At 44.2% G+C, this 142225-nt stretch overlaps 6 protein-coding genes across 17 annotated transcripts; all 6 read right to left on the bottom strand.

The window, feature by feature from the left end:
• Positions 1-47487: 47487 nt before the first annotated feature.
• On the bottom strand, positions 47488-77204 carry MTX2 (metaxin 2). Of its 3 annotated transcripts, XM_085585128.1 has the most exons (11): positions 77112-77204; positions 64329-64376; positions 63287-63333; positions 59461-59662; positions 54143-54215; positions 52757-52833; positions 51948-52040; positions 51192-51230; positions 50662-50787; positions 49983-50059; positions 47488-47972 (listed from the first exon to the last, which is right to left on the bottom strand). In XM_085585128.1, the coding sequence occupies exons 4-11, from the start codon at positions 59482-59484 to the stop codon at positions 47765-47767; spliced, it is 717 nt and encodes a 238-aa protein (XP_085441254.1). In that variant the 5' UTR covers positions 59485-59662; positions 63287-63333; positions 64329-64376; positions 77112-77204; the 3' UTR covers positions 47488-47764. The 3 variants fall into 3 exon arrangements, with proteins under 3 accessions (XP_085441254.1, XP_077641190.1, XP_031361266.1); XM_077785064.2 differs by lacking the exon at positions 59461-59662; XM_031505406.3 differs by lacking the exons at positions 59461-59662; positions 77112-77204 and adding an exon at positions 66868-67057.
• Positions 77205-89750: 12546 nt separating this feature from the next.
• Positions 89751-90763, bottom strand: HOXD1 (homeobox D1). The gene is made up of 2 exons (XM_077785216.2): positions 90215-90763; positions 89751-90077 (listed from the first exon to the last, which is right to left on the bottom strand). The coding sequence occupies exons 1-2, from the start codon at positions 90639-90641 to the stop codon at positions 89806-89808; spliced, it is 699 nt and encodes a 232-aa protein (XP_077641342.1). The 5' UTR covers positions 90642-90763; the 3' UTR covers positions 89751-89805.
• Positions 90764-97051: 6288 nt separating this feature from the next.
• HOXD3 (homeobox D3) lies at positions 97052-128139 on the bottom strand. 6 transcript variants are annotated; one of them, XM_085585121.1, is made up of 4 exons: positions 128001-128139; positions 104224-104307; positions 100445-100990; positions 97052-100045 (listed from the first exon to the last, which is right to left on the bottom strand). In XM_085585121.1, exons 3-4 carry the CDS (start codon positions 100938-100940, stop codon positions 99294-99296), a joined length of 1248 nt encoding a protein of 415 aa, XP_085441247.1. In that variant the 5' UTR covers positions 100941-100990; positions 104224-104307; positions 128001-128139; the 3' UTR covers positions 97052-99293. The 6 variants fall into 6 exon arrangements, with proteins under 6 accessions (XP_085441247.1, XP_085441249.1, XP_021408069.1 ...); XM_085585123.1 differs by having other exon boundaries at positions 104233-104307; XM_021552394.3 differs by lacking the exon at positions 128001-128139 and adding an exon at positions 110035-110174.
• HOXD4 (homeobox D4) lies at positions 111459-121309 on the bottom strand. Of its 2 annotated transcripts, XM_085585127.1 has the most exons (3): positions 121084-121309; positions 119988-120014; positions 113775-115037 (listed from the first exon to the last, which is right to left on the bottom strand). In XM_085585127.1, the coding sequence occupies exons 1-3, from the start codon at positions 121235-121237 to the stop codon at positions 114733-114735; spliced, it is 486 nt and encodes a 161-aa protein (XP_085441253.1). In that variant the 5' UTR covers positions 121238-121309; the 3' UTR covers positions 113775-114732. The 2 variants fall into 2 exon arrangements, with proteins under 2 accessions (XP_021408104.1, XP_085441253.1); XM_021552429.3 differs by lacking the exons at positions 119988-120014; positions 121084-121309 and adding an exon at positions 115442-117791 and having other exon boundaries at positions 111459-115037.
• Positions 128140-131509: 3370 nt separating the features above from the next.
• HOXD8 (homeobox D8) lies at positions 131510-133541 on the bottom strand. 2 transcript variants are annotated; one of them, XM_021552407.3, is made up of 2 exons: positions 132926-133541; positions 131510-132341 (listed from the first exon to the last, which is right to left on the bottom strand). In XM_021552407.3, the coding sequence occupies exons 1-2, from the start codon at positions 133461-133463 to the stop codon at positions 132049-132051; spliced, it is 831 nt and encodes a 276-aa protein (XP_021408082.2). In that variant the 5' UTR covers positions 133464-133541; the 3' UTR covers positions 131510-132048. The 2 variants fall into 2 exon arrangements, with proteins under 2 accessions (XP_021408082.2, XP_021408081.2); XM_021552406.3 differs by having other exon boundaries at positions 131510-132344; positions 132926-133509.
• Positions 133542-138282: 4741 nt separating this feature from the next.
• HOXD9 (homeobox D9) lies at positions 138283-141360 on the bottom strand. 3 transcript variants are annotated; one of them, XM_085585119.1, is made up of 4 exons: positions 141221-141357; positions 140355-140487; positions 139171-140015; positions 138285-138627 (listed from the first exon to the last, which is right to left on the bottom strand). In XM_085585119.1, the coding sequence occupies exons 3-4, from the start codon at positions 139841-139843 to the stop codon at positions 138386-138388; spliced, it is 915 nt and encodes a 304-aa protein (XP_085441245.1). In that variant the 5' UTR covers positions 139844-140015; positions 140355-140487; positions 141221-141357; the 3' UTR covers positions 138285-138385. The 3 variants fall into 3 exon arrangements, with proteins under 3 accessions (XP_085441246.1, XP_085441245.1, XP_021408107.2); XM_085585120.1 differs by lacking the exon at positions 140355-140487 and having other exon boundaries at positions 138283-138627; positions 139171-139794; positions 141221-141360; XM_021552432.2 differs by lacking the exons at positions 140355-140487; positions 141221-141357 and having other exon boundaries at positions 139171-140017.
• Between the last annotated feature and the right edge of the window lie 865 nt (positions 141361-142225).

Genomic DNA, 142225 nt, shown 5'->3' with positions numbered 1-142225 from the left:
AAGAAGAGTGGGGCAGAGGGAGTTTGCAGTGTTTTAGTGTACGTTGGCTCTGCTTTTCAGGGTTGAGGGAACTTCCTTTTCTTCAGGTGACTCACATCCAGCCAGCTCACACTGCCTCCAGGCAGCCGGGAGCGGCTGCACTTTGTAACTCTTAGAAGTCATTTGCTCAAGAACAACCGAGTCCTCACTCCTGATGCTTTTCTCTGTAGCAGCTGTTAAGATACAGTAGGAACTTTGATCACAACTAGTGAATTTGTCACTGCAAGCTGCTGCTGGCTCCACTGGTGGTGTGAGGTCTGCATGGCACTGAACAACAGAGACATGCTGTGCTCTGGTGTGTACTTGAAGAAAGGCCATTAAGAGCTGAAATGTCAACAGTGACCCCATGTACCTGTAATAAATGTAAGCTTTGTAATTAGTAGCAAGCTGTCTCAGAGGGCTGCAGATAGTTACTAAGATTAATTTTCACTATGGTGTGCTCAAAGTTCTTCTATGATATAAGGCAACCAGTTAACATTGTCAGGAGAGACTATCAAGTTGCAGCACGTGTAGTTTGATGACAGAGCCAGGTTCCAAGTACCTTGTGGCACCAACTGTCTTTCCATATGTTTTTCTGGAGCTTACCACACCCTAGGAGAGCAAACATAATACCTGTAGAGTCACACCTTCATTGTGAGTATGTGTCCCTTTGTTCCTCTGCTTCATTGTGCATCAAACCTGTGTAGTAAATAATACCTACAGGGTAAAAATAATACCAATCTATGTGTACATGGATATCTATATAACATATATAGATATATATTAATTGTAAGTGATATAGGTGTCTGGGAGTCAGGGAAAACCAGTCTGAAAAAAAAAAAAAAAAAAAAAATACAGTGCATTCAGGAACTCCTGTACCTGTGTGCTTCAGGCTTTCCTCCTGCCTGTGGAACGCAGGTGGCTCTGGGCTCACGTAAAGAAGCCTCAGAAAAGAGACTGACACCAGAGCACACTTTAACCAAAAAGACATTTCAAAAGGCATCCTAAAGCATGTCTAGACTGGAATTTGCAGTTGAAAGGAAAAACTATTATCCTTTGGCTTGAAAAGTGACCCATGGCTTTAGGCATGAGTGATTTTTGATAAATGGCCTGGTTGTCCCTCTCCCCGGTGTGGGAGGCAATTGGTTTCTACTGTAAACCTGGACTACAGACAATTTCCTTGGGCATATTTGTAGCAAAGGTAGCACAGACTAATGCAACAGAAAAGAGGGAGCTTTTGAAAGTTTATTCCGTGTCTAAATCTGAATCTGAAATAACAATATACCCCTTCAAACTTGAACTTTCACTATATTTGCTAACATCACAGATCTTTTTTCTTCTATTTTATGAAGTAGCTGTGTTTTCATGGAATACATATTAGCATGATTTTTGGTATATTATAAATGTGACATTGATGTTCCGTATGAACTGTTTTGGTCAAGAGCCATGTTAACTGCCCCATCAATTACACTTCTAAGTACCTGTCACATTAAAAAACTGTGGCTCTGAGCCCCTTAGGGTATTTCATTCTTTTAGGCAAAGAGTTTTTTGTTTTCACTCACTACTTTGGATCTTCTTATTCTGGAAATATTTTTGCTTGCATTTCATTTTGGGGGGCTGGGGTTTTGATTTTTTGAATGAGAGAAGTATCTTTTGTATGGGAAGCATTGTGAGATCCAAAACTCCTCAGGATGCTTAAAAAGGACATTTAGAATTTCTTATGGATGGATTACTATTGCGAAGGCAGCATTTAATGTGTTAGGTAGAGTCACAAAGTTGCAAAGGTAATTGCTTTTATATCTTACTTTGTATGTTTAAAAATGCATACCATACTGTGCAGCGTTTCTGTTAGCAAATAATGCCATTTCATCCATGGCCAGGTATATATTTGCATATAATTCTCCCTTAGTATATTTTTGTGCAGAACTACTTTCGAGGGCCTATGACAAAGTATCTATGCCACTTCAGAACACACAGGTGCTTAATTCTGTATGTTCAGTAGAGCAAACATTATTGAAATGAATGTGGTGGAACACAGCTGGAGTTAAATGAACTATTGTTCTCACAGGGTAGGCTAGATTAAAAACCACGAAAAAGAAAAAGTTAAAAATCCTGTGTTTTTAATAGCTCCAGCTACAAGTCTGTATCAAGACAAGCAGCTGGCAAACATATGACATTTTTTCCCTGCTACAGATCTTCTAAAAATGAATTTCATGTTTACTCAGCCTTGCCTTTCTGAGGGTGCCTGCTGGCACGTCATTCCTGAAGGAAGTGGTTCATCTGGGAAGGTTGTTGGGGGCTGGGAAGGCACCAATCCTAGTGCATAGGCAGTGCCCAGGGACTGGGAGCAAAACACCCCCGGAGAGAGCTCAGCTTGTACCCAGCCTCTAATGGATGAGTGTGAGGACAGAAGCCTGGTGAGGGTTTTCTGCAGCACAGCTAAATGTTCTTTCCCTCTCAGATAAGCTACTAGCACGTGGGAAAAGCTCGGTGCTTCCTTTTCTGCTTGCACTGCTGCAGAGCTACGATACTGCAGGACCCTACAACTGTATGAAAACCTCATGTAGTCCTGAGAGCCTCTGTGTAACATTACTTGGCTTATACATCTTTTATTATGTTTGGCTGTTGGTGAGAGTCAGACGAAAATTATTTCCAGATTACAATAAAGCAACTTCAAACATAATAAGTGTTGTTAGATCATTGACCATATTAAAATAAAATTTTAAAGGGCTGTACATCAAGGCTCAGAGAACTGTTTAAAGAAGAAAAAATGTGTAGTATTATTGCCCTAAACATACTGCTGAACCTTGGGAAAAGATTTTTTCTGCGTTTCTTGTGACAGTAACATCACAGAGGATATAAACCAGTCATTGGCACTCTCTCAAGAAACACATCGGTGTAATTCATTATAACAATGCCACTGTGATATTTGTTCATAATATTTATGAAAGTTAGGCTACGAAAACAGCGTGCACTGACGGTTGGTGGTGATGTATCATTCTGCAAAAGAGAACGTACACGACAAAACACTTTGAACGAACTCTAAAAATATACTGGTGACTTAAAACAATTTGCCTGGTCTTACATACCGTGCCAGGAGGGGCTTCCCAGGATATGCTTCTGGATGACCTTTTTGGGACATATATCAAATAGTCATGTATTTATTATGGTCCCAGTCAGTCTTCAATAGCAATGATGAATGTTGTGTAGTGTATGCAGTTGTTACAGCTCCGTGTAATTCTCTGCTTGGTTTCCAGTTGCTGTCTCTTCTATGGAAAACAGAGTGGCCTGTGTCATGTCAACCCAATAAAGCCAGCTTCTACCCACAGAGTGTTCTCAGTGGCATAAGGCTTTATCTGACCTGGCAGTGGGGATGTCAGGGAGCCTGCAAGGAGACTTCTGTTGTGCTTCCCCGTGTGCCGGGCCCTGCAGGGTGCGGGGGAGCAGCCTGGCGCTCGGAGCCCTCGCAGCTGCCAGGACCTGCTGGGATTCACTGCAGCGCTGACGTCAGTGTCAGCCTGGATTTCTGGGCGCTGAATAAAGCAGCAGACTTATTCTGTGCCTGAGTGGTGCTGATGACATGCCATTTTTCCTCTTTCCCCATCAGTATTGTGGGGAACGTAAGAAACATGAATGTTCTGGTAATTATTGTAGCCAGGCATGGGCTCTGTTCAGCTCCTGGTGAGAGGAAATCACCAGCCCTGGATAAGCTCAAGAGCAAGATTAGGTTCCTTCTTAAAGGTACTGAGCTTGGGCTGAGGCTGAGCACCAGTAAGTTTCTACTTGGCAAATAGGTGAGATTCCACAGTGGGTTTGGAATGTAATTTCTTAGGAAGAGAAGTAGAACTACAACCTCTGTCTTCCCTGTCTCTCCAGGAAACCCTCTGACTCTGTCCACTCGAGTTCATTTCTCCCCAGTCACTTGATTGCTTCCTGTGATGCTGTGATGGGAGAGAAATGAAAAGCAAAAGGGAAGGCAGTTGCAACTTATCATCATGCTCAAAGCCTCCAAACAGAATTCCAACTTGTCTGGCAAAAAAAGTGGACAAAACTAAAATGACATTTTAAGCTCAGTTTCCTGGCTTCACTATTCATTGCAGGAATGCTTAGATTTGAAAACAATAAATACCATCACTGTAGGAAGCCTCAGAGTTGAATTGTGTGCATGCACAGCTGTTTACAAATCATCCATTTTGACTTAGCCACTTCCATCTAAGGTAGTTGGCTCAGTTTAATAATGAAATGGCCTCTCCAGAAGTCCTCTGCCACATCAACTTACTGTTCTTAAAAAAAAGAAAGGGCATCTCAATGCTAGTTTTCAGAGAGTCTTTTTTTAATAGAAAACATAAGATAGATGCCACACTAGACTTACTGTGCTGCAGTCAATGACCAAAGGTTAAAAACATATTAATGGAAAAAAGGGGGATAAATGGCAAATTTATATTGAATAAATAAATTATAGGAAAAATGACTAAGACTGGATAGCAAGAAAATAGATTAAAACTGGAATGGAGATGTTTATATAATACTTTAGGCAAAAGATTGTATTCTACCATGTACTTTTAGTTTCTTTATCATTCTGCTCTCCATCTTTCTTCATTTAAAGCTATAATTATATATTATTGATATATTATCCTTTTGATCTTATGGACTTTGCAGCTCTGAAAGTGTAATCATATTTTGCCACTTTTTTCCAGTTTGATTAAATTTCATGTCTATGCATTTCCTTAAGTTGACATACATCATTGGTATGAAAATTTCCTAGTCTCTGTCCCTACTGAATGTATTGTTTATTTGGAAATATTGCCATGAATTAAGAATTTATGTTCAGGTACATGCATTTTAATAATATTGAAGATGACTGATTCATGCTGGGATTTCACCTGTGCCAAAGGTTACATCAGTGATTCGACCAGATAATTTAGACATGTAATTTCAAGCACAACTAACTGTCCAGGTATATAATGAAGTTTCACCTGCAACACTAGAATCAAGGCCAAGATGAAGCTGGCCAGAAGCCGAGGCTGTACCTTTCCTTTTTATGGGTATGGAGGAATAACAGAGTATTGCTCCAGATCAGGGCAGTAAGAAATTCAAGACTCCTCCTATTAGCACTACAGAATCTTTCTCATTGAAATTTTCAGCATCCTTGGAAAAAAAAAAAAATTAAATGGAAACCAGTACTTATTTGGTGTCAATTTGGTTCCCATTTGAGCTTGTATCAAGAAGACTTAGTAATCAGTTTATCAACATTACTGATGACTTCAGCTGGAATAATTAATAGAAAATATGGTGTTTAGATTGAAGTGTAAGAAGTCAAAGAAAAATTTAAAAGTAGGATGTAGATTAAAAAGAATTAATATCTTCATCTGGCCTAAATAATGGTTGCTTAATATTTGCGTACAACTCAAAAATTCACATATTGGATGGCTTGTAGAGACAGAATCAATGAAGTAACAATCAAGATGTAAAAAATGTGAATATATATCAAACATGCTATAAACACTTTCCAGATGATCTTACAGGATCATCCATACTCTTGAATGAGCAGCCAGCTAGATTTTAATATTATCCAGTCTGAATTGTAATTCCAGTTTTTTAGTTCTAGACCACCTAATCTCCTTTTAGACATTTTCTCAGTCTGTTCCTGATACTGATCTCAGTGATAACAAGCTTTTTATTTTTTGCAAAGCAGGGAGATAAGGATATTTTTACACTGTATAAATAGCTGAGGCTGTAAAAATCTGTGTCAGTGGAGAAAAGTTATGGATGCTGCTGTTTACTCTGAGTATCATCAAATATTTGGAATAACAAAAACTTAAAAAGGGGGAAAGACTTAAGCAGGGTTTTAGTGTGAAACAGCATTCCCAGCTCTGACCCACTAGAACATCCAGTCATGCAGAAAAAACAAATTTCTTAGGGAGTGTGTTGTAAGCCGTATCCTTACAGAAATCTTTTGACCTGCAAGAATTGAAGTCTTTATTTTCCATTTCCAACTCAGAGGGAAGTTTGTTTTTTAAATGGGGAGAATCGTTGTTACTTCTGAGCTCCATGTTTTCAAATCACTTTTCTTCCAATGTCTTTGACCAGTCATGAACTGCATAGATGGCCATTAAAGCAAGTTGTGTCTGGTTCTTCATCTCCATCTATGCTCTTTTTGAAGGTTACTTTCTCTCCTTTCTATTTTCTACAATAATTTATAACATTTCTTCTTTAAACATTTTACTTTCTTAAATAGCAAATTATATTTCCATGACCTCTTCTGTATGAAGTGCAAAGGACAGAAAGTAGTTTCCAGCCAAATGAGTGTTCTACCTCAAGCTGAATTCTAATAAATCCCTACAGTTTATAATTGATACTTCCAAGATGTTCTCAAGGAATTTAAAACAATCCAGAATTTAATAGCAATCAGCAGAATCGAGACAAAGTGAAACTATTATGCTGAACTTATCGAAAAGCAGGGTTTAAATTGATGCTGCATATTATTCATTTTGACAGTTGCAAATTCACATTAAAGATAGCAGAGACCAAAAGACAGCAACTAGAGGAGGAAATGCTAATGTATTACTTGCAGAGAAACAACTCTGAAACTAAGCTGTTCAGTTAAAATTATGAAATACTTTCCATTTCCAATGTCCCTTTGATCCACAGAAGCCCCCAAGCATGTTGCAAATTATAAATACAATTTTGATTTCCTATCATGGCAGGTGATAGGCAAATGTCTCAGGAGTAGAAATGTAGCAGGCATCATTCAATAGAAACCCTATGCAAAGACAAAACAAACCATTACTTTTAAGCAAAATGGCATGAAAAGGTTACATTGCTAAAACATGTGTCCTTACCATACTGTTCCACTGGCATCAGAAGAATGGGGAATGAAGAATTCCAAACTCACTTCCTGTGTGTAAATACACTATTTGTTGCATGACTTGAGACAAATCACTTCATTTCTTATGCTTCACTACAGAAAGGGAATAATGTTGTCTGAATTCGGTGGTGGTGTGTTATGGCAAAAGTGCTGATGATAAAGTGTATTCCTTCTTAGAGGAATTGTATCTCAGCATTTGGAAAGGTTGAAGTATTACACCTCTATGAATGCTCTCATATATTATTTTAAATCATTCCAGTGGTAGAAAGCATGTAAACTGTGTAAATACAAATTACTACATAATTTAGAAATCTATAAGCAGAGGGATGTAAGGCTATTGTTTTGCCGGGCAATAATTTCAGTTTCCTGTACAAAAATAACATCACTTCCCATAACTGACACTTTGGGGAGATTTATTTGCATGGGGAGGCTCAACAGGGGATTTTTAAACCATTAAATCTCTAGTGATATCACTCTCTAATGAACAATTATTAGATGCAAATACAGAGCCTTGTAACAACTGAAGAGAAGGGTTATCAGCTTTCTAAAACCTTGAACCTGACTTGAAGTCATAACCTAAAGGCCTGATGAGGCAGGGCAAACCACTGTGGTGATATCTAATGTTTTGTTTTATGAGTATGTCATTTGATTCCTAAGGTACAGTGTGGATGAAAACTCCCTTTTCTCCCTGTAGTGTATTGAACAATCTATTAACTGCTACTGAATTTATTGACATTGTTGCTCCAGCTTCAATCTGATTCCTGTTCCACTTAGCAGGTGTGCAAGTGTTGCCTGCAGAGCAGTAAGGAAAGGGGTGAGTTCCTTGGAGACCTCTGGGGGTTCCTCCTTTCCCTTGGGAATATTTAGAGGTTCTACACTGAGGACTGTGGGGGTTGAGTTGGTAACTTTTACAATGCAAGAAGTGACAGAAGCAGTGAATGTAAGTGTTCAAATATTGCACTGCTGAGCAAGTGCTCAGGCACCCCTAAGACAGGCACAGTAAGGCATCAGAGCAGCTTGCAGGGATGGTCCTGCACGGCCACAGAGCTGAGACTGAATTCCTCAGCCTGGCATCTTCTCCTGGGATCAGGAGATGCAACTGCCAGAGTTGGCTCAAGTATATTGCTAAAAATAGGCCAAAGCACTTTAAAAATTAATGAGCTGTAAGAGTTTAGGAGTACTGAGATTTATAGGCTAATGGATAACTATCAGAAGGAAATTTAGAGCCCTTATGTCTCTCTTGGCTTACACTGATGTAAATCAGGATTAGTTGCACTGAATTCACTTGACTTACAATAATATAAGTAGGAAGAGATTGGGGAATTTATGCTCACTTTGCAGATAGAATTAAGTCATCTTTTTGGAAATGAGAAATGGGTCATTTCTGAATCATTTTGCAGAGATTTAAGAGTGACAACCAGATGCTTCCTTCAATGCAGTTTCAGCTAGAGGAAAAAACAATCCTTGAGAGACTTTCACAGTACTTTTCAAGAGTGTGTACTATGTATTTGCCAGCTTTAAGTTTGTGAAATTTATATACACTGCAAACTGTATTAATTTCCAAATGAAAATTATACACAACAAGAAATTTTGGTAGCTTCCTATAAACACTCTAGAGTAGAGTATTTTCTATAGTCAGCTAAAAATGCAATAAATCTGCAGCACAGGACAAGAACTGCTGCTCATCCCAGGCCATTCACTAACTTTTTTTCTGTTTGTAGAACTACTGCTGATTGAATCTGAAAAGGAGACCAGATACTTACTGGGTAAAGCCAATGAGTCTAGAGTCTTACTCTGTGAATTGATCCCTCCAGTCAAGACAAGCAAGATGTGCACAGCCACGTAATGCTTTTTACCCTCCAACACTAAATTAAGAAAACACAAAAACACCAAAACCACATTTCAAAAAGGGGAAATGGGTACTTGAGACTCTCTAATGCTGAGCATGCTTTATTCCTCTTCCTTAATAGAGCAGTGTGCTTTGAAAACATCAGGAACACACAGCAGTTCATGAACACACTGAAGGTGCTTGTCAGGAACTCTCCATTCACACCTCTCAGTTACCACAGAATTAGGGCACAGTTGCACAGTGAACTTCAGCTTTTACCAACACATAAAGCCTTGGCCGTGCTCTGAATCATATATTACCTTTTCTCCTGCTCCAGCACAGCTCTTTTGGGCAGCCCCATCCATGTAACTTCTTCAGCTTTTCAGGTGAGAGCATCCAAGTATCACTCAGCACGGCCGATCTTCTGTAATCCTTGCAGTTTGCTCTGAGAAGTTCCTCCTGCTCCAGTCTTACAGCTGCCAGCCCCAAGGGGTTTGAAGCTGTGCAAACACAGAGCCCGAGGTGCAGGGAGCTCACAGTGCAGGTGTGCAGGGAGGAGTGAAGGAGAGAGCAAGCCCCAGGCAAGGATACAGTGTGATCCTCACTTTACATCTGGCTTTGCTGTATCCACTCAGTGAGAGCAGAGAAGGCAAGAAGAGATTTCATTATGTGAAATGTGGCTCTGCACTGGTACCTCTCATTGCCTCTGGGGACTACCAGGAGGGTTTTTTTCCTTCCCTTCAGGGACCCTTCTCTTACCCTTTCCTCCCAGTACTGGAAAGCCTGACTTCACCAGCCATGGCTTCTATGGTGAAAGATTTCTCTGAGCTTCTCTGCCATGGAGGAATGAAAGGCAAAGCTGCAGGCAAAGCACAGCCTTGGCAGCCAGGTTTTTGTGGCTTCAAATTTGAGGCCAAGAGAGAATTTTCCTGGGTGGTGAGGCAGGAGATCAGCTCTGATAGAGATGCTGGTAGAATGGAAGTGGGGTGGTTTGAAGAGCATCTCTTTGCACCTGTCCATCCTGAGACTGCTCTGGGAGCTCCCACTGCCCCAAAGACACAGACCTTCATTGCTTCCTCACAGGGTGGAGAGGCCACGTGCCAGGAAAAGATAAATAGGAATTAGCTATATAGTTAAAAGATAAATAGGAACTCCTTTGCTTCTGCTTAGAAAAAGATGCTTTTTTTGGAGTACAAGTCTGTAGTTAAACTTCTTAGTTAAGTGAGAAGGTCAGAAATAAAGCAAGCCATTATTTAAAGTGCTCCAGAGCATAAAATATGCTTCAAACAATGTTAAGAAGATGACTTAGAAAATCCTAAGTACCAAACTTGTCATTCTCCTTTTATATATTTGGGGGTGTTTCAGATTTGGGATCAAAAGCAGCCTTAATCCAGATTTTCCTTGTTAGTTGGTCTGTGTGACTTAAATATGGATTTTTTAAAATTATTAAGTATGTGGCAAACTATTAATCCATTACTGAAGATATTGATATTCTCAATAAAGTTCCCTAATCTCCTTCAAATATTGATTTAATATTATTATAGCATGGCCAAATACTCTATTACTCTATCTAAATTAACATTTTTTCAAGATATATTTAGGAAGGAAATGTGTGTTTATTGATTGTATGAATGAAATTGCTTTAATTAAGGAAACAGGCCGACTGCCAAAAATGGCATGCATGATTATTAGTGCAGGATGCTTCCCACAACAGCTCAAAAAGGCATCATCAAAGCAGATGCCTGAATTAGTTACAATGTACATCCTGGCCAGACAGATGCTTCAGACTCTTGGCCACTTGTAGGACAGATTATCCTTCCTTTGAAAGCCAGCCAGGGCACAGTAACACTTGAAGTTTTTCTACCAATCATAATTTAAGACTTTTCAACCTTAAATTAAATATTACTTGAGTAAAGCTTGAGTCTCTTGAGAGGTAACATGGGAATATTCTGACAAATGCTCTCATTTAAATTAGTGCTTGGAGTAGAGAATATGAAATTCAAGAGAAGTGTTAGAAGTTTCATATTTTTGTCTGAAAATACAGGTTTAGAAAGTGATAACAGGAATAACTCCTGAAAAGGAAGCATCAGGCTGTTGTGCTTTAGTTTATTTCATAGCACCATTCTAGTATTGTGACTTGCTTCAGCTGCATTTAGCCTGAGAATTAGTTAGAAGTCCAGTATGGATTTGCAAGGCTATTACTATAGCATACAATTAAGAGGAAAACCTCAAAAATGGTTGGGAATTTACAGTATAATAACTTCACATAAGAGTGTGATTTTAGGATGTTGTGTAACTGAGAAGTTTCATGTGTATTCTGAACACAGTTTCTATGCTTTTTCTGAATCCCAACCTGGTAGTTAATGGGGTAATATATTTACTGAATCTTCCTCTGGTGCCTGACAATAAAAAAAATATTTCAAATACAGGCATTGTAGAATGTTTTTTCTCCATTCAAACTGGGAACGGTTAAAAATACAGCCTCCAAAGCCAAACCTCACCGCTGAGGACATTAAAAACCTGCAGGTGGGGCTTAAAAGGGAGAATCCCACCACAGCAAGGGGTGTTAAAAAAGGAGTCCTGTGGTTATTGATCAAGGGATGTCTGGGCAGCACAGGTTTCCTGCATCTGTTTTGCCTGGGCTTGGGCTGTACTCAGGATAGAAAGAGCCACTCACTGCTTAGCCAGAGCCAGGCTTAGCTGTGCTGCTGCTGATCTGGGCTGCAGCTCTGCTGCACTCTTCTTCGTTTAGTGGGAGCTGGTTGTTTTGGGAAAACCTTTGGTAGTTGACTTGTGCCTGCCTTGTGGCACATACGTAAATATGACTGTGTGGAGGAGATAGTAAAGGACTATATTCTAGGACTTTTTTTTTAATTATTTGGTTTTTTCAATCCGGTGATCATTTAGGAGACCACAAGTAGAGCTGTTTGTATCCCAGCCACAGGAGAACATGTGTCAGGGAAGAAGCTTTCTCTGCCAAGCCAGCTGTCTGACAGCCAGTGAGAGTTCCTCTGTCTTGTAGCTGGGGGTAAGAGTGGGGGCATGTGCAAGCAGTGCCTGTGAGAGGAAGCGTGTGCCGAGGCTGTGGCTGATGGGCAGCGTGCATCCTTCATCTCACGCTGCAGCATGCTCCTGTCTCTGTCAGAGGGAGCCTGACCCTGTGATGGTAGAAGCACCCAGCTGAGAGCCTGCTCAGCCTGGGCTCCTGTTTGCCAAGTCCCTGACCTGACTGCAGCAGCTGCATTTGTTCAGCCTTCCAGATCAGGGTTACCAATTTGCCTTCAGCGTGAAGGGAAGCACCTACAGACATTCCCACTTGTGCTCTCTGTGTGTTATAGGCGTACCTATACCGGCAGAAAAAAATTCAGTGAAAAGTGCTGAGTCGCAAGCCTTGGGAAATGGAGGAAGATTTCTTCCAATGTTCCAAATGGATAGCAAAAGTATGTTTCTTCTGGCCTTTTTAAAATGGAAACAGAAATAGGGTATTCCTTATTCTGGCAAGGTAGACTGGGACTAGCCATGGGAAACACAGAGCTTTCAGGACTTAAAAACTTATTCCACTCATTTTTGGTAGAGCTGTTTTAAGTAATGGAACCTCTCTTCAAGGATTAGCTGTACAGCCCCATTTGCTGAGTTCTGCCCCGCGGGGTTCTTTGTGTGGCAGTGTGAAATTGCCTTGCTGAAGTTGACCTCTGCTCTGGAAAGCACCCTCTCTCTGAAGCCATGAGGTTTTGGAATCCTCTGTGCAGACTGTCAGGGGATAATGGCTTCAGTAGCACTTATGGAATGACTCAAAAAATTGTCCCTCGGTCATTTTTGTAGCCGCTCTATCTAAACGCCAATAAAACTTTTCAGCCATCCTATATAACTTTAACGTGCCTGTATTGTAGCTGCAAATGCCGATTGGGATCTTAGCACAAAATGTTTGCTGACACACAGAACACAAATATGTCCCTCCTATGGAAAAGTATCAAATATCATAAAGACACTTGCAAATCCAGCAGCCAGTAGCCCGTATTCATTGATGATTTGGCATCTGTTTGTTAAACATACGCACAAGCGCTGAACAAAGACTGCCTGAGGGGTCCCCAGAGCGACCCAGCCAGCGCAGCTGCTTCTGCTTAAATGACTTCAGCGGTGAAAGGCAGAGCCGGGTGCTGTAGTACACTGAGACACCAGTAAGGGGAACCCTTTTTGCAGTAAACCTTCAAGCTTTTACTGCTTTGATGGAGCGTGTGGTCATAAAGATAACGTGACGTTTTGGTTCCAAAAAAAATATGTTTAATCAGAAGACGAACAGATATAAGCAGTTTAAAACGAAATCTGAATTAAAGTTTCAAATCTGCTTTTACTTTTCACTCCTCAATGAAATTGAGTAGGAAATGTGAATAGACCTGCACAAGGCAGGCATTAACCCTTACAGGAATGTTAAAGAAAAGAAGAGTTGATTTTGACAACCGGCTTTAAAACAATATTAATCAAATCACTCCCGTAAAGTGGCTGTCTTCAGGCATCGTTTTAGCAACAAAAACAAATGGTGGATTTGTTGCTTGAAATTACATCATCATAAGTAAAATTTCATCTATGGACAAGTCTTCTCACTTCAAAAATGTAATTTTGAAACTCAGGCATTAGCATTCTAATATTCTCAAAAGTTATAGCTTTCAGTAGGCACACAGATGAATTTTAGTGGTGTAAATACTGTAGGAAAACTCCTGAAACCATTGTAATTAATCTGCATTGCTGTACAATAGATGTTATGTCAGGGGAAAATAAGTATGCATGTGGGTCTGTTTGCTTAATATGCAAAATCTTTACCAGTCTTTAACTGTTGTAGTAGGTATATTTTTATATTGCCTAGACAGAGAAACATGCTTTAGAGGGTTGAATGGAAATGCAGTATTTACATGGCTAAATAACCTCACTATAGTTTTTCTTACCTCAAATGAGCAATTCTGGAAGTGATGTGATTAATTGGTCTGAAGGATCTCCTCTTCCAGTCCAGTGTAGGCATTTCCATCACAGCTGACCTGGGAAAACTTCTGTCTGCTCAGGTTTATTTTTTCTCTATGAAGTAGTAAGTAACTTTTTGTAACCACTGAACATACAGATTCCATGCACCCATAAGATCTCTAAATAAACACCACTGTAGATCTATGCCAGTCTCTGCTGTGCCTTCTCAAATGGCCTTCACTCCAGACTGCTAATTAGCCTCTCTAACTTTGAATACTCCATAAATGCACTCTACTGATTGATAGTGCATCAATATTAATTAATAATTTACCACGTTGTTGGAATTTTCCTCTACATGTAATCACAGCTGCAGCTCCTTCTAAACCTTTCTTTAGTAAAAAAGGAGGAAAATAATTTTACTGCTTTCACCCTATGTTAATTTCCCCTTTGGTATATCTGCAAATATTTGGAACAGCATGTCTTGGATACTCCTGAAAATTTGCTTCGTTGATATGGCAGTGTAGTTCCATCTCACAAAGTGTGCTGCTGCTCCTAATTGGAGCTGCTGTGGTGTGCTTCATGTTTTATTTATTCTCACACTGTGTATGTGAAGTGCTCCAAAGGATCTGTCCTCTGTTAGGATCTGCAAGTCTGGCTTTCACACAGAGGCCCTGTTGGCTCTCCCACTCACACCCAGGGGCAGAGGGATGTGCAGCAGGAGAGGAGCTCTGCCCAGGTGGCCAGGAGCTTGTCACAGTCATGGTTCTGCCAAAAAGGCAACTTGTTCAGAGTGTAGATAGTGAAAAATTCACATAGACGTTTTTGAAGCCATCTATGATTTTTATCACCATCAAAAGTAATGTAATTCATAACAGAAATAACTTATTTTAAGTGTACTCTATTCTAATAAAGCAACAGGTGCTCCCTAGGTGGCCCAGAGTAGCCCAAATGCATTAACTGCATTTTCACACTGATCATGAATCACTTCCTAAACACATCTTTGTTTCATGGAAGTCTATTTGTAGTGCCATATAATCAATTTTCTGTAAAAATTATTCCCTAAAATATTACATTCAGGCCAATATCTGCTTTTTAATTAAGAAGTCTCAACACAAAGGAAAGCCAGACCTGAGAGATGAGTGATTAAAAAGAAAAAAATATACATTGCATATGCATTTGGATGTAGTGTACTGTCCTGTCATTCAACTAATCTTATCTCTGTAGTCTCCCTTTTGTGCAGAAGACCTGATGATTTGCAATTCATTCTTGTTGCAATTCATTCCTATTGCAATTCATACTGTTCAAAGCTTATACAATAATTCTCTTTTCCAGGTGGCTGTCAGCACCTGCAATGTTGCAGAAACGTCCCCAAAAGAAACTGCCTTTGCCCAAGACAGTATGAATCTGCAGGTTTTGATGACAAGCTTGCATTGATTTTGTTTGTGCTGCTTCTCTGTTTTCTGAATGAGAAACTAGTAGACAGGACCAGGCACGCCAAAGAAAAGCCTTCCTTAGAGTAATTCTTCCAATACATAATTCTTTAAATATGATAAATTGAGTGTACGCTCCTAAGCAGTGTTCAAAATACATACACATATATGTAATTGACATCAATATTTTATCTTTGAGGACAACCTCTTTGAAAGACAAGAACAGCCATTCTGATCTGCAAAAGTCTGACTGATCTGGCAAGATAAATAACTGTGAATGTAGGGAGAGCTCTTCACTATGTTGATATGATCTGCTTTGGCTTTGGCCTGTGTCAACGTCTCCTGTAGTATCCTTGCAGGGAAATGTTAAGGCAAGAGGAAAGTTGGCTGGCCCAGCAGGTCAAAGGGCTGTGTTCCGAGGTGCAAATCCCCCTGGCAGGTGTCGGCGCTGTGGCCAGAGGACCCGGCACCTCCACGGGCACAGGGAGTGGCAGGGAGGGCGCGGTGGCGGGATTGGGCACGGCACAAAGCCGTGGGGAGCAGTGCACGTGCTGCAGCACAGGGATGCTCCCCTCGGGACCTGGGCTGAAGCTGGGGCCAGCAGGGACCTCAGGCTTTCAGTGCAGGCAGCAGCAACTCCTTGCAAGTAGGACAAAATAGTCCCAGGCCACCACAGGGACCGGACAGAGGAGCAGGGCTGCAAAAAGAAAGGTCTGAAGATCCCAGCTGACAAGAAGCTGAAAAGCAGACAGCAGTGTGTTTTTGTCTAAGGAAGGCCAACAGCATACTGCTGCCTTCGTAGTAAGATTTTAGCCACGTGCACGAGAGCAGTGATTGTTCCCACTGCATCAGGGTGGGTGCTCGTGCTCTGGGATGTTGGCATGCTGGAATGAGCCCAGCAGAGCCCACCAGGGTGGCCTCTGGAGCACCTGATGTACGAGCAGAGGATGAGGGATTCCTTCAGCCTTAAGGAAAGAACAGGGAGAGAGGCTGTTATTGCTGCCTGGAACAGTCAGAGGCTGTGGAGAAGACAGACTTCTCAGAGGCACGCGGTGATATGACCAAAAGGCAACAAATGCAACTTGTGATGCATGAGAATTCTACTAGATGTAAAAAAGAAAAAAATTCATTGTGAGGGTGGTTAAACACTGGAGTAGAGGCTCAGAGAGGCAAAGTGTCCTTCTTTGGAGGCAGACAAATCTTGACAAGACAAGGCACTGAGCAAACCCATCCAGTTGGACCTGTTTTGAGTATGAGGCTGGATCAGATGATGTCCCAGAGGTCCCTCCAACTTGAACTGTTCCATGATTCTGTGATATTGCAACAAATTCTTGACTAAGTATTGGCAGAATCAGTCGATATTACTCTGTTAGAGCCATTTACAAGGCATTTTGTCACAGATCTATCTGTCTCCATACTATAGATTAATGATGTTTTCATTATCAGGCTATGTCTTATAGGGGAAGCAGTTATCTCTAAAATGCACTCTATTTTTTAAAATGAGAATCAAAACAAATAGGCCAAGAATAGGCTCTAGCTTTAATGTTAATTTTACTAGAGACAGTGAGGATGAACTCAGCCTAAAATATTTTTCCAGTCACAGCAGAACAGGACTGCACAGTGAGAGCAAGCCCATCAACATTGCCAGCATAATCAGCATTCAGGACTTCATCTTAAAATATCCATTTGATAAAGTGTGGGTATTGTAGGTTGACATGATATTTTGAATGAGCTTTAAATGGTGTCAGAGATCTCTTCCTTTGTCCATTTGTGCCTTATCCCCATAGAGACCTCACAGTGTTGATACATCACAGCATTGGTACATTTGCTATTTACTAGTGACTATGTAATTTCCAGTTAGTGCAGTGCTGCATTTTTGTCTGCAGAAAGTAAGTTACCTTCCCAGGACTGTAGGTTTCAAGGAAGAAAGATAAAGAAATGTATTAAGAATGTAGGTTAGTGATCAGGTCTCCTCTGCATCTTGAGGTAACAACATGCTGCTTCTGGGCCAAAGCAGGAATATAATCACTATAGTGATGCTGGAGAAACTCTGTCATCTCTCACACTGGGCTGAAGACAGATGACCATATGTATCAGGCTGCTGAGTATGAAATTCTCCCTGGTATTAAGATATCCTAAGACTTGGACATAATAGGATTTGATAAAGAGAAAATCCTGTGACAGAAAACACACTGTCAGTTCCAGACTCCCCTGTATGCCCAAAGAAGGTAGGAGGTTTTGCCTCTTAACATTAACATAAACTTGGTAATCTGTACAGGAAATATATCAAAAGAAAAAAACCAAAAAAAGGTAACATTTTTGTAATGTGGCTGTACCAAGATACATGTCCTAAAAAGTTACCAGATTTTATACTAAAAATAAACAGTCTATTGGATCTTTGCAAAGGGGAAGTTTAAGCCCTCTTGTGTCATCTAGATCTTTGTAGAGTGTTAAAAAATGCCATTCAGAGCATAATATTTCTGCAAGGCTTGCCATGCAACTGAGGCACATTTTTTACCCAAACATAGGAAGGTCATATAAAAGACCTGAGCTGGGCAAAAAAAAAACCTGCTTATACTCACAATAGCTAGGATGGTGAGAATGCAATACCTCTGTTGAGTTTCCCTGCTTCTCACAGGCTTTCCAGGTAGGAGAGTTTCCTCTTCAGAAATGCATGGAATTATCTAAAGTGATCTTTAGCTTTTCCTTTTCACACTGATCCAGAAACACCATAACAGGTTACCTTGCTTGTTTCAGGGTTCAGTTCTGAAGGATTACTCACCTAGGGTTGATCTTGGCCATAATGGTTGTGTGCTGGTCTCCAGAAAATCTGGTCAAGCAACTCAAAGTTACTTAAAGAGGAGTTTAAGTCATTTGCTGGTATTGGCCTCTATGAGAATCAATTCTGATGCTTTTCCTGGTTGGATTCCCTGCAGATTACATGAGAACAGACAATTCCACTGAAAATTATAGGTAAAATGAATATCGATCATAACTCACTGAATGCCAGATTCCCAGCACCCTGTATCAAGGATTTTCTGTGACTTGTGTGACAGCAGAAGTTACAGATTAACATTTGGTATTGGCCAGAACACATTTCTCCTCTTCTTTATATGAGAGGAGACTTTATAGAAAGGCTGCTTAGTAGAGGCTTAATTAAGGCTGGTTCAGTTCTGTATACATCTAGTGGAACAAAGTTATAAAAGTAAAATTTGGTTACTTTCTCTGACTCATTTTCCCTTTTCCTGATGTGTCTTTGCTCTAGTGGGTTGGTAGGCAGGTTCCTTGATTGGGGTTATGGGAAGACTGTGTGTGATTGGGAATGACAGCTCAGGATTGTACTAAGTGGGCTTGAAACACCATCAAGATCAATACAGGTGAGTCAGCGCACAAACTGCCAGCAGCCTGTGGGGTGTGTGGCTTTTGGGATGGTAAGCTGCAGTGCAGGGTCTTCATTCCAGTGAAACATCCAGTCAGTATTCCCCACAGTGGGATACAAGACATTCTCAAGAATGTATTTTTGCTGCTGCACACCAAGGCTGTTCACCATAATGCAATCTCTTTACAAAAGAGAAGGCTGAAGTTTTGGAAATGCACCTGTGGCAGCGATTCCCAGGGGCAGAGTGAACAGGCTGAGTCCCCCAGAACACAGGAGTGCAACTGGGAGCTCCCACATCACAGCTCATGGGAAGTTAAAAGCACTTCTTTCTTTGTTTTCTTTGCATTATTGGGTCAGTTCTATTCAAAGGCTATGTTGGGCTTTTAGTATGTATTTGCCCACAGGAAAGTCGTGACTTTTTTAATGGTTTCTCTGGTGCCAGATGCTAATTGCAAGACTGTAAGTGCAGTGTGCATTTTTCCTTTCATCTTCGGGATATCCCAGTGTTTGTAAAGTAGCGAGTCAGCCGCTGTGTTCGTGGACAAAGGGATGGCCATGGTGCTGTCCCCAGAGGCGGCAGCAGCTCGTGTTGCTGGAGCTGGGATGTGGAACGTGCCCGGTGCCGCAGCGGTCGGTCCCTGCCCGCCCTGCCGCCTCCTCGCCGCGCCCGTGTGCTGCCGTGTCCCTCCCGTCCCGTCCCCCCGGTCCCTCCCGTCCCTCCCGTCCCGTCCCTGCCGTCCCTGCCCCTCCCGCAGCACCACTCAGCTGATGCGGCTCCGGAGCTCTGAAACCCCATCAGGGACAGGGGTGGTGGTTTGATTTCTGCTGCTGGAGTGACAGGGAAGCAAAATGCAGGGGAGGGAGAGCACAGAAGGTGTGGGAGGAGGGTTAACATCGAGAGCGAGGGACGGGGCAAGGTCGGACAGCAGAAGAAAGGGAAGGAGCTGTGAGAGGTGGGCAGGGAGCAGAAGCAGTGGGAAGAAACTGGAGCATGAATAAAAACCCCTTTGCTAATTGCACGGGAGGTGGAGGGTGAAATCCAACAGGAAATGATACCAGTGTGTTTGTGACAAGAGTGAGGGGAATAATTAGTGGGGATCTCTTCTGCAATAAGAGGAAAGCTGACCTGCTCCAGACCAAGCAGGGAAAGCTGAGATGTATGACAATTTCCAGTTCAACTTCTCCTTATTGGTCCGTCAGCATGGATTAGTTCATACGTGGCAACATCAGCAATACCAAAACTAAGAGTTCAAAAATCATAACTCTTGCCCTTCACTGATAATGAAATTTTCTTTAAAGTAATATATTTTGGGTTCTCTTGGTATTCTCATGGTTTTGATGCCTTATATCCTTGAATCCTGTTTTCATGGAGCTACAAAATAATGTCAAAATTTCACTGTGTTCTTCAAAAAGTCCCGAGAGTTCAAGAACAGGAGGTTTATGAATACACCACAACTGGTAAAAAAATCAAATTAGTTGGCATTTCACTGGGCTGTGTTTAACACAGATTAGATGAGAACTCCGGTGGTCCAGGAGCATTTTATCATCTGTATATTTGATGGCACGCTGAAGTGGGTCTGTTTCCTGTTTGATATGATGCTGTATCTTGCCACAAGGGTTACAGAGAGCCAGAGGACTTGGCAGCTCCTCTCCCTGAGCAAGAGAGGCAGCGAGCCAGGACTGAGGAGGAGTGCCCTAGAAGTTAAAACCATGAGTGAGATAAGGGGATACAATCACAGGATAATCATATCATGGATGGATAGTTATACAGCTTTCCTAATCCATCTTATAAGTGTGGTAAGGGAGTGCTACCTCTACAGGGTTTTTGAAGTTAACACAATTACACTGCCAAGATATTCATCTGCAATTATATTTTGTTTTCATGACATCTCTTAATAACAGTGTGACTGCAGCTCTCCAAGGCTGAGTACCCTCAAAGTGGACTGCTCCACTACCATCAGTATTATCATCCCTTTAGCTTGAGGATGTTCCTAGAATATCAAGCTAAATGAGTAAAACCACAAGTAAGCCAGAAAATTAAAGGTGGTCTTTAACAGCAGCTTTTACTCACTGGTGAAGCTTCAGCTGGGTGTATTTTTTACCATCAGCTATATTTCTAAGGAGTAATTCTTCTAGCTACAAGTGTTATGAATACTTTGGACACAATACAAAAATAATCTTACATTTGGAAAGCACTTTCTACTGTAGATACAGAAGATTCATCAGTATAAAATGCCCTGAATGAAGGGGCCCATTTTTAACACTTGTACTAGAACGTTTGTCATGATAAACTTCATTTCTGGATGAGATAGAGACTGACTGGAAACACAAGTGTAAATAATGGCAGGAGTGAAAGATCTTAAGAAACTTCTCTGCAGCCTCTGCTGTATGTGACAGGAGAAAATTTCCAAGGTGCATGGCTAGAGGCTACATTTAAAAATATAACAGTGCAAACCCCACCCAAACCATACACTGCCCTACATACATGCTTCTTCAAGAGAAGAGAGTGAGGCAGAGATGATGGATGTTAGTCTTGTCAGTTAATGTGCTACTCAATGGAGTTTAGATGCTATGAGGATGAAGGCAGCTTAAGAGCTTCTATAGACTATGAAAGAATAATTCTATCACTGCCAAAGCATGTAACACCTGCTCACACAGAGGTTCTGACTTCAGAAGGAGATTTTCAGCAAGGTCATAAAAAAGCTTCACATTAGGGAAGCTCAGATATTATGATTTAGAAAGGCATTATAAAAGCAGATTAAATAGAAAATGAAAATTAAAATTTATTATCATGATGAAATTTAGGTAGAAAATAAGCTAAATTTATCTTCATGAAATGAAGAAAGAAACAACCAAGCCAACACCAAACACTTTAGTAGAATAAGTCATCTTTAATTAGTTAATAGAAAAAAATTTATAATGTGTTTGTTGGTCTATCTCTTATTTACTAATATTTGTGTACTTGAGCCTGCAAGCTGATTTTTTATGAGATAGTTTTTATAGATTTGCCTAGTACTAGAACATACAGTGGGGAAAAAAAGAGCAGCCACTCCTATTTGCAGTAGTAGCCATTGACTATGCCACAGTATTCAGATCCAATCCTGCTCTGATGCTTCTTGGAGAGACTCTGTTGGGAAATGGAGCAGAGAGATTTTTAATCATTCAGATGAGTAAGAGCTAGAGGAAACTGAGTCTGAACTTTTCATACAGCAGAAAAATCTTCTGATGTGTGAACTGTGATATATCATTGGAGCGTGAAAACAAAAAGACACACAAAATAGAAAATTTATGGTGGTTTCTTTTTTAAAGACAACATAAGCCTGCTCTCCCTAGCACTTCCAAATGATTGGAGGTAAGTGGCCTCTGTTCAGCATGTTGATGCTGGGAGACCCATCCAGAGGTGGCTCCTCCAGACACTGAAGTCCCACATATGAATTTGAGATACCAGCTCAGAGCCTATGAAAGCCCCCTACCCTTCAGTATCATACACTCTGTTGGTTCTCACCCTAGTGCTCTGGGAGTTGAAACATCCTTTTTGTTTTGGCAAAACTCTTACATCTGTTTCAAATTACACAGGAAGATGATAATTTCATTAAATGCTTCAGTTAGATTTATAGAGAGTCCTAAATGCACTTTGTGACTGATACTGGACATTAATTCCTCTAGGTTTTGTTTGCAGAAAAGCTCACACTGTTATTACTCTCTGGTCAAAGGTTACACTTCCTGCTCTCTATCAATGCAGCCAGCATGTAAAGTGTCTTCAGATATTAGTCAGATCCCCATGTCACAAGAACCATACTAGTGAGGATCTGCCTGTGGCTGTTAGCAAAGTTACATCTGCAGTGAGATGTGGTTGAGCCTTCCTCCTACAGGAGGCTAATTCTATACTTTCATAGTTTGAGAAACTGTGGGAGACTTTTTAATGTACCTCTGTCTACTCATTCAGTCATCATCATCAATTGTTGTTCAAGGTAGCCCATATCATAAATTTTAGAAACTTGTGTAGCAATAATCACCTTAGTAAAAGCTACAAAATAAGGAAAAGTGTTTGTTCCAGGACAGTCTGGATGGCAGGGCCCTGAATGCATTCTGGTAAGGCAATTGACCCTAAGTCTGCAGGAGCAAATGATCCCTAGCCATGTGAGGTAACATTCCGTGCTGACTCCAAAAGAATTATTTTTAAAGTAGCCACACAGTCATTTGTCTTTTCTACTTGATCTAGTTCTTTTCTTATTCTTCAGAGGTCATTGGGACAGAAACCCTGTGTGTTTGAAGTACCAGAGAGAAGAAGATGCTCTGGAGCTGAGCTACAGTTCTTAGACATCTGCATAATCTCCATTCATGTGTCTGGGGTGGTTTGAAATATTTTCCAGTCTAAAGACTACTTGTGTCAGTAGGGCAATGCTCTCACTGTACCTTGAGAAAACCAGCATCTTTCTGTATTGCCTTCTCTTTTTTTCCTTGTCCAAGCTGGTGCAGAGCTCTTTGTAATGGGTTGTGAAGAATATTTCATCCTTCACACACATTCTTACTGAGGCTTAGTGCCTTTCAGTAAATAATCAGTCAGGACAAAACATAATCTTATGTGGAGGTGGTGGTAGTTCCCCCTTTCAAAGAAGTTTCCTTAAGGTAACTAGGCAATGCTCTCTGTGCCCATGCACTCCACTAGCCCCCTTACATTTTTCATACCCATTTTCCTAATGGTTTCTTGAGATAAACCCTCCAAACTTACACGATTCCCCTGCAGTAAACTTTGAAAGTCAACTAATTTAGCAGAGTGAAATTTAACTTGCTGAATGAAATTATTATTAATTTGTTCTGTTTCCTTTTGTTGGGTTTTCAGTTTTCTTATTTACTTTATTTTCTTATTTACTTTATTTACTTATTTTCTTTATTTATTCACAGGTAGGTCTACGTGGAAATATTACTTTCAAATATCTACAATGTATATGTTGAAATGTAAATGTTGAAATTTAACACTCATTTGGTCTTTGGGTTTGTTTTTTTTTTTTTGCTTGTGTTCTGTGAGGTTTTGTTAGAGTTTTGCTGATCCCAGACATCATTGCTGGCATGACCAGATCACAAACATCTGGCATTCAGACAGCAATTAAAAAATAAAAGAGAGGACTTTATATAAAATTAACTTCAGAAATCATTGTATTTTATGGAAAATATTTTTGGAGATTTAATGTTGTCCTGAAATCCTCAAGTCTGTTCCTAGTAATGATGGTGCCAGATTAATGTGCTTTTTGATGCCTATGCAGTAGCACACAGCTGAGTTCCTGGGGAATGAACCACAGGAGAGCTGGACATTCTGTATCACCAATGCTCTCTCTGGAATGATGAGGCCTTAGGATTTTAGCTTTTATGTTTTTCATATATTTGTCATCTTACAATTCTTTAGTGTATAACTCTAAACTCCATATAGAGCGTTAGCTACTAGACAGCAAGGACACCTCACTGTCCCAGGTCCCAAGAAATGTAAACAAAAGTGAAATGTGGGGGGAGCAAACTTGGGGTAAATTACTTCATTACCTGTATCTGTAATTGGAAGGTTCACCCCGAATATACCAAACTTATAAAAGTGTGAAAACCCATGACCCATTGTCCATTTTGGGTGTAGCCCTTGGGAGGGGTTTGTCTGCCTGAAATACACCTCAAGGCCCTTCAGTAAATGTAACTGCTTTTAATCCCTTTCATTTTGTCTGGCCCCTGTTTTTAGGTAGCCCTGAAAAGGCATCAATGACTATAGAATTTGGCCACAACCTGTGGCAAAGCATGTTATGTTGCTGAGACGTCAACTTCTAAAAGCATTAAACTTCTAAAAGTATTAAAGATTCAGTGTTAATGGTCTAGAAGTACACCTTACAGCCAAATAAAAATTTAATTTTAAAAAGTCATTACAAATTTTTTGTGATAAATTAATGAAGATACTATATTGGTTAAAGGGAAGATTAAAACTTTGTTTTGTTTCATCAACATGAGCATGGATGAAAAATCTGCAAATAGTAATAGCTAAAAGAAAAGTCAACAAGTCTGGTTTTGGGAAGAGGTAGGACCTCCAAATATTTAGGCACACATGTGAACTTGAGAGCATTTGATACTGAAGAATTCAAAAAAGAAAACCTTGTTTAAGGGAAGAAATAGAACATGATATAGCTGGACCTGATTCCTGCTCAGAAATTCCATAGGAAGTAGGCAACAAATGTTGTGCTGCAAGAGGAATATTTGGGGCTTACCACAAATACTAAATGACATCAGTGCTTTCAGTGCTGACAGAAGAGCCAGTTGCTCCGAGTTGTGTTTGCACGCCTTGTGCTTGTCATGGTATCACTACACAGATGTTTTGCACCAAAAACCAAAAAGGAATTTCTTTAAAGTCATCTTTTTGACTATGTTTTCAGAATAATGAATTTGCATTAATACAAACATGGTTTTGAAATGAGAAGTGAATACAGCTAAGAATTTTTTACCTAAGTATTCTGCCTGAGTACTTGAGTCACATTTAATTCTGCCTTAATCTGACACAGAAGAAGAGGTCAAGATATTTTAAGGACTGTGTTTTACAGTTTGCAAATTTAGAGGCAACACTAAAACACAACTAAGTGTATCTACTCACTGTTCGTTTTTTTTAAGACCCTTTTCTGCCAATAAGTTTTCAAGTAGAATAGTTTCACATCACTGTATTTTATGGTGATTAGTGTTATTTTGGTCTCTGATAGTTTCATAAAGTTGCCCATCAGCTTGAAAGCAAGCATTAAGATGTTCATTTGCTTGTTGAAGCTTTTTCTTTCTTGATTTCTCCGCTAGTCTATATAAGCTCTTTTACTGTCCTTGCCACATTGAGAGCCAATCAAAAGTGCAGCAAACCAACCAAAGTGCATCACTGATGACTAATTACTAACATTTCACATGTGGTGTGTCCTTTCTTCAGTCCTTTTCTTGGAGAGAAAATTACATGCATAATGGAATATTTTGCTTTGGCAGAGTTTTATTGTTTAAATGTAGGGTTTGGTGGGGATTGGTATGTGTATGACGTGTTTATTTGAAAATTGAATAATTGTGTCTTGTATTTAGAGCAGACATTGGTGATATTTCTGCTGATGTTTGCTACCACAGAAGTTCATTCTTGGATGGCTCTTGAAGTGCTGGGTTCTTCAAACACAAACAATTTTCATTTAAAGACATGGCCTGGTGTCTGAATCTTTATTGCCTGTCCTCCAGGAGTCAGGGTAGGCAGTAGAGGATTTGGTTTGATTGACCTTGGGTTATTACAAATCTTCCCATGCCATCCTTTCTGATAAACATGAAAATATTTTGGGATCTTCTTTTGGTTCTTGACATTGTGTCTGCTTGGTATGTCAGGCTTCTGTTCCATATTCTGCAACCATCTTGAGAGCTTCTTTTGAAGAAATGTATTGATTTTAAAATTGCTCTCTTGACTTCTTTATCATTGTCCATTTTTATTTAATTGATTTTCTTTCTACATAACCTTCTGGAGACTCTGTGAAGTAAGAGAGGAAAAAAAGACAACTACCAACAGCTGGTTTCTTACTTCTGGTTAAACATCCCATGACCTTTCTCAAGGACCAGCTGATAGTGCAAATTTTTCCAATCAAATTGTGTTTGGCTAATAATTTAGCTAATTTGCTTTTATCCCCTCTAGCTAAATTATGACTGGACCTGTGGCATCAGTATTCTCTTGTATTCTGCCTGTATGGCATATTATATGCTGCTGATAGGTGTGTCCTCTTAGGGAATTTTTAAGCCAGGCAGAACAGCTAATATGCACATGTACAACAGCCAGATACATTCTCATTCATACATAGGCACTAGTCAGTAATAAAAGCACTCTGCTGCTAAATAAATCGAAACTAGTACTAATACAATAAATGTCCAAACAGAATTGATTCTGTGTATTTTATAGCATCTGCTATTGCTCCCTGTTTTCATGCTATTAATGTGTTCAAGTCTGCATCATATTGTTATTTATAGATACAATACTGGAGTCAGTCTGAGAGTGCCAATACTGGCTTATCTAGTATTAAGTTTTGGCAAAGATTAACCATATGTGAACAATATCTTGTAGTCTACATTTCTAATGTATAGATTAGTTGTTTTCAGTCCCTTGTGTCCATTTTTTATCAACTGCAACAAAGGTCTATCTTCTTTTCCTTGAATTTAGTAAAAATTACTGAAGCTCAACATCAAAGGTCAAATGTCAGAGTTATGAAGATACTGGTGACTTTGAAGTTATGGAAATTTACTAAATTAACTCTGTAGTAGGAGAAATGCCTTCTTGCTCCACTCTGATTTCTATTACATTACAGGAGCATAACATGCCATTATTCTGTATTTACTCTTTCTATCTAGTTCATTTACAAACATAAGGCACAAGAAAGCAGTGATTAGTATATATAGGTATGGAAAGCCATGTTACCTGTTAATGTAATGAAGAGGCATAATTCATTTTTTGCTGTCTACATTATGTAGAGGGAAGTAAATGTGCATTAATCATGCAGAAAGCAGGAAATTGAGATGTATGGAAGGGAAGAGTGATATGATACAGGAATCCATCCCCCAGCCTCACAGAGCTGGCAACAGGTCCATTTTTGAATAATGTATATTTTGACAGACTTGTCATTTGACAGACAGGGCTGACCAGAAGGGATGTAAAGAAGCAGCTAGTTATTAGCAAGAAAAAGGAGTGAACAAAGCATTATTACATCTAATGCAACATAACGCTGACCCAGTTAGCATCTGCTAATGTGGAGGCGCTGGCTGACAGGTTTCAGGAGCAGCCATCCATGGGGACTCGTCACTGACCGCCGGCATTGGTGGTGAGCGGCGTGTCCTGCACAGGCTGCTCAGGGCTGGGGCTGCTCAGGGCTGGGGCTGCTCAGCCCAGCTTGGCCCCAGCTTCCCCACAGCCCTGCCTGCACAGCTCCTGCATGGGGAGACACAGAGCCGGGAAGGGGGAAGGCCTCCCCTGTCCTTGAGACAAGTGCGTGACCCAGGCTCGTGGGGACGCCGCCGGCAGCTCGTCGAAGTCCAGCTGCGAGGTGCCGCCTGTGCCAGGAGCAGGGCACAGCCTGCTGGGAGCCGGGCCATGCTTCACTTGTCTGCGTGCCTCACACAGGAGACAAACTCGTTCAAAATCCGCTGTGCCAAGCAGAGCAGCGCTTGCACATCATCTCACTCTGGCTCCCAGGGTGCAGGACCAGCTTGGCGCTAGCTGTGCCAAGGCAAGCAAGACAAAACCCCAGAGTCTGCTCAGCTGGTCCCCATCAGAGCCGTATCTTGGCATCCGTCTTCTGTCACCCTTTCCCCAGGGCACAGCATCACGGCAGCACCACACAGACAGTGCCTGGGTGCCGCTTTGCTGCTGTACTCCAGTTCCCTTGGAGAAGGGGTGTCACAGTGGTGCTGCTTTGACAGGCCTGAACTCTTCATTTCTGAGGTCTTTTGGAGGGCTGTAGTCCCTTCACCACGCGCTGTTTTGCAGAGGGAAAACCAGCTGAGTGGAAGCTGGTCTGCACCCTGGTACAGCTTCATTGTAACCCCTCTTCTGCTTTCAGCAGTGTGTGTTGGTGGAGGTGGGGTGTGAGAGTGAAAATTATTACTTTTTCAATCACTGATTTGTGGCTGTTATTCTGTACTGGCCAAGGCAGATGTTGCTAAAGGTGCCCACCATATGCTTCTGCTTGATTGAATTTTAATTTGCAAAAATGCTGCATGTGACATTCATATATACTTTTATATACACATGTACATTTATATACACTTTGAATTGAATAAGGTCATAAAAATTGTGAAGATTAAACATAAAAGGAAAATCACAGAAAAGCAATGCCTACTGATGTCCACCAGCCTAGCATATTCAGTGTTACTTTTTTAACTGCTACCTATTTTTCTACTAGTTGTCACTTAAGTAAAGTTAAAATAATTTTTCTTTATTATGACTCTCAGAAAAAAATGATCACGGTTCATTTAATTGCTGGTTTATTTCCTTTTCTCCTCTCAGCTCTGTTTTTTTTTATCTGTCTCAATTTTAGATTTAGTTTGTGGGAATTTATTTTGCTTTTCTTTTTCCCCAAATTCCAAAGTTCTTCATCCTTAAAAGAAACCAAATGCATCTTTCAAAGTGAAAGCTATTTTTCTTGCCTAGGTAGTCTCATACCCAGGCAAATAGCATATAATAAAAATAAATCCAAATGGAGAAAAGTGGTGCTTATGAAGTCATAGGCATGTGTTAGATACTCTTAAGACCTTGTACTGGTTATAGGCAACAGATTTTTACATTTATATTTTACGTTTTTATATTTTGTTATTGATTGGTTTGAGGCTGTTAACTGGGAACTATGGTTCAGTTACTGGCAGACAGGACTAAGCTCTGCTACTTTGCCTTGATTTTCATTGTTCTGCTCTTCTTTCTGTCTTCCCATTTTCCCCATAGGTTCTCTCACATCAGGACAAAATCTGCAGGTCTGTGCTGTTTTGCTATAGAAAAATTATTTTTCAAGAGCCCCTGGATGATATTTCCAGTCACTTTTTTGCCACATCATTTTGTCTCCAGCTGCCAGAAGAAATTTGAAATGCATCTTAGTCTCTTCTCAAACTGATAACATGTGAGAGGTCCAGAAGAAATTGTTTATACAGTTTCTGACCTAGTATGTCTTGTAATGCTGCTCTGTGTCATGTTCCATAGTTTTATGTCCTAATCTGACATTATGAGATTACATAATGCATTCAATCTTAAAACAAGTATTCCTTTCAAATGTTTGACAGAGTTATGACACTTCAGATATTATTTCTTATTATGGACAGATAGGTCAAATCTGCAAACAATTTAATGGCCATACATTGCTACCCTTGTCAAATCAATCCTCCTAGTGAGTGTGCTATCAGCAGAAGAAACACTTAGAAGCCTAATCCTTCAAGGTGCTAAACATACCCGTGCTCTAAACTCCAAGCAGAGCTGAGGGCTCTCAGCACCTCACTGGAGAAGGGCTCCAATTAACCTACTTTTATAGTAATCCTGAATGCAGGGACTTCCTGCACATATGTTAGGATTCAAACTGCCCTTCAGATTTACTCCACTGAAACCTGAGAAGCTATGCAACCATGGACTAAAATGGCTCCATATGCTTCTTGGCTCCAGTATGTGCTGAGAATTTGGTTTTTTCTTTCTCTCAGCTGAGAATGCTGCTCTCAGTTCTGCAGAGCTTCAGAGAAATGTGGTATTCTCATTAACACTTTAACCCTGATCCCAAATAAATTACCTCATACCACCATTTAGCTTAGCAGCAGCAGGCACATGGAGAGGATTTGAGGTGTCAGAAGGGGACCAAAATTGACCCCAGAATCTTAGGAAGTAAGTGTTTCCTTGTTTAAAGAATTGGAGACTAGAACAGTGCCTGAAATACACAGAGCCTCGTGGAGCAAACACTGATATGATTAGTCCTCAAATTAATCTAGGGTGTCCAAAGAAGGCCTGACAGATCCTCTTGCTTCCTTCTTTGGAGCAGTGCCCTTGTGCACGTGTACATTAGCTGAAGTGTTATCTGTACAGGGAGATCATTGGCCTCTCATTTTATCTGGTTTTCTGTGTAATTCAAGGGGAATTCCTCTCTGACTCATCCAGACAAAAATCCTAATGTAGGAAAGAAAGATCCAGATGCTGGGCCTGTAAGATTTCCAGGGCACTTCTTTTTTGAAGGTGTCATGGAAACACCAGCTTTCATTTCAGAAAACCATAATGCCTGCTATACTGCTGCTTCTCTCCCATGCTGCCAGTTCTATGCCTTCTTTCTGAAGATGCATGCCAGTTTCCATCTCCTGATGTGCTGTGAAAGCCATGGCACTTCCCGTGGCCGGGAGAGCGCGCGGAGGGGTCAGGCAACGCAAACGGCAGCAGAGGTCACCAGATCCAGCCCAGGAGCCCTGCTCCCACCTCCCCACTGCTCCACCAACACCCTTTGGACACGTTTCCCTGAGAAGCATTTCAGATATGCAATGCAGAGCTGAGAGAGAAGGATCAGGGTCATGACCAAGAAGTCTGGGAGGGAATGTTTGCGCCTGGGAGGCTCTGGGCGGTGCAGCGTGTTCCCTCAAGTCTCATGCAGGTGCACTGAATAAATCAGCCCTAGATTGCTTGAAAGTATGCAGGAATTTATTTGTAGCCAGGGGAGCATGTAATAAGGGTGTCTGGGAATGAAAAGCGGGTCAGCACCAGCCCTGTATCGCTATGGACATCAACAGTGTAAATCAGGGAATATGTGGTAGTTGTAGGGACTCTCAGATGGTCCTGGAGTACCAGCTGGAAGAGGAAGATGATCAAAACACAGCTCTGCACTTGGACCCTGCTCTTAAGTCAGACTTAATAGGAACAAGACCTCTGAATATACTGACTGCAAACGATGATTTGTTTCTGACTGCAGAGCCTTGCTGTGAAGAGCCCTGGAGCCATGACATATAAAAAGGGAGGGGAAAGGCCTAAATTGGAATAGAGAAAATAAATTCCATGTCCTAATGCTGGCTGTTTAGATATGTGGGGTTGTAAATAAAGAGTTTTAAATATTTCTTCACTGTAACATGATGTTCCCACTTGATTGGAAGGCATTTGTGTTCATGGAAAAGCAAAATCAATACTTATTCCAATAAGTTGTTTGAATATTCCAGTAAAAATTCATTTTATAAAACCAGATAAAGTAGCAGTGATGAAGTAGCATTTAGCTACCACACAGGTTTTGAGTAGTGATATCAAAGCTAATTTTACCATTTAATAAGAATGAATCAGCAGAGTGGGAAATACCTTCTGTAGCACATTACATATTTACAATTCCTTCCAATATATTTCCCTCTTTCTTCTGAAGAGATTTCACTGTCTTTCCTTCTTGCTATTCCAGTCTATTACACCTGTGTAATAGACTGCTCTGAGTCTGTATACAAATATGCATGTACACACAAACTCTCTTTGAGCTGATTTTAATAACTCTGGCCCATGAATAAGTAGGAGTGCTTGGTAAGTCTCAGTAAAGCCACACTATAAAAACAGAGAAAGTTTCTTATGAAACATTTCCAAATGTGTTAAGTAGTTCTGGATTCTTCTCGGAAGTTCTTAAGATGGGACATTTCAGAAATGACCATCATGAAACTAGAGCATTCCGATACTGTTTTTAATAAAAATATATATCATCTTATTTCTGCTTTTCTCTTATAGGTGTTGGAAGGGTTAAAATCACCTGTGATTTGTAATTATGAGAGCATTGTTTGAACTCTTTCTAGTCTTCTAAAATCTAATCAGAATGGCTGGGATTTGATTAAGAAAATAATTAAAATTATTTTCTTAATCTAATAAAAACGTTTAACCATTTCTGGTAACAAGTTGGGAGAAGAAGGGGTTGGTTTGTTCCTGTTCAAAAAAATTAAACAAATGCTGAAAAACCACAGGAACATTCAGTACAACTGGGCCATCTGATTAAACTATCTTTTCTTATTCTTTGTGTGATCTGCTACTAGATTAAATATTTAAATAACTGCTAACAATTTAATACAGGTTATCTTGATCACACAAATATAATGTGATTTGGTTGCTCAGTGTAGGTATTTGTATCAGCTCTCACAAATCCACTTCAAATGACTATTGACTGAACTCCTGGAATCAAGATCTCAATGAGTAGTTTATTGGCTAAGTGGCTGTTTCTTCATGGGGAAATGTGGAAATGCATTTATTCTCTAACAAGAATTTCCTAAGAGGTGTGTGACCAAGGAGTTTGTAATCTGAATTTCGAGATAGCTGAAGCAAAGAAGGACCAACAGAGTCACAGCTTCAGAGCTGCTCGTAGGAGATGACCACTGGGGTCAGAAATTGGAAACCAGGACTATGCTGGCTTGTAATTTTTTTCTTCTCTTTTTTTTTTTGTCCTTTCTGAGACCTTTTTCACTTACTGGTGGAAATGTCTCAAGAGCAGAGAAGTTTGCCACAAAGCAAACCTGGTGAGAGATAATGTGAGGCATGTAGGGCAGATTCTAGTGTGGAGCTAGTTCCATTTAGCTAGAAGTCTGTTGTAATCCTGAAATGCTTAGAAATGTAAGCATTACATGCAAATGGGATGTTGGAAGCAGGTTGTTGCTTGCAAGTTTGTTCCAGCCTGAAAGCCTGCTAGAGCTTGTGAATTTAATTTTAGCTCTGGAACTTGCTCCAGTTTTGTAAGGGTACTGAAAACCTGAAAGAGGCCAGATTTCTTACATGCACCAAGAATAGCATGACAGTGTTTTCCCAAGAATTAAGACACACCCCCACACACACTCCCCACCCCAAAAACAGTGCCCCCCAGCACCAAGGGCTGGAACCGGGTTTTCCCACGTGTCAAACACATGCTGGATCATTGCTATTTGATAGCAATCATTCCCCACCCCTTTCCTCCCAGGAGCTACAAGGATTTAATTAGTGAGTTTTTTCCAGCCTCAGAAACAAGGAGACACAAAGACAGGAGCCAAAGTTTCTTGGTGCTGCAATTCGTACTGTGCCCTGCTTAGCTTTGTCTCTGCTGCCTGCATTGCAAATAAAAAAATTTAAAAAAAAATTAAAAAAAAAAAAACTGTTTCAAAAGTTAGAGCAGTGTTGTTTTGACTAACAGCCTGTTCCTTGCAAAGTATTTGTACTTGAGCTGATTAAAAATTCATTATGTATCAGGTACTCAGCCTTGTAAAACTGATCCAGGAAAGGTTTGCTGCCCCAGCTGTGCTCCTGCCTGGCTGGCTGTGTGTTGAGGAGCGTGTTGCTTTTGTTCCACACTTGAGCAGATAGCACAGCTAAAGCTCCCTGAAGCAGCCTGAGAGTGAGGGCACCAGAACAGCTCTTTTCCTGGCCATTAATTCAAACATCATGCAATCAATCAGATGAATCTGCCCTCCTTTGCAGCTCTTGTGGAGTTTTGCTGTGCTCTCAGCTCCCTCGAGTCACCTGGACTCAGTCGCGCATCTTCCTTTACTTCCACAATAACCCCCAGGCAGGCTCACTTTCCCAAAAGGTTTGTATCACACAATGGTTTGGATCAAAAGGGACCTTAAAAATCAGTTCCAGCCCTTTGCCACAGGCAGGAGCACCTTCCACTAGACCAGGTTGCTCAAAGCCCCATCCACAAGTGGCCTTGAACACTTTTAGGAATGAGGCATCCATAGTTTCCCTGGGCAAACTGTTCCAATGCCTCATCACTGCCTGGCATCAAGAGATTGCTGCCTATAAACAGAGCTGACATGAAAGCAGCAGGCATGGCACCACCCCACAACTCCACAAACGTATTTCTTATAGCCCTCCTCTCTGAGATTGTCCCACAGCCTGGCTGGGTTTTCGTGGTTTTCTTAATTTTGATCACATGTCAGAGCTGAGAATGGCACATCAGCCTTGAAAGAGCCCTTTGAAAATGCCTGTGTAGGCAGTCTCATCTCAGCACCAAGCCCAACTGCTCTGGAGCACTGTGCATTTTAAGGAGAAACAGCTTTGCCAGTCCATCCACTTTCCTCTGTTGATGCTGCATATTTTATGTCACCACTGTATTGCAAAACGGATACTCCATATTACAAAATTAATATTGGAAATATTTCCTCTGCATTTTATGGACTTTATTTGTGCTTTGTGTTCATGAGATTATCTTATTTTTGCCTCTGGAGAATTAATAGTATTATTATCAAGGACAAACGAGCCTGGAATTAATCTGATTTAATCTTTAATTATTACTTATGATGGGTTTTAGATTACATACCAGTATTGTCAAATGCCATTTCACAAGCTAGAATAGAGAGATGCACAGTGAGCTGGGGCACTGGGATTTCTCTAAGAGCGCCTCAGTGAGGTTTTTCAGCAGTGGCAACAGCCATTGTGTGTTGTGAGGTTTGGTTTAAACTGCTATTGCTCTAATCAAGCAAGCAGAGACAGCACTTGGACAGGAAGCTGAAAAAATTATAAAAATTTCAAAGCTGTGCTGAGAGCACCCACCTGGATAATTTCATAGTGAGCACAGCTCAGGCGTCCCTGCCTTCCTCTTTGGCAGCAGCTGGTGTCTGGAAGGTTGCACAGAGCATCTGCTGCAAAAAGGAATAAAAGAGAAACGGAAAGATTCGTGCACATGTATCATCTATGTGAAGGCAATGGGGTATTTCTGTGGCTTTTTTCAAAGTGGTATGGCTGAGTTTCCTTCCCTCCAGAGTGTACCTGGCTGCCTGGCTTGCAGAAATCCTCAGCTATACAGATGAAATTTTGGGCTCTCTGGAGTTCACAGATAAACTGCAGTTGGCATCAGTGAGAGGAAGGGAGACTCAAGATATTTTCCAAGTCTACTCCTGCCTGCCTTGAGGGCAAGGGCATGGATCTGGCTGTGTCAAACATCCTGCTCTGAAAGTCTGCTTGGGATGCTGAGGGTGACTGCAGAAGCTGAATGCGGGCCTGTGACAATCCATTCCTGGGAGGACAGTGACAGTGCACAGGTGAAACAGCCATGTCTTCATGCAGGGAAGTGGACACATCTTTTAGGATCATTTCCAGGCTTCCTAGAAAGGAAATCCTGCAGTGAAGCCCTGATGTTTGGCACTGTGTAGGCATCAAAATCAATAGCAGGGCAGCATCATTCTGTTAAAGATGGGCTTGCAGACCCTGGGATTGTGCTGTCCTCAGCAGGGTTATGCTTTCTGCATTACTCCAGACTGGGGAGGGAGCTGGAGCTGTGTCCTCAGGTCTAGCAGGATTGAAAATACCTGATTTCAACTCACATTACCCCATAGGAAAAATTGCTTTTAAATTTCTCTTTTTCTCTCTTTTTCTTGTTTTTTAACTTGAAGAGTGCTTGCAATAATGGAGCTGAAGGGTGACCAAATATCGAACGCAAATTGTTTCATTTAAAATAGGGCTTTATAACTCCTGGCAAGTCCCAGACAAATCATTCCTAAAACCTTCTAATTCCTTATGGCTGTCCACATTTGAAATTTAGTTTACATGAAGATTTTGGAGTAGTGCTAAATAATTACACAGCAGGATAATCTGTTCTTTTTATATAAGATTGTAATAATTTTTAAATCTATCCATGGAGTAGTTCAGCAAAAACTGTTCTTCAGCAGCTATTTTGGGTTACTTCAATGCATTGTCTATTATAGGTATTACTTCTGCTGCAGAGTAATGAATCATATTTGCAGTCACTTATGTAATTGTCATTAAATATAACGAATACAGGGCTATTTAAAGAATTTCAAGACTGTCTGATGTTCTGGAAGACAGTGTTTCTCTGGAGAGAAAGGGTAGAAGTTCCAGCTGTTCTCAGTGGTTTAATATGGAAGCAAGGGCACTGTCAGGGTTTGTGCAATGGGATATTGTCATGCTTTTGCAATTTCTATATAAAGTGAAAAGAGGTCTTCTTAATTTGGAAAATTGACTTGTAAGCAGGGTATAAAAGTATAGCAGAAGTCCTCTGCATATTAAAGCCTTTATTATTGATTTTAAGACCATTCTCTTTGATTATTTATTCTGAGCCCTGTGTTAACACAGGACTTAAACCCCCTATTGCAAATCAAAGCAGAAACTCTGAAAATACTGATTGTTGCAGACAAATTCCCTGGTGCTTCATTTGACAAAAAGATGGATTAGAACAAACTCCTAAGTGTTATTATTACCCCATACATGAAAGATTGTTTCTTTTATTTGTATTAATTACTGATTAGTGCTTTCTGTATCTTCAGCTCTTTTAGATCTTTTGAATGAGATGTATTGCTTTCCATAGTTTCTTATCTAAAGGAAACCCTGTCAGAAAACTGGTGTCTAGCCACTGTGCATAAGGAAGTCATTGTTCTGAGACACTGTTCTTCAGGGAAAACCCTGGGTGAGATTCTTGGAGAGGTAAAAATAAGTTCACGGGTAATAATGCCAACAGATCGTTTTCTATCCAACAAAATTGTCCTGAGTAAATATATGTAAATTAGTAAATATAAATATAGATTGAAACGCAGAAGGAGAAGGAAGCTGAGTGTGTGGGGCTCTTTGGTTGTGTGGCACTTGGGGAGCAGCCTGGAGCTCACAGCAGTCCCAGCCGTAGCAGGAGCGTGGGGCAGTCCCTTGCTGATGGCTTTCGAACCCTGCAGGGCTGCCCAGACCATTCCTCTGGGCACCCTGGCACTGCTGGCATTGTCTGTCTGTGGAAATGTTTGGGGGCTTTCAGTTATTTGGAAAGAAGCCCAGTGGAGTGGCTCCCACTCCAGCTGGGCCAGAAAGCTGTGGGACATGCCCTAGCCAAGGGCCTAAGGGACAGGGTGGCTTCTGAGTGCCAAGTGCCACACTGGCAGGCAGCCCTGGGGCTGGCAGCTGCTCCCAGTCCTCACAGCTCGGTGTCCCAGCAGCCCAGCTGGGGGAAGAGTCTCCTCACACACCCCCGAGTCTCACTGCTCAGAGGGAGCAGGGCCTTTCTCTTTGCCTGGGGAAAGGCACTTCAACAAGCAGCAATTACATAGGTAGGTGGAGGAGGTTGTGCTTAGGAACTTTAAAGTATTATTGAGCCCTTGTTTCAATGTGGAGATTCAAAACAAAAAACTCCAAGGCAGGTTGCCAAGAGTTAGAGCTGCAGGTTCAGCACCCTTACCCGACTGTTAGGGAAAAAAAAAAAAAAAAAAAAAAAAAAGAGGTTTCCTGAGGTTCATCAGTCTGGTTTTCATATGTTCTGTGCATGTAACAAAGTGTTTTGGATGCTAGGAAGTGAGGCAAAGTATCAATTAAGGTAGCAATTAGCATGAGACCAATGTTTTGTCAGGTGACTGCATGAAATTCAGTGATGAACCTTTCATGGTCCAGGTTATGTTAAAAAGGGTAGTTTTAAAATAGCCTGTTGTACGTCATCAGTTGATATGTCATTTTCCATAATTCATGAGCACTGGTGCAAGATTAGACAATGGAGCCTTGAGTGAGAATTCATTAATTTCCTCCATGGTTTTAGAAATGTCAGAGGTGCAAAGCTGAAAATAATAAAAGTCAAACTCCTTAGATATATCTACTGTGCTAGGAAGAATATTACTCTGAGCATCTCTGATAGTATACAGTGTTTTAGTGTGCATGTGTCTTTAATTGGTATGCAAGGAGTTTATCTGCTTTACTGCCTGCACTTATCAGAAAAGATATAAAATGGGATGGTGATAATGGCTGCCTTCAAAGAAAAAGATATGTTCTTTCAAGGGTGTAAGTGCAATAAATCTTTCTGCTTTAAGGGCTCACTGGAAGCAGAAAGATTCTGTTCTGCTGACAACTGAATGTGGGGAATTTTCCCAGGAGAAAACAAATCACATTTCTCCATTCAAAATATAGTAAAAAAAAATCACAGAAATGTGATACTCCAGAATGTATATTACAGTATTTCCCACTGAGTCTTTTACCAGTTAAGCACACTTAGAGTTCTCAAATGGTTAATCAAAGGTGTCTGGCACTGAATATGTTTAGAATACACTTGTGAACTCCCACAGTAATCTGCAGTTCAAATTTAAAAAACAAAAGACTAAAAACAAGTGGTCAGCTTTAGGTCTTTTTTTAAACTATACTGCAGGAATTAATTTGCCAGGAATAAGAGAGACAATGCTGAGGTCATTGCTATTCCAGAATCATTCTGCACATCTGTGGAAAGCAGAGTTAATACTACCAGTACCTACCGCATCTCAAAGGGATCTTTTGTGAGTTAAAATAATTTTATTTACTTTAGAAAAGCCCACATTATTCATAAGAATCAAATGTTGTGCCCGACTGCTATAGCAAAACAAAACAGACAAGGGTGTTTTAAATTAATCTGTCAGTATGGTGCTTTCCAGTGCTCACTTTGTTCATGCAGCCAGCAACTGATGTTAGCATGAATTTAAATAATTCTTCTTGCTCTGAATAATGACCATGAAAGTTGAGTAATGGTATCTAGGAAATATCCAAACTTTTGAGGAGCTGCCTCTTATCTAGGACTGTTTGCTTACTCCTCATCTCCCCCCACCCCTAATTGCAGGGAGGTGCTGCACACAGCATATAACTGAACATAATACAATTTGATTTGTGTTGCAGCATTCTACAAAGAACAAATCTGTAAAATTACAACATGTGAAAGCTTAACACAATGATATAAAATGGCAGTGGCATGGTTCATATCTTAAACTGACAGACTGATGGTGATTATTGCAAGGACAATGCCCTGCATATGTCAAACGATTTGCAAATAATTTATGTCACCTTATCCTCCATTATTGTTTTTGCAGAGGACATAAACTGTGTCACTAATATTAAACTGTCGGGGAAAAAAAGCCTACCTCAGCTCTTTCCTAGCTGAGAATGCAAAGACATCTGCACAGAGACAAACATGCATATGGCCATCATTTGTCCAACATCTTACACATTGTGAAGGTTTTTTACTTGAAATGCCAACCTATGTGGCAGATGATGTATGTGTTTCTTCAGTCCTGTGATTACCAGCACAGAGCTGCTCTGCAGTGCTCTTCACCTCATCAGTTCCACAAGCTGCACTCCAAGGTGTGTGAAACATTTGCAGGGAGATGGCATCTGACATGCAGCAAGGCAAAAGCATTCTGGTGTGAATATTTGACTCCAGATTTTGTTCAAATCAGGGTCAGATTCTGACCTGGAGAAATTAGTGTGGGTAGAGATTTAGCACTACAAAATAGCAATTTGAAAACTGGAATGAATATATTTTAAAGATGGGGAAGCAAAAGAAAGTGGTGCTGTCTCCTGGGTGACTCCCAAGGGGCTGCGAATGAGAGGGGAAGGGGGAGGGCTTTATAAATGACCTGGGCTTTATTCTTTTGGAAATAAGCAGAGGACAAGGCAATCTCAGTCATTTCTGTTTGTTAAGTTGCATCATCTCAGCTGCTGGGTTCTTTGTTTAGGTTTTGATGGTTCATTTATTACTACCAAGAAATGCCTTTGAAGAGTGATTTTCAGAGGCTGTTGTGGTTAAAAAAGCAGCAAAGAATGCAGTGTGGTGGTTGGAGCATGGAGCTGGGAAAAGAGCCTTCAGCCTCCCGCTCTAGATTTTGCCCTGCTCACATTTGGGACAAATTACTTGCAACTGCTGTGGCTTGACTTACTCTTATGTCAGGCAGGTTTTGCTGTGTGACTCATCCAGTTGGTTAAATTCACCAAGTATTTCATAATCTTCCACTGGAAATCACTTGTTTGATTGCAGATCAGTGACATTTCAAATAAGATGCATCAAATAGTTTCTGTTGGCTTCAGTGCAAGAGATGGCTCCAATTCACTGTGGTGAGAAGGACAATGCACTGACAAAGTCACTGAGCTAAGGACTGGAAGGGAGCTCCATTCTCTTGCTGCTACTAGTTTTTCCTCTTTTGGATGCCTCATTTAATCATTTTGCAATTTTAACTCCCTCAGGAGTGAAGAATCTTCTCCTTGCCCTTCCAAGCTTTTCTCAGCCTACTTCTCATTAAATGAGAGTTCATGGCTACATTGATAATTTTTTAGTGTTATAAGACATAAATGCCAATTAAATTTGAAAGAGCTACATTATCTATATGGATTTTAATCTTACTTCCCCTTCTTTCAATGTTGAATTTTGTCAAGCTTAAAAAAAAATCCTAGTTAACACCAAGTACCTTGTTATTACAATTGTTTGTGATTACTGAGTTAGAAATCAAATTTTAGGCATTTTAATTTTTTGGAAACAAAATGTTTTTGCTCTGGCAGCAGCTTTTGGACTCCCTATAGATACACAGAGCAGAAGGATGTAAGCTTTTAGGATGACTCTCTTTGCCTAAACAAATCCTTGAAAGCATGTTTGTTTCTCTACTCACACTAAAGGGATTTTACTGGCACAAGAAATCTCATTCGAAGCAGAGGGAGGAATAGAGTCCACAGGTGTGAAAACCTTTCCCAGGAGTGGGACCCTTCCTTTTCTCAGTGCATGAAGACCTTGAAGCATGAGAAAGGGCAGGGGAATCACAAAGGATATCAGGGAGAAGGGGCAGCAGGATGGGCCCCAGGAAGATGCACTGAAGCAAATGAAAGTGCCTCCATAGAAACAGGTCTGCAGGAGCTGTCCTGTGCGTGTCAAAAGCATTTCCATCAGATGACGGGCAGCTTTTTCCACAGCAGTGGCTTTGGGCTTTGCCTCAAATGTGCTTTGGCACAACAGCAAGACCTTTGCACTCACATTTGCATGTAATACACAAGTCATGGTCAGGCCTGTGTTCTTTACACACATGCAGAAACCTACCTGTCTTTCGCAAAATGTTATAACCTACAACAAAACATGCTGGAAAGTTTATTTAAATAGTTAAAAACTTACCTTTCCCATAATGCCCCCAAACTACTGATCTTCATCAACTGGTTCCTTAAACATGCCACAACACAGACTTAAAGCTGCAAATGAAAGAGATCATGATGATAGCCACTAATCTCAGTTACACACTTCTTTGCTAGGAGGCATCGTAGATCAAGGTGCTACACACTTGTGAGGGAAGGAGCCAGTAGAAACTGCAGAGGATCTTAAGGGAGGAATTTACAGGAATTAAGTTAGAAACAGCAGTGGACCTAAAGAAAAGTTTTCAGTGTCTTGACAAGAAAAGAAAGTGTCTAGCTCTTATCTAACAGTCCGAGTGATAACAACTGAAAGATGAAGGATAATTTCCACAAGATAATCTCATGTAATAATCCTGTGCATTGATGAAAAAACTGTTGATCTCAGCAGTGAGAGAACATTATAACCAGAAACAGATGCCTTCAAAGTCAAGAAACCTGGACAAAACTGTAATTTGTAGCCAAAAGTTGAAAGAGATGTCACCAGCCGTGAGAGTATGGCAGGGGCAACCTGAGATGTATGACTAGGGAAGTGGACTTGCTGTTGACAAATTCTTGGCAGGAAGAAGTGACAGAAAAATGTAAATTCATTCTGAGAGAAGACAGCCTTGGAAGAGTTAAATGCTCTGGGGACTGGGTGATGCCATAGTTTGGCCAGACCAGCTGGGTGATGATTGGTCTTCTTTGCAGGCCTACAGAATTTGTCACGGCTAAGCTTCACTGATTTCGCCCCACAGTACCTACAACAAGGTTCATTCAGATACATTCTGGTGATTCCTGCTTAGCCTCAGAAGATGGTCTTTTGTTTGCAGCATGCCATTTGCTGCTGTTTATATTTTCTATTAATGATCATCCATTTCATTCTTGTTTCAAATCTTTCTATGTGAACTGAGAGCATAAACCCTGGAAGACTGATGATTTGAGCAGTGATTTTAGGGAAGGTGACCATTATGCCCAAAATTCCCAAGATCTTTAATTTTCTTCTTAAGTGCAGAATAAACTTCTAGGTATAAAAATCTGGAGGAGAAAACATATACATGACACAACACTTACTTAGAAAAAAATATCTTTATTGACAAACTGGGTTACTGTCAACCCAGTACTATCAACCCACAGCTACTGCCAGGAGAGGGGTGAGTTCATGTTGACCTCTTATGTCAGCTCATTGTTTCAAGTCAGCTTCTGAGCATGTAGGCTTGTAGACAGGAGTTACTTTGGCTGCCATAGATGTCATGTGTGGCATTGATGGCAGTCCATCTGTGTCAACAATGCGAGGTTCTTCTTCTCAACTAGCACCAAATTTGAGGTCTGCAGCAATAGATGGGAATGGTTGATACTCTCTATAGAAAAAGCCTGTCCTTTCTTTCTAGATAATTAATTACTTGGAGCCAAAAGGGGTCTTTAAAGTTTTCACTTTAAATTTTTTCATGTAAGTCTCAACAGGTGAAGAATCAACAATCAGTGTTTCCAGAGGTGAGGCATCTCTCCCAGGCTGAGTTCTTTGACCACAGTCAAGGCTAACAGTCAATTTTTACATCTCATTTATGAACTCAGGAATTATCACTTCTGTGGGCACTGCTACACAGCAGCCCCTCAGCTGCCCGCAATGGCCTGTCAGGGAGGGGATGCGCTGTCACCCTCATTTGGTGGCTTGGGGTTGTAGCAGCACACACAGACTTCTTTCCAATGCAACCACTTCTGTGTAGGCCAACCCTTTCTGTAGGTGAGCTACATGTGAAATACACCTGATCAGGCAGCTGTCATTTGTGGGCTCTTTTAATGCCATAGGTGCCTAACATTCCCAGTATGGATACAGGGTGTGAACTTCACTCTATTGATGTCACCGATTTTGTTTCCTGCACGCCTGTTATTGCCTTCACACAATGGTATTTTGCCAGGCTGGTAGCTGTTCCTGTGGCAAAACCTTCCAGCCTAGACAAGCCCTAGAAGCTTGAAGTGTTTCATTTCTTTCGAGGCAGTTACACAACAGGCCTCAAGCTCCCTGCCAAATGCTGGTTTTTGACAAAGTTGGCACTGGGGATGTAAGCCAAGTCTCACAAACCCGTGAAGCAGTATGTTAGTCAGTGAATGACAGGGTAGATCAGCCAGGAAGTTTCAAACTGCATCACCCTAGAGCCTGACTTTACTAATGCTTTCTACTTTCTACTCCTACTTTTATCCTAAGATCAGATAACGAGTAGCAGTTTTTCTTTGTAACAATTCATTAATCAGAGAAATGATCCTTGCTGGTGTTTAGATGTTTTACTTAATTTGGTACTTCTGGCCTGCTGCCCCAGCAGTGCCAAAATTATTATTTCTCACCCAGCAGGTGATAAATAACAACTTCAGTCATGATTAATACCATGAATTTCTCAACCTGACTAATGCAAAAACTTCAAACCTGCAGAACAAGTGGGTGCTAATTGTTGTGAGAGCCATTGGAGCTGCACTCTGCTTATAAAGAAAGAAAGCCACAGGAAATGAAGTGTTTTCTAGCAGCACAGCTGATCCTAAGAGGCATCATTAAGTGCAGCTCAGCAGCATTCTCCATGTGTAAGGCTATGCTAGCCTCTTTTTTTTTCACCACACTGAGCTTTAAGTACATTTGAGAGGCAGGAGATTGCCAGGTTGTCTTTCTTTCCATAGGGAGGAAAAGGGAAATAAAATAAAAGACAGAGAAAACAGCAGTTTAATATCTCATTAACACCACTCCGTACTAAAATTTTTATAACTGATATGTGAAAAGTGATAGATCCTAGCAAAAGCTGCTCCCACCAAAACCCCTTCACACGTCTCCCTTGAAATCCCATCACATAACAAATGGCAGCATCAAGAGGCTACTCAGTCAAGGAGAACTTGCTTCAGAGAGGAACAGGAAAACCAGAAGATCAGGGAGGACTTACAGCTGGAAACAATGATCCAATACTAAAAATGACCCTGTAGCTGAGACCTTGGCCACTTTCAAATCACCAGATGGTTTGTTACAGCCTGTGGTGGAGTAGGGTGGTTGCTTCTTTTCCTATGTTGTACTTAAGAATGGCACAGGGCACACAGGATCCACAGTCTAGCTATGTGTACAGTTCTGTGCTGGGCAGGCCAATGAGATCTTCACATCTGGAACTGGCACCTTGTATATTTCTGATAGGAGCAGACCCCAAAATCCAGCAAGGACATGAGCAGATAACTGTGCTGAGGAGGGTCTGTGCTGAGCAAGATTAGTCCACTCCACAGTCCCACAGAAGCATCTTAGGAATGGAAAAGCAGTCCTGTTTTCACCAGGACTTCCCCAATTGTTTTAGCTCCATCAGGTGAAGAAAGTGTCTGCTACTTTACAACTTGAGCACATGCCTATGAAGCTAATTACTTGTGGAAGGAAAAGACCAAGAGAAGCAAAGCACAATGGTCAGGTGACTGGTACTCAGACTCAATTACATCTTATTGACCTGTAGCTCTGAGAACTGTTGTGACTCTGTGTGCTGTTTTGGTTGGATAACTCCTGCACTTCCTTGTGGGGCATATTTAGAAGGTGAATGATAATCCATGGTACAGTTGCTTCTGACATTTTTTTCTGTTAGAAACCTAAATATTGTCTTAATCTGGGGAAACTTTGGAAGTTCCAGCTGTCTCTCTTCACTCAAAATAGGCTGTAAGAACTTTTGAGCCTGAAAAGCTAAGAAAGAAAACCATCAACCATCATCCCCACTGTCCTGCTATGTGAGACAAACCATAGGCCTTCCTGGCCTGATTCCTGGCTGGTGCAGCAGCTGTGCTTTAGTCATGGGAGATCTCCTAGAAACACCCACAACTCAAGAGTAAAATTCTCACAGACTGCACGTGCACAGCCTTGTCTACCAGAGGGCCACTCAGACCAGCAGAAAGCCCTTGCTACTTTGCCACGGAGAAGGCAGCTCAGTGTCCTTGCTCAATCCCCTTGAAAGAAAGGCTATGAGGTTTGGGTTGGTTTGGGGTTTTTTCCACCCTTGTTTTATTGCTGGTGTTATAACTTTTCATTCCCTTTCCTGAGCTGTGCCTAGCATTTCAGGAGCAATCCGTTTAAGTGTCTTTTGTAGGACTGCAGCTTCACTGAGTTAAAGCACAGCTTGCCAAGCAACTGTTGGTCCTTGGAGCTCAGCCCAGTCTGCTCCACAGCACCAATCATGCTACCAATGTCACTTGAAAAAGCATATTGGTTTCTTGTATTTATGAAGTACAAAGTCTGTCATTTGGCTAGGATTTTAATAGCTATTTTCAACACGGGTAGCAAAGCCAAGATTTTCCTTCTAAGTTTAGATATCAACTAGAAAGAGGTGCAACCTGAACTACAAACCAGCTCTGTAGCAAATATGCCATACAGAAAGAATTCTCTTCAGTCAAGGAAGTAAGGAATGCTCTTTTCCATTTAAATCAAATTATCAAAGTCACGCACAAGGAATGAGGGAGGTGGTTAAACTTTCAGAAACTTCAGTGTAACTTAAGAGCTCAGTCTCTGCTTGTCCTCTCACTTCAATATTGAAAACTTGATGTGATTTGCCTGTCTCTGTATCCTTAAGTGGAGTCTGGGTAGCTCAGGTGGATTTACACAAACTTTGTTTGCAAGAGATCAGTATCTTTTGCCCAACCACTTCCACAGCATTTATTTTCTAGATGAGACATTCAAAGCAGGTTAATGCGTATTGCTCTGTGGATTTTTTTTTTTTTTTTTTTACTTCTCCGAAGTTATAAAACTCACTGTATGCTACTGCACAAAATCTGCAATAACTTCCTGTTCAGCATTCAAGGTGTTTTATTACCAGAGCTTGCTCTGCCTCACCTTGCCAGAATACAAACAGTTTCATTCAATGTTGTTTCAAAGCAATTACAGAAAATTGGCTACAAGGTGGCTAATGGCCACTGAAGCCTTGAAAGAGGAGGAACACATGCCCACCTACACTTTTTCAGAGAAATAAAAATTAATAAGTAGGTTTAGAAATCCATTAAGTAAATTAGTCCTGTAGTTCAGTCTACTGGTAGTAGAATTGTGAAAACAACAGAAGCTAACTTAAAATCTTTCATTGTGAATAGCAAGAGGGTAAAAGACCAGTTTAATTACCCTGGATTAAAATACTTGAGCTTTCACAAAGGATTTCCCCATCACCATTGCATGCTAACTTTAGTCTGAGTGCTCAAAGTAGCATGTATCACAATATTTTCTCAAAAAAAATATTCTGTCTTTAAAAACCATATTCTCTCTTTAAACAATATTCTCTCTTAAAAATTAAAAAAAAAAAAGCAAGTTTGAAAGAAATATCTGGGTTCTCAGCTACCAACTGGTTTGATAGTGGAAATGGTCACTAAGCAGTCAAGAGCTGATGGGGTTTAGTTTAAAAAGGTATTCAACATAGAGACGTGTGAAATTTTAAGACTGAAATGCAGGACAAGGGCAATCTGCCTCTCCTGGCAAGAGTGGTTTGATGAAAGACCAAGACACCTTTATACACTGATACTTAGTGGATTTGACTGCAGTAGGACTTCGGACTTTTATATCCAAAAGCAGGCAGTAAGAATTCAGCTCTGTTTTCCAGTCCAACTGGCAAGAATGACTCCCCACAAAAACAGTGAGTAAGCAGGAGTGGTTCAGGAGCCTGTCGTGGGAGATGCAGCCAGTCCAAGGCATGCAGCTGCTTTCTTCTCAGCTTTTAAGAGAGAAGGAAATGACAGCCAAAACCTCATGACCACTGTATAACCATTTATAAGCAGTTCAAGCCATTAAATGTTCTGACACTGAAGCATATAGTCAAATGGACATACTTCAAAGTAAGAACACAATGGTTCCAACAAGCCAAACAGCCTGACCTGGTTCCCAGCTGTGCCTATGACTTTCTGAATGCACAAGGTTTGTTTCTTCCACCAGCATGTTCCTGGTGGTGCTTCTGGAAAAACATCAAGTTCAACTGACACAGCAGGACAGAGTAATACCATATAATGCACTCAAAATAATACTAGTCAGATCAGTCTTTACCTACACACAAGAATTCTCCCTTGAAAAGTTCCAAGTTGCCAGAGTTTTTGGAGCACCACAGTGATATTTCTGTGTTTACTTTTCTATCACTGTGGCTACATATACCAAGAAAAATGCAGAGGCAGAAGGACCAAGACATGCCAGCCACAGGCTCACAGTGACTCCTTTTTCTATGAGAACCATATCTGGTAGATAGATTAAAGTTCAGAAGCAAAGTCAACATACTGGAAGTGAAAACAGTGAGACAGACACTTACCTAGCAAATAAGTTTCTTAAATAAGTTGCAGAAAAAGCTGGGGATTAAAACTGGGAAACTACAGGAAGAACAAAAATTATAATCAAAAAACCAAAGATGAATGAGAGATAAAAGCAGAGGCAAGACACACGCAAGATGAAGAACTGACAGCCAGAATGTACTTTGACACAAAAATAGGAACTGACTGGATAAGATCACATTAATTGTGTGCTACAGAGCTCCAAGACATTTTTTCACCCAATTTCTGAATAAGTTTTAGCTGAGGCCGACAAACATTAAGATCTCTAATGCATACTTGCATTCCCAGCCTAGTAATTCTAACTATTTCATAACTTTCTTCCAAGTGTCCTGTCAAAAGATCCCATTTGTGAACTACACAGAAATAAAATTTAGCAAAAGAGGCATTTAGAAAGATCAGAGATCAACTTTCAATGTTTTATTTTTTGAAACAGATATTTTTCCAAGGTCACTTTACAGTAGGTGGCATACAGGCTGTTAAAATGGAAACGCTCATACGGACATTTCAGCTTAAATGTGCACAGTATATTCTACAACACAAAAACTGTATTTAACATCTTTTCTTGCTCCAGAATGATTTGGCAGCTTCAAAAAGCTAACACACATTTCCATTCTCAAAATCAATTTCTTGAGCAATGATAAGCCCAAAACTGCAACGTGATCCACCCGGAGCACCACACCTATCTCAGCAAGGGCCTCTTGGAGGATCGGGCTGCAATTGCAGAGCTGTCTTTGTCATGACCCTCAAAGTACTGCTGCTCTATTCGCCGACAAAACGCTGTCAGGTTACTGTAGTTCTTCACTTTTTCAGAGAGTTCATCAGTGATTAGTTGAGTAGTAAGGATGGTGAACAGATGTCCAAACACCAGAGCATCTAATTCAGTTGGACTAGGGGGGGAAAAAAAAAAAAAAAACCAACAACAACAAAAACCAAAAAAAAAAAAAAAAAAAAAAAGAATTTTGGAAGACAAGTATTTTGGAAGACAAGTCCTGATCAAGAAAAATCATGCTGTTCTGAGTAACCTTTAGCTAGCCATGCAGTCTAAAAATTGGGATGAAATCAAGCAAGGCTAAACCAACTGCATGAAATCTGTGTATAGGGTATATTAAGAACCCTGCTTGTTCCCAGGATGGCATTTTCCTTGCTTTAGGGAACTTGGAAATGTGTAAATAACATCTCTTAGATCAGACAGACTTACTGATTTAGTTTCAAACCATGCTCCATCTTTTAGTCTTGTAACAAGAGCAAATGCTTATCAGGTATTTTGTGACTCTTTTTTTTCTTCTGCAGATGTGTGTTAAAAAAAAATCCAACCATTATCTCAAAAGGGAAAATAAAAAGGAGACGAATGGAAGCTTACAACCCCCACTCCTTTTTTTGTGCTCTGCAATAGTTTGGGACTATTCAACCAACAAAAACGGGAGTTCCACAGTGGCAGCAGCTGGAACCATCCCTTTTCTGAAAGGGGATTACACAGAAGAAAACAGGTATTTTGGGAATGTTTTAGGTATGATGACCCTTCTGAATTGTCACCTTGGGCTTTTAAGTAGTCCATGTATGTAAGTAGTCCATGTAAAAATATATTTTTGTTTTCAAATCTATTAATAAATTAAGAGTCCCCCTTTACTAACATTCAATGTATGCAGCACGAAGCTTTCCTAACTGATAAAATTTTTGCCTTTTTATTTTTGGATCACTAAACACTCTCCAGTGGAGATACGGACCCCTGCATAACAAACTTAAATCTGTCAGAAACAGGCTGCTTTTCTTATTTACCTCCCAAAGACTCACAGAAGTCACAGACTGAAAACTACTGGACTAAAAACACATATTTTCTTAGTAATATTTCAGACTAAATATTTCACTTTAAAAATTTAAAGGTTGAAACTACCAAAAAAGCCTGGTGAACAACCAACCAACACAATTCCCCAAGTTACAATTCTTTAGAAATACAGAAATAAAAATTAAGAGATACTATGTTTAATAATCTAAGGAGAAGATACAACTTAAAGTCATCTTCTATAAGGCAGATTTCTTTATCCTCTGAATTAAGGCTACCTAACTAGTCTCAACTTGGAATAGATTAAGGGGCAAAGCCACAATGCAGGGAAGTAACCAGATGCTGCCATTTGATGACATCTCCCTGTTCAAATGCAGTAAACTGAAATCCAGACCTGAGCATTTCTAGACTGATCTATGCACAGGAGACAAGAGGGAGCTAATGTGATGTTATTTAAGTCTGTAACATTTCCAAAATTGTGACTTATTGGCGAGGAAAAAAAAATTAAAAGAGCATATTGCAATTGAAAGAAACCTGTGAGAGCAGAGGACATTCCATAGAAGTAATTTCTTTTTTCTCTCCTGGCAATGTGAATCTTGTTTTTCATTTTGCATTTAGTTCTTTGTGGATAAGCTAGCTTCTCCCCCAGTTCTTAGAACTCACAGGCATCCTCATACTAATTCAGTTCATTCAGAACTGCTTCTCATGTTAAGACAAGCTGATCAGGTTGGCACAACATACATTCACGCCTCTAGCAGCAAACGTTATCCAAGAAACAAAAGTAAAGCTTTAAATGTATCATTTTAATAAGAAACTAACTATATAAAAATGTACATTTGTAGCCTACATAAATTGTGGTAGAATCTGTAGAGAAGACAAGCAGGAGTCTTGCAAAAATCATAAATACAACAAACTTACAGAAGCTTTCCCTTTAAAACCTTTAAATACTTATTCCTGAAATTTCATGTTTAGATTCCAGTCACACATTTGTATTTTTGGAACTAATCACACAGCATTAAAATAGAATAAAAGTTTAATATAAATACATTTTTATGTATTGGGTATGTACCTATATCTCATATTGCTGGATGCAGTATTTCAATGAAGAGTAACTTACTGCTTATTGAAGAAATATGGTTGTGTTCCTAATCTCTGGGAGAGAGCATGACAGCACTGATCTACATCTTCAAGCACCTATCAAAATACACAAGAAAGAAAGATCCATATTGTCAGGAAGTAACACCATTGCAAGAAATAACCTCCTTATTCTAGTTGCACCGACAGTGGGAACAAGGAATGTAACATGTTAGAGTATCAAAAGCTGTTAAAGTCAGACAAACCTACACAGCAGGCAGGTAGCAAAGTGTTACTTAATCTAACTCGTGATGTAAGGTAACTCTGACTAAGTGCTTCCCATAAAATTTCAAACTAAGCTTAATGACTTAAACCCCACAACCTGCCACAATCCCACAAAGAGTGCCTATCAGTATCATACAGGAAGCAGGGCACAGAACTCACAACCTATTCTCAGGACTATGGCCTAAACTAACACTGACACAGTTGTACACTTGCAGTAAAACATCCTTCCTTGAACCCCATCAGGTTGCACATAATTTAAAATTTATTGCTGCTGAAGACAAGTATCTGACTCCTGATAATGTTTAAAGTACAGAATATATATTTCACTACATCTGTTTCAGGAATATGCTACTCTCCAATGCCTATTAAAAAAATAGAAAAAAGAAATCAGAAGGAAAACAGGGTAAAGAAAAATAAGATTCCCTTTTCATACTTACCTGTTCAAGTGTCTTTCCAGCCCATCCAATGGCTTTCATCTTTCGCCTGACCTCCCACTGTTTCTGATAGGACAAAATGCGGTTAAGAGGCCACGGATAAGGAGAGCCATACCTGGGGTGTGTAATCTGTGTTGAAAAACAGAAAGGTACTGTGTTATCATACAAGAAAATACAGATACCTCTTAACAAAACAGCTGATATTTAAACATTTCTCTCAGAAAAGGAGCTGCAGAAGAGAAAAGGAGCTGTGTGTATGCTGAAAGTATCTGCACAGAATCCACTGTTTGCAGCATAACTATTTAAAGCTATTATTTCAGAAACATAAACAAAACCTGTATCTATTCTGCAGTCAGCTCCCTCCAGTAACACAGCTTCCCTAAAATGTGTATGCAAGTGAAATTAAAGTGAAAAGACTTTATCATTAATGGTATAAAACCCCATGTTTCATTTATGAGTAGGGACTTGCAGTTGTGAGCAAAAGTGTTTTCTCATTAAATTTTAATTAAGATGAATGCTGCGGAACCACTCACCTCCTCTACTGTAACATCATCACACCACTGGAGATAGAGCTAGGAAAAGAAAGAACACTTACTAAAACTTCCTAATAAAGGAGAATACAGAGACAATCATTTTTCACTAGTAGAATTTCCTTTTCTAAATTAGATTAAAATTTCCATTTAATTTCTTCTCGTAGACCTTTGATGTACAAAAGAAATTAAAACTGGAAGAAAAAAGCCCAGCTGCTAGTCTTGACTTCACCAGCACCAAAACTAAGCTGAGACCAAAAGCCTCTCCTGTTGCCCACACCACACCCAGCTCCAGGCACCCCAGCCCTCAGCTCCTCAGTCACCTGCACCCAGTGCTTCCAACACTGCTCCTAGGCCAGGACTGAGGCACCTGAACTGGCCACAGACAGGCAGCACAGAGGATCCCAGGCTCCCAGCACGCACAGCATGCACATGGAGACAGTGACAGCAGGGTGCCTGGCCAGCCAGGGGGTGCCTGGCCAGCCAGGGGTGCAGTAGGACCCCAGGAACCACTGGCATTTTCTGGTCAGTTACTTCTACCGCTGTGTGTCACACTTGACATAGGTGAGGGGAAATCACACATGGCTACAGGGACAGGTCAGCAAGCAATCCACAGTAGTATGTGAGAATTTATTCCTTATTATTCATTTCACCTCAAAAGCTGACAACCTAAACTAGGAACAGCACTATTTCCACTACAGGGAAAAATCCTAAAGCTTTCTTGCCTACAGTGTGTAAAGTTACTAGGGTTTGCTGTACCTCTGCTGTCAAAAGCATATTATTGACCAATTCCATGTAGGCTTTCATCTCTGCTTTTTGGACTTCATCCAACCCATCACTGAGAGAATGGCCCTAATGGGGAAAAGAAAAAAGACACATATGTAAGAATGAATATTGGAATATTCAGCAACACATGACCCAAGGACCTTAAACATCAATGAGCTTTGGCTCACATCCTATTCTCTTACATAGTTCAATAAAAAATTACATATGAAATTTTTACAATTAAAACCAAATCATCATAATGTAACCAATCTATAAGAAATCTAAGCTAATCTACAAGAAATGTAGATTATTATCAGTTATAGATAAGCACACTTTGAGCATACAGCCTCCTGGTTAGTGTATCCCTATGGCAAGAAGTAAACACAAATTTACATCTGTGATACAGATTCAACTTCTCAGTGAAAACATGGCATTTTTTAAATGGGGGGGGGGGGGAATAAAGGCAAAGTTGAAAGGTATCTGACATTTCAGGATTTAAAACAGTCAAACCTAGGCTTAAGGCCTCTGGGACCCAGAGACAAAGCATATTGGAAAACAGTCCCAGAAACTGGCACTGGTATGCAGCTATTCTGCAAAGAATTTACTTGGAGAATTCAAGGAAATTACAAAGAAAAACATTTTTACCTCACCAACTCCTGTTCCACTATATCTTTCTCTTAAAATAGCACTAGATTCCTATATTGTTTCAACAAATTCAGTAACATTCCAGAAAAGCACAAAAAATCAGTGCAATGCTAAGCAGGATTCACATTCACTAATTAATAAAAACAATGTGCTATTACCTTGGCTTTTACAAACTGGACTATGGGCCCAAGTTCAGATACTACTTGATTTCCCACATGAATAAAGGGCACTTTGCCTGTAAAAGGAGAAATGTATTGTAGTAATGAGACAGAGGGTGGTGGGGCGAGAGAAGGGAACAAATGCAAACCTTCTCTGAATTATCATTAAACCAATACAAAGAAAGGAAACAAGGTAAGTGAGTACAAGTGATTAAAAACAGTAAAGGACACCAGGAGTAAGGGGAAAAAAATACATGCAATTCTGCCTACATTTAAAATTGAAGCAGTATCATCTTCCCTCTTGTGCTCCTTGTTTTTAGAAGAATAAGGAAGTGTTCAGACCTAAATTATAACATTAGATGCCAGCAAGTGTGGGCATGAGATTTGAGTGGCTGAGAAGCCGTAGCATGTAAGTGTCACCAGTCCTAGTCCTGCAGATGCAAGATGTTCCTGTGTGCCTGGATTCAGCATTTCAAATTCTCTATTTACTAATAAGTAATTCATATAACTGCATATTTTGCTTTTGCAGAGGTTTCACTCCTGCCAAGCAATTGTTGGTTTTGGGTATTTTTTAATTTGCCTCATTTCACTGTTTTAACCAAAAATATCAGTACCAGCAGTAGAACCCTTATAGCTGGCAGACATGTACTGACAGGCACTTCCACGTGGCAGTCGTCAGCCAGAGCCAGGTAATCAGTAAATATGGACCTCCTGACACAACAAAAATCTGGGACAGAGTGCAAGGATCTCAGCACCTTGCGTTCTGTAATTCTTTCTGAAATTTGGGCAGTAATCTGAAGCTGGTGTCTGGGTGTTTTTAGACAGTTACCTCCAACAAAAACAGGCTGTGTTCACTCCCAATACTTAACTTTTTGGTGGTGGGTTTGGATTTTTTTCCAGGCAGTCTCATGGATCTGAGGAAGATTTAAAATCACCTGCCACCTTTAATAGTGAAAATGTACCCTTTGGTCTCCTGTATCCTGGCAATCAACTCCCACACAGAGTAACAAAAGCAAACCTTTCTCCAGTGTTGTTTCACTCCAGCAATAGGAAAATATAACAGCATTTCCTGGAATATTCCCTGGATGCAGAATAAAGCCATTTTTGGACACATGTCTTTCTGCTTTAGGACATTTTGAGAGAAGGTTTCCATCAGCCACTGAGCTGTGTGAACACTTTACACAGGTACTGTTACACATTGTGCCAATGTTACTTTGCATTTCACTGTTTTGATTTCTTGCAGAGGAGAAACTGCTCTGGAGAGGAGGGGGAAAGGCAACCCACACACAGTAGCACTGCCCGGCTGTTATCAGCAAGACAAGGCCCAGTTGCCATGGTATCAAAATGGAGGTGTAACACAGTAATCTAAATGAAGGCCACACTTACCAGATGGGGACATGTACTCAGCGTTTGCCCTGCAAATCACCCGGACTGGCAGATTGCACATTTGCAAGAAGGCCTGGAAACAAAGAGTCGCATTTGAAAAGCATTCATACACCAGTGGCAAACAAATGTGCTGCTCTCAGTACATTTGCCTGTGTTAGCTGGTTCCCAGCACACACTTATGAAGTATAGTTCCTTGCATACTGTTTTTAGGAAGAAAGAAGAAGGATAAGTAAAACAAAGGCATTTTAATTTCATTAGACAACTGTTTATCATTCAAACACTGACAGGAATTCTTCTAATGCAGTTTCATCTGTTTTTTCGAGATGGGGAAAGAAGCAGTATCTGACAGACACAATTAATGCTGTGGCTGAAACTGAGTGACATTTTGCCCCTTTTAAAAACCACAATACTCATTTCTCCTGGCTAAAGCTGGCTAGTCAAGGTAACGTTATGTAACATGGCAAACACATATGGCACCTTCCCACATTATAATTACAATAGCTGCCAGAAATTTTGCTCTGTGATACTGTCAAAGCACAAGTCTGGTTTGGGACAAAGTATTTTTTTTAATTTATGGGATTCATGGAGGGCATAAGTGATCAATTTACCATTTCCTTCTATCTGTGTTCTTAGATTCAAAGCTTTCTCAGAAGGATAACAATTTCTGTCAGCACCTGCCACTACCACAAAATCCACAGGCTATTTCTGTTGAAATACCAAAATGTCAAGACAAATAAATATTTGCAGTTTGGACAGAACATTTCAAATACAGAATCTCTTACTCACTTAAGACTCTTACAACTCAGCTCAGTCCTATCATTAATTTTGTGTCTGCAATTAGACATGTTACAAGTCCAGATTCCAAAATTATTCTATTGCCTATTTATACAATGAGACTTGAGGTAAAAACAGCCTAGAGCAACAAAGCTCCCACCATGAAGAAAAATAGTGCTGTAACACAGCACTTTCTACACAAGCCTCCTCCTCCCTGCTCTTCAGATGGCAGGATCTGGCAGTAAATCACAATCTCACAGCTTTAGCTGCTCAGACTCTAATCACACACATGAAAGCAACCTTAACCTTAACATTTGCTACTCTTCATAATAGAGCACAGATTCTAGTAATGTTAGAAATCATTTCGTCTACCCTTAGTTAAAAAAATCAAAATGAAAAAGAAATTTAAGAAGACCCTATAGATTTGATTCGGTAAACACCAAATCAAAAACCTCAGAAAACTTTCTTGGAACAGTCACCTTCACTTCTGATGAATGCTTCATTAAATGAGAGACCAGGACTGACACTAAGAAGAATTATTCAGGCTTAAAACTGGATAAACCCATCCAATACTGTATTTACCACATCAGGCTTCCTGTGAGGTTCTGAAACAGTGACCACTGCCTACTGGAGCTGCCCCTTCAGCAGCTTTACAAGGCTTCTTCCAGCAACCCCCTTCAGCATCCCCATGCCAAGACCTGTTCCATTTCAGCCTTTGTCTACATATAGGATTGGTTTTAAGATAAGTGATGAAATAAACCTAAATATGTAATATACTATGTAAAATTTTAATAGTATAAACTAAATATAAAACACAATAAACCTAGGAAAGAATTTTTAACAAAACCCTGCCATTACTTCTTTTAAAAGTTAGAAGCCCAGGGAATAAAAAGACCGATATGTCTGTCTGTTATGAGCTGTAACTGGTATCCAAACCATGACCTGCTCAACTTTAAGTGCTCCTTACGTAATGTTCTGCAGCAAAATGAAGGAAAGGTCCACAGTATAAAACAATTTTAATCCTTATTGAATCTACACTGCTTAACTAATCATTAACTAGAGAAGTAGGCCAGTATCTACTTCTTGCTTCAACTTAAACTAATGGTCCACTGGACACCCTTCAAGTCAACTAAAATATTCATGTGAATCAGTAAAAGGCAATAGTGTTATCCCAAATTAGGAGGGCTCAGCCTAAGAAATAAGCCTTGCAATTTGCATGACTATGACTACTTACATTCTTTCACTGGCTTTGGAAATTATTAGCATTAACAAGTCAGGTGGTTTTGACTTTTTAAGTACAGTGAATGCATTCCATATTTATGGAAATTATAGTTTCTTTTAGGAAAAAAAAACATGGACAAGGATCATGACCAATGCATTCCTATAAATATTCATTGACAGAATTTTTTTTCTGATGTGTTCAACTAGGTATGCTAGATATTAGACAATAACTGATATTAGACAGTAAGTGGCATGAACTATTACCAAAATAGTTGAAACTGGAACAGATCAAAGAAATCCTAGAGAGAGAATATAGGACAAAGCAGTAATTTCTCTGAGTCTTTATCTCATCACAAGCTTTAGCCTAGTGATCAAGGGAGGATTTGTTCCCTTTTTGACCACTCACACAGAATGTCAAGAACCAGCACATTTGGTGTGCAGATGGTATGAGACCACCATGGCTTCCAACTCTGATAAAAGATGCCACGGAACACTGATTACTTCAGCTCAGAACATCTTGTTTCCCTTTGGGTACCTCACATACGCAGTTTGAGAAAGTTACCCTTGCTTTTCTTGTGAGAGAAATCTTTTTCTGTGAGCAGATGGGAGTGTGCTCAGCTCCTCTAAGTGCTTTTGGGCAAGAGATTGAAGGCTGAAACCACCCCAGTGCAGTTTTGCTGAGATTTATGAAGATATCAACACCCCTTCAAAGACACAGCATCAAAAGTTGAGCAATCTGAAAGACCAAGGGCCCAGGCTTATTCTAGCACATTAGAGATTATTGTTAACATCCTAAATTTGGCTGATCAATTTAAAAAAGGACTGAAAGGGGTCAACCGAATTTCAAGTAACATACCATCTAGTTAATGATACCTTTGTGAAAATTCACCAGAAAATGGCAAGCAAGTAACAGCAAAACTAGAAACAAGACATTTAAATGAGCACAGCCCACCCCACCTCACAAATATGCCTGTAGCTCCTAATAACAGCTCCAAGTAACAGCATTAAATTTCCAGCTCCCTTCTCCTCTGGAAAAAAATGTGTACTACCAAAGAACAAAGAGGGCGATACTACAGGCTTCAACCTGGATCTCCTCCAGCACCAGATACAGACTGTATCCTTTATTTGGATGAGGTTAATGTAAGAAACAGATAAAGGCATTACAAAATAAAGATTTAGCTTAATAGGGTCTGTCAGTTTCTCTCCCACACATGCTTTCTTGCCTCTTTCCTGCAGTCTAACAGTCTCCCCTCTCACACTCTTCCAGCCTCTCCAGCTGTAGCATTACCTAACGCCTAGAAAGTGAAGGAAGAAATATGAAAAAAACATTTTTGGCAATGACACCTCTTTTTTCCATACTGAAAACATTGACTCTACAGTGCTGCTACTGCCCCTGTGCACGTTGTTTTTAATGGGAGACTTTGCTGCAGAGAGAGATGGAAGATTTCTGCACATCCTTGAGGAGAAAGGGATGAGAAGGAGGCAAACAGATGCAACCAGTAATGTCTGTCCTCCCCAAGCCTCCCAGTATTTACTGTTACAGAGTAGGGAAGAAAGAGTTGTGGGCAATGAATTGAAGAAAGTATGGGGAAGCCTCTCGGTGCCTTTCCTGCCCCACTGCACACTGACCCACACAGGACTATGGTTTGTATTGAACTGCCTTATACTTACAGAGAAGTGCATGAGCCACTGTTTTCAAAATCAGGTGGAACAACCAAGTTCATGTTTTTGTTGTGAGAGAATGAGGTATTGGTAACTATGTGAACAGGGCTGATAGGAAGCTTTGAGGTGACACTTGTTACAAAATTAATCAAATATCTTATGTCTATCATTCATTTCAATCATGGCAGGTGACACTTCCTGCCAGAATTATGGAGTATATTTACAACAGCATTACTTAAAGGACACAATCCATGTAAGGCTTGCTTCTTCTTATAGCCCACCCAATTTAAAATTCAAAATATAAGTAGAATGCTGGATTTCAATTATCTAAAAAAACAATCAGAGCAATCACCTTTGAGCTGATTTGGCATAGTTCAAAAGCCCAGAGCCCAGAAACCACAGCTAGACATGGGACAACTCACCCCACCCTTCCCTTCCTCCTTCCTCCCCACCCTCCTCTTCTCGCTGAAATTCTCATCTCCACTGCTGCCACCCCCAGAACAATGCAAGAAAGGGGTGCCATTGTGTCTTCCTCTGATGACAAATATGGGAAGTGACTGTGCATGAAATACAATAGGAAGGCATAGGAGAAGGGAGAGAGGTTTTTTGTTTATTCCTAGAGTTAATTGGTTTAGGTGTGATTTTCACTCTTGCTCTCCTTTTCTCTTTGCCCTGCCAGCTAAGGGCACCGTCAGTTGGACACATGACACGCATTGGGCAGCAAATCACCCTGTCAGAGCTCCATCACAACGCTCTCCTCTTCCCCTACAGCTTCCTCCCAGAAAAACACATACGAGCAAACACATACACTCATTAAAAATGAGTTACAACTTGAAGTAAATCATATCCAGATTGCAGTTTCTGAGATCAGAGGCAAGAATGAAATTACTTATGCCAAGACTCAAATAGCTCACAATTTACGTCGCCACATGAGGAACACTATTTTCAGATGGCACAGTCCAAGCTTCATTTGAAGAAGATATATTCATGATTAGTTTTTAATAAAGAACAAGCCATTCCAAGCCATCTCTTATTCAGCAGCACTTCTAAAGGCACTCACACAACATACTGTTAGGAAGAAGGCGTGAAATGCATTTTCTGTTTTCATTTTTATGTTATTTCATGAGCATACAACAGACAGTATGTGATGACAACTAAAGAGTTATTCTCTACTTTACTGCAGGAACACATTTTAAAATTAAAACCCATGAAGAAATCTACAGAATAATTCAGTTTTCATATCAAACAGCTGCAGTCCCTGTAACTGAAATAGTGTGTCTAAGGTTATAAATGAAAACTGTTCAGTATCATTGCTTGAGTGACAGATTAAATTCCTAATCCAGTTATGGTAATGGCCACATGTGTAGTTTAACATAAATTAAGATCTTAATTATATTTGTGACTATTTTAAACAAAATAACAAATTCCTCTGTACCTGTGAATGTAATTTATAGCAAAGCCACGTTCATTCTCCAAAACAATCTATTTTATACTGCATCATGGCACTGGCTCTAATGGTGTAATGTAATTCTTGCTGTAGAATGCAGAAAGAGTGGATTCACTGGTAGCACAGAGGTTTTGAAGATAAATGAGGATTCTATTCATTCAGAGGTAATTTCATCTTAGAACTATATGAAAGATGTTTCACTCACAAACCGTACCTGTATAGCTTGGGATTTAAGCATGTTTTCAGAAACAACACAATGTTGCAAGATGGATTATGTTGATACTGCATTTCTCATCATGAAGAATTCCAGCTTTTATTCTCTTTTTAAAAAGAGGGATTGGCAGATTTTCATTTCAGTACCAAGCTTTTGTTTTGAAAACTGCAGCAACAAGTTCAAATTTCTGCCAATGTTTTGTCTAGAGAAAAACCAAACCACAATTCATACACACACAGAGAGAAAAAAAAAAAATCACAAATCTGTCAAGGGCAATTAATCACGTATGATTTACACATTTATTTGATTACTTGTTGAAATAAATAAGCAATTGGTCTGTATAACATAATTTTAAATTGCCCAAACTTCCTTCTGTCATTCAGGTCCAAGAACAGGCAATTTTAAAAGCACTTCCCTGGAATATGTTAAGACCACTTACAAGGACATTGACTGCACAAGCAATTAATATATATCTTAACTAAATGACCTGCAGGCTCTCTAACCTCAGGACAGCTGTCAGAATTTCCAGAATTCTGAACATTTTAGACAGCCTTTTGAGCAAGACTATGAGACTAACTGCATAAAGATTCCAGAAGAACCTGTAATAAGAGAGGCAGTCTCAACACCCACATTCCTCTTCCTGACAAGTTGGAACAGTGCAAAAGATGCTTTGAGCTGCCATTTAAGGCAAGAGGCCTGGCAGAGTGCAGCTGTATTAACCCATTCCCTCCTACTTGGCCAGGCACTAAACAAAATGGCTTTACCTGCACCAGGCATCAATGAGACAGCCTGGACAGACCCTCTGCTTCAGACTGAAATATACTCTCCTATGGTAATTCTATTTTAATCTACTTCAAACTCCATTTTTCCCTCCTTAAACTTGTAGCATTGTTTTGTTATTGAGATATATTTGGGTTTTGGTTTTGGTGGCTTTTTTTCACTATGATAAGCCAGATAAACAGGAATGCTGTATAATGGTAGTTGCACAGTAAATACATGGAGAATGGTTTTAACCATGTGTCATGTTACCCAGAAGGTATGTTTTCATTAACATTGATGGGAAGAGGGCTGAGGGTCTCACAAGAACAGAGCCTTCATTCTGTTACAATCTCCTTTCAATAGCTGGATAATCATTAATGATTAGTATTTTCCCTTGATTTTAATTAATTGCAGTGAAAATAACATTTCATTCAGTATCAAGGCTTTGCAGCCCAAGATCAAGTGGACTTTGCTGTATAATACACTACTTCAAGTTAACAAACAAGAAGTGCAAACACCAAGACATACCAGAGATAATGCATTGCTAGTTGAAGTTATGTTGTATTTTCAGAAAATACTAAGAATCTGAACCCAGTAAAAGACAAAGAAATTGCTAAATTAGTCTGTTTCCAAAATAAACAATGAGCAGAAGATTCATTTAAAACAAACAAATAAACAACCCTACCAGAATCAACAGAGAAGTTCCTCAAGATGAGCGAGTTTTGGTTGGTTTTGAACTACTACAGGCATCAGAACAGTTACTCAGCAATTCCCAGAAGACTCTGTCATTCCTTCTCTCATCTGACATGTGGCTGGACAAGAGTCCAGATTTTATTGCACAATGAGAAGTCGTAAGTCAAATCCTTATTAAAACAGCCAGACTCAACCAACTTCCTATATTCAGCCTGCAGCCCTCTCTACTCATCAATTACATCTGCAGTGAGAGTAGCTTGCTCTGCTGTCTGCTTGATCTGCTCTGTTAACAAGCAGTAGCTGAAATGCCATCTGTGTTACAGGACTGGCAACTTTGAAACAGTCAAGTTTTAGTCTGACTATATGTGTTATTTTATGTGTAGATATCAGCATGTATGTCCCTCTGAGACCTGAGAGCAGCTTTACAAAGAGGTGCTACAAGGAGATGTTATAAAATACCTGAAAGTCTGGCTGTGGCACATTAAATGTCTTGCTGTTAAACCATGTTTCTTAAATATTTGATGCTGGCTGATTCCACATGCTCTTTCTACTCAAATTTCTGATGTTTTCACCACATGAAAGTTCAACAACCACAAACAAGGTATGTAGCTGCTCTGGTGATATTGATGCGCCCCAAATCAGTAAGAGGGGGAAAAACAGTGACAGTAGTAGGAAAGAAGTCCCAGGTACCAGCTCCTGTTTCTCCTAATATCCCTCATTCCCAAATATTCCTTTGAGAAAGACACACATCCCCCAGTGCCCACCATCTCCTTAAAAAAACCCAAAACCAATAAACAGACAAACAAGCTCTCATTAAAATAAAAAGCAAATTCCTTATGCAAAATACACCGATGTATTTAAACCTCTCTGATCAATATATATTCTAGTATTGTTTCAGAATGGATCAAAGACACCAAGAATAGTTATCCTTTCCCTGTCACAACCATGTTACACAGATTCTTCAAAATTGATACGATTCCTCAATACACAATTATTCTATAAAGTTTAAGATCAGATATCTACCAGAGCCATATTTATAGTCATGGCTACTATCAGCTGTCCAGCTAGAGAATATTGAAGAAAAACAAGGACTTTTAATATATTATAGTTAATTTATCATCTAAGTGACATGTGTAGGATAACAATGTACTAGAAACAGTAAAGAAAAATGATGCATTAGAAAAGGAAATTTTAGGGTTATTTTGTTGGTGAGATGGGGGGGGTGGGTTGTGTTTTAAATACAAGCCACATATACATGTATTGTTAGATGGGAAAAAATGAGATGAGAACCCCCAAAAATACAACTGTTGGGGTAATAAGGAACATTGAGATCAATATAAAACATACTACTCAAACAAATAAATACTGCCCCATTTATTAGGTGTATCAGAGGTGATTCCTTTTTCCAGCAATGGATAAACTATCTTCTTCCTGTGATCAAATTCACTCTTAGAGCTATCTCCTAGAGTACCAGACTGGAAGGAAAAAAGTTAAGAGATCCTGGAAGTAGCTACCATGATCAAGTGATCCTAACCTTTTTACAAGTAACATCAGTTACAATCTCCAGGTGACTCATTTTTGGTAAATGATATGTGACCTCTTTGGGCAGCCCTCAAAGACTGCTTGCTGAAACTTCTCTGGGCTAGATCACACCAGGACAACAGTGCAACTCTCTGCTAAGCAAAGCAGCCACAAAATTGCTTTGAAGGATAAGAACCTTACAGACATCCTACTCCCCACCACTCTGACATCCAGGCCTTTGCTACTAACAGGGAAAACGTCCCCTTGAGATTTAGGGTTACTGAACCTTACAGGTTAATGAAGATTACATGAACTTCACAGCCACAGAGGTGTTACTAAGTCAATTAGAGGTGCAAGTTTGTCAATTATATGGACTATTTCTAAAAACCACATTAGAGCTCCAGTCTGTACACATGATGAAATTGAGAAAACCTACCAAAGACATGGAAAGATGTGATGCTCACAGCATGAAGCAAATATGCCCTGGGTTTGAGCATATTTGGGCATAGTATTAGCTATGAGAATTTAATGACAAACATCATGCAAGATGCTACAAGACAAACATGCATAGCAAGTAACAAAAAGTATGAACCATGCACAGTTCCCAGAGTAAGTAGGCAAGCAGATTTCTACACAGACCAATACAAACAGGAATACAAGAAGCAGCATTCTACATAGGACTCTCAAAATCTTCAAATCATTTAGGCTCTGGCACTTCAATGATAACATAAAGCAAATCAGAGGCAGGAAGTAATTCGTTTTGGCAGAAATAATTCTTAAATTAATCTTTTCAATAAATACAGTTATATTACATAAAATGGCATTAACATCTTTAGAAAATATGATATTTTACCTGAACAGCAAGGGAAGATGCATTATCAGAAAGCAAAATTTGTTCCTCTGTTGAAAGAAAAAAAAGAAGAAAAAAATAAACCATACAATTACAAAAAAAACAGTGCCCATTTAGCTACTGATCTGTAACTGTAAGCCATACTTGGCTGCATTTCTTATGCATAAGGAGCATAAGAAGGAGCACATATATAATTATTATGCAGCTGGACTAGAAAATCTATAATATGAATATTAAAAAACAGGAAAAAAATACCAGGAATTTTTCTCCCACAAATGCAATTGCACTTATCATATATTACCACTAATGTTCAATAAAAAACACTACAAACAAGAAAAAAAACCCAAATGCCTGACTTTTATGCCAATTACTCTCCTTCTAATCAAAGTTAAATAAAATCGCATCTTCATACCTCCTCTGGCTAAAAAGTAGAAGTATTCAGAAACCTATAAAAGCAGCTTGCAGCTAATATTGCACACTGTGTCTAGGTCTGTCACGCAAAAGAAAGATGACAAGTTCACTGCAATAAAAATTCCATGCTTAGAAGACTAGAGCTGCTACCTATTAGTCTTCATTACTTTGCAGTCTTCTGACAACTGTAGCAGGCTGCTGAGCCCCAAATGGGGGCCATAATGTGATCTGATGATATATGAAGAGCTGCTAAAGGGAGAGTGAACCATCCTAGCCTATACATTTTAACAGTTCCTTTTTACTGAGAGCCCACTTTACCACAGGACTTCAAAAATCTGCTGCCTCAGCTATTGGTGCAGTAAATCTGCCAACTGTGCCTGCAACCACATCATTTTACACTGGCTACAGCAGCCAATATAATGAGTCAATAATAAACCAAGGACCTTATAGGCCATGAATAGCTAGTTTATATTGGCAGATGCAAGCATAACTAAAACCTCTGACCAAACAAAAAAAAACACAAAGGACTATTTTAACAGTTTCTGTGTTTCCTTGCAATTAATTATCTTAGTGCATATTTAATGTGTTTTCTAAAAATAAAGTAATTATTAATTGCCAAAAACAGCGTACCTACCCTTCAGTTGCTGATACAGTGCAGCATTTTCAGGCCAAGGCTCTGCGGCTGTGGAAAGAGAAGAAATTAATTAAGCAAGCTGAATACCAATGTCCTTATAAATGCTAATGGAGCACAAATGTTACCCAGAGCAAGAACTTAGACTGCAAAGATAATGATGCAATATTTAGCCTGCTCTAAAAATGTCCCACTGACATGCTCTCCTCCTGTACTTCTCTGCTGCTCACAGAGGGACATCATGGAGAAGAAAGTCCCAGAATGTAATGTTGCAAGAAGAGCAAAAATTCAAGCTATGTTACAGAATAGCCTTGTAATTCTGAAGCAACTGATGCAGCTATTTTCCCTCCACCATAAAGATATCCTTATGCACATTCCCATCCTGGCCACTCCCAAGAGCAACTATTGATTAAGATACTAAACTAATAAATCTGGAGAGAAGAGATCAAGACACAGAGGAAAGAAGCACAAACCTCCAACATGTGAAGAATGCTTTAGGAAAATAGAAAAGCTTTCTGCCTTTTCAAGTTGTGTCCTTATAATCCTATGTAATACCCACAGAGCCAGGAGCCCAGGCATGTCAGAACTCTGCCCACCAGGATGACCAGAGCTGCCTGTAGCTTTAAGTTATGTACTGCTCAACCCTAAAAAGGGAATGTCAATATGCATTCAAGAAACTGAATCATCAGTTCAAAACAGTTGAGCAGTTGTTAAAAAAATGAGGCAAGGAAATAAAAGACAATCACATCCTCCAGTTGAGAACCATTGCATGTAATCACTCATACACCATATGAATGTAAGAGAAGGCAAAAATAATAATCAGTACCAATTTACTGTTAATGGTAGCATAAAGGCAACAGTTCATCACATTTTTTGTATTCACTACATTCCTTGTTAATGTCTGATTAAAAATCTGTTTTTAAATATAATTTCAAACCTTGCATTCTACCCAAAATAGCCTTTTGTAAACAAAGTTTATGTTCTAATCGTGTAAATTATTTAAAGCAATAATGTATATAAATAGCTATGTGTGGATCAAGCATAAATATGTCACTGGCTTAAATAAGGCTTTGCATCTTTGCCTTTAGAACTCAAACAGAAAAAGTGAAGAATTTTCTATCATTCCTTTTGGATGCTCATGAAGTATTAATTCTTATGGAAGTCACACAGAATGTAAAGCTTAAAACACTGTACACAGTTTTGTGAGGGTCACTGCCTCTAACATTAAGGCATAGAGCCTATCAGAGTGATACTAGTATGGGCATGAGAAAGCAACTAATCACATTTAAGTGTCATGGAAAAATGTTTTATGTTTTATTGTAGCAGATATTGGTTTTACACCCCGCCATTAAAGTTTTGCCCTGAAGTAAAAATTCTTAGGTGGAAGTACATTTACATCTTTAAATAAAAAGAATCTAAGATAGTGTCTGCAGTACTACCTTAAGCATTTAAAATAATTTATCAAATATACATTTCTTCAAGTACACTGAAGTCTTGCAGGAGCAAATGGAAGGAGGAAATTAAGAATGTTATTACTATATTTTAGCAAACTTATCAGTTCTGGACTCTGAGATACTTACAGAAGTAACTAAGTAACAAAGTTACAATGATCTTGTAAATGCTCCAGCCAAACAGTGAAAACATCCCTTCTACATGCCCAAAAGGGTACAAAGAACTTCAATTGCATGGGCCCATTCCTACTGAAACTTTTTGCCTGATCCTCTTCTGACTGAAGCTGAAATGTCAGCTTTATAACTAATTCTTAGATTTCAGCCTAAACTGGAAGTCACCTATTTTTTACACAAGCACATAATTGAAATATTTCTGGACTACAAAAATCAAGCAAACTTCTTCTCAAACAAAAGAGCTAGGTACATTCCAAAAAATTCAGATCGTAATTCCAGTCTGATTTTGGCACTAAACTATATGCAGCCATGGAGAAACAGAAATAATACACACACACACCCCCACCAGCTTCTTGGCACACAGAATCCAAAACCACACTGCTGCTAAGGCATGATATATCCATGCTATAAACTAAAATACAAGTAGATTATACATACACAGTTTAGTTGTGTACTAATATATGTTTCTAACATGTAAATTAAACAAGGAAAAATAGCCAAATTAAAATCTCAGCCTTCACTATGAGTACACCTGGAACTCCAAATTTCAGCTGTTGTAAGAAAATGAATAATATACCCTGTACTTGGCACCTGTCAGTCTCCAGAGTGAGGTCACAACTCTGACCATGTCTGGATGCGGTAGACACATGCTCACAAGCCTTGAACCAAAGTCTTTAGTTCTTTGTATGGAAAGCATACAAACTGATTTCACTGCTTCTATAAAGAAAGGATTTGAAAATTAACAGTTTCACATTAAGATTCACATGTTATTACCTATATCCTAGAAAATAAACAAATTCTGCAGTATGCATTCAGAATTTCATGCAGATCATGTTCCGCAACATCAGTGGTACAAACACTTGTGCAATACTCTGGAAATCAAATCATTAAATACCCATTCCCTATCTGTCCCATACCTTACAACTTCTACTCATTCTCCCTCTTCCGAGATGTCTAGAATATGACACATTTATTTCTGAAGAAGAGAGAAGTTTAAGTAAGAGGTCCAGGCTCATCAGGTACAAGCTAAATTCAAGTAGGAGCTCCCCTGCTGCCTTCAGCTAGTTCCAAGGTGCAAGCTTGCAGTTAAGGGAGACCAGAGCCCTGCTGGGGAAGAGAGAAGGAGGCATCACTGAGGGCTTGTCACTTATCTCCACAAGAGGAGAAAGTGTGTAACATCTTTAATGTGCAGCAATGACTCTTGCCTTATGAATGTAGGTGAAGACATAATTTGTAGAATAATAGGCACTAATATTACACGCTGCTTCAGTTCTGTCATATTTCCAATCCATCAAGTTGATTAATGCTATAATAACTCCTCACAAACTTATCATTTGTGCACTAATGAAGTCAAATCCAGTTTATCCTTCGGCAACTATAATCTTCTGGTCTGTAGATGTTCATTTCCCTGCTAACCACGGCTACTGTGGCACTCAGTATATAAAGAGAAAATTAACAAATGTGATGTCAATTCAGCTTCAGAAGCTTTCAACACAGAATCACATTTATGTGTTAGATCCTACGCAACAGACATTTTTATCATTACTTGCTCACAGGATGAAATAACTGCCTGGAAGCATGCCTTACAGGAATAGCTTCTCTACAGTTCTTAGAAATAAGGAACTATTTCATTCTTCCTTCTGCCTCCATAATCAGAGGAATTACTATTGTGTGGTTTTCAATGGGTCTGTCTCGCAGGCTTGCAGTCTTTAGTAAAAATTGTTTTCCCACCCTACCAAAACTTTTCCCATGATTAACAAATTCAAATATTTAGTCTTTCATGTGGATTTTCTGTTGTTCAGGACAATCAAATCTCATACTATTTTCTTTCCCTACTTCTCTACCACACTGCTTGTTGATTAAAACAATAATGCCAGTTATAGTAAACAGCCTATGGGAAACAATCTGTGGAACTACTCCCCCCTTCTACCCCCCCTCCATTAACAATGTCTGAAAAGGGCTCGAGTTCAAAAGTAACAGGGAAATCAGAATTAAAAGGATGTGGATACAGAAAACATCACTACATAAGCCTTGTTATCCTGGGTGCTGAGAATTCAGCAGACACAGCACCCCAACAAATGGGGAAGTCAAAGAGCAAGCAAACCTACACCAAAACTTCTTTGGTTTTGTGGATGACTAAAAATGCATAAAAATTTCATTAAGCTCAATGTATTTGTTAGTCTAAGTGTTTTACTTATTAACAGTTTAGCATAGAAAATGCTAAAGATTTCAAAGTGATAACAGGGTTCTTAGTTGTCAAATTAGAAGAAAATTCTGTGAACTGGTGCGTTGCACATTCCCAGTAGAGTTTTAATACTCAGGTTTATAAATATTGAAACAGATTCCTAACTCCTCACCTGTCATATCAGAGAATGACTTAGAAAAAACGTAATTTTTACTCTTAAAATAGAACTTCCAAAGCAAAGAATGAGTCATGACAGTCACATCACATTCTCTGCCACTGAAGGTGTATTGCATTAGGCGCGCTTTTCAGATTTTCACATTGTGTGAAATGTTTTACTTGAGCAACATTAACACTAGAGAGAGACATTCAAATAACAATTTGATTTCAATGTTTTCAGACGTTTCAGACTGACATTTCAATAATACGACTTTATCTACCCAAATACTTTTGGGACAGTAAGAGAAAAGAATGCATATATGCTGTAAGAGGACATACTCAAGAGCACTGAATCCCACTACCAATAGGGGATCAGCAACTCACCTGAAGCCTACATAGCTCCAACTAAAGCTCTCAAAACAGGACATACTTCACTTGCACATTGGTGAACCTTAATTCCAAGAATGACAGGCTGCATTAACACTCCCACAGTGAACTCTGTTCAAGAGGAAGCACCATATCCCTAAGATGCTCTACAGTCCCTCAGCCCCACCAATTCCTTGTGCAGGCTGTTCAGAATTATTTATGAGTTCACTAAATTTGGTTTCAACTTCTACACTCCGAATTACTGGGAAACTCTTCATCCTGTGTCAGCGCTGCCAGGATGTATGGGGGAAACAAACATTTTTATCCATCTTCCCCAAGCAGCTTCAGGATGATGAAAGAGAGGTAATGAAATAAATGGTTTACAGTTATTACTTTAGTCCTCTTACTTAAAAAATAAGGCTCTGACTGTGAAAATGAGAAGACAAAATACTTTGCATGTTAAATTGTGGAAAATGCTAAACAACAATTTAGCCACTTCAGTGGTCTAGTATGAATAGCCAGTTTCAGCAGTAGGGTAGGCAGGGTGATTTACCCTGTAGTCTGCCATTAGTTTAGCTTGCTGGCAAGCTGTGGTGTTCTTGAATACCAGCCACAGACAAAAACCAGAGAACTCTAGATCCAGGCATCAAGATGTTCCCTCCTGAATGAGAAATAAAGTCATCAACAAGTTAAAAGTCTTTTAGGAAAACACTCAACTTGCAAGTAGGCTGTTCCCAGCTCTCGGCAATATCATAGAATTCTGTTGGGACAAGTATATTTTTGGAAGGCAATGCAGATAGAAATATCCTTCTGTTACAAAGGTAGCCTATGCCTAATAGGAAACAAGGCTAATAAACAGTGAATCAAGAAAATTTCTGCTCCAAATATCCTCTGAACCAAAATCTACTATATTCTCAGTTTGTCATCAATTTATTCTATGATACCTTCTGTTTCTGTAAATGCAGTATTCAGTTGACTAACAATCTCTTCCATACAGTTCACTGTGTGCTGTTGTGTAGGCAGGGCTAGGACCTGGCCTGGGAATATTTGCCCTTCTTTAATACAGCAATTTCATGAAATGTTATGAAGTTGTTATGGATCATATAAAAATAAAGACTACTTCTTCTCTAAAATCACCACATTTGCATGGATCACTTTCCTTTTTGTTACATTTTTCTTAAACATTTTGATACTAAACTTACATAAAAAAGGAGGAAAGCTCTATCATCTGTATTTACCTGTTTGGTTCACATAGCATTAAAGGCATGCTATAAGAGCCAAGAGGCAAGATATCCTCTATTAAAAACAAGCAAACAAAAATACTTGGCATTAATCTGAATCACTGTATTGCTGTATTACAGCTGGAGAGATTAACTTACACATTATTTTCATACAGTTTCCTTTAGCCTCTCCCTAGGTAGAGATTTGATTAAAATATAATGAGAATTCTCAAAACTGCTTTTTCACAAGAGTAAAAACACTAAAAAGAAATTCAGTCTTACATCTGGGCAACATCTATATCCAACAGTATTACTTACAAGTCTCTAAACATCATGGAGCAAATCACAACAATCAGCAGGAAAAGTTATTCTTTTTGGTTTCCAAAGACTGGTGATATGATGGGGACCTGCTGCTCAATACCTAAGAATGACAGAATATTCTGAGTTGGAAGGCACCTCAATTTTCTAAATGTAGTAATCAGAAGAAAAACACATGGAAAGCTATTCTCCAGACTGCAGAAAGAAGGAGGACTTGATGTTAAAATGCATCAAAACAGAAGCAGTTCATACTCTTTTAACACAAATCTGTATTTTCAAGTAGCAATACATTGTTTAAAAAGAAAATTCCAGGATTCTAGTATTCAAGAAATTAGTGGAGGGGTAAATTTGATTAATACAGTGAAGCTGCAGCCACTTTGGAACCAAATCAGTTAAATGTCTACATCCCATACATTAAGAGTGATCAATAAAGGAAGTACAAGAAAGTTGTGAATAAGCTTCCTTAAGACCTACCAGTGCAACCCACCCACACTGAGTACACATCAATTTCATGTAACTGCCTGATCCTGTAAACTAACAAGGGCCAAGAAAAAAAACAGCATCTCCCTGGCCTGCTGACAAAGGACCAAAATTTCCTAGTGTTTCATAGTGCCTTTCCAAATGGAAGCCAACTTTCACACTAGTTAAACACTACACATTAAATCATGTATCAAATAATTACATAATTTGCTTAAATCTGTCCCTGTCCTCCTTTGTAGAGATATTACAATTTAGATAAAACATGACTGTCCAGTAATAACTGATTGAGCAGATAGTCAACATAAAGACTCAATCTCAGCAGCAATTCTCAAACTTGAGTTTCCTGTAGCTGTACCACTATGATAGTCAGCATGAGACATTACTGCAGCAGCCATTTAACATGACATAACCTGCTTCTTCACCCTCCAAGAAAGCTATTAATTGCAGGTATTTAAGCATTAGTCCAATTCTGTTACTGTCTTTGAGCTGACTTTCAAGAGTATACACATATGTGGTTCAATCCTCTAGGGTGCTCGACACTCTTGCTGCTTGGGCAGGCCACAGGAGGGAGATCCTGTCAGGAGACGAGGCCAAAAAATCTCAACAAAATCAAGACCATAAATAAAAGTTGTTCCTAAATCAACATCTGGACTTCTTCAGAAAATCAGAGAGCGTGCCAGCTAATGATCTCAAAAGATTTATTTATAAAGTCTTGACAAGCTGGAGTTATTTTACTTATTTCTGATATTCAGCATAAATGCTCCATCTCAAAGAAGCTCAGTAATTCTTAAAATTAGCTTTTCATAGATTTCCAAATCAAACCCTTCCCTTTGTGCTACTTAACTCTCTTGCTCCTATTTGGTCCTGACCCAAGAAGTCAAACTTCAAGCACAGGAGCTGTGAAGAGCAGGACAGTGGAGGTATGATACTTACTAATGCCTTATTGGACCGGAACATTTCTTAGCCATGATACCTACATTAGCAGATATGTACATTTTTAAATCAGTCCTTTGAAAGCTCTCCTAGATTGTGACCCCTCTTTTCTGTGGTAGTCTGAACTCTTCCTCCCCTAACGGGCAGGCAGTCTGACCACCACTTCTGCAGAGTGCCCCAAGGAGTTCCCTGCTTTCTCATTCACAGCACCCCTGCTCTGGCCCACAACAGAGATCCTACACATCTGTCCCACCAGACAGGACCTCAGTATCCCATACCTGCTCCCAAACTGCTTCCCACACACAATTCCACCTCACCCAGCCCTGGTCCCTCTGGCCTTTCATTAAGGCTCCTCTTCACTGTCTCATTCCCTATCCTGCCCATAGCCTTAAGCACAGCAGCACCAGTCTTGCAAAGGTGCAAGATGAGCTGAGATCCCTAGGGCAGGAGAGCTCTGCAGGGTAGAAAGGCAGACAGCACTGATGCAGCCAGCCAAGTGTTGCTGCTAGCAAGGGGGAAGATGCTGCTTTAGGGCTCCAAGCCTTTAAGTCAGCCCACAGCAGATAATGGTATTTGCCACAGCACCTCTCATGCTGTCCCTCACCTCTGGGAAACACTGCAGACTCCCTGCTTCAAAACCTGTAAACATTTACCCTGTTCTCTTAATCATACCCTCACAATCTCCTTCATTTCTTTTCCAAGGCTTTCAATGAGAACAGACCAATGCATCCAGAGTTTCTCCAATACTGCATTTAAATGCAAAAAAAAACCACACACGCAGTTGAGCTTTGGAAGTTCTTGCTAGGAATGCAAACATTACATTGGCTTCACTGTCATTATACCACAGCTAGAAGGCAGAACTGTTAAAAATTCCCATCTCTCAGCATTTTTACTTTCTAATTTGGTATGAGTATGTACAAACCAATTTTTTAGTTGAGCTCCCATCCTCCCCAATGAGACTTGTCCTGCCTTCTTTGCAGCATCATTGGAATTTTTTCCTTTGATGTTTCCAATACTTCCTGAGCATTCCATGGATTTTATTACTACATAAAACTCCTTATAGTTTGTGTTAAAACATCCATGTTCATGTGATATCTATGTCATCGTCTTAAGAACTGAAGACCAGAATGTAAAGGTAATAATCATAAAAATTTGAAGAGTATGGTGTGTACTTTTTCTCTGTCCTCACCATGGCTTGCATGCAGCTGCAGTTTCTCACTCACTTTCAAAAGAGACAGCTGAAAATGCCCAGCAGCGTACAACATATGATGCCTCTTCAACTAGAGCAAAAAACAGCAACCAAGCTCTTGCATTTATTCTTGTTTTGAAAATAAAGGTGATTCACCTGATCCTGTTCTCTATAGGAACAGACCAGGTTAATGCCTGAGGGCAGTCCAAGAATAGAGCATCCAAAGACCAGAGAGAAAAAAAGGAGTGAGAAAGAGAAGGAAAATCTGATTGCTCTCCAAAGTTGTTCTGACTATTTGCTATTTTTTTTCTATGACCTCTTGAGCTGAGGCTCCAAAACATCACTCTCATCCAAACCACTCGTCATGGTTTCATCAGCCAATGAAAGTCTACTTGAAATTCAAACTGAACAATATCAAAATAGGTGCTACATTTGGTTTACTAATTTTGATACCATTATTTCTAGAGCAATCTCATTTATGGAATGAGAAAAGAAGACACTTTAGCAGAAAACATGTAACAATAAAATGCTGATTAGAGAAAGGCTGCTTAGTCTTAATGGAGACAGAAACAATTATAGAAGCATGCTTTATTATAAACTGTAATTATGCTGCTGCTTAAAAACAAGGAATAACAATATTTCAAAATGAAATATGTACTATACTACAATAATTGTGAAAGTAATGTTTTCCCTGACCCAAAAATATAGACTGGATAAGCAATCCACTCAAAGGATTGGTCTAAACCAAGTCATGAAACATGTCTGAGCATAAATTGGCAGGAGTGACATAAAAAACTTGCTTATTGAAACTGAACAGGACTTAAAAGAGATTCCTTTCAGCTTGATTACCAAATGAAAAGCACACATGTAAAAAACACTGTTTGTCATGTAGTCTGACAAATTTGGTATTTTCAAATAAACTTTAATTTTTCATTACAAGAACTTCTGCAGCAGGTTTAAACAATCTCTGCTGCCAACAACCTATTTTAAGCAAGAATAGCTTAATTTTTTTTTCACCTCACACATGGAGGAAGTACTAACATTTACCTATGCGCATTTTGATGCAAAAAATGCATACTCAGTTTAAATATCATGTCTTTATGTATGGGAACAATTTAGGTGGTCAGGTTTTGTTCCAAATGAATTTTTTCTCACTCAGATTGAAGCCTGTCTCAATACATAAAACATGCATGTCAAAGATTTATTTGTACTCCAGCATGCCACACTGGAGGCAGACTCACTATGAACATAAAATACCTTAAGGCAGAAAGGCACCTGCTTTTCACACTGCATTCATTTCCCTTAGTATTAAAACCAGCCTAAGACTCTTGGACATAACAGCAATAAACAGAAGTAGTTTTCCAGAGATCAAAGGACAAGCAACAATAATTATTTTCCCTCTTTTGATCACTGACCTAAAACTAATGTATTTTGGGGGGGGAAATAAAGCATATTGAGTAATTTAGTGATCAATTAAATGTATGTTCAACAATCATTTAGAGATTATTTGAGCAGTCAGCTTCTCAAAACTACTAGAGTTAGAAAGATTAATGTTGTAGACCACTTGAAAGCTGGCACTCTAATTCTTCTTACAGTATAAACATTCATTTCCTATCCCGTTAATATGTGATTGATGCCAAGCTATTCTAAATAAATTCTCTATCATATTATTCAATTAATAATTTCTACAGTTTAGAAATGGATGATTTAAACTGTGATGCTTCTTTTTTATGAATGCTTGCAACTCATGAAGCTATGGAAATATTTATTATTCCTTGAGACATAGTATCAACTTCTTCATATTCCTGAATGAGCAAATGGCTGAATGCCACTAATGCAAGCATTACACTCCACACAGGTGATTCAGTCTCAGCCTTGTGTTTAATCACTGACGCGTTAGAGCAGCAGGCTGTGCCCAGCGTGGTCAGGTAAATCATGTTGCTCAGGGAGGATGCTGAATTACTGCAGCACTGCAAGCAGGCTGAGAACTGATGGGCACAGAACCACTGAGGCTGGAAGGCACTTCTTGGATGTCCACAGCAAGCCACAGCAGGTTGCCCATCTCCACTCTCCTCCAGGGACGGAGACTCCACAACTGCACTGAGCAATCTGCTCCAATGTTAAATCATCCTCACACTGAAAAGTTTTCTTACATTCAGATGGTGTTTTCTGTATTTCAGTTTGTGCTGAGATGGTGAAAGTGAATGCACAAGGCACAGGCAAAGTGAAAATACGTAAATCCAAATACACACACAAAAAGTTGGTGTAAAAGGAAGTTCTGATCTTCTTCTCCACTAAAACCTTCTCCTAAGGTTTTAAAACATTTCTAGAAAACAAATTATGCTGAGCTAATTGTCTTAAATACTTGTATGTAAGGACCCATGCATTACAGCTGTTATATGTTAAGAGCAGCAGCAGCTGGTTGCAACTGCTATGACAAAAGGACATCTTCATGAACAGGAACCCAATGAAAATTCAATAAAATTTCATTTTTAAGAACATGGAAAAAATTCTCAGTCATTCACAACCAGAGATACAGGATAAGATGCTATTAAAACAAGTGTCATTGTAAAGCAGTATTCTTTCCTTGCAGATACACCATTTTTCTTCCTCACAAATACTCCTAGATCTGGGGGATATTTATATCTTCTTAGTACCAGAATTAAATACTCCCTATGTCTGTGTTAACATCGCAGGAAATCCAGATGTATGATGGCTATTTGCCAAGATCCTGGTTAGCCTTCTTTAAATTTGAAAAATCTTTGAACAAATTGAGCAATGTTGCCATTACTTACTTTCAATCTGGACGCGGTGCCTAACACAGACAAGCTACAAAGGTCATGACCCACTGGCAAAGGTATCTTTTATTTTTAAGGCAGATAACTGCTTTTAAAACTGTGAAACAACAGCTTTTATAGTAACACAGCAATGAGACGCCTACATACACTATGCTTTTGAAGTTGTATTTGTAATTCGAGAAATAATAAGTATTATCAAGCTGCCACTCTAGAATATTCATAAAGGTCGCAGAGCAGACAGGAGAATCAAGATTCAGTCATGTACACCATTATCCTTGTATTTCACAATATAAATAAAATATACTAAAGAGATCATAAAGGCAAGTAAATACCCTATTCTCCACATCCCAAGGACCAGGGCTCTGGCCCTCAGTACATAAGTGCGGGTTGTGCTAACATCTATGTATGAGCAATTGCCAACTCAACAGGCTAGCACAACTTTCAGGCTTATCTATGGGAACCTCAACAGACCCAGACTGAAGACCCACCACCTTTATATGACCTACAAGTCAGGGTACACTCATTTTTGAGAATCCAGCTCAGATTCTTAATTTGAGGCCTTTACCAAGTGGCAGAAGACCCAACTGTTGAGACAAACCTCTAGCATCCTCCTAAACAGGTCAGTATTTATCAACACGCTGCTTAGCAGCAAAAATTCCAGAACAGGGAATAAGAAAGGAGAAATTAACCAAGGCACTTATTTTAAGCATGCAACACTCTAACTGGGCTTTGAACTTCCTAGCCAGGCACTATCTAAGGTTCATGCTTTGGTTTTCTCCTTAAGAGCATATTATTATAATTTTTTGCTGAATAGCTCCACAGTGACGCACACACTTTGGTTTTATCCCAAGGTCACGTTCAGCACAGACGGCGCCGCTGCAGCGGCTCCCGGGAGCACGGACAGGGAGCAAAGGTCCCGTCAGACGCCCGAGCCTCCCCGCGGGGACACAGGGGACGGAGGGGACACAGGGACACAGGGGACACAGGGGACGGAGGGGACACAGAGGACACAGGGGACGGAGGGGACACAGGGGACACAGGGGACACAGGGACACAGGGGACACAGGGGACGGAGGGGACACAGGGACACAGGGGACACAGGGACACAGGGGACACAGCGCGCCGCCGCGGGGCGCGGGCCGGGCACAACGCCGCACCGAGCTCTCCCACGCAGCGGGGCTCAACGCCAGCTGCCACAATTATACACATGACGCGGTTTCTTGGACCACTGAAGAAAATGAAGTGTCAAAGAAGAAGTTATTACACGAAAGTAGCGACACGGCCCCGGCACAGCCGCGGTTAGGAGCCCGCAGAAGGGACCCGGTGGCCGCGCGGAGGAGCCGTGCGGAGGGACCTGTCCCCGACCCGGGCCGGGCTCCGCACGGCACCGCGGCCGCCCCCAGCCTGCCTCAGCGCCCTCCCCGCGGCGCCGCGGCCCCATCCGAGGGTCACCCCGGGGACTGAGGCCGCGGCACTGAGGCACAGCCCCGGCGTCCCGCCCGCCCCCGCCCCTCACCGGCCAGCTGAGTCACGAAGGCCTCGGCCACCAGCGACATGTCGCGGAGCGCGGCGGGCCGCGGCACGCACAGGAACTGGGCGCCGCGCCGCCGGCGGGGAGCGACTGCATCCGGGGCCGGGGCGGGGCCCCGCGGCTCCCCCGCCCGCGGGCGCAGCGCCGGGGCCCGCGGGGCCTGCGCGCCCGGCGCTGCCGCCGGAGCCGCGGGGATGCTCCGCGGGGAGTTTCCGAGCGGCCCGGCCTGGGAGCGACAGTCACTCCCTCCGTTAGCCCAGCCTGAGGGCAAACCCCGGGAACTGCCAGCGGGGCACCGCCTGCTCAGCCTCTGCCCCGGGGCACGAGGGAGCGGAGCTCCGAAATGCTTCCCGAAGCGTCTCGGGGCAGTAGGTTGGAACTGAAGGGTACAGCTGCCTTGTCTTCCTCCCAGTTGGGAGTCTTAATTCCAGAAGACAAACTGCTTTTTGGAACGTACACCTTGCCTTTAAGCAACCATAAATTTCTTGGTCTCAATTCGAGAATATAAAGCCTACCTAAGTGTTGGAAAATGCTATAAAATTATATACCCGGTATTTTGATTGCAGAGAAGATAAAGGATACGTGGATTACTTGTTTCATTATCTTGCAGTCCCTTTTGAGCCTCATTTCTTTAGCCACACTTTAATAAGAATTAGATTATCTCATTTTATCAAGTATTACTTACTCTACTGTGAAGAACGGCACAACATTTCAGTCTTGTAAAATCTTAAATATTTTATGTACAGAGGACATGGGATATAAGCATGTATTAATGTTTCTAAAGTATGTGAAACTCCTCTGGTGGCACTTACTATTGAATCATTCTTCACATGAATATATTGAATATATTCTTCACATGATAGTGGAAGCATGCTATTAGAGCAGTAGCAAAAGCAGAAGAGTCAGTAGATACATTGGAACAATGGTCTGAGGACTTAAAATAGTAAATAAGAGAACTGAATATTTTTAAGTGCTGATTAAAGCTTTGTTTCTAATTACAGCTGTAAGTTGAATAGCATTGAAATTACAGAAATTCTGAGCAGTCTTGAGAAGCTGAGTGGCTTTGCACTAAGAGATTGCAAGAGTCTAAATTAAGCTGGTTTGTGCTGTTTGAATCCTTTCATCATCAACAGTACTTAGAAGGCTAAAAACACAAGCCATGGGACAAAAGGCTGAGCTTGAACTAGGAATAAACTAGGCCAAATCCATATATTAGCAGCCAGTTTAAAAAATTATGTTTCTTTGTAGAGCTTGGTTTGATACAAAGATGTAATATGCAGAAATGGAGGCAGATGATGCAAAATAAATCCCTGATTTCAGTGCAGAGAAGGATGGGTTTTCAAGGGAAACTGAAAGCAGAATTACACTGTCCCTTGGGCTTTGCATTTCAGAAGGTCAGCCCTCAATGAAGGGTGCTTACACGGGCACACCAAAGAGATGGAGTTCAGTTTTCTTGTAGCCCATCTTTCCACTGTAAGGTATTAGTTGCTAGGGTTAAACTGACTGCAGGTGAAACAGGACTAGGACACATACACACATACATTACATTTGAAATAGTATGGAACTTGAATAGGATTCATATTCTGCCTAGGAAAAAACATCTGTTTATATTCGTTCCCTTAATATTATTTAGACAGCTTTTAACATCTCTTTTTCTCTGTTAATATTTTACAAAATGCATGGCTAACAATAGTGCATACCTTTATCTGTAGAATGAATTCTTTGTGGATATAATTGCTAGGAATACTTTACAAAAGGAATTGTGAGATTACAACAAAAGACTTTTCTCGTGCATTTTTTCAAGCTGTTTGCTTTGTAACACTATTGTTGGCCATTCAAATTGCAGTCTAGCTAGCCATATGGATGACAGTAGATAAGATTAAACGAATCACCAGAAAATTAAGGCATTTAAATTAGTTTCTCAAAAACTGAGAACACTGCTAGGTGTCATGTGCAGTTCTCAAGTTCATGAAGCACATTTTGGGCTAAGTCCAGTTTAAGGTTGACACAAGAGTATTGTACCAGTCCAACACTGATTGCAAATATTCCTCTTCAAAAAACTTGGGATGGTAGAGGACGCTGCAGAGTTGATCTGTGTTGCAGTATAACATTTCTTCATCCCAGGACAGCAAGCTCAGGGCACATGCTGCTCAGCAGACCTCATCAGAGCACTTTCTCAGTGCACAGCTGGGTATGTCTGCCTAAAACACTGCTCTGCATTTCCACGGAGCAGGTCTCTAACAAGTTAGGCCTTTCCAAGACACAGGAGGAATGCTGACAGTCACAGATTCAATTAGCAATGGTTCTGTCAAAGAGAACTGTGCAGAAATCTTGCACATGGGTGAAGTGTCTGAAGACTCCTTGTGTGGTACAGCTGGATTTTTGAGAAAAGGCCAAGAAGTAGAGAGCCATGGGGGAAAAAAACAGCACTGAAATGCCTTCTCCTTGCCTGACCCACAGTCAGGCTGCCCCTCTCATGTAATTTAGGGCATCCTAGGGGCTGCCAGGCATTATGGTGCCTGTCAGTGTCTTTAAAGAGCTATTATGGCTGCTGGAAATCACCACAATGAAGGAAGACTTGAGTAAGTCCTTCCCTGCCAACACATCCAGTGCCAGGCAGCAGCAGGAGGGTGTTTTTAGCATGACTTCATGCCAGAGGTTCTCTGTACACTAAATACCTGGCAAAGTACACAGACCAACAGAAACAGATGAATGTAGACTAGCATGGTCAAATGGATCTAATAGGACATTTGGTATACTTTTAAGGCAAGTGTTTGCCTATCAGCCATTTCATGCAATCCACTGTTCAGCGTGAGGAATGGTGCCAAAACTACTCAAGCATGAGCCAAGTTGCAAATTTTTCAGTTACACACACAGTCCTGTGAGTTTACTAAAGAAATACCATTATATGGAACCTGAATTCAAAATTGAGGCCAAACACAACTCTGAAGCTCCAATGCACTTCCTTGAAAAGTTGGTGTATATGTTTTGTGGTAGTGTCCTTGATGGAGTAAGAAATAAATTTGGGTTTATGAAAGTTCAGGTGTACCTTACAATCAATTTTCATACTAAAATGAATTGCCTGCTGCTGACAGTATTCTCTTATTTGCATAATCAGGTAGGCTCAAAAGGGTTTAATTGCTGTGTAAACAAGATAAGGTATGATTTCTAGGAACATATGTCTATAAAAATACATATATATACATACTGTACTAACATTAATCACTTCACACTTAAGCATTCTTAATTCTAAATGAAAAAATGCTGATTAATTTTCCAGCAACCTACATGAAGATAGAAAGGGTTTATTAGAGTTTTAAGAGATACCAGAATAGCATTTCTGAAAGCAAACAGGGAATCACAAACTGTATGAATGCCATTAGATTAATCATTTTCTTCTCCTTTTCTCACCTCCTTTTCTGCATTCTTTTATTCAGCAGGGTGAGATTTTCAGGGGTACCAGGCCTACTTTAGCACATCTGTCATTCCTGCAGCTGCACTGAGCAGACATCAAAGCAGCTGTTCAGAAACCCAAATTTCACTATTTTATTTACTGAAGGTGTTACCAGCCCCCAGGCTCTTGCATATCCCTGTCATTCCCAGCAGCTGCTGAGGAATCTTGCTCTGTGCTCTGAAATAACTAAGTCAGACCCTGATCTTCCCAGCTTTACCTGAGTTTTCCCAGAAGGGCTCTGCAGGTGGGCAGGACATAGCCTCTACAGCCCATCCCAGTGCCCTCAGCCCAGGCCAGGCACTTCCACAAGGACAGGGACATCAGCTCATAGGTCAGACTCTGAATACGGAGGAGCCGTGGCCAGGCAAAGAGGGCAATGGCCTGGACTGAGCTCTGAATAGATCCACTGGGCCACTGGAGCAGAGGCTGTCCCAGCTGGGGCCCAGGGCCGTGACAGTGTCTCAGCTGCCCATGGAGCTTATTTCTCCATGCAAATGGTGGATTTAGGGCAACAGGCTTCACACAGTTTATGCTTCATGGGATCAGGATTTGACTTTTAAACAAAATCTCAGATCAGAGGGACCTGCAAGCAGGAGCTTCCAGAAGGAACACAACAGATTTGTCCTGGTTTCCCTGTCTGTGCTACTGCACAGTCCACCCTGTCTTCCTCTACTCTTCCTGCCAAACTCTGCCTTTGGTTTCCTTGGATCCAACCTGTGTTAACAGGCTGCTTCCATACTTGTCTATCACTTTTTTAATCCCTAGTTGACCAGACACCAACAAGTCTTTTTTTAAAATTATGGATCTGACCTGCATTGTCAAATAGCACAAATGTCAACACAGCAATCATGACTCTAGCTTGCAGTAGCAATGTCTGTAAAGGTTCATCCTGATATTTGTATAGCTCATACTGTAGCAAAATCTAGATCCATCTTGTTAATGAAAATAAGAATGATGATTCACAGTTTGACTGTAGGCACTGGTTAGGCAAGTCTTCTCAAACCCTACAGATGTTATCTGGAAAATTAAGGAGTTGCAATTGAATTCAATTTCTGGACAATCATGGTAAATACTGAGGAGGTTTATTAATTCATCAAAGCTCCTTGTGAGAGGGTCTAAATCCTTTTCTGGAGGCCAGCATAGAAAGAAGGTACTTTCTCCTTCTTATTGTAGAAATTATCAAAACTGCCCACCCTGCATGGAGGGAAGAGGCAGCTGTACTGAAATATTTATCTGCAACATGCTGTAAGAGGGATGTGCTGTGAATTATTGTAGACCTGGGCAGGAAATGGTTGACTTGTCCCTAAAGATTTTTGAGATTAGGAATGTGTCGCCATTCCACACCAGGATAAAACCAAAACCCTTTACATAATTTAAGAAAGGGAGAGGGACCAAAACCCACCTACAAAACCCTCTCATCAGTCTATGTATGGAACTCTTTGAACACCTGAGAAGAAAGTTTAGTAGAGAATTCATCAGATCCAAGCCATCCCATTCAACCTCCACATCCCTGGGGAGTGCTTTATGGAGACCAACATGCAGGAGCAGGGACATGAGCCTTGCTGATCTTGCATGAATGTTGTCTCTGCTGAGCCAGGATGGGGCTTAACTCTTGGCTTTTCATGCTGTTCATTTCACTTCAGCAGAAGAATTGTGACTGGTTCTGCCTGATTACTTAGTCCTTATAGAAGCAACCCATTGTTCATACTGGCTTTTCCTTTTTTACAGCTAAATGCTGCAGAGCTGCATTTTATAAAATTTTTACCTCTAGATGGGAAATAACCTATTTTTAAAAGCTTACATGGAAATTACTTTATTTTCTGAATAATTTCTCCCATGTATGTCATAAATAAGAAGTTTTCTCTAGTGGGGTTTGTTGTTTTTTTCCCAACACCTCCAGTTTAGACATATAGCCTGATCATCAGAGTGCTATTCTGTATTTTTAAGGGAGGCAGGGAACTGATTCTGTAGATGCAATATAGCAGAAACTTCAGAAGTTGAATTTATTCCATCTAAAATCATTGTCTTGTTCCATAAAAGGAACAAGAAAAGCTTTGCCATATCTTCATTACAGCTGTAGAAGTTCATACTTGACATAGTTTCTCCCCAGGGTACAACTGTGGTAAGGAAAAAAATTATGCTGACTGAGATAACTTGAATGTATCTACATTAGAAACACATGGCCTTTCTGGTTGTAGCTATCAGTTGGTGAGGCTGGAAACCTCCTGAGATTCATGAGGAGATGTGGCAGATCAGATTGATTCTTTTCCTGGCACCAGGAGAAGGATGTGAGAAAAGCACCAGGTGTTTTCTTTGGTCTTTGTAGAGACAGAGCAAACAGAAATAAAAAATTATGCAGCAATGATTTCAGAGCATTTTGCAAATAAGATGCACTTTTAATATTTCTGAGCACTGGGACATGGAAAAGGAATGCCTGGTTGAGAAATATTTTGAGCCACGTGAGCCGTGTTCAGTTTACATAAGTGTGCAGAGAGCACAGGCTAGCTAAATTTCAGCTTAATCCAGCTGACTTCCAGCCTAGTCCAGCTAACAGCCATGTGTATGAATGATGTTCCAAATCCCTTACTTCCTCTCAGCTCCCTGGAGGCTGGCAAAAGTTACAGGAGTAATGTTGCTAGCATCTGAAACCCTCTTAGTCAGATGTTTTAGAACTAAATGTGCTTAGTTAAATTAATTCTAGTATAGAAGACTTAGAGTGATGAGTCAGATGGCCAGTCTGCCTGAACTATCAGTAGAGTTAGATGCAAAGAAGACCAATGCAGAACAAGCCTTGAGACTGACAAATCCAGCAAATGTAAGTGATTGATGGTGACATTGCTTGTACATCATGTGGCCACTGGTGAGGCTCAGGCTGCAGCTGATGAAGACTTCAGGGCACAAATTGCAGGCTGGTAGTGACCACAGATCTGGGTGTCTCTGTCTGGATGTGACTGATGCCAACATCTAAATATGCCATCATACCATCATCTTTCTATTAAATAAGGAGAAATTCAAATTTAGGAAAAGTTTCTTCAGAAAAACAGGGCAAAGCCATGTTCTTTCAATTCTTGAAAGCATGGCCACCTGCCTCTGGGATGGGTGAGCTCTCTTGCAGGCCTTAGGTCACTGGTGGTGGAGACAACAGGACCACAGATGGATGGCACTGACAACCTGCAGACAGGATGTAAAGTTTTTATTCTTGTTTGGGTGTATCTTTATTTTTTTTCTTTCAAATTTATTCTAACATCAGATTTGTGAGAGCCTTTTTCTTGTATAACTCTTGCTGCAACAATTCACACATGTAAAATCCCAAATCAGATTTAAAAATCTATTTGATTTTATACTACATTTGAAAAGCAACCAGAAACATCAGATGATCCATTTCTTAAGTGAGATGTGACATTAAGAGTGTTCAGCCAGTCCTGTCTTATTTTTTTAACTTTCTGCCTGGTCCCATTGAAATTAAAGTCACAGTTCTCACAGTACTGGTTACAATTACAAAATTTTACAAAATCTTGGACCTATTAGAAGATGTCACCCTGTTACGTGCACTGTTGGGGGCCAGTCTCTCCAGCATGAGAAAATGGGTTTGATAGCTCATTGGTGTCATATACCTACTACACATTTACTCAGCTGGATTTCTAAAGGGAGAGATAGATTATTTTATTGATAGGCTTTTAACACTGTTTGATAATTATCATTGGATTTGATACACTTGGATGCTGAAGGAAATGTCACTCCACATAAATTGTGTAATTTATAAATCTATAGATGTCTGTGTACTAAAAATAATTATACCAATATATATGCTTAAAATATGGATCAAATACTGGAGGTTTCCAGGATTAGAAACTGTTTCCATTATCTGAACAGTAACTGGGCAAAATCCGATCTGAGTAGTCATTAAAAAATTTAGTGATATTTTTATCTATTTTCAAATACCACCCTAAACTTTATAGTGTTTAATCTAGCTTACTTGTTAAAGGAACATAAAAAGAGGCATTAGGAATGTAGATTTAGTGTAGCACAGCCATTAAGATGAAGAGTAATGGCAGGAAAGCCTTAGCTCTCAGATTCTCCTGCTATACTAATGTCACCAAAATCATATTACTGGGTTACAGGTGTTTTTCATTGGCTGTATGGACAGAAGGAATGGTTCTTTTTGCCCCACAGAAGCAGGCCTCCTGACCCACTGAATTCACACATGGGTGGCATTTGATGCTCATGAATTGATGCATTGCTAAGGACGTTGTTCTCTGTGTAAGGGCTCAAGCACCCAGGTTAGTGTGTCCCCCATGCTGGTCAGTGTAGAGGTCTCACTCTAAAGTCAGGACCATGGGCCAGACTGATTGATTTATTCCTGTTAAAAACTTCCATAACTTCCTGGTTAAAAATGCAAGATTTTTCAGAATAAAATGAAGGTTTTTTGAGTTATTATTTGCAACACTATGCTTTCTGATGAAGTGTAGTAAAAAAGATCTATTTTCCAGGTGGTGGGAAGTCTACTAGGCTAGTAGAAAAGAAACTGACTGGATTTGCTCCTGTGCTTGTTTGTTTACTTAAACTGCTGCTTTTCAATCTGCTAATCACTAGGCTGTTGTCTTTTGAAGAAACAAAAACTCAAGAGTACCAAAATTGTTTATGAAAAACTCTTTTGTAGACCAGTGGTCTAAATTTTTTCAGTATAAAGGAAGCCTTGTCCAGTTTACAAAAAGGTCTCAGGACTGTATCTCCAGCAGAGATTTTAAAATTCCATATAAGAATAAATTGGTTTAAACAGCCAAGCAAGATTTACAGCTGAGGGTTACTTTGTTCACTTGGCTGATGACCAAGAACAGCAAAAGACTTCCAGATAAAGCTAAACTGCAGTGAGACATTGGCTCTGTGAAGCATCTTTTCCCTATATATTTCCCAGAATTATTTGGGGGACATTTTAGAGATGTGGTTAAGTAGACATGTGAATAACAGATATTGTTATGATAGGGAGAGGAATGATTTGTCATTTGGTTCACCTTTCTTTATCAGGGGACTTTCCTTTGCTAAAGACTCCTTAGTTCACTGACAGTAGGAAAAAAACAATAGTTGAGATTGAGCGAATCACATAAACACGTAGCTGCTTGTAGCCATATATTGCAAATAGAACAGAATGTGTGTCCCCTAAATTTCAGTCACCTCCTAATGATAAACTTGAACCAGCCATGTCTCATCTGGGGTTTCTCTCCATACCTATTTCTCTTCAGTTGTCTGGGATTTGCAAGCATTCTTGGGGATTCCTTGGCACTCAGGCTAACAGAGTGGTGCAGGACAATCATAGGTATGATTTCTTAGCTGCTAGAGACAAGTCCTTGGAACTCCAAGGAGGTGTATGCAATTTGTAATTTTGTCTGCAAAGATTTTTCTTAGAAGAAATAATAGTCTGTTCTCCTCTGCTAGCAATCTGTACCATTATTAGCATAAGCCACAGTTGCAGGTTGTACTATTAAATAATGGAGAGGGACATTTTCAAAAGGAGATTAAAATGTGGGGGTTGGGTTGCATATTTTTTTCTAGCTTACTGCTGGCTACTTCCATGTTCAAAATAAACCCAGATATGCAGCTCATGCCATAAAACAGAGTAGCTGGTTTGACCCTCAGCAAAGTGTTCCCTGTGGTGTAATTCCAAGCAGTAACATACTAAATCTGGTCCACTTGGGAAGACAGATAGCCAGGCAAGCATGAGTTCTTGCCTAAACTTGGTTTTCAAAGAAGTGTGATCTCCTGTAATCATTTACCTATCCAAAATATATGAAATCTCTACATTCACATATACCACTTAGGTCCAGTAATTTTACAATAGTTTTTCCCCTTGGAAGCCTTCCAAATCAATAGTTTTGTTCTGTTTGAGGCAAAATGGGAACACATAAAAAATTACTTTGTTCGTATCCCTTTGTAGCCTGAGGTCCTTTGAGCAACAGTCAGTAGGCAAAAACAATATATGACTGAAAGAGAATGGTCTTTTTGTGGTTTCTGATGATGACTGAGGAAAAATAAGGCCAGGAAATAGCAGTTTCATAATTTGTGAAAAATTGTATGGTGGTGGGTATCTACAGGGTCCAGTCTGGAATATTTTGTTCCGATTGCAGTGAAAACTGCAGCTTGTGCTCTTACGACTGGCTGCCAAATCTAAAACCTGTTTCTAACTGCTAGGCATCAAATTGAGCATGTGGGAGACACAACTCTTGGGATTAAGTTTAAATGAGTGAATCTTAGACCTTATCTATCATTTATTTGTCTCATGTATACACCCACGGATATCACAGGCATTTTTATTTAATTATTTAAGAATTGGCACGTGACTTGCATTAATTCCTTCCTTTGGGTATCTTGCTGACAGAATAGTGCAAAGGAGCAATACCTGATCCTCATACAGCTAGAGCTGTTTGTGAAGAGAAAGATCCTATTAAACTGGCCTTGTCATGTGAGAGGAAATTATAGTGAATATGAAGTACTGGTTCTTAAAACAGAATATAGTTATGCTCATACCACCAAATTCAGACTGCCATAAGAGAGTCATAAGGTTTCATCTTAATTTCAGAGTAAATCTCTGTGCATTTGGTCTGTGTCATTTTGATGGATACAGAACTGTGCACTGCTACAAGGCCAGGACATGTATTTATTTATTCAGGAGAATATATGTCACAAAAAACATTCACTGTAAAAGGCTTAGTGTGCTCTAATGGTCTCATCCAGCAACACTGAAATCAATGAGAATCTTTCTTTCCATGTTGGTAGTGCAGGACTGTGCCAGCAGCACAGAAAGCATTCCTCTGGCCTGAAGTGCCTGGCACAAATGTCAAAATCATTAGGAAAATAAAAGCCTGACAAACAAGCAACTTCATAGACATGCAACAAATTTGAAGGCAAATGAAAATACAGCTGTTTTGTAAAGTTTGTATGTGAAACGTGTTCTGAGGAAAATGGGTTATTCCAGCTGTATGTCTATGCTCATTTGTAGTATTAAAAAAAAAAAAATGAAACAGTAGGAACAGAAGAGTTCATAAAATGGACCTTAAAGATAGCTGAAGAAAAGCACTGGTTAGTAGTATTTGCCTTTAAAATTCAACTTGCAAAACAAATTTGATTAATTCAAATTTTTATTAATTTTACCAGATTTTGCTTTATTCTGCTTTAAGTAGCGCATTAAAAAAAAAAAAAAAAAAAAAAAAAGCCAAAATATTGTTTCCTTGTTTTTAATGAACTATTAGCCTACAGTATAAACACTTGTTTGGTGCCATTACTTTAATGAAGAACTGCAAGCCACACATTTTGGTTGCAACTAGTTTCACATGAGTACTTCAGTCCTGGGAATTTTTAGGGCTATGCCATGAAGTGAACCAGCCCAAGGGACATGAACCATAACCCTATGTATAGAACAAAAATGTGCCTGTGTGCATGCACAACCATGAGCCTCTAGCAGTATTGTCCTTTGCCAGTACAGTCAGGATATGATGTGTGACAACCCTTCTGTCTTGGGAAGTCCCTTTCTTCGGATGTTCACTGTGGGGAGCATCCATCTCTTTGCCAAGGACACTCCTGCCCCCATTTAGCCATGGACTTGTTGCCACAACATCATCATAACTTGCCTGCCCAGATTTTGGGAGTAGTTTCCCAGGGTTCCCACCAGCCTCTGCTGAAGCTTCCATTAGCAGTGGCTTCCCAGTTCCTCAGCAGAAAATCTGCAGAAGAAAGCCTTAAGCAGAAGGGCACCTGGGAGGATGGAAAGTATTACAGAGAGTAAGAATCTTCTTCACTGCAGACTTTTTGACTTGAGACATCCATCTTCATCTTCTCTCTGTGTTCATTTACTCAGCAAGCATCCAACAAAGACAAATAGTTGTTGGTGTCTGGGGCTGCCTTCCAGACAGGGACCCAGTGCATTCCATAGGTCCCCTTGAAGTCTGTCTCCCCTAGTCCCGTAACTGGTTTTTCACCCCAAAGTCCAACACTCAGCAGAAATCCAGGGCAGAAAGAGGCTTGTTCAAAATAAAAGTCCTGTCCACAAATAAATAAAATCACCTTTACATAAATCTAGATGTCATTCCTCTCCACGTTGCTGTTTTGCTTTCCCCCACACAAATGGGAAAAAGTCTAAACTTGGTTCTTTTTTCCACTTTGATACTATTATTTTATCTGTGAAACATTGCCAATCTTCTTTTGTGCAAGTATCCAAGCAAAAGACCCAGGAATCCTCTTGTCCTTTTGCCAGCATTAGTCTTTGGTCAAACTTCCTGAGCTTCAACAGGTCTTGAGGTTTTGCATGTGGTGAGATTTGTTGCAAACCTGTTTATAATTATGCCATTTTTTAACCATAAGATACAAGAAGACTGAGAAGGCTAAAATGAAGTGGTTCTGGTCCTAGATGCTGTAAGAGACTTTATAATGTCTGCAGATGTGAGGGGAGCTGGGAGTTAGCAGAGTGACCACTGGCCAGTCCTGGGCTGCCCAGAGCCTCTGCAAGAGAAATCCCAGCACCTCTGCAGTTCGAAAGGAAAGAGGTGCTCCTCCTTTTTTAATTTTACCTTGCACTTCTTTCTGTCACAGATTTTTGACTAAATCAGCCACGTCAGGAAAAGAAATGGGAATGAATGAATGAATGAATGAATGAATGAATGAATGAATGAATGAATACAAGCACAACCAGCCTCTTTTTTGCAGCAATTTTGCAAAGTTCAGAGCAGAAGACAAGAAAACTTCTTTCAAAAGGTGATCTTCGATTCATGCCGTGACCATTCCTGACCCTTCCTGTAAGAGGTTTCCCTGTTCTCCCTTGCTCAGCCTTCTCGGGGTTTCTCCCCTTCTGTACCAACTCTGCCTGAGCCCATGGATCTGTCTTTTTAACTGCAAAACGGAGAAAGGGCCGGGAGCCTGGAGCAGCCCCTCCACGCACCCACCTCCGCCCGAACTCAGGGGAGTTGGCGGAGCCGCTCACGGCGCTGCCCTGCGGGAGCGGCGCTCTCCGCTAACTCCTAGCTGCACCCGCCCGCTGCTTCGGCCCGGTCCGACACCGAGCAGCGGCGCCCCGGGCCGGCGGAGTTCCCTGAATCCTCATAAATAAAACTGTACATAAAGTTGCAACAGAAAAAGCAGCGGAACTGCACAGCCGCGGACCCGCGTGAAGGGACCCCCGGTGCCCCGCCGGCCGCAGCTTCCAGCCCAGCCCCGACGTCCCCGTGGGGCGGCGGGGCCTCAGGTGGGGCCGCCCGGGACAGCCGCGGGCGCGGCGGCGGGGGCGGCCAGCGCCTCCCGCTCCCGCTTCTTCTGCTTCATGCGGCGGTTCTGGAACCACACCTTCACCTGGGCGTCGCGGAGGCGCAGCGAGCGGGCCACCTCGAGGCGGCGGGCCCGCGACAGGTACCGGCTGAAGTGAAACTCCTTCTCCAGCTCCGTGAGCTGCCGGGTGCTGAAGCTGGTGCGTGCGGAGCAGGCGGGAGGTTCCCCCCCGCACGGCGCCGCACCGCCTGCAACGCCGAAAAACACCGCGTTTCAGCGGGGGCAAAGACAGAGGGAGGAAGCGGGGCGGGGGTCGAGGCAGGAGAAGGACAGAGGGGAGCCGGGATGGGAGCAGTCCCCGCCCGCTCCCCGCCGCCCCACTCACTTCTCCCGGGCTGGCTCCGCTTCGCTCGCATCCACTCGAAGGTGCGGGGCGCCGCCGGGGCCGCCGCGGGAGCCGGGCAGCCGGGCGCGGGTGCGGCCCCGGGGCAGGGCGAGAGCTGCCGCTGCCCCCCGCCGCCCGCGCCCAGGCAGCAGCAGGGGCGCTCGGGGTCCGGCGGCGGCGAGCGGCCGCTCCCGGGAAGGATGGACGTAGCGTAGCCCGGCGGCCCGGCTCCCCGGGACGGCCGGTAGCCGGGGCCCGGCGCAGCGGGGGCAGCGGCCGCGTACCCCAGCGCCTGCGGGGCGGACGCGGCGCTGGCCGTGGTGCCCAGCGCCAGGAAGGCGTCGTCCCCTCGTTGGGGGAACGGGGCCTGCGGGGCACCGCGGCACAGCCCTGGCGGAAAGGCGAGAGCAAAGTACCCCAGGTCCATTACCCACGGGGCAACACCGCGCCCCGCCGGGGCAATATTGCCCTAATATAGGTCCTGGAGCGGGGCGGCACGTCCCGCCCCGCGGCCAATGGCAGCCCGGAGGGGGGAGCCCGCGCCGGGGGTCCCGGGCGCCGGCAGCTCCCCGGTCCACGCCCGGCTGCCCGGGGCTGGCGCGGGACTGCAGGTGGGCAGCCGGCCGTGGACCGGGGAGCTGGCGGCGCCCGGGACAGGCCGTGCCCCCCCCTCGACGGAGTCGCCGCACGCTTGGGACGTGTGCCGGGCGTTTAGAAGGTGAGTGAGCTGGCGATTTCCCTCTATCCCGGCTCCCGTCCGGGCGCAGGTCTGCGCTCTGCCTTGCCTTGCAGCCGGCCGGGCTCCTGGGGGCTCCCTGGGAGCCCACGCGGGCACACCCAGGTCTCCACACCCGGAGGCTGGGGCGAGGGGCGGGTTGCTACTGCATCCCATGGCACTTAGTGGTCTCGTTCCGTCAGATAAGTGCTCTGCAGCCTCTCAAAAATGAATCTCCTCACCGTTAACAGGCTCGCACTGTTAATGGACTTTTATTTTTCCCTTGGCGATTCGGCATTGTTTACTGAGTGTTTGCAGCTGGCAGAGAGCACCAAGTTACTCTACCCAGCCAAATCGTCCAATTCTCTCTTGGTTTCCAATCCCCCAGAATGGCAGGAAACATGAACGAGGTGAAGGAGGTGAAAATTGGACTCCCAGAGTGATCATCTTCCCCTAAATGTCTTCAAGTGGCGTTTGACCATCCAGTCTGAGCCACGCTGATGTTTGATTTGGGTAATGATCGGTTTCATCCAATGTCTCAGCTGATAACCACGTGTCAGTGCAGTTCAGAGCAGCAGAAGGGTGTGCTGGGCAGAGTACACCTGGGCTTTGGTGACTTGGGGCTGGACATACGAGGAACACGAAGAAGGGCTACATCATGCTGCTTTGAATTGGACTTGCAACCTTATAATTCTTAGTAGGTGGATGTGGAGTCAGCTGGGAAATGCAAGGGTTGTACATTATTAAAAAATACATGTTTTTTCTAAATAAAAGCATGAAATTTATATGCTTTCATCCATCATCCATTGCCTTCCACTCATCAGCTCAAGGAGTTCTACAAGTTCTTGAAAAACTGCCATTTGCTGTGGTCAAGAGGCCACAAATTTTGCAAGAACTAAGCTTGGTGCCAACCTCATGAAGGCAACCAGAATCCCCAGAGAAGGAAACATTCCCCTGGATCTCTTGTGGATTTCAGAACACCAGACTGGTGACAGGAAAAGGATATAATGAGGAGACATAATCAGACCATTTCACTGACTCAGTATCAACTCTTTCCCATGGAGATTTATGCTGTGCAGCTCAGCTCCACTATTATACCCAGCTGATGAATTCAGAGCAGATCTGTTTGGTTTTTTCCCTGCAGAGGCCCTGAGAGGACACATTGCTAGGACAGGCATACACATCCTGCAAAGGTACAGGAGCATTTCCCTGCACAGGGACTCTGATCACTGACATGGTCTTCTATCAGCCCCACTTCCTCCCCAGCTAATATTGTTCATCTACTATAAAACAACTATTGCAAAGCAAAGACTAGCTTTGTACAGATTATGTCTTAAGGGTCCTTGGACTTCGAGTCTACAGACACAGGATTCACTGAAATTGCAGAGTCCTGAAGCTCAGTGTTCTCCTAGCACAGACTTATTCACTCTGATGGGCTGTGCTGCCCAGATACTCTAATAATGGAAGATTACTAAATTTCTATTTTCAGCAGATGCAGATATAAATTAGAAGAATAGTTTAAATCAAATACATTTTTCAGGAAACATACATTTTGAGGAAGGGGTTAAATTCTGCAAACTTTGATGCAATGATGCAAACTTTCTCAGCACTCCCATGGTAATCAGAGCAGTTTGGAAAATGTTATCTTCTGAAAAATCAGAAGCCTGGGAACACCAGGTTTTCTCTTTAGCAGAGAATGGCTATCCATGCAGGAGAGCATCTGTGCTCTTCAGTCTCCCCTGTTGTAAAAATTCCTGCCTGCAGTGAAGGGAAAAAAAATGGCTTTAGAAAAGGGCTGCTGCTTTACTTGAATCTTGTGTTTGCAGAATGCAACTAGTTTAATTACACCTAAAACTGTTTTAAATGCTAGAAAAGCTGTCTGTGTTCACACCAGCATACGATCTTTCCATTTACCCAGCTGGATGCTGTTACGAGCTTCCTGTTCATTACCTGTTTGTTTTGGCAGGACTGTTCAAGGGCGACAAAAGCAGAAATCAGTGGCTAAATGCAGGCAAAACATCTCTTGTTGATGCTCTGGCTTTTGAGGGAGGGTTTTTTCTACACACAGGAATTTCAGTGTTCAGACTTAAAAAGTTAAGTTCCAGTGATAGAGAATAGAGTGATTGAAGCTGTTTTTGTACAAGGAATCTAACAGGAAAGATTAAGGACTCCTTGGAAGCCAAAAGAAGGAGGAAGAAAAGTGAGAGAAAAAGGAATGTGGAGAACATGATGCTGACAGAGACAATTTGAGAACAGCTGGGAGGTTTAGGGATGCCTGCGTGAGTAGTCAAGTGATGACAAGACAGGGGAGCTGCTGGGGCAAAAACCTCTGTGAGAACAATGGACCAAATGAGTCCTTGTGTCACCACGTTTCTGGAAGTATGTGGGCCTCTACAAAGCCTGAGAAAGCTGCTGTGGAACCAAGACATCATGTAGGAGAATATCTGGCCAAAAAGCCCTGGGTCCCGTTGGGTGCAGACACCAGCCACTCACCTTAGGGAGGCTGCTTGAGCAGTGTGTGCTGAAGGCAATGGCAGCCCCGAGCCACAGACACTGCTTTGAGACTGAGACATGTGGCCTTTCTCCCTGGAGCAGGAGTCCTCCCTCTGTGCTTCTCACAATAACCAACAGGCAGGAGATCCAACAGATCCCTCACCAGCCCCCAGACCTGGAAGGTGTGGTTCAAGCATTACCTTGTCCTTACCCCTCTGCTACTACAGCTCTGCCAGCTGGGGAAAGCTGGTCAGTGGTAAGTGGGGATTACATCCATGGTGTGGAGAGAGCTGGGGTGTGGATGGGCATCCTGAAGAGAGGTAAGCAAACACTGGGTATTTAAGCAGTGGCCCTCTTAGCACAAAAAAGCCACCAAAGGCTCATGTGAGAAAGGCTATTATAGAAGGAGGAGAAGCTCTTGGGAGTTTATTTTGTAAAATGTGAATTAACCCAGGGATGAGCAGAGACTCCAGGGTAGAGATGGGGAATTGTTCTGGCACTCCAGGGGAGCCATCCTCAGCATTAGCACAGCCCTTTCAAGCAGTCCCAGAAACTCTCAGGAAGGGAAGTTTCCCTCTGCCATAAATGTTTTCCTGGCACAAGTTCCCCTTTCCCAGATGACCCCGGGGTAGGAACCTCTGTTCTCCCAGTATGTGGGATTAATAACAAAGATCCTTTATATGGACACAGAGAAGAGGAAAGTCTATCCCTTCTTCTGTAAAGATTTGCTCTGAAGAGTGATTCCACACTGGCCCCTTGCCACATAAAGCCCTGTTCCCAATCCCATGGCTGTGAATTTGGTGGGACAGAAATATTACATATATTGATAACCCAGAGGTGTCAACAGAAGTGTCAATGAGTTTGCAGCCAAGATTTCTGTCTCTTTCTTGCTCCCAAAGATCCTAAAACCTAGACCAGGTTTCTTAGAGGAAAGACTGAGGCTGTATTCCTCACTCAGCATGGATTGCCTACCACTCCCAAAATTTCAGCTGTTGCAAGAAAATTGCATGTCAGCAAATAAAAAAATGAAGCATTCAAATTCTACATTCATTAGTATTTTTATCCAGAAGACATCCATCCTGTCTAGTACAAATTCCTTGCTGTTTTCACTCTGCTTTGTGCTTATTGTCACTGCAGCTTTCTGTAATTCATCTGAGAATGGTCAGAAAGCTTCAGGACCTTGGGCTCGAAAAGGAGGCACAAAGACTCACCTCTGCTCCTGAGCAGCACCAGCAGAGGCCTAGGGATGTGCAGGCACAGATACCTCACCGTGTTCCGTTTTGTATCTTAGCCTATGTGACCAAAGGGGTTCGGTCCTGCCCTGTTACTCCATGGCTCTCAGGCTCTGGGACTGCTTTTTGCTTCTGCTGGACAGGGTTTTTGCTTGGGTCCCAGCTGGCTCAGGTCCAAGCAGAAGCAGGAGGACCCACTGTCGAGTAAAAAGTGCTCATTGTGTGATTGATGACCCTTAATAGAGCCAGCCCTCTCACTCCCCTGGCAGCCCCACTCCAAGCAAGCAGCATGGGGTACCCACCGCTGCCTCTCACATGGGAGCAGAGAGACATTGCCTGTTCAGGATTTAACTTGCCATTCAATCCCTGGAAAGTGGCTGCAGCCAACAGAGCTCTGATCCAGCTTATCTTGCACCTTTTAAAAGCAGAGGTATCTTGTTCATCAATGCATAACATCATGTGACACCCAGCCAACCACCATGACCCTAATTGCCCTGGCAGCACAACCCCCTTTGTGCTGCCTGCCCAGCTCCAGCTTTTGTTCCCAGGCAGGTCTGCAGTGGAGTGCTGGACATCGGGGCCTGCCCACCGTGCAGCACACTGTGCCTTTGCCAGGCTGCCACTGCGTGTGGCCGCTGGGCACGCACAGCAGGCTGGCATATAGAAAGATGGCATCACAACCTGCAGCTCTCTCCTCAGCTGACAGCTCTCAGCGAGACACCCTCCCAGTGGTAGACCAGAAGGCACATCCTCTTTACCCTGTTTTTTCCCCTGGTCAAGTAGACCTTTTAGTGCCTGGATATCACTGCAGGCTGTTTCAAAGGGCTTCCTATAGGGCTGGAGGGGTGCAGACACCCCAGTGGTGGATCCTGCCTTCAGACTTTTGGCCATGGAGCCCAAAAGACCCAGCTGGCCCTCAAGAAAGTCAGAGTACTTGTAGTTGATGCTGGTGGGCTCCCTCTTTCTTAGACAGCCTCCTCCCTGCATACCCTTGCCTCCTGGGTGTGCAGCCAGCTGCATCTTCTTCATCTTTGGACAAGGTTGCCTGCAGCCCCAGATGACCCTGGTGTGGTCTCATAGCGGAAGCCATGGAGATGCCCCAGAGTCCTTCCCTGGCCTACCCATGGACCAGGGCTGGGAGCCTGCAGTGTCTGCTCAGGAAGTACTTGCTAATGAAGCAGGAAGCATTGGGCTTTGTTTTTCCAGCCAAACACAAGTGGCACCTACAAAACTGTGACATCCCTGGAAGCCCCTGGCTGTGCCTGTCTAGGTTCCCCTAGCCTGGTGCTGCTAACCAGGCCATGCACAGTTGGGCACTGATGGGGCCCCCCTTGAAAAGAAACAGATGCAGAGAGATAGCTCAGCCCTGCACTGACTGCATGGAGACAACACAAAGCCTCAGCTCCTTTTTGCACTGGGGAAACTGCTGGAATGCCATTAAATGGTGGGTTACTGTAAAAGCCGAACAAGAAAGTCGAGATCCAAACCCCACTGATCTGAACAGAAGAACTTGCATGGCCTCACTGAAACTCAATGCACCCCTGACACCTCTCAACCAGTGTTGTCAGCAGCTCCCTATCCCAAATAGTGCAAGACCACTGCTGGCATTTAGAGGCCCTGGCTCACTGACCCTTTTATGGGTCTGGAGCAGATGGAGGGAGCAGGGAAATAGAGGAAGGGGTGCTGTGCCTCCTATTTGTAAAAAAGGCAAAGCTAAGATCAGCCCCAGGCCTGGCCTTGGCTGATTAGTTGTGTTTTAAATAGGTGACTGGAGTTCATCACATCAGATGCTGTTGCAAAAGAGCTGAGCTCCTGTTGAGTGTGAAAGGAGGTTGTTTATAATTTATGGGTTTTAAATGATGGGCCAAAAAAAAGTCTGGCTTGTGCCAAAGTGTATCTCTCCTCTGGATTGCTGATGCTTGTACAAACATTGTAAAAATGCCAGCAATCTTGCTAAAGTTACATTACTTCAATAATTAGGTTATCATCATGGATTTATATTGCATTACAAAGAAGAGGACTCTGCCAGAGTCATGGAGAAGAAAGTGAGTTTATTTACAAGAAGATTCTCCCTCATGCAATCTCCTCCTCCTCCCCCACTGGAAACCATGTCTGCGGGCCCCGTCTTTCTGCAACATGAAAGTAATTCAGGGTTTGTGGTCAGGGCTCCTCTGAACTCCCTTCCTTCCCCAGATCTCTAAGCAGCCTTTTCTTTCTTAACAGATTTAATGAAGGACTAATAGTGTAAGTTGGGGCAGACACTGTTTGACTAACAGCCTACAGAGCACAAAGCAAAAGGGAAAAGGACACTGGGCAGAAATGGTGGGAAGCAGGTAATGCAAAATATATTGTGTTTCAAGAACACAAAAAAAACCTACATGGACAATTTTGTTTGTTAGCACATTGATTGCAGAAAGTTATGGAGAGACAAACATATATATTTATGGCCTATTACAGAAGTGTAAATCACAAGTGGTGTCTAGCATTACTTTTTGTGTTGTTCTAAGAAACAATTTGTGTGAAAGCTTCCATAGAATACAATTTTAGGGTTTAAAAGGGTTAAAATACGTCTCCAAACAAAGAAGTTTATTCTATTCTGTTTTGTTTACAGACCTGTAACACATATATCCAAATTTTCTTGGTTAAATGTGAAATTTAATAAAAGATACACTTTTCACTGTAGCACAGCATTGCTGAAATCTCACAGAGGGGAAAACAAAACCCTAAGTAATATTTTGAATCCTTAGTGCTCAGCTGAACATATATACCAAATGGCAAGGAAGAAAGCAGGGACGGGAAAGAAAATAAGAACAAATAAAAGAAAATTTGTCTGTATTGGCCAGGATGGGAGGTAGCAAAATATTTCTCACAATAGGAATGCCAGATCTGTCATTAGAGGATGGAGTAGGAGCTGCAGTGTTTGTCAAACTGGAAAGCGATGCATCAGATGCTTTGGTGGGGAATATAGGAGTTTGGATTAATATGTAACTCGACACTTTTAGAAAGAGATAAGAATAGTCTTCTCAGAACGATATGTACTGTCAGGAAGAGACTTTAATCACAGCGTTTACAAAAGAAGTATCTCTGTAAATCCAGCGAGTTCAATACAGCCGTGTAACTAGAGAGGAGGAAACACGAGGGTTCAGAGCATTGTTCTCTTTCTTTTTCCTATTTTTTTAATCTTCTTGTTACTTTATTTTTTTTTCTTCCCCGTGTTAACTGTCCTGTTTGTGGCAGGGAGAGGTGGCGGTGCCCCCCTGCCGCGGTCAGGTCGGGTGGGACTGTCCTTGCCGGGCACCGGGGGAGTGCGGCGGCACCGCCCAGCCACTGCCCGCACCCCGTCTCAGCGTCTCCCTTCGGCTGTGTGTATCTGATTGTCAATTTTCTTTCAAAGTTTGTATTTATGGAAAAAAAAAAAAAAACAAAACCAAGAGGAAAAGCTCGGCCTTCCAAAGATGTCTAAAAATTGATTTATGGTTAGTATAAAGACAACAGTATAAAAATAACAAAGGAGGCGGCAGCTGCTGCGCGGATTGCTATGGAGACCCTAATGAAATTAGCACTATCAGAGGGTTTCTAATTTTTTTGCCTTCTAAGCTTCTAATTTATTTTCTATTTTGGATAGCCAGAGTGTAATTGGAAAAAATAAAAAAAAGAAAAAAAAAAAAAGAAAATAGCCCACTGAAATAATATGCGCGATAGATACCCAGCCAATAAATAAATGTTAACCTCACCGAGGTTTTCATATGCAGGATTTGATCTGAAACAAGATGGCCAAGAGCCCCTCTTTGTAGATCGCCTCCACAAAGTGGCTGCGCTTCCATCTAAAGGTGGCTTCACGCAGCCGAGCCAGCTGCCAGCCAAGCCACCGAGGCGCTCTAGGGGGGGCAGCCAATTAGAAATAAATACTTTTAAAATATTTTCAATATTTTCTAAGTGTAACGGCTCTTTGTGTGATGCCACAGTTTGTTTTACGCTATTAATGATTTACGACTTGCTGTCTTAATTAATCCTTACATAAACTACAAACACCAGCCACTGTTACAACTGTTCAAGACTACTCTCTCAACTAGTTCAGACCGATTATACTAAATAGGTGAAATGTAAGTCACCAAGGACCTGAATCCCTCTCCCGAAATATTGGTGAAGAAACTCTACAAATACCCACATAAATACATTAAGACGAGGATAAATAATCAGTGATACAAAAAATGTCTCGCTTAAAATAATAAATACATATCATTTAGTCCAATGCAATCCTTACGTTACGGAAGAACCCATAAATTAAATTCTCTGATATAAGCTTACGCACGGGCGAGTTCCGCCGGCTCACGACTGGTCTAAAACACCTCAGCATGACGCGCTGCTAACACTACAGCATCTCTAAGACTTACCTTCAAGTACATCATTACCAGCTTATCAGTCCCTCGGTTGGCAGTATATTGCACTGTCATGCTTAAAACAGCTCTAAGAAAAAGGCTCCCGCTCACGGACCTACTCGGGGCTGCGGAAGAAAGAAGGGAGCTGCTAAGGGAGACAAATCCACTAATACTGTTGGCACTCGAGAGCACAGTAACACTGTCCCGTCAGAAAAGTGAGGTAATGGAGAGGGGAGCGTGGCCCGCTGGCCGCCGCCCCGCTACAGATGCGTGAGCTTGGGCGCCTCCTGCATCCGTCCCTGAGAGGTGTGGTGAGAGGAAAGGTCCGTGTAGGTAGGGTGGGGGTCGCAAGGTCCGTGGTGGTGGCCGCCGGGGATCTGGGCGGCGCAGCTGTAGTCCACGCTGGCGGAGGAGGGGTGCTGCAGGTGCCCCAGGTTGAACATGGGACCTGAGGCCGGCATGGAGTCCACGAAGTTGCCCCCCACGTAGACGGGGCTGCCCTGCAGGCTGGGGTTGGCGAAGCCGCCGCCGCCGCTCTGCATGGGATGGGGGTCGTACTCCGCGCCCGCGTAGCGCTTCTGCTGCGGCAGGCAGCTGCTCAGCGGCGCCGTGTAGGCGGCCAGCCCGTACATGCTCTGCTGGGACTTGGCGAAGGAGGTGGGCGAGGGCGCGTCGTAGCTGAGGCTGTTGACGCCGGGGAGCTGGCTGGAGTAGCCGACGTGGTTTGGGCCGCTTAGAGGGGGGCTGCGGTCCGGGGACTGTCCGACGGGGGAGTGCATGATGCCTTTGGCTTTTTGGTCCTTTTTGTACTTCATCCGGCGGTTCTGGAACCAGATCTTGATCTGCCGCTCGGTCAGGTTGAGGAGGTTGGCCATCTCCACGCGGCGCGGCCGGCACAGGTAGCGGTTGAAGTGGAACTCCTTCTCCAGCTCCACCAGCTGCGCGCTGGTGTAGGCTGTTCGCACCCTCTTGGAGGCCGGCCCGGGGGGGCTCTTGTCCTCGCAGCTCTCTCCTGCGGGGAAGAGGCACAAAGAGACATTGGTTCCCTCCACGAAAGACAGCCCCCCCTCCTTTCCTCCCGTAGTCCCTCGGAAACCTGCTATACACCCTCTCTCTCTGTCGGCGCCCGGGGAGGGGGTGCAGAGGGTCCGGGGACGGCCCGACATGCACACCCTCCCGCATCTGCCTCCCCCCAGAGACCACCAGCGACCTCCCGCCCAGGCGTCCCCGGCACCCCGCCCCCAGCCTGTCCCACCTGCAGCGCCCGGCAGGGCTGGGACCCCTCAGCGGAGGGGCGGGGGGGGAACTGGGGGGCGATGGCAGCTAGAGGAGTAGCAGACAGGGGGCTCAGCCCGAGGGATTCAGCCCGACTCCCGAGCGAGCAGTGGGTCGGGCGGGGGTTTTGGGCTACCTGGGGGTGCGCAGGTGCTTTTCTGCTTGGAGTTCTGCCGGGACTCCTTCATCCAAGGAAATATCTGCTTGCTGAGGGTGGCGCTGGCCGAGCCCGAGGAGTTGGGGCCCCCCTTGGCTTTTTTAGGAGGGGGCACACTGGGAGGAGGGTTGGGCGGGGAGGAGGGCGGCAGGGCCGGGGGCTGATGCTCGCCGATCCCCGGGGGCTGACTGCCCCCGGGGCCGCCCCCGCCCGGCCGCATGCAGCTCCCGCTCAGCTCGCTGCCCTTGTGGGCCGGAGCGCGGCCCGGCGCCGAGCCCTGGACGGAGCAGGCGGAGCCGGGGTACTCGCCGTCCAGGCCGGTCTGCCCGTACGGCTGGTGGGCCGCGCCGTAGGGATAGGCGTCGGCCTTGCTGTAGGTGTAGCCCCCGAAGAGCCCCGCGTTTTCGTAGTAGGCGGCTTTCTGCATCCTCTGCTCTGCGATCGCCGAGGCCCGCGGCCCCCGCTCAAATAACATTGACCGCCGCCCCGCGCCTCACGTCGTCGGCCCGGGCCACTCGCAGCCACCTGAGGAGGGAAACAGCAGGGACACAAGGGAGACTTTTAGAAGGGGAAACAGGCAGGCACAGGCCGGTCCCGGCACCCCCCGCACCCCGGCACACTCGGCCTCCTATCCAGGAGAGGGCTGGGAGACATCAAGGAAGGAGCACGGGACCCAAAGAAAGACCAGGGGACAAGAGGGGAGGAGCAGGGTCACCAGGCAGGAGTCAGGGCAAAGTGGGCCACACTAGGGAGAGAGCAGAGTGCATCAGGGAAGGACGCGGGGCACTGCAGGGAAAGAGCCACCCGAGAGCGATGGTGCGAGGGCATACGGAGCACATTGCCAGGACACCGTACAGGCCGCATTTTGAAGCATTTTGGGGATGTTTTATTTGCTTTGTTTTGCCTTTGGACCGTTCCCACTCGAGTTTGGCTGGACGGGACCCAGCGGCCGTAGGCAAGGGCTCTCCGTGAGGAACTGTGCTGGGTGGTGTCCCCAAAGACCCAGTGGCCCATCTCGGCCGAGAGCATCCGCGCCCCCCGCCCGGCACGCGTGCGCACGGCCGGGCACGGTTGACATGATGGATGGAGCCCGGACTGCGGCCGGGCAGAGGCAGAAAAATCCCGTCCGCTTTGTAAACCCGCCCTTCTTCTTTCCCTGGATTCCTCCAGAGTTAAACTATAACCGGCGCCATTCACTCCCTTTAACTTTGCACTATAAAGGAAGTCGCAGGTCAGCTCCCCTATTTTAATTCTGTGATGAATTAAATTCCCTCATCCAACGTTTCTCGTCCCTTTTATTTGTACCCAGTAGAAAGAACCTGAGACATTTGAGGTAATTTTTAGAGGGTTCTTTTTTTTTTTTTTTTTCGGCCTGCAAACTTATGGCTCTCCCCTCCCCCCGGCTCCCACACGAGGCTGCTCCCACCGAAAGAGCACAGTCCCCTTAGGGCAGATGTTGTGAGGCAGGGTGCTGTTACCTTTCTCCTTGCTGCTCCCGAAACTTCTCTGCGCTTAGTACAAGATGGAAATTCTTCTGCAGTTTTGGTGCGGCTTTTTAATATTCCCTGCTCTTAATTTTTTTTTTGTGGGATAGGGGTTTTCTCTGACAATTTTGGTAATTTTGTAAATTAGCACGTACTTCACCTGGCAACGTAAGTCTGTACATCAACATATCTTAAGACTTCATTGTATTTCTGCAGGATTTAAGCCTACTTAAGATACCAGAGAAAAGTAGCTAGAAATCTTTGAAAGATATCCCACAATTATAGTTCTCCTGCCCATACTTATGCAGTACTAGGAGAGTACTCTTCTCTCGCAAGTACTGTTGGTCCCGCCAAGTACCGTTGACCTCTTCTCTAAAACCACCGGGAAACACATCTCTGTAAGTCAAAACAACCTCAGCGAGCTGAGATCCACGGCCGCTCTCGGCGGTTTATCCCGTGTCACAGACCGCCAGGGTCCTTTTCTTTCCTAAACAAAAGCTTGAGATGATCTGTGGGGCTGACAGAATGGGAACTGTTTTTCTCTCATGGAAAATTTTAGTTTAAAAAGTCTGAAGAAATGGACAGTGGCGATAAAAATAAGTTTCAATACGACATGATAATATTGACGAGTCTTGGAAGTATTTTTGTCTAAATAACTCTGTCTCTTTTTTCCCACTTCTGTCATCTACATTTTCGGGACCGGTCTGGACTGAGGACTTTTGTTAGCACAACACTGCCTTAAGCGTAGGGTTTTATATGCCTTGTGATATATAGTTCCCAAAAGAATACACAGAATCTTAAGAAAGAATATTGCTGTTAAGCTGTTAAAAGCCTTATTTCTTTTCTGAAATACCAACTGCTTGTGAACTCTGCTTGAACCTAAAAAGGAGGCTATGGGCCATAAATCACATGGACAATGCTCAACTGTTTGGTGGCTCATCTTTAGATCTTAAAAAGAGAGAGAGGGAGAGAAAGAGGGAGAGGGAGACCTATCCAGGGTTTGATTTTCCACGAGTGAAAGGCCCGGGGTGATGTTTTTATAGGTAACACCAAAGCAGGGGCTCAACACTTGGTGGTTTGGCCAGAAAAAGCCTACAGGGAAAAAAAAAAAAAAAAAAAAAAAACCTGACATCCAAATGGTGAGGCCGGGCCGTGGGAGGTGGGCTTGGAGGCACCGAGGGTAGGAAACCGCAAAGTATCCATGTCTGTGTTTCAGATTTCCCTTCTTCCTCTCCAGAAAGGTTAACCTCATCTGAACTGTTAGGCCTTGCACATGATAATGTGACTTTTTGTTCTGCCACTGGTTCCAGTGCTTTTGCGGGATGCCGGCCCTCTCAGGGCTCTGCCTGGAGAGCGGCTGGGAGCCCAAGCCTCCACTCGCGCGTGTGCGCAGAACACGGCTGGCCCAGGCTGACATCGGCCCGGCGCTGCCAGTCGCTTTCCTCCCGACACTTTCATATTAAGCAGTTCTCTACTAAAACTTCCACTACACTTAATTCTGCTTCGGATCAATATCTAATATGATACCGAATAAATAAGAGGCGGCGAGAGCGGCCAGCGAAGCGGTTATTAAAGCAGCCGGAGCTCTCAGGGTGCATATCAATGCACCTGTCATTGCGGTTGTAGCAAAATTTATGACTGCTAGCGCCGTGGCAGTAAACGCTCCGGCCAGGAATGAAAAGGAAAACACTTCCCAAGCCCCGGCACTTTCAGAAGTGCAAAGCAGCCGGCGCGTAGGAGGGAGCCCGGCAAAAGAATCCCCCGCTCGGCACGTTTCCCGGCCGCCGGCCCGGGGCAGCCCTGTATATAAGGAAAGCGCTGGAGCCGCCGCCGGACCCGGCCGCAAGCAGGGCAGCTGGGCAGCCAGCGCTGGGACTGCGCCTGAGCCGGGGGATGTCTCGTCCGGGGGAGCACTGGGGAGCGCGAAGGGGCCCTGCGAGACACGAGCAGTGGCTGCCGTGGGGCCTCTTACACCAGCTATGGAGCCCCTCAGGGAGCGACCCGCTCCCCGCGGCTGGGTCCAGGCCTTGGCTGCGCCCCAGCCGGGCTCGACTTCCGCGGAACAGGGGCGGCTTTCAGCGGGGCTTTCTGCGGGCCGTTCTTTATCTGACCTGCGGGGCGGCGGCGCGCCCGGGGGCCGCCGCCGGCGGGTTCGACCGAGCATCTCTCCCCGCTCGGCGGGCATGGGCCGGGGCCGGGCTGTGCTCCCTGCGACGGGCCTGTCGCGATAGGGAAAGCGAGAGACGGATGGAAAAGGAAATTCAGAGAACTCACCAGACTTACGTTTTTTCTTGATTTTTGACTTTAACTGTGTGAGTAGGATCTTCAGGTTCCTTTGGATAATCCGTGGGCACGGACCTGCAACAGAAGTGATAACTCTCAGCGGAAACTGCTTTGTTTTGGACTTTCTTCCTTAGGACTTTGTTAATAAATGCACATCTCGTCCACAGCCCCTCACCGTGTCTCTCCGTCCGCGTCAGATCTTTTACCAGACCAAGGGTAGATGTTTCTCTTCATTTACTAAGAGCGCTTTGAGAGAGGCGGGGAACAAACAAACGTGCAAAATACTCCGGTTGCGGGTCGGAGCCGGGCCGGGCGGCCTGCGGCAGCCGCACCGGCCGCGAACCCATGCCTGCCTTCCCGAGCGCGCAGTCCAGCCCCGGCCGGGGCGCGGGGAGGCAGCGCACGGGGTAAGGGAGCGCCTTTGCGGGGGAGCTGCGGGCGCCTTCGAGGGTCACCAGCACCTCTCCCGCCGCCCTCATCCACGGCCCGCGGGGAGTTCCGCGGAAACGACCTAGCGCGGGTCTCTCTCCATTTCTCCCCCCAAATACCGAATAAGACAGAGAGGAAGATAAGCGAAGAAGTCCCAGCATCGAAAATGCGCTGCAAACATTTGCGTCTCGAAATGAGTATTTTGCCTTTGTCTGTGCAATGTGTCGATACAGGACTTTAAGAACTTAAGAGTGCCAGAAAATCCCCCACAAAGAAGCCCAGGTCATTATAAAGACGATATCTAGCCACCATAAGCCTTTGAAATGACCTTTGGCTCGTATAGTAATAACTCACCACTTAATGAACAACCAACGGAAGCGCCTCCGATAGCTCACAACACAACAGATCTTACAACTTTCCACCAAGTCTTCTCTCTCCCTAACCAAACTCAGTAGGATGCTACATTCCCCTTCCAAATCACCTTAATTTATGCTGGCAAACTGGAGTTAGGGAAGTGGAGCTTCATGATTACACATGATGCTCGCTCAGGTTCCTGGCCCAGGCCTGTCCCGGTAACGTCTTATATAATGTATTCACGTGGGCGTACGTCAACTTTAAGTGCTTTATTTTTTTTTAAGAGAATTCATTAGAAATAGCACTTTAGACGGTATATGAAGGCAACCTAAAGTGGCTTGCACCTTAGCCCCTGAGCGGGGAGATCATAATATTGCAAACCGAGTCATTGTTAGCCGCTGTTGATTAACACGGTAAGTTTTCATTTTGTGCCTAATTAATTATCGACTTCTCATTTCTTTCCGAAGCAGCTTCTCAGCCTCACAAGCGATAGCCTTCTAACTCTAAACATGCTTTATTTAGCCAGAGCTTGGCCAAATATCAAGACTTCCACGGCCACAGGAATAACCCCCAAAGTTTGTATTGTGGAGAGAGGAGTCTGGGCACGCTGGGGTTGTGCTCGTCTCCCAGCGCTCGGAGAAGACGTTGCCAGAGCTGAACCCAGGGAAATCTTTAGAATTATTCAGGCGTGGGACCAATATAGGTATTATTGAAATTTTAGGTGAAGTTATAAGTGAGTGCTTCCATCGAGCCAAATGAAATGCTGCTTGCAGTAATTGGATTCAGCTGACTAACTTGGCAGGCCAGCAGCTTGGAGGCATACAGCTAAGAAAAATGTTCAGTGCTTTTAACTTCTGATCGAGCAGAGCAACACGCAACAGAAAATAATAAATAGATAAATAAATAAATAAACAAACACCCTAACTTTCTCCTTCTCCCCTGGCCCCCCACCCTGTTTCCTTCGGGGCACTCCGACCCCCGCCGAGGACTCGCCCGGGTGACTCGGGGAGGGCAGGGTCCGTTCCAACCTTACACACACTCTCTCTCGACAGCACAACGCGGGCTTTAGGCAGGGGCTTTACAACAGCCATAAGCGAGACTTCACCCGGGCTCCAGGCAAGCCACCAGTCAGTAGAAAAAGACGTTCCTGGCAGAGTCGGGCTAGTTGCAGCAGCCCAAGCGGGAGCTGAGCTGTTAGTGTTTGCGGGGTGGCTGTGTGGTCGTTTCCAGACCCCCAGTCCGCCTGGAGAGACACCGGTCCCCCCCAGGCATCTTCCCACCGCCTTATTGATCAAACCACACCAATGCAGGGCAAGAAACTTCTCGGTAGATAAATATCAAGCCGCGCTTCAAATCGCATGTGTTACTCGAAGGCATGAGCATACTGGTAACAGCAGTACTAAAACAACTGCGGAAGGAAAACAACAGCCACTAAGGAACACGAATGCGCTGCCAGGGAAAAAGGTTCGGGAAGACACTTGGCACGAACATTTGAGAGATCCTATGTAGGGGCTACATTACCGATGAGCCTATTTTAAATCGCCTTTTACAAAGCAACACGTCTACCCCCTGCCCGGCTAACCACGGCAACGCATTAACGTGATGCTCAATCTCACTTTGGCAATGCGAGCATCCAGCAAAGTTCTCTCCCTCGTTTGTTTGCTTATTTGTAATTCCCTTCCTGAACCCACCGAAAACTGGGGAAAGGATAGGGTTAAACGCATTCCCCTAGCTTTTGGAAATGAGTTCACTTTTTATTTAAAGAACATAATAAAAAGAAGATACAGCTTAAAACGTTCAAGTAGGTGGAGACCACTCCATACATTTGTAGCCACTATGGGCAGAGATTGCAAACAAATTCCAGACCGTGTCTGAGTAAAGGAGATAATACAGCCCCTGCGGTTAAACGTCCCATTTTGTCATGCAGTTGCTTACCTGTGTATCAATTTATCATAAACCTGGGTTCCTCACTTTTCAGCATCTGCGCTTGCAGTTCTTAGAATATATCCTTCACCCTTTGTCTGCAGACAATACTCTCCTAAACCTGATCTTGCGGTTTTACAAATATTTCCATACACCAGAATTCCCGATAGAACGAAAACAGGCTCAGGCTCAACTACCAATAAAAGAGAGCAAGTGGAAATCGGAATTTGTTGGGCTTTAAAAAAAAAAAAATCAACACACAACCCTTTAGCCATCAGCCTCCTGGAACCAACGACAGCAATTGGCCGGCTCTTGTTTTGTTTTGGTTTTAAATCGTGCGGCCATTGATGAATTTTGGGGGCGAGCAGGAGAAATCCCTTTATAATCAGAAATATAGGCACAGCCTTAAAATACAGGCATATTGGCCCACGTGATCGCCGAGCAGCGCGCCGGGGCCGAGGCTGGCGCGCTCCCCGCGCCCCCGCGCAGCGGGGCTGCCGCGCCGGGCCCCGTGGGGCGGGCGGCCCCGCGCCCTGCGCGCCCGCCCGCGCTGCCCAGCCCGCTCCGCGCCGCGGCCCCCGCACTTACGCGCCCCGCGGGGCTGGCGGAGCAGGGGAAAAGGGTGAATTCCGCGGGATGAGCCCAGCGCGCAGAAATTCCCAGCGGAGACAGAGGAGGTATTTGGAACCAGCTGCGGCCGGGAGCCTGTGCGGGGGGCAGCTCCGCAGCAACGCTGCTCTGGCGGACAGGCGCTGGGGCCCACTGGCGTGCGCGACTTTTCGCTTTCTCCTTCTCCGGACCGGGAAGATGCGGGGCAGCGGGGACTACCCCTGTCTGGGGGCCAAACAAGCGCTGGGGGGAAAAACCTTCACGACATTTGTGCGTGTGTGTGTCTGCCCTGAGCCGGCCTCCCTGCTATGTGTGTATAAAGAGACATGGAGTAAACCCTGTGTATATCTGTCATGTGTGCCCACAAAGCTCCCCAACAATACCAGTTAGGCAAAAGAAAAAATATATATGTATTAGCTTCTCTGTTTGATTTTTCGGTAACATATCTGTAGCTATAAATACACTACACCTAATCTAACATCTGCTATGATTTCATTACCATCCAAAGCATGGGGATGTGACAGTAACGTATTACCTTACTATACTAACCGTAAGTGCATTGTAACATTTATCTAAATTACATTGCTTTTCCTGACTTTGCAAACCAGTTATAAAAAGATTGGAGTCCAGTGATGGAAACATAAGTTCAATGTAAATTATTGTGTATGGCTTCGGATTTATAATCCTATATTTCTTCGAAATGATGCACTTAAATCTCGCCTCAAGTAAGAGGTAATGGTTCTTTATATCCTTTTCAGTCAGCCATATATTTTGGTGTCCGGGTAGTTTTGCCGAGCCCCCCGCGCTCGCGTGTCTGTGTGTACATACAGCAACCCCTACACGCACAGCGTGTTCTGCATACTTGTGTACATGCACACAAAGCCGAACATAATTCTGGCCGCTGTTTAGACATTTTGGATGACGGAGAGGTCTTTAGCTTCCTACACAAAAGTGAGAGGGAAAAGCTGGACACGAGCAAAGAACACGAAGAGGATTCAGAAGAAAATGCCTTTTTGAAGGGCAGTTCGGAACCCCCCGGAGAAAGCCTCACAGCCCTTTGGTGTCTTTTCAGAATCTAGTGCTAAAAGAAAAAGAAAAATAGGAAGAAAAAAAAAAAGAAAAAACAGGCAAATTTAACGTGAAAATGGAGGACGGCTGAAAGAAAGGAGCACCTTCGCCACGAACGCCAGAATTAAGATCTCGTGAAGGGGACTGAAAAAGTATTAAGGAAATGTTAATCCTTTGGCTGGTGGGACTCCAGCTTTGCGCGAATTTGTCTCCAGTAAAGGATCTAAGACTTCTTCAATCGGAGCATATGTTCATAGAGCAATAAAACAGAAAGATTTACAGTCTCCGCCCGCCCCCCAGCAGCCTCGCACCCTTTCAGGAATTACTTATGATGATTTATAACAACAACTCCGGCAATTGTCAAACTGATAAAATAGCCCGGGCTATATGCGAGAATAAACGCTCTTATGAAAGGGTTGCGATTTATGTTCAGGTCCATTTTACTGCATGTCTTGGTGGAGTTTGGTTTCTTTCCCGGCCCAATAGGATAATATAAAACTTCATTGATAAAAATGTAGGAGTTCTCGTGAAGTAGCGAATCTGTTCCTTAGTCACTACCACAGCACATAAACATTTGTCATTTTTGAATAATTGAATTAATGTGTTATTGTTTGAATGTATAATTCATAACATAGGAAACTTTGTCTCTGTCCTGCCACCGAAACGGAAGCAATAAAAAGCTACAATCTAGGGTTTTTAGAAATTACTCCAGCGAGGGATAATAAAGAATATCCTGTTTGCAGGAGGTATTTCCAGCTGACTGGGATTTCACAGAGAAATCTCAGACTCGCCCGTATTCTATGGAGTTTATAGAGAGTGGCTTTGTATTAAAAAAAATGCTATTTTTCCCCACTCCGGGCTATTGATCGGGGACTGGCGAGCCGGCATGCCCGCTCCGGGGGCTGGATGCGGCCGGGCTCCCGCGCAGCCCGGGCGGCCGGGGCAGGAGCGGGCAGGGCGGCGGGGCCGGAGCCGGCCTTTGTGCGGGCGGCGGGGGAGCGGCGCGCCCGGCCCTGGCTCCGGCCCCGCTGCCAAAGACTCACGGCAAAATTTACGACCCCGCTTGCGAAGGAGCCGAGGGCCTTTCCCCGCCGCCGGGACCGGGCAGCGGCTGCCCTGCCAGCCGCATTGTTTCCTCCGCTCCGCGCCTCCCCGCGCAGGCAGCCGCGGCCGGAGCCGCCGCTCCGGGAGGCGCTCTGGCCATCAGCCTGCCTGCTCCGCGGCGCTCCGCGGCGCTCCGCGCTGCTCCTCTTTCCCCCGCTCCCTGGGAAGCAAAGGTCATCGCTTGAGCCCGGTCCGGCTCCCGGCCGCTGCCGCGCTGGAAATCAGGAAGCAGCGTGCCCTATTTGTCAAGTGTTTGACAGCTGAGTTCATTAAGGCTTAAATAAGGAGGAATAAAAGTAAAAAATATTTACGTACCGGGCGTCTCTTTTTCAGCGGCTACCCAAGAGCTAGGTGTGCAGGGAGAGGGACGGCACCCTTTGTATATTATATTCTTGGGATCTCTTCAGTTTTCAAGTCTGATAGAGTCCTTTGCTTGGCAGATTAATGACGACTCCGTGTTTCTTAAGGGACGTGCTGAATTAATTATTTCGCAAATCACGTGGTCAGGACTTGTAGAAATCTATTCTTATCATCTTCCTTGCACTTTGAAATTCTGCCTGTTATGACTGTTCCTAGCAAGATTATTTTGGTCTCTAGGCTTGGGGGGAAGGAGGGAAAAAAAAAAAAAAAAAAGGAAAAAAGAATCAGGGGAAAGGGCTAACAAACATGGCCGTTGGAAGCGGTGTGGCTCTGCACCGAGAGGTCCCTATTTACTGTACTGTACAGTGAGTGGGGTTTGCTATTGACTCTGCCTTTCCTCTTCATTCTTACCTTAACGACTAGTGGTGATATAATATACAGAACTGTATTGATGTATCGGGAGTAACAGGAGGAGCCATTAAACACCAGAGAGAGAAAGTATAATCACAAGATATGCCTCAATATTTAAACTTAGAGAGTGTATGCTTAGAAAGGCAAACCCAGCCTCCCCTCGGCGCACTTGGGCAGTAAGGGCACATGGTTTCTGCTGGGCACCCTGCTCCCTGCCCGGGCTGAGCCAGAGACTGTACTTTTGGATTCGTGCCTTGACGAGGCTCCAGGAGAAGACAAGCCCTCACTGCAAGTATGTACGACAAAAATAGTGCAATAGACTTCTCCTGGCTGTGTTATTGTCTGAGATACTTACACTGGGAACGAAAAAAATATATGCTTGCCATAGGTGCATGGCAAAGTTTTAAGACTTCAAGTTGTGTTTTCTTGTGATCTTTCTTTTATATCCGCTGTCAAAGTGAGAGTTACTGCTCAGGAAAAACTGCTCTCTGCATTGCAATTTTGAATTACCATTTCTTTATTTAATTGATTCTTTCCAAGACTCACCTAAAAGACACACATCTGTGTGGGCACCGAGGTGATTTCAGGTGTGGCTCCTTGCCTCCTACCCCACATGCAGAAATCCAGGAGTCATTCTAGAAGGGCTTGTTAAATGCAAAGCAGCAGCAAATGGATGACAGGCACTTTTAACTGCAGCCCAAAAGTAAATATAGACTCCAGCCTGGCCTAGAGTCACACCATTATGGCTGAGGCAAACAGCAAACCTGTTCAAAGGGACATTTGGAAGGATGCTATGCAGAGTCACTCATCTTTTAACACTGTAATGATGGGAGGGACCAGCATTTTCACAGAAGAGAGACCCACCTTGTACGGATTGCTTGTTCAAGGTACAAACCAGAATCTATTTCGCTACACCTTTTTTTTATTTCAGATGTGGAGGGCTTACATCAAAACTACAGGCGACAGTTAGTATAAATAACGCTTTAATCAATGGCAGCAAAACATCAGCAAAGTCTATAAAAAGCATCACACTTTAACAGAAATGAGAGTAGTGCTGGACAATGTGACCGTTTAACAAAGGTTCCAATGCACAACGTGTACCCGTGATAAACAAAATAATCAGCTTTCCTTCATACAAAAAATAACTCTGGAGGAGGGTTACAACCATTAAAAAAAATAATAAAACAACTCAGGTTCGTTTTGCACGGGAGATAACAACCAGCGGGTGCTACTGGTCATTATTATACACAGTCCTAACCATTCAGAGCAATGGCAGCTGGAAACTATTTCTGTTTGGTACTTTCTGCCTCCACTTCACATATTCTCCGTTCTTACGGTGCAATCACACCTATGTGAACCTATAGTGCTCCAGCCTCGCTCAAAGGGGACGTGCAAACAGGGCTGTAAGAACTGTGCCTGCTGAAGCCAACACTCGTCCTGGAGTTATTAACATTTCAAAAGACAATGAGACAAATTCTGCTCGCAGCTACATGCCTGTTTGACTTCAGTGGGCGGGGGAAGGAAATCTGGGAGCAGAAGTTGGTCCTTTAACTTCGGGAGCCATCTCGGTTGATTAGAAGCACAAAGAAAGGATTTGCTTATCCAAGGCCAATATTTTCCAGGACTGTACCACAGATGCCAAAGTTGGTAGCTCTCTCTCGAATAACACTTTTGCCCTGCTCGCAGCCAACTTATAGGACTTCAGGAAAACAGCGGGGGTCCGGGAGGAGGATTTTCAAGAAGGGCAGCTAGAGGGATTTTACTTCCCCACACCCTTTTTTCTTCTTTATTTTAATAGATACGTATGAAGAGCAAAAGGATGGCTTTGAGCAGCTCTGGAGAGGAAAGGCCACTACTGCAGGAACCTGGTGTAACAAAACTTGAAAACTTGTCTAAGGAATTCCCTCCTCAAGCGCTGCTGCTAGCTGCTCTCCATGCTAGAGAAAGGGAAGGGTAGTTTGGGTCCAAAAGGTTAAGGGTTTAGAGGTCACTCTTCCCGGCTGAAATACAACTAATCGAATAGAAAATTTGTCCTCTGGGTGAACCTGTTCCTGCAATTTAGCCGAACTTCAGTAAAATACCTTTTCAGCTTCTCAACGTGAAGGCGTCAGAAAAAAGACGTCTTTACTATGTATGAACTCGGTGCTTTTTGTCATAGAAACAATGATGCGAATAATGCGGGAATATCCATCTTTAATATCACGACGTGGAGATATTCAAGTATTGCCATGTGCAAGTCTGAGAACTGGGCTAACCCTAAGGAAGAACAAAGAGTTTTCTCCAGGCTCTAAAACAAAAGACCAAGTCATAAAGACACTTTGCGGACTTCAAGGGATGAGAAAAGGACAGAAATTAACTGCTGGCCACAGTTAACGTTGCCGAATACACTCTTGTTGAAAAGCTCGCCTTTTATTTTCGAATTAATTCAAGCCCATTTTGGCCAGTGTTTTCCCGAGCGAGCCCAGAGAGCCGTGAGTTCTCAGTGGGAAGCATCCAGGCTGGAGAAGGGCACGTTAACTCAGCCCCTGTTCTTCCACCTCCCTTCAGTGTTTGCTGACTTTCCTTCTTCGCCACTTTTCTCTTTAATAAAGGGATCACCTCCTTGCAATTTTGGCTATGTGGTCGCTTTCCTAGGCTGCCCTGAGGGTACAGGAGATAGGGGCTGAGCTTTAAAACCGCCTGAGCAGAGGTGTAAGTGGCTCCGGGAGCTGGTTTGGGTTGGTAGTTACAGAGCACTAAAACTTTGGCAACCAGCAGTCAGGGACAAATTCGTGGGTATTAGACCAGTTCTGCTCCCATCCAAGCCTTTCATCTTCCCTGAAAGCAACTTGCTGAGATTTCCAGCCATTGCAGTCATGTGTCATGGTTCGCTTAAAAACAATCACTGTTCTTAAAAAAAAAAAACAAAAAACAAAAAAAAACCACCCAAAACCAGAAACCCCCCCCCAAAAAAAAACCCAAAAAAACCAAAAACACAAAACAAAACCCATACCCAATCCTAAAAAACCCACCCAAGCCTAAAAACTAAACAAACCAAAGCCAACATAAACCCAACATAAACCCAAAACAAAACAAATCAGCAACCCACATAGACGATCTCTCTCTAGTATAAAAGAAATATAAAATCTGATTGAAAGAATGTGTTCAGCTTTCAGCTTTGAATGGCTCAGTTTGTATCAGAAATCACATTAATTTTTCAGTCTGGGTTGCTGCTGTTTTTTGTGGGGTTGTTTTTTGTGGTCTTGCCTCTTTCTTTTTCCTTTTTTCTTTCAATTTTTAAATGAGGTATCGATGGTTTAAAACACAGCGCTGAACAGAGCAGACTTTGGAAACAGATTTCAAGCCTGTTTACTCTGGATGGCACACAGTAAGGAGCAGGGACACTTTTCCTATTCACAGAGATGGAAATTTAAAAACAAGGGTGGGGGGGCAACAAGAAAGTTGTGTACGTTCAAGACAAGTAAACACTACATATGTGTTCATGAGACTGAGAAGGAAAAATACTGTATTTCAGCTCCCCTTCCTCGTTTTTGGTTTGACTATTTTTCTTTTTGTCTTCATTCTTCTATGCAACAAATAAATAAATACACTAACATTACCAGAACATAAAATAACCCGTTTTCACTTCATTTCTATGCACACTTTCTGAGACGTTATGGAAATGAGCAAGAATTTTCATTACACCGAGAAAGGTAAAGCAGCACACACACAAAAAAAGTTCACAATTATTAGTCTTTATGTTCGAATAAAAGACTATGCTATGAATTTCCTGTCCTCAACTTGCCTAAAATGCATTCTCCCGAAATTGCATGGGATAAAAAGACAATTAAAAGTATAAATCCCAGAATAAAGCATCCAATCTTCACTTCAGAATCCAAAACTGAAACACAGGACAGTTTCATTTTCAATGATTTATTATTTTTTAAGGACAGAAGGTCTCATTTAATATTTTCCCAATTCCCACTGCCTGCATGATGGTTTGTTTGTTTTCCCCTCTCTCTTTCTTTTCCCCTTTTTTTTTTTTTTTTTTTTGTTTGTTTTCCTTTTTTAGGTTGTGCTAGCAGAGGCAAATAAAATAAAGTCCAAAGTAGCGTCATTTTGTCTCCTTTGTACAACAGTACCTTAAAGAAAGATGACAGTTTCTCGTGTCCTTAGCTGCTACATGCAGGTTCTGCTTGGGCAGTGTCAGTTATGTACAGTACTGGTCAGAAGCGAAGGATGAAATGGAAAATTTCACCTCTTCTACAAAGTTGTCAAGTCAGTCTGATGGTCCTTGGAACCAGTTTGTAAATGGGGGTTTGAACCAGAGGAAGAAGATCTGCCCTTCGTGTTGGGCAGTTTGTGATCTTTTTTCCACTTCATTCTTCTGTTCTGAAACCAGATCTTGATCTGGCGCTCAGAGAGACACAAAGTGTGGGCTATCTCGATACGGCGGCGCCTGGTCAGGTACCTGTTAAAATGAAATTCTTTTTCCAGTTCTAGGACTTGCTGTCTGGTGTAAGCTGTGCGGGAGCGTTTAGGTTCCCCTCCGTTGTAATTGGGATTCACTGGGAAAAAAATACGGAGAACTTTTACAAAGCTAATCTTGACTTGCCGGTCCGACTTTACAAAAGAAAACCTTATGAGCAGCGAGCATGTGGCCGAGCTGGATTCGTCCCAGTTGCTTACAATGGCCGGGCTGCTTTCCCCCTCGTTTGAGGCAGGCGCTACGGGCACACGCAGCTAGGTAGGCTGGGAGCCTCTAGAAGGCTCCTAAAATGGAGTTTTATCCTGCACGGCAAAGCCCCGCATGGCCAACGGCCTATTTCCTCAGCAATAAAAATTTATGGCGAGTGTAATTGGCCACCTCGGTTTAAAAAGCTCGCCCACGAGCCTGGCAGGGACTCGGGAGAGCGCCGCTGAGGACGATCGGAAGCAGGGTAGAAGAGCAAAGTAAGAAGAGGATCCTTACCCGAGTTAACATGGACTTTCTTCATCCAGGGATAAACTACTGCCGGCTGCTTAACTGCGGAGCCGTTTGGGGGTTTGAGGGCCGGCTGCTGGCTGCAGGCTCGCGAGTTGGACATTGGAGGCGGTGGACAATGCTCTGCTGGGCCGGGGAAGTGGCTCGCCGGGCCGGATTGCTCCTGTCCGTGACCCCGCGGCTGCCCGGCAGAGCCCTGGGCATTGCTACAGCTAAAGGGCTGCTCGCTGTAGTTTGACCGTGGGTAGAGTCCCTGGTGCTGGAAATCAGCGCCCTGCGAGGCACTGTAGTACTCGGCCCCCTGCTCGCCTAAGTAGCTATTCTGCAAATATTCCTCGCAAGGAGGAAATTTGGGATCCACATACTTAGAGTTCACCATATACGAACTCATGGCCATTAATTTCTGAAGGTAGAAAATACTAATTTTTCTCGTGTTGTCTTTTTTTCCCCTGCCATAGAGCCCTCCTACTTGCTGTCAACTGAATAAAGTTAGGCGGGCATGTGACCGGCCCGGCCAATGGGGAGCCGGGCGCCCACCGCCGCATTTCCCCGCATTTCCAGCGATTCCGCTCAATAACATCCCCCGAACCGAATGACCCCCCTCTCCGGCGGGCCGCACCCGCAAACCAGGTGCCGGAGGTGTAGGGGTACCCCCGGGGCGGCGGCCGCTGCCCTGCCCACAGCCTTTTGTCTGAGCCGGCTTCCCCCAGCTCCGGGGGATGCTGCCCTGCCCTCCGATCTGCTAGCCAGCATCGCCACCGGGGCTTGGTACCTCGCTTTAAATAAAATAAGAAAAAGAATCGAAAGGAATATACAGAGCGATGAGCTGAAGCGGGGTTAAAAGGGAAGAAACTGATAAGCAGGCGAGGGAAAGAAAAGCCATCAAAGAAGAGGGTAATATGATGTACAATAGATCTGTCCTGTCTTTGTCTAGCAGAGGTCATCCAAAAGTTACCAGAATTTAGTTCTGCTGAATAAAATTAGGCAATCAGTAACTTCTCATTCGCTTTCAAGCCTCAAAATATACGTCTGCGTACGTATGCGTGCACATACGCAAACGCCAATGTATATTTGTAAAAATCTACATGTATGTACATAAAATCATACAGATGGCAAGAAAGAGTTCACTTTTAACCACTAAAGTTCAATCAATTGAGCTGGAGACGTCATTTAATTAGGTTAAAAATATCACGGGTTTAATGAGATAAATTCGGTCTTCATTCATCAATATCATTCCTGGAGCACAAGTAAATACATTCCAGCGAGGCGAATGCTGCTTTTGCTGCTGTCGTAAATATTTTGATGCGATCTGGACCCTTGACAGGGAAATTTTGCTAACGTCTGGCATATCTAGTTAATTTACGAGTATCTTATAAAAGACTCATTCACTGATTGGTAGATAATATGTATTTTTTTTTTCCCCAGAAATTTTGTAACTTCTGGTGAATTTAACTGTTTAAATTCACAGATTGTCAGTGAGAGTTAGGACTGAACGACAACTGAAGTTTTAAGAAACGTCCTAAAACCTAGTGAATAGGAGCGAGGCAGCAAAACTTTTATAATTTCTGAGTGTTCAGCACGCACATGCCTCTTGATTCCGCCAGTATTTTTACTTCTAACCATCTGCAGAAAGGTGAAGTTTTTGCATCGACCATATATTCCCCTAGAATCGAATCTGTGACTATATGAATATCACACAAATTCGGTTCTACAGGGTATATATAGACAACGTAATAACATTCTGTTTTCATCTACAATATAGCAGGTCTTTGCCATTCTCTTAGTCTCTTACTGTCTTCTGAGGAATGCAAACTATTCTGCTGGGACTCAGCTCTGAAATACAGATTTGCAGGAAGGTGGGATTTCAGAAAAGATTCACGCTTCTTATTAGTGCTGCAATAGAGCTATACGACCCTCCACCAATTCATAGCGACGAATTTCGCCTACCAAATTCTCAGAAAGACCTGCCGCTTTCTTTAAATTCTCTGCCACTTACTCCCTCGCTATGGAAAATGGACGTGGTCAGTCAAATTGCGCTATTTAGAATAATAATGGTTAAAGCAATTTAGTAAGGAGTCTTTAAATATTTAGGCTAACATGAATCTGAAAATACTTTCCATAATTAGAAATTCCCCCAAAATAAAAAATAATTTCTAAAAAATCGAAACAGAAGCAAAACAGCCGACAACAGAAACAGGGGTTGGTGAAAAATATGAGATTAAAAGCTAGAGTTAGTTGCTCTCGGGAAAAAGATAGTTTCCAAATTTACCTTCATCCTATTATGCTGGTCTAGCTATTATCCCCGCGATCTGCCTGCGAGCCTTAGCCTCGCACCCTCCCAGGTTTTCCCTGCCGTAGCGTTTATGGTGAAGGGCAGGGCGAGAGGTCAGCCGAAATCATTTACAAACATATCACAAAGTTTCATTATTTTTACTTTGTCGACAGCGGCACACAGGAGTACAAAAGTTCATGAATTGTGTCTGACCCAGCTCCTCACTGCTGTCCTGCGGTCAACCTCTTCTCCTTCCACTATTTAAAACAGGCACCATAAGGACAAATAATGGTGCGGGTGTGATACATCCAACCACTGCGGAGGGCAGATTTGGGGGTGTTGCGCTTATCCGAGCGATGTGTACAGGGTTGTTTGGTTGGCTCCAGCTCCCAAGTGCCTGAGCTGGGAGATGCTATTTTCAAACGTCTGCTTTCTTACCACTGCGGCGGTGCTTCCTCCACAGCAAGTGCAACTCAAAACGACTTTATATCCTTAATCTCCCCCCGAATTCTTCAAATCCCTACCCAGCTATTTTCAGCATCTCTCCCCGCTTTCGCATCCTTTCTCTGAGGGGAGAGGGGACACCCCCCCCCCCCCCCCGCCCTCGCGGGGGTTATTTACCACCCGGCTGAACTGGCAGGGTACCTCCCCTCCGCCCCCCAAAGAGAGCTCTCGTTTGGGGCAGCCCCCAGAGCGGACAAGCCCGCCGAGGGCTGCCCAGGGAGCAGCGATGGAGCTGGGGAAGCAGCAGCTCCCCGTTCTGCTTAATACTACACATTTTCATATTTGTTAGACGCTGTGACCTGCGTTTCACCTTATTGCACGACTTGCTCAGACAGGTCAAAGCCAAAGAGTTATTGATGAACAAAGCGTTAGATATTCACCTCCTGTTCAACTGCCCATACAAAATACTTTTGATCTATCAGGCTTTTTGTATTCTGCTTCATAATCAGTATGCTAAATGTACGTTGGCAGAAAACAAGTAATCCATACATTTAGGGCCGACCCTGTAAAAAAATGCCAAGGGCGTCCTGGTAGCACAGGACTGAGCTGTGAGGGAAGGAAAGTTACCTATGGAACACAATTAAAATTGCAACGCTGAAGGCGATTCTTTAGCTCATATTTATAGGACTCGAAAACCAATATTGCAACGGAAGACAAAAAGACCAGGAGAAGCTTGGCACATATAGTGAAACAGATTATTTATCAGGAAACAGGGAGAGGAAGCAGGGAAACGCAAACACACATGCAAACACTCCTCTCCTGTACATGCTCCGGGTCAGAGCCGGGCTGGCAGAAACGGGAAGGGCAATGTACAGCCTAATGAATCTCCAAATATCGCAGTCTTTCTTTCCCTCTTTGAGAGACAAGCCGGTCTCAGCCTGGAGGACCAGGACCAATGCACCCAGCTCCTCACTAGAGCCAGAAAGGTTCAACAGCAGTTACTGGTGCACACGGATCTTCTGCCCTCCCCTCGGTCCCCCTGGCGCAGCTCAGGCAGGACCATCTGGGATGCGAAAACCCCTACAGTAAAAGATTGCCCTCCTAAGCTCTGATACCCGTTCTATCCCGTGCCTTCACAGCATTAAAATCCACGTTAGAGTCTCCCTTGCCCCGAGACCTCTCGCACCACATATCAGCTCTGCTGCCCGCAGAACCAGGCTGCAGCTGGGCTGGCCCGGCTCCTGCAGCCTCTTCCACCCAGCCACCAGCCTGTGCCAAACGAGGGCAACCGCAGAAAGCAGGCACGGCTCTGCTTGGGATCCCGTCTGGAGAAAAGAGTGGGAGTAGCCAAGGTTATGAGGTGCTGGGATATAACGTGATCCGTCTGGATTCTGCACAGGGAGGCGCTGTACAGTCCCGCCGAGTTAAAATGGAAACGCTGCTAATTGCTTTGGAGTGTTTAAAAGCAGGACGACACCTGTATAGCCCTGTAATAAACCCCCAGGAGACTGCACCTCTGCTTTTAATGCTAGCCACGATTATGACATGGTACCACAAACTGACTGACTCCACAAGAACCTTCACATGCTGACACATAGTCCTTTTTTTTTTCTTTTTTTCTTTCTTTCTTTTTTATTTTTTTTCTCTTTTTTTTCTATCTCTCTTTTTTTTTTTTTTTTTTCTCCAAGATGGAGTGGTGGGGGAGGAGAGGGAAGAAATATTCATCAGGAATCATAGTTTGGCAGTTTTTTCGGTCCAAAGGGAAGAACCAGGATTTTTGAATAACACAAACTCTAAAAGAAATAAAAGGTTACTTACTGTGGATGTTCTTCCATGCTGCAGAACCTGTTGCAATAAAAACGTTTGTTACTGTTGTATTCCACATATGGGTGATATTTCTGGAGAACAATTACAAACCACGTTTGATAGATGAAGGCAGAGAGGAGCTGGTGGTAAATCCTGCAAGCAGAGAAGTGGTGGGATGGAAGCCCCTTCCAAATGAAGACCACGTTGCGTTCAGGCAGTTTTTTATGAATACACGCTTTCCCTGTGCCTGGGGTGTGATCTTTCACTTTTAAAAATTTTATAGGGGATTATTTCTAAAGAAATGAAGAGCCAGACCTCCCTCTTTCACTAATGGAAAAGAATAACAAAGGCCTTTTTATTTTTTTTATGTGGGAATCCAGTCACATTCAGATCACCTTTGCCAAACTATCACCCACAAAATACGCCATGCAGCATTATATCCGTGCTAAATACAGAAAGACCTACAATTTTATCAGAATACTCCAAAATAGTTCTCTTTCAGGATCACCTAATTAACCTATCAGTAACCACGAGACATGCGCCTTTGTTTGCATTATAGAAGGATAGATTTGACTTCAACTTTCCTTCAAATATTTTATTAAATATATTCAAAGATCTCTCAAGGGAAACAAATTCACTTGTTTAGTCTAATTTTCCTGAAACGCGTCATATATTTAAAAGTAAATACTACTGGGAGGTTATTTTCTGTGAGCGATTTTTCATCTCCTGTATTGCCTTCCTACGATATCTTGGTGAATTACTGTATTAAACACAGAGCAATTGCCTCGGTATCAATAGTTCACTGTATAGAGCTTCTCAAGACCTTTCTTGGTATTTTTTTTTTTAATTTAAGTTCTGCCCTTTCTAGGTAACATTCATAGCCTGAGAGAAGAGTGGGTTAATATCAGCATTTTGGCACTACCTTACCGAGCCTTTCCTTTTATCCTTTTATCTTCAATTTTTATTAAAATAAATATTTTATTTAATTTTTTAAAACAAACAAACAAAGCAAAACAAAACAAAAAAACCCAAACCGCTTATCTCCATTTAAGAAATCCCATTAAAGTCAGAAATCTCAGACAGAGGGCAGCGGCCACCTGAGCTGTACCTGCGCGTTTCCAGCGAGCCGCTCCGCGCTGCCGCGGAGTGCCCGGGCGCCGAGAGGCCGAGCGCGGCGGCGGAGGGGACGCGGATTGCGGACTCACTGCGCGCTCCCCCGCGGCCTGCGGGACCCGGGAGCAGAGGTGCCTGCACGGTCGCATTCCGCCGACGGTTCCCTGCTAACACTTTCCCGATTACTGCTTCCAGGAACGAAAGCATCTGCACTTGTATGCTCTTAAACTAATTTATGGTGGGAATTATATTTTGGCTTGTCAACTCTCAAGCCATAAAACAAAGTTTATTGGAATCACGTGCTTCTAAATAGCCACTCAGGACTTATCTCTGTGGAACCATAAATAACCTTCGGCTTTAAACTTTTATTCGCTAAATAAAGGTTCTCTGAATCTGTCCTATAAAACGGGACCGGGTCAAAATAGCGGGGATGGGTGGGAGCTCAGCTGCATGGCGTTATGCCGGCCTTTTTGAGCAGCGTGTTTTAGGAAGAGCTGCAAAGGGGATTTAGCACTCCCAATGTGCTCTTGGGAAAGGAGCCGAGCGTGTTTTCTGTGGGTACCCGTCCAAACCTTTCTTTATAGCTCTTAGGGTACAAGGGAACCCATCTTTAGTAGGAAAGAAAAGAAGTCCCACCAAAACAAAAACAAACAAACAAAACAAGCAAACAAACAAAAAAAAAAAAAAAAAAAAAAAAAAAAAAACCTGAAAGATGGAACATTTTTTCCCCTTCCCTGGGTGTTTATGGCATTTTGGTGAGGCTCCCCTGCAAAATGGCTTTGAGTCATTCATCTCAAAATTTGGGAGAGTTATGCCAGGGGCTGCAGGTTCGCCGGGCACCCGAGGGACCTTTGTAAGTGACCAAACTGCTGCAAACAGTGAGTGCACAGGGCTTCGGAAAGGAGAAAGTGTGAAGCCTGCCACAATGAGATCTTTGAGGACTGGAAGTTTAAGGACGGTTATAAAGCAATAAAAGAGGCCTGGTGTGAAGGGAGCAGGGTGTGAGTTCGCAAATGAGAATTTCAAGGAGCCCGAGCACAGGAAGTCAAATGTCCCTGGCAGTCACACAGCATGAAGAAACCCGGGCATCAGCTCCCAATCTATCATGGCTAAGATGAGGACGCCGGAGCGGCCAGCAGCTCCTGGTGCATCCCAGGAAGGGTTCGTGCCTTCGCCAGAGGGCGGGGAGCTGTGTCAGCCCCGCCGGGGACCGGCCGCGTGCAGAGGGGACACGGCCCCTCACCCGGCCCGCGGGCGAGAGTGCGCCTCCGCCCGGGGGCTCAGCTCGGAAAAACGAGCAAAATGCAGTCCCTTGCTGGGTGGTGGCACCAACTGAGTGGTGCCTGTTTAACACCAGAGTCTGCTCTTACTTCTTATGAAGTCACCCAAAAGGGCCAACTCAGCTCTCACTGTATTTTTAGATGGCTTCAGTCACAGCTGAACAATTCGTTCTTCAGACACCAAGAGGCATCCTGAGATCCTTCCCTGCTCCTTTATGATCCAGAGTGGCTTTGCATTCCACAATTTTTCTTGCTCTTTGCAAGGCCTTACTCACATTGCCTTAGTGCTTTTTTAATGGCCTAAGCTGTGGAACAGCCCTTTCCCCCTCCACTGCCTAGGAGAGCTGGCAGAGGAGGGGGAATGCACAAGGTATCATTTCAGACATAGTACATGGTCTGAGAAGCTTTATCAGGCCCAGGGGCTCCAGCCAGCCACCCCAGAAAGATGAGTGGGCTGCCTTGCATGGGGCTGACTTCAGGGTCTCTTTCAGCTGGTGCACAGCCTGTGCTCCCAGTCCTGAGCAGGCAGAGGGACAAGCTCCCTGGAGCTCCCTGAGCCTTGCTCAGGCAGCTGGGCCTGGACACAGTGAGCTCTGGATCAGGCTTTGTGACAGCCTCCAGCTACCCTCCTCCCCAAACATCACCCTCACTGGCCTCTGGCAGAAGGGCTTCAGCAGCAGGCAGCTGCCGGGAGCCAAAGTGGCCATACCTGGAAAGGGGCAAGAAAAGACTACATACTGGGACATGAGGGATAGGGTGTAATGAGAAAGTGCAATAAGATGTGGGGAAAATAACTTGGGACAAGAACTACAATGCAGAATCAAGTGTGTTTGCCCCAGGCCTGGCACTGAGGCTGGGTATGGCAAAGGTCAGGTCCCAGGCAGCTGGGCCCATGGGTGGGCTCCAGGCCCTGTGCAGGACAGCGAGCATCACATCCCTCCCTAAGGGGTGTCTGTGACTTCTTCAGCTTTCCTGGCCTGTCTCATTGTCGAGAGAAGATGCAGGGCTGCCTGGCATGTGCAGGAGGAGAGGAGCTGTGGAGGGGCAGGTGGCATGGCAGTCAGGCTGCAGAAGTGTCAGCCCCTGGCAAACGAGGTGGCCCATGCTGGGCATGTGGTTCAGAAACACGTGTCCTGAACATGGGGCTGTGAAAGATGAGGCTGTGAGATAGTGAAGAATTGATGATTGAGATACAGCTTCCTCTCATTTAAGGACAAGACAAATGTTTCAGTAACTGAGTAATTCTAGCCATGAGATTTTTGAAGTGGGAATTAGAACAATTTTCACATTTCCTATTCTAAAATGCAGATGTAAAATTTGACTTTGAAGCTCTGGCCAGTTCATTCCGTAGGCTTTTATGCAAGTTTTCATATTCGGGGCTGATGATCTGGAGTCAGATAAAAGATGTAATGAAATAACACAGTAACAATTGGTTTCCCTCTGGTAATTGTGATACAGAGGTTGGCGGAATTGAATAACATGTGCATGCCGCCATTGCTCTCAATGCGACCTGACAGACACGACAACCGGCATCCAACCACTCTTCCAGAAAATTACAGGCTCCATCTCTGACTTTGAAGACCTACTAAGCACCTCGATAGCGTCCAACGCATTTTACCCCTCTGCTTTTATCATAACCCCGACTTTTCAAGAGTCACCTGGTCGCCCATGCCCTCGCAGAGCAGGATGTGGGCATGCAAAGGCCCCTGCCTGCAGCACCCCACGCCCGCGGGCAGATCCGGCGGCAGCAGAGGCCCGGAGAGGGCAGGGCGACGTCGAGCCGCGCCTCAACATCAAACAGGGCAGCGGCGGCGACACCTCGGGTCCGCGGGGGCAGAGGGAGAGGAGTGCGGGGCAGGGAGGGGAGGCCGGGGGCCGTGGGAGCGTCTGCCGGGGTAGGCACGGCCCGTGGGGGTGGGTGCCGCCAGGGTCGTGTCCGGGCACGGCTGGGGAAGGTGAAGCCCGCAGGCACCAGGTGAGGCGGAGGCAGGGAACTCTGCCGGGCCTCGGCTTGCAGGAGGCAAGGGAGGTGTGCGGGGGCCGGGGGCTCTGCCCGCGGGAAGGGAGCCGGCGGGAAGGAGGGTGCTCTGGCACCCGCATCAAAGGAACGGGGAGGGAAGAGGCGGGTGCCCGACATCAAAGCGCGGGCTGGTGACCGGGAGGGCAGCGGGGCACACGAGGGGAGCCCCGCGGCACCGCGGGTTAAGCAGGGGGAGCGCGGGGGCGCGCACCGGGGCGCGCCAGGGTCTGCGGACCCGGGTGAGACGGGAAATCGCGGCGCTGGAGAGAGTGGGACGACCGGGCGGTGGCTTGAGGCGCCCGAGGAGAGCAGTGGAGCCCCGCCCATGTCCCCCGGCCGCCGGTGGGCCTCTGCCGTAGGCAGGCGGGAGGCAGGGTACGGGTCCCGAGGCTGGCGGCGGGGCGGCGGGCCCCTCGCCCCGCGGAGGGGAGAGTGGCCAGGCTTGTCCTACAGCGCCTTCTCCTGGAAGAGCCCGTGGAGACATAAGGGCTGGCGGCTGCGGCCGGGGCCTGTCGCGCCCCCGGCGGCCGCTCCGCGGCCCGGCTCGGCGGCCCCGAGGGCGGGAGCCGCGGGCAGGTGACCGCGTCCCGGTCCGTCGGGGCGTGCGCCCACACGCGGACAGATGCGGCGGAGCCGGGCCAGGACGGCGGGGCGGCTGAGGTGACCCCCGCCGCCCTGCGCTCCCGCAGGCTCCAGCTCGGATGGCTCCCGGCGTGACGCACTGGGGAGGCACTGCGGGCTGCCTCCCCTTCTCGCCGCACCCTCCCCCGCGGCTGATGGGAGGCGAGTGCTGAGTTTGGGCAGAGCCTGCTGCCGCTGAATGCAGTTTTATTGCCTCTTGTCTCTCGCAGAGACCCTTCCTCCTCGCCCCGCCCGGCCTCCGCGACCTGCTGCAATGTTTATTGCGCCTCATCTTTTCCTTTCGCTTCCTGTTTTTTCCTCTCCCGCTCCAGCGGCATTGAGTGCCGCACTGCAGTAGAGCAGTAAATACCTTTAACAGCTGCCTGCCAACCGAGGGGTGAAATACCGTCTTTGTTCGGGTTTCTTTTTCTGTCCCAAGCGCACATAAAACACCCCGTGGGAATTATATTTTTTTCGGGAACGAGAAAATGAATCGGCGGAATTTTCAGGTCTTAAGAACGCAAAACCAACGTGCGTATCTTCGCCTAGTCTTATCGGGTTTCCCGGGTTCACAATTCACAACACGCCCCCCTCCTTGCACCAAAGCCCTGCCAGACTGGGGGAGCAGAGGCTGCACTTCTCTTCCAGGCAACCTGCAGCAGCTAAGCGGGAGCCAACCTGACTTCCCAAATGGCAGCCGGTGCCAGCGGTACCCCGGCACTGTCAGGGACAGTAGGCTGCTGCTTCCTGCCAGCTGCTTTCTGATGGTGTTTTTATACTACCCGTGCGTCAGTAAAGGGTGCACTGGGGATCGGCTGTTTCCTTTCAACACACACACACAGAGAAGGAAAAAAAAAAAAAGTAGAAGAAGGGAAAAAATTAAAAAAAAAAAGATGAGTCACATTATGCCGAACACATCGGGAAATGAAGCAAGTGCGAGAAATTTGGCTGTGAATCTTGTACTTCAAAAATTTCAGCACAACAGATCTATACTCATACCATGTTTTATAGGTGCATAAATAGATAGAAAAATACAGTCCTCGTATGTGCTATAGATACAAACATATACATATATATGCCATATATATAAACGAGTATTTATTTGCTATGAATACTTACAATTCCATAGGTGTGTTTAAGAACATAAACAGACCTATGTGTACTTGAATGTTAATAATAAATAAATAAACACATACATATATCCGACAAGAAAAAGAATAAGAGCAAAAACAAGCCAGGAAGGAAGCCAATTAGAAAAAAGACGAATTCCCACACGAACCAGTGGAATCATAAATGTATGTGTGTATCCGCATGTGTCAGCAGATGGACCCGCAGACACACATATACACATTAGAATTCGTTAGAACATCCTGCTTTTGTTTTCTTCTTTTTCCCCAGGCTACGAATAATTTCAAAACAGCTCAAGGACGAGATTTTCCGAAGTTTTTGGCGAGATTTATAGTCAAGTAGCTATAATTACTGTGTCACCTAGGAGGGATTCTGAGAGTGAAACCTAACGCAGCGCATATTTTCCACGTTACTCTTGAAGACTGTTGCTATGTTGAAAACGATTCATCCTAAATAATCTCCAAGTCCTGCAGGAGTGCAGGGCGGCCGGCTAGTGCAAACAGCCAGAGCTGTGGGGGACAGGGGTCTTATCGCTTACTGTAGTGGGGCTCGGGCTTAGCGGGCTGAGGGGTGCTCGGGGGTGGATTAAAAACCACTTTATTCTGTGGGTTCAAAATAAGTACTCGGGGCATGACTGGCACCTTTCTACCCTCAGTCTGTATTGTGTAGTAAGGCGTTCTGCTCTACCGTTAATTAACTGGCTGCTTTCGGGGTAAATGGTGAGTCAGTAAATCCTGCAGTGCAACAGCACGGTGCACTGCAACCACCGACCATCGATGTGAACGCTGAGTGCCAAACAGTGGGCTTTCCACCGTGCACGAACAGCTTGAAAATGAAGATGAAATGAGCAAAGAATGTATACGTTTCAACAACGTACTTCGAAGGAATATGTGTTCTACAGAGAGAAGTGGATGTGTGGACACGATATGTATGTATGCATGTAGGTAATGTGAATATGGATGTATATACATATATGGGTAACGCAGGAACAGTCTATTTAACTATTCTATCTCCTCGGCATTTCTCAAAATAAACCCAAGGAATTGTTGTTGGGTTTATTTTCGAGAACTTGTTCTCCATTTAGCCCCCGTTGATTTCCACGTGGGCAAGTAGCCGTGCAGCGAGCGTGCGCTCCTGGCCGCGTCTCGGCGCAGCCGCCCCCGCGTTCCGGCTGCCGAGCCCGGCCCGAGCGCTGCCCACCGAGCAGCTCGGAGCCGCAGCCCGAGACAAGGATATGAGGAGAAATTCCTGCAGGGCAGACGAGGGCTCCCGGAACTAGCCCCGGGCACAGCCCGCGGCTCGACCGGCTCGGCGGAGCCGCCCCGCGCCCTCCGCCCCCGCGGGAGCACTGACCCCGATTCTCCTGCGAAAACACCTGTTAGGCTTTAAAGTTACTCGACTGCCCTTCCGCCACGGGGAAAACAAACTACAGCACCACAAGAGCACGCTTCAGGCTGGCAGGGGGAAAAAAGTATCCCAAAAGCAAAGGGCCTTATATTGGAAGAAACCCCACCGGCAGGGAGGCACTGCCTGCGCGCACTGCGCCCCAGCCTTCCGCCCCTCACCGCGGAACACCAAGACATCGTGGCCCGCGGTGTTTTCCGTGAGAGACCGCGCACAACAGCCGCTCTCACTCTGCGGCATGCCCACAACCATTATTAATAATAATACCACCACCGATAATTCCAATAGCAATAACAACAACAGCAATCGTAGCGGTAATAATAGTAATAGCAATACTAAAAAGAAAAGAAGGGTTTTCGAGGCACAGGTGATGAAGAGGGACAGGAGGACAGGGGAGCCGGTGCCGTGCCGCATATCGCGGAGTACCGGCGACCAGCCCGAGGGGAACTGAGAGCTTACCAATTCGCGGCATTGCCCGCCTGCGGAGAAGCCCGGGAGGGTCGCTGTAATCCATTTTGCACCCGCGTAGCAATCCGTGTGCCGGAGGAAATAGCGGCAGCGGGGGCATCGAACGGTGGGAAAAGATCGAGGGGCTGCGGGCGGTGCGGCGGCGGGCGCGGGTCTCCGCGCATCCCTCCGTGGGCGCGGGAGAGGAGGCGGCGCGGGGCCGGGGAAGTGTCAGTGCAGCGGCGACGGGACCGGCCACGGGTTTGGGGGAGCGGGGCACAAACATGAGGGCGACTGCCATACACCTCAGCCTAGACAAAGGTTAGAAAAAGAGGGGCTGAGGCTCTCTGAAGGCAGAATGCAGGGGGAAATTCGCCAGGGAAATCAGGAAAAGGCCATGAAAGCGCTCGCTGCCTGCACATGACCAGCCGCAGCCAATGACGAGCCCAAATAGGTCATAAAAAGGTCTATTACCAAGTTGTAAATTTTCTTCAAACAAAAAGGAATTTACTGCAATTCCTTGCGGATTTTGCACATACTGCTTCCCAGCGCCATGTTTCTTTCGCCTGCGCGCTGCGCTTTTACTGAGGCTTCGGTCCCGCCTGCCCTCGGCCTGCGCGCTACGGGCGCGGTGGCGGAGCCCCGTGAGCACGGCCGGGACGCGGGAGATCCGCGCGGGCCGCGGAGAGAGGGGCAAGCGGTCACGGAACCGCATAAAGAGGGGCAGGGCACTGTGCCGAAGGATCCGTTTCTTGCCAAACGAAAGGGGGCTTAACCCGCATCCCCACCCTCTTCTCCCACCCCTCCCCACCGCTCCGCCGGGCACTAAAAGAAACCACATCTGCTTTAGCGCCCACTACTGAAGCGGAAGCCGTCGCCGGCATAAAAATGGTCCGAGCCTCTTCCCCACCCCGCAGTGTGCGGTTCCCGCAGGTTGCACCGGGCACTGTCACCGCGCCCCGTGCAGGCTGCCTCCGCCCCCGATAAAACCTTCCCGGGGCACCAACAGGGAAAATCCGATTCCTAGAAAGTATTCCAAAAAAGAAAAATTAAAATGGGCCTGTGCCCACAAGGAATACTCGACTCGGAGACGGAGTACTGTGGATGTTTCTTGCTCAAGTTTTGTTTCAGGGAATAGCCAGAGCCCTCAATCGTGACCTCCGTGCTGGTTGTAACTGCTAACAAAAGTAAACACGCCTAAAGATGTAGCATCGAGGTTGGATCTTTTAAACACGCTGCTTCAGGCAGTTGCACACCTTTGAATATTGCCTCAGCGGAGGCCATGGCAACTCTCGTGGTGTCTCTGCAGCACTCACGCCCGCGCTGAGCTGCTCCTCAAGGGAACGGAGAAATTCCGCGGAAACCAAAGGCGCGGTACATCCACTCCGCGGCCGCCTCAGGCGGCCTCTCGCCGCCGCTCCCGCCGCAACGCACACAGCTACGGCTTTTCCTTGCCAAAAGTCCGATGGCTTCGGTTTTACATGGTGGCCACCTGGGTCAATTTCTGACTCCGCTATGTTTTTTCTTAGCAAGTTTCCAAGCGAGACCGAGGGAGAGATTCAGATGCCAGGCTACAGGGGTAAATGCCTTAACAACTACAGCGATGTTTTGTTATTCTTAATGAGTAAGACAGGGGCGATTCCAGTTACCACTAGGCCTTCGCCAATTTTGCGGGCTCAGGGAAGTCGGTTTCTGCCTGCGTGGCTGCGTTCCCAGTCGGTCCTAGGAGAGCAACGCAACGGAAACTTCTTCAGGAATATTTTAATTTTATTCTTTGTCTGATAATTAAAAACAACTCCCACAGCAGCGCAGCAGTTCTTTTCCGGACAAATACTAGCCTAAGGAGTGCTCCGCTGGTGTGTGAAGGTCCTCGACATGCCTTCGCCTCTCGGACAGCCCGGGATGGCAGCGGGCGGCACCAGCACGGCTTTCCCGCAGCAGGGCCGCCGGAACCGTGTTGAGTCCAGCCTCCGCCGCCAGCGCAGCAAAAGCGAGAGGCTTTTCCTGCCTGGAGACCAAATATGTCGGTGCCACTAGCACGAGTATTGTTTTGAAAAGCGAGTGGGTCCTGCGCGTCGGGCCATCGGGTTACTTCCAACGCGCAGCTATCAGCCCCACATCCTCCCGTGACATTACGGATACCGGTATATTTATGCAAATCCATGCAAAAATGTTAGTTTCGCTGTTTTGTTGCAGCTTCCCCTTGTTTACAACCTTTAGCCAACTAGGCGACTAAAATAAAACCAAGAACAATAGCTCCGCTTGCTCGTGCCCCCCTCCAGAGCTGGCGCTTTGCAGCAGTGGAAACGTGCCTCGGTGGTGGGGAGCGGGGAAGGGAAACGAAATGAACCAAACCCGCCCTACAAGCCCCATCCCCGTGGACGGCGGTTCTGCCGCGCCGGGCGCATTCCCGGGAGCGAGAGAAGGGCCCAGCGGCGGGCGGGCAGAGCGGCGGGCGGCACCTCCTCGGGAACCTGGCTGGGGTTTGCCGAGCAAGGCCTCGGCTCAGCCCCGGCCTCGTCGGGATCACCCTCGTTTCTGGACAGAAAATAGAATTATATGTCATGTTTGTCGCAGTTTCTGGCGCGTCCATTCGATTTCCTTCATGGAGCCATTACTCAGGGGAGCGTCAGCCGGTAGAGAAAAAATGACACAAAAATCTTGGGAGAGATTTATACCTCATCCCTCGACCCTTTGCCTGCCACTCCTAAAGATGACTGCTCACGGCCGTCCCGTTAGGTAACAGCGCTCTGCGGGACCCTGCCGCGGAGCGGGAGCAAGAGGAGGGAGGGGGGAGAGAGAGAAACTAAATTGTTTTGCTTATCAGCAAAACAATTCCTCCCGTGGTTGCGGGAACCGTGAGGCAGGCTCTTCACCAGCTGCGGCCTCCGCTGGGAAACGCATCATATGATAACATTTAGGGGTAGAAACGTCTTTCTCTCGGTCTACGCATGGTTTGGGACTCCTAAGAATTACAGCCCCCGAGAAACCCCCACGCAAGGCCGCAAAATCTTTGTATTCCTCTGCTTGTCAGCCATCCTCGGGGGAGGCTGGGCCCGTTTTGGCCGTGGTTTGCGTGGCGGGCTGGAAGCCCCGCACGTCTTGGAGCAGCCCTTTGGGGACGCTGGGGCCGGAGCACTCTCCGGGCTCTCTCCCTGCAGCCGGGCTGGCAGCAAACGGCTCCGCAGGGTAAGGGCCGTGTCTGCCGGCTGCGGTCTCTGCACGGCGGCAGCAAAAGGTGACAGCAAGGCCCAGGCGCACGTCGGGCTCCCTGGGCCGGCCCAGCCTGCGCTCCGCTCGCAGGTGAGGCCGCGGGCCCCGCCGGCCGCTGCTTGGACCGCGGCCCCGCAGCGAGTAAAAAGCAGATTTTGTACGCATTGTGCCGTTCCCTAACCCCACGGAAACACCCCGCATCGGAGCAGAGACGTGGGAGGGCACAGGGAGAGTTAGTCTGGACCAATGGGAATTCTGACGATTTCTTGAGGAATAGATTACAAAAGGAATATAGAGATGCCGATGCATTTTATAATTGAATAAATTCGGTTTATTTAAATCAAATATTATAGAAGAAGGTTAAATATATTCCTATGATATTTTCTTCAAGATTATTAAATTTATTTAATTTATTCAACATAAGAACAAGAATTAAAATAGTACAAGTGCACTTGTCTTGATTAATAAAGCATTGTTAAATGTCTTACTTATTGATATTTATTATTAGGAAGTTTATGTCGTTTCCCACAATCACCGTCTTTTAAGATTGCAAATATATATATATATATATATGTATATCATTAGAAATTTATTGCTAGAAACTCTGTATCAAATTTGAAAAAAATAAGTAGTTGAAATGTTAAATCTACAGATCATTCTGGATACGCTAATAAACAAAATAAAAGCACAAACAAGTGAAGCACCCGAAGCAGGGAAATGTCAAATGGAGGGACATGGGGTCACTCGTCCCACGACAAGATCACGTAGAGGTGTGGATGAACTGAGATGTTGGGCTTTAGCCTTGGTTATTTTTGATTGACTTTCGCAAAGACATTTAGGGCAAAAATTAATTCGTCTGGCCTTCAGCTCTGTCTTCTTCCAGATCATGTGCTTCCTTTTTGGCCTCCCCTTCCTTTCCCTCCTGTCTGGAAGCGGGGAATTTGTCCTTGTTGTTCTCTTTTTTCCATTTCATCCTCCTGTTCTGAAACCAGATCTTTACCTGCCTCTCGGTGAGTCCTAGTGCGTGGGACACCTCGATCCTTCTCTTCCTGGTCAGATAGGGGTTAAACAGGAACTCCTTTTCCAGCTCCAGAGTCTGGAATCGGCTGTATGTTTGTCTTCCTCTCCTCCTACCCGGCGCTGCTGTTTAAAACAAAAACATAGGGGTTTGGATGTTGGTGTGGCCGCTCAAAACAAGGTGCAGGCGAGCAGCGAAGACTCCAGTCCCTCCGGAATCCCTCGAGAGAAGCCCCACAGAACCGCAGGGAGAGAAAGCAGAGGGCACAGAGGAGTCTAGAGCTTTACACTTGAGTGAAAGGAACGCAGCGATAGTAAATGCACGAAGCGCCTCAGCTGTCCCTCTGCATAGGATGTTGCGGGGTCACTTAATCATCTTGTATACCACCCCCTTCCCGACCCTGCACCCTTCCCGTTCAGGCAGCGGCGACGGGAGACAGGCGAGCGTGTCCGCTGCGCCTCAGACTCCAAAAGGCGTCCCAAAGGCTACTCTTGGTTTGGTAGCTGACTGCTGCAGAGGTTTCTGCTTGCTCACTGCATCTCTTTATTATCGCAAGCCACCGCGGTGATAGGAATCGCGGTGAGAGAGGTAGGGAGTGGGGGAGACAGAGGCAGGGAGCGAGAGTCAGCGAGAAAGGAGCAGGAGGAGGAAAAGAAAGTTTCAAACTCAGACGTGAGATGGAAGCAAATTTTTGACTGCGTCCAACCTTGTGGTCTCATCCAGGGAAACATTTGAGCAGGAGACGAGCTCTGATTTAAGTGGTCTGGTTCCTCGCCAATATTAGCACTGGACGATTTACAGTCAGGATATTGTACCAGCTCGGCCTCTTGCTGTGTCGTAAAAATCTGCTGTCTCTGTAAGTTATCGTATCCGTAAAATTTAGCGGGCTCCCCGTGACAGGTAACCCCGCTGCAGGGGGCAGGAGGCGGAGGCGCGGCGGGGGGAGGAGGGGGCGGCTGGTAGGCGGCCGTGGGGCTCCCCCCGGCCGGGTGGTAAAAGTCCGCGGCCGCGCCGCCGCCGCCCCCCGCCCCGCCGGGCGCGGGGTGCGGGAAGCCGGCGGCGGCCGCGCCGTTCCCGTAGAGCAGAGCGGCGGCGGCGGCGGCGGCGGCGGCGGCGGCGTGTCGGCCGCTCACCTCGGGTGCGAAGTGACAGTCGTAGTACGGGGAATTGATGGCTTCCCCCGCCGCCGCGGCCGCCGCCACCTTGTACTTGGAGTACAGCGGGTTGACAAAGTAGGAGCTCATCGGGGAGGGGGCAGCGGCGGGCGGGGGCACGGGCGCTGCTCACGCCGCCGCCGCCGCCGCCGCCGGTGCCTCTACGCCGCGCTCATGCCGCCGCCGCCGCCGTCGTCGCTGGCCCGTGCGCTCCCCGCTCCTGCTCTCCGTGTATGTGGTGACCAGGACTGGATTATAATCGCTCCCAAAATGACCTGCCTCACTGCTTTTACTATTTCCTATTAGGCACACAGCAGCCCGCGCACGCACACACACACACACACACACACACTCATGAGCTCAGGGGGGACTTTTGGCTTCAGTTTACATGTGCCGCTCCTCGGGCAAAAAAAAAAACTCGGCCCAGCCCTGCCCGGATCCACCCCGGCCGCGGCACCCCCGCTCCCCCCTCCGGTGTGCGCTCGCTAGGAGCCGCTGAAACCCCCGCCGCGCAGGGGCGAGGCGGCCGCGCAGATCCCGCGCGATAACCGCGGGCGCGCTGCCCGGGGCGACGCCGCCCGGCTCAGCCAGGCTGTACTGCCCGGAGCGCGGCCTGCACCGCCGACCGGCAAGGGCAGAACCCCTCAGAGGGAGCCGATGCCCATCGAAGGGTCTCCGGGGTGTACGCGAAAGCAGTGGGGTGCCCGTGGGGCGGCAGCGTGCAACCCTTGCCAACGGGCCCTCCGGGTCATTTCCTTACAGGCGAGCAGATCGCTGGGAAATGAGATGCACATTTACCCTTGACGCCTTGCACGCATGGCTGAGGCTCCAGGTTAATTGATACTTAATGGAAATCATGCCTATGAATATACTTTCCATAATTTCACCCTTGGTGGACGTCATTACCGAGGCAAAGAGAGGGAGGAGGAGGAAAAAAAAAAAAGTGTGGGTGAACGGTTAGCACCACTCGGGAACTCGGTCCGAAATAAGTGAGCCCTGTTCTCCGGGAGGAAGGAAGAAAAGCGCTGCCCAACAGGCTCGCCGCTACCCCCGGCCACCCCCGCTGGCCCCCTTTCCCCAAGAAGCGTCGAATCCAGTCCTCTCTTTCCCGCTTCGTCCTGCAGTGGGAATCAAATTTTTGGAGACACATTCAGGAGCTGGAGTCCGCCCTATTTTGGAGAGAGACGAAAAATGTAGGTGAAATATAATACAGGCCCAGCCAGAGCCACGTGTGACCGTCTGATGCGAACTGACAAAAAAATCCTTGTGGTTACATAAAAGGCATCTCAGGCTCCTTCCCCATCACACCCCGTTCTTCCACTACCCCCACGCCTCCATGCCGATTAACTCGCTTTGTCTCCCTGACCAGCCCGGCTGCCCCGCATGCGAGCACTCCGACGGGCCCTGTGCCCGCAGTGACACCCTCGCCTGGGCGGGGGCCCCGCGGCCCGGGGCGCACGCCTTTCGGAACTCGCGGAGCCTTAGGGACCCCCGTGCGGCCCGAGGAAAGGCGGGGGAGGCGGCAAAGGCGGGAAAGGCCCGGGCACACACACACGGACAGACAGCCGCACAAACCCGTCGCCAGAGACCAGCAGGAAGGCAGGAGGCCGGGCCTGGCAGAGAGCGAGCGGCAGCACAGAGACACTGCCTCACCCTGCGGAGGGGCACAGAGGGGCAGTGGCTGCTTCCCGCATCCGCGCCAGACACCCCCGCCCCTCCTCCTGTGCATCCCGGCGGGCGTTAATTCCGCTGGCCAGCGCCGTCCGCGGTGGGGCTACGGTGCCGTGCCCGGTGGGGCTGCGGTGCCGTGCCCGGTAGGGCTGCGGGGCCGTGCCCGGCGGGGCTGCGGGGCCGCGGCGGAAGCGCGGTGTCCCGGCCGCGGGCGCGCAGAGCGGGGCGCGGCGGCCGCGCAAGGGTGGAGCGCGGGCGCCCTCTGGCGGCGCGGCGCGGCCGCGGCAGGCAGCCCCGCGGCTCCGCGCTGCCCGCGGCGCCGGGCCCCGGCGCCGGCCGCTGGCTCGCCAGAACCGCCAGCTGCGGAACTCCGGCGGGGCCGGTGTTGACCGACTCTCCCTTTGCTTTCTGCTTTTGGGTTGGCTTTCTTCTTTTTTTCTTTTTTTTTTTTTTTCCTTTTTTTTTCCCCTCTGCCCCCCCCCCCCCCTTAAGTTTACAGTGCCATTTTCTTAGCACATTTCGGTGACCTTCTTTTATTTTTTTGCCAGAGCTATAATTAACTGCATACAAAGAATGCGCCTCTTTTACACATGGCAGCCAGGAAAGACGCCTGAGCTTTGAAGACGACTGCTATCGCGTTTTCGATCATGTTTCCCCACATATTACAGCATGAAATCTCCATGTGTGGTAGTTTCAGAGTTATACGTTTTTGTATTGAAGATGTTATTTTGTTTGCCCGTGCTTTTACGTATTTATGGATTGATTTATGTAAACAAAAATAAAGATGAATCTTTGTTCGCCCCCTCCTTCATCACACATGCCTGTGAATTATTCGCTATAATGCGTGTGCACGAGACCGTGCATATGTGGAAACATATATTAACACAACCAACGGGTAGGAATTAAATTATTCTGTTTGACACTAAAAGTCATTTCCATAGATGAACTGCATTTCATCGATCGAGGTGTTTGGTTTTCTTTCTGCCATTTTGAAATAAATGCACGCAATATTAAAAACAGGTCAACAAAAGGAAAAAAATATTCAAAATTAAATGTGTCAATCTGCTTGATATAAAATATTTAAAAGATTGTGTGGGCTTGGTGAAAATTTCTTAACAGAGCCTCTGCTGGAATCAACACAATGCAGTTTTGTGTACAGGGATATTGTTTATGTGTTGTTATAGCTCACACACCCCCAGCCCCCCCGTCCCTCCGTCCCCCCCCGCCATGGGTATTTGCAAAAATATTGAGGCTGGCATCATAGGATTCATTGCAGTAGAATATCCAATAAAATACATTTCAACAAATAAGTGGACTTCGTAAAACCTCTGTTTCGTGACCTTCAGGTCCTTTTTGAGTCTGTTGCCTTGGCCCAACGCTGACATACTGAAATTTATAGTCCAAGGTTTTAAGACCTAGTTTGTCTGCATTTTTTTGCCTTTTTTCCCCCCTAACAAACACAAACATCAAAATAAGGTGCTTTCAAAGAAAAGTGCCATAGCATATCGTAAACTCATTAGGTCCAGACGTCTAGCCATCTCAATGGTTTTATTATACCACGGTTCTTCCTGTTTTAAAAGAATTATAGGTATCTTCTCGACAATGGATGGGAAGCAATGCAACACCTTTTCCTGGCGGTGCATGCCTTTGCTTTCTTTTTCTTTCCCCACCCCCCACTTTTTTTTAATTTTATTTTATTCACAGAGGTAAAAAACATTAAACACCAGGTCTCTCAGCTCTCCCCTTAATCTTGAATTAACCGAACTGCTCGTAAATATTTACGGGTCCTTCATTTTAATGGTTGCTCTTTAAACAAAGCATTTTTTACAATGAACTTCATCTCAATTATCTTGATAAAGTCATGTGTGTTTATAAATGCATGAGGAGGGTTGCTAAATGAGCTCTCGCCAACAAAGCCGAACGTTTGGCAGCAGCCGTGTCCCCTCCACAGCTTCCAGCCTCCCAGTTAAAGAAAGCAGAGGTTAGAAGCGACCCAGTAGGAATAAAAACCAGAACTAAAAGGCACGATTAACCGAATAGGCAGCATTATGTTTCCTTGGCTCCTGAGGACCGGTGTGGGGGTATTTCCCAGCCGATCCCGAGGGATCGCTGATGTTCGGAAGCGCGCCGGTACCGGAGGCCCGGCGGCGGGCGCACTTCCCCGGCCGCTCCGCGCTGGCCTCTGGCAGCAAACGCGGCTCGGGGAGGCGGGGAGGGTGCCGGGGGTGCCGCGGGCCGGCAGCTCGGCCGCCCCTTCCCGCAGCCCCGGCGCGGCCGCGCTCGGCCCGCGGGAGCTGCGCGGGGCTGCGCGGGGCTGCGCGGGGGCTGCGCGGGGCTGCGCGGCAGGGCCGGCGGCGCAGCGCGCATCGCGAGGGGCGCACAGATTTCTGCTCTCAGCGCAGCGCTGTCGTTCGGTCACGGCAGACTTTATTGTGTAATAAGTGACAACAATTACAGCAGGTCCGGAGCTGGAGACGCGGAGCGGGCAATGAGCACAACGGGACCGCGGGCAGGGACGGCAGCGAGCCGCGGACCGGCAGGCGCTAGGCCTATGGCGAGCGGCTCCGGGGGGACACAACCTCCTAACAGTGCGCTAAGGGGGGGAAGTAGCTCGTGGCCTCTCTGTGGCATCTATTGCGAAGAATTCAGACCTAGAAAGCAGAAGTTTGGGGAAATATTTCCTCTTAGTAGGTCTTAGACAGCACAGCAACCCCATTGATTTAAGCGACTGTAATTTAATATGTATTTTATTACCGTAATTATAATTAATTTCCTTACCTTTATTTTGGCAAAATAACTATCTAGTCTACATCACTTTTAAGAAACATGTCAAACATTTAACATCAGATAGGGTTCCCAAAGCTAACGTGCACTCACAATATTGTCATCTAAATGGTCTGGGAAGGAGGAGGGGAGTATCAAGAGACTGAAAAACACGTTGTCGAGCAAGACAAAATTTCCGGAAATACCTGACACAGACCACGTTTCACTTCTACCAAAAAAAAAAAAAAAAAAAAAAAAAAAGCGCGATTGATTTAAAATCCCTGGAGTGGAGTGGCGCAGCAGGAGGAGGAACGTATGGGGAGCTAAGGATGCAGAGGAAGAATAAACTCAAACTAACAGAAAAAAAAAAAAAAAGAAGAAGAAAAAGGACAAACCAAACCGCAACCAAACCCCAAAAAAGCCCCACACAACCAAACAAAAAAGCAGCCACAACCTAAAACCAAAAAAAAAAAACAAACAAAAAAAAAAAACCAAAAAAAAAAACCAACACACTCCCTCGATAAAAGTCCAAACTCAAAACTAAATCAATAGTCCCCGACTACGTTTCCACCCCAGCGTTAGTCTCCTTTATTGCCTTTCTCCTTGTTCATCTTTTTCATTTTCATTCTTCTGTTCTGAAACCAGATTTTGACCTGTCTCTCTGTGAGGTTTAAAATCCTAGCTACTTCGTAACGGCGGTCTCGGGTGAGGTACATGTTAAACAGAAATTCCTTTTCCAGTTCCAGAGTTTGATACTTTGTGTAGGGACAACGCTTTTTCCTCGTTGAACGAGCGTGGATCCAGTTTGCTGCAGGGTTATCTGGAAGAAGGGAGGTATATAGGGAACGGGGATGGGGGGGGTGGGGGGGAGAGAAAGGTCGTTAAATTAATTTAACGAAGGATGGACTGTTTTCACAACTTTGGAGGAATTATCATAAAAGCCTTAATGCCCCAGTCTGTTTACTGTACAAATGATGTCTTGATGGTAGGTGGTTATGTGGAGTCTTTTATGGGTGCTTGTTGCTGCTTGCGCTGGGGTAGGCGTCTAGACGTTTTTATAGGTTAGTAAAACTATCAGTTTTGCACATTCGAGCCTTACAGGTTTCGGCAATAAATCAAAGGGGCAATTTCTTTCTTTCTCTCTCTCTCGCTTTCTTTCTTCCTTCCTTCCTTCCTTCATTCCTTGCTTTCTTTCTTACTTTCCTTCCTTCCTTCTCTCCTCCTCTCTTTCTTTCTTTTTCTCCCTCTCTCTCTCTGCCGCTATTCCTCTCTATCTCCCCCACTGCCCATTTTGTTTTGATTGTCTTTTGTATTTTCTTTTTCTTGTGTTTATTTCTTCCTTTTTTTTTTTTTTTTTACTTACTTGGGTCAAGTTGCTGCTGCTTCTCCTCTTTCAGATCGCTGCTCGGGCTGGGGTTGTGGCTGCAGGCGGCGGGGTCCTTGGAGCTGCCGGCAGGCGCTTTCTCCCGGGACTCCTGGAGGAAGGAGCCGCACGTGTACTCGGGCACACCGATCCCCTGGGACTCCCGAGACGAGGAGCATTCAGTCCTTTTGGAGGAGGAGGAAGAGGAGGAGGAAGACGAGGATGTGGCTGCTCCCGTCTCCGGCTTTATCCCGTAGTGGCGCCCGTTGGAGGAGCCGGAGCTGGACGCGGAGCCGCCGCTGCTGCTGCCTCCGCTGCCGCCGCCGCCGCCGCCGCCGCCGCCGCCGCCCGGGAAGCCCGGGAAGGGCTCGATCCAGGAGCGCACGTAGCGGCCAGCGTCGGCTGCCCCTAAGTGGGGCTGGTGCATGTAGGGGTGGTAGATCCCGGTCATTGCCGCAGACGGCTGATGGTGAACAGTGGACCAGGAGGTGGAGAACACGGTGGATTTTGGTGCAAAGCTACAAGAGGAAAAATCTGAACTCTCTGCAACACCTGATGGCCTGGAGGTCGCACTGTGACCTCCCTGGACGAATCTACTCCCATAAACTTCTTCGCTTTCATGGCCTATGAGAGAATCGACATAATAGTTACTTATGGTGCCACTAGACGACATTTTAGGCTCCCCTCTTAGTCATATAAAAGGTTACACTGTTAACTGTATATGATACCCTCCCGGAGAACAATCGTAGTATTTTGCAGACTGCAACCCTCAACCATTGGTTGTGGAGCCCACGTGATCATATTTACCAATACTGCGAGTAAATCAATCCGCTAAACTGGGGCTGCTGTGATTAAAAAAAAAAAAAATCATCATCAACAAGGGCCCCGCACGCCGCGCAGCACCGCCTGCGCCCCCGCACCGCGCTGGGGCCACCCGCCCGCCTGCCCTGCCCGCCCTGCGTGCCCGGCTGCCCGCCCGCGCTGCCCGGCCTGTCCTGCCCGTCCTGCGCTGCCCGGCCTGCCCTGCCCTCCCCGCTTGCCCTCCTGCCTGCCCTGCCTGCCCTGCTTGCCCTCCTGCCTGCCCTGCCTGCCCTGCTTGCCCGCCTGCCCTGCCTGCCCGGGGCGCGGCGGGCGTGGCCGCTCCGGCTGCCCACGGCCGCGGCGGGTGCGGACTATTTCTTCACCTTCGTTGAGCGATTTCTGCCATTCATTTCTTAATCAATGAGAGGCAGGGTGTTTAAATAAATCCAACAGCCTTGGCTTGCTAATCACACTCCAAGCTGCTGAGGGAACCCGCTGGGAAAGGGGGATTCTTGCCTGTAAAAACAAACCATCGCAAGCTGGGACTGTAACGACTTCTCATAAAACAGGAAAATGTTACAGTAAAAGCACATTGCGGTACTTCCATATTTCAGAGCATGTGCGGGTATTATTATCCGCTCCCCCCACCCTCGGACAGAAAGTTTCCATGGAAAGGATACACTTTTAAAAAGAGATGCCCATTGTGTTGTTTTAAAACAGGTGGAAGACCTCTGTAATGATTTTATGCCTTTCAATAAAAATTTTATGAGGTGTATTTGATTATAGATTAATGTGTCCCTAATAAAATGGACGGATGGAAACAGCAAAGCCTGTGTCTCCGAGCACAACTGACGTGTGGCTGAACACATGCTCCTCTATCTGCGGAAATTTGGGGCTACACAGCCTTAACGCAGCCCCCCTTTAAGGTGCCCGGCGCGGCCCGGGAGGGCAGAGAGGACGCGGAGGAGGCCGCCCGGCCCCGCGCTGCCAGCGCGGCCGCGGGCAGGGGCCGCGCAGGCGGACAGGCTGCGGCCCGCGGAGGCGCGGGGCTGTCGCTGACCCCAGCTCGCCGGCAGAGCTGTCTCCTCCGCCCCTAGTTCAGGGGGAGCCACGTTCAATGCCTAAGTGAGATTTTTTTTTTGCCCACTTCGCTTTCTTTTCCATGCCTTCCCTCCCCAGCCTTCCCTCCCGGCCTGGTTTATCTTGCCCGAGCGAAACGATGCCCCGTTAGTACTGAAAAGTGGATTACCCATGGTCTTCTGCCCACGCCTGCTTCCCCGGGCGAGGGCCGGTGGCTGTGTCGGGATCTGGAGGAAACGCAGAGAGTTAGTGGCGAGCCCGCAGCACAGCCCGCCGGGGGCACGGACAGCAGCGCTGGGAAAACACTTCCTACTCTCGGGCCGTTATGAGGAAGGGACTGAAATTCCTGTTTATTTGATGATTTATTGCTAGGCTGTTTTCTTCATTTTCTTTTTTATTTTTAATTTTTTTTCTTTTCCTTTACTCTTTTTTTTTTTAACTTTTTGTCATTTGACTTTAGCATTTTCTTCTGCGATTTTATAATTTCTATTACGGTTTTTTCTAGAAGCAGGGTTTGTGGTATGGCGAGGAATTGTCCCTCGCCTCAAACAGATATAATTTGGTAAAGCAGACAGATTAGACTGAGCCTCCTTTTTACATACGTTAAACTCTTGGTATGAAGCCAGCTATTTACTTCCACTGCCGAAACTTCCTTGGTGGTGTAGCGAGTACCTTTAAAGGAAAAGAAAAGGCCGTGCGAATGTATGCAATATTTAAGGGGTTGTTTTGTTGGTTTGGGGTTGTTAAGGGGAGGTTTTTTTGAGCTGTTTGTTTTCGAAACGGTAACAAGCACAAAGTACCTAGGTGCTTGCGGCTCTCGCCGCTTCAAAATGATGATGCCTTGGTTTGAGGAATATATAGCCTCTTCCCCATGAGTAAATGTGCACAAGAGGAAGCACTGGCTTAAATTAAATATCAGCGATGAAAGAGCATACAGAATGCCACCAATAGCATTATGAGCAATATCTGTCACCAAGTCGCACAATATTGGCACTATCTTGAGTTTAATTTCTTGATTTAGAAAGAGCTTAGGGGAGAAATGGGCGTTGATTGTGAGCAAGCTGGTTTCCCAGCGCCAGCAGTAGCCACGCTACTTTTCCAGTACCCGTCTGAAGGTGAAAGTATGCCCAAGCATTTGCACTTCAATTTGAAGTCATGTTCATTTGCAAGCTAT

Source organism: Lonchura striata, chromosome 7 (assembly GCF_050655825.1).
Source record: "Lonchura striata isolate lonStrDom1 chromosome 7, ASM5065582v1, whole genome shotgun sequence".
NCBI classification, from domain to species: domain Eukaryota; kingdom Metazoa; phylum Chordata; class Aves; order Passeriformes; family Estrildidae; genus Lonchura; species Lonchura striata.
This window is presented reverse-complemented; position numbering and strand designations above follow the sequence as displayed.

Bases quoted from the DNA above. Each gene is read 5' to 3' on its own strand.
- MTX2 (XM_077785064.2), bottom strand. From the start codon at position 77,151: ATGTCGCTGGTGGCCGAGGCCTTCGTGACTCAGCTGGCCG. The intron at 63,334-64,328 runs GTAGGTACGCTG...TTCTTTCAACAG, and splicing joins ACTGTATCAGCAACTGAAGG to AGGAACAAATTTTGCTTTCT. The intron at 47,973-49,982 runs GTAAGTTACTCT...TTCCCCCCCTAG, and splicing joins CCATATTTCTTCAATAAGCA to TCCAACTGAATTAGATGCTC.
- HOXD4 (XM_021552429.3), bottom strand. From the start codon at position 115,850: ATGGCCATGAGTTCGTATATGGTGAACTCTAAGTATGTGGATCCCAAA. The intron at 115,038-115,441 runs GTAAGGATCCTC...TTTTTTTCCCAG, and splicing joins GAAAGTCCATGTTAACTCGG to TGAATCCCAATTACAACGGA.
- HOXD3 (XM_085585121.1), bottom strand. From the start codon at position 100,940: ATGTTATTTGAGCGGGGGCCGCGGGCCTCGGCGATCGCAGAGCAGAGG. The intron at 100,046-100,444 runs GTAGCCCAAAAC...TCTTCCCCGCAG, and splicing joins AAGCACCTGCGCACCCCCAG to GAGAGAGCTGCGAGGACAAG.
- HOXD8 (XM_021552406.3), bottom strand. From the start codon at position 133,463: ATGAGCTCCTACTTTGTCAACCCGCTGTACTCCAAGTACAAGGTGGCG. The intron at 132,345-132,925 runs GTTGGACGCAGT...TGTTTTAAACAG, and splicing joins TCCCTGGATGAGACCACAAG to CAGCGCCGGGTAGGAGGAGA.
- HOXD9 (XM_085585119.1), bottom strand. From the start codon at position 139,843: ATGTCGTCTAGTGGCACCATAAGTAACTATTATGTCGATTCTCTCATA. The intron at 138,628-139,170 runs GTAAGTAAAAAA...CCCTTCTTCCAG, and splicing joins GCAGCAGCAACTTGACCCAA to ATAACCCTGCAGCAAACTGG.
- HOXD1 (XM_077785216.2), bottom strand. From the start codon at position 90,641: ATGGACCTGGGGTACTTTGCTCTCGCCTTTCCGCCAGGGCTGTGCCGC. The intron at 90,078-90,214 runs GTGAGTGGGGCG...TCGGCGTTGCAG, and splicing joins GCGGAGCCAGCCCGGGAGAA to GCGGTGCGGCGCCGTGCGGG.